The sequence below is a fragment of the Fringilla coelebs genome (genome assembly GCF_963513975.1).
Source record: "Fringilla coelebs genome assembly, chromosome: 1".
Taxonomy (NCBI): domain Eukaryota; kingdom Metazoa; phylum Chordata; class Aves; order Passeriformes; family Fringillidae; genus Fringilla; species Fringilla coelebs.
This window is the reverse complement of record NC_140028.1, coordinates 95594806-95708625: the sequence shown is the minus strand read 5'-3', so window position 1 is coordinate 95708625 and position 113820 is coordinate 95594806. Positions and strand designations below refer to the sequence as shown.

Genomic DNA, 113820 nt, shown 5'->3' with positions numbered 1-113820 from the left:
TTGAAGTCGAAGGGCACTCCACTTTGAATTGAGGGAATCTGAACTGGACTGCTGCTTATCTCACTGAAGTTCCAAAGGCCACAAGGTGCAGAGTATACCTAGCGTGCACTTCCACATTACCAAAATAGCAGCCATAAACTAACCGACTAAGGTCAGTAAATGGGTAAGTAAACAAACAGGAAGAGGGATGTTGTCCAAACATGCAAAATAACTTGACACTGTTATATTTTATAACTAACTACATCACTCTGCTATGACAAATTTTTTTGGCCTCTGGAAGCCTTGATTAGAAATATTATTAGTGAATTTTCAAGAATACTATTTAGAATCAAAACATGATAACTTTAAAGTGAAAACAATATAGGAAATTTTGGGAAGGTTACTCTCATGAAGCTGCACAAAAAAATTAGGCAGTGTATCCAGGCTTTGTCAGACTAATGTACTTTAAACTGCTGTTTCCTACAAAGTCTCACTATTGGAAATACAGAAAAATAAGCTGAACAGTTGCAGAGAAGAAATATCAGTTTCATCTCCTACATGAAAATAAGAATCCACGTAGTAAAAGCACACATCGGGAAACCTTTCTAAATTTTAACTGTTGTACCACCTTGTTGACTCTGTTTGATTTGATGACACAGGCATGCATCCAGTTTTGGAAGCTGCTGGAAACTTTGTTCCTGGGACTAAGAATTCAATCCTACCACTTGGCCCCTGGGTGCACATTCTTACAGTTTTCCTTCTATTTCCTTTCTAGACCTTTTGATAAGCCATTTCTCACTGCAGTGCTGATGTGAGGGGACACTAAAACCAGAGGTAATTGTTCTGAAAGGCTCTCACTAGTTTAATCTTGGTTCAGGACATCATCAAGTTCTATGGACTGTACTCTCATTTTAAAATGTGAAAAGAAGCCCCACAGAAATGCAGATAATACTGAAGAGAGATACATGATGATGCTATGAAGAGAGATAACAAGATGAGACTGTGAGCACTGTCCTGGCCACTAAATCCAATCTCCTGGGACTACAGGCATCCCGTTGCATATTTCCTGCATACATTTGCCACACATTGTCTTGAAAACCTTATCTCGAATAATTTCTGTTGGTTAAGCATATTCCTATAATTTCTAGTATAAACTTAATCAGAAAGTTCATAACATATTTATTCCTGTGTTTTGTCCTTTAACACTGTTTCTTCTGGTTTTTTTTCACCTTTAAAAGGGTAAAAATACGCTTCAAAAGAAGGATTAATTAATCCTTCTTGAACAGAGCCAACCAAGACACACACAAATGAAGTTTTACTGGCTTTGTAGGCTGGCTGCAATACTTCCTCATCGCAAAAATACGGCCTGAAGCACAAATGAATGGTATTTGTTTTCAATGGCTACATCCCAGAACTTATCACAATGCTCACCCTGAAATCCAATAATATAGCCAAGTCCTACTCTTTTTGATGGATTCCAATGAATGAACCTAGAGCTAGCTGGTTGTATTGCTATTGTATATCTTTCTTTTCATTATATTAAAATTACCTGCGTCCTCAGTATCACCATGTCCTTTCAATACAGTCTTACTCTGTATGGATGGAGACTCCAAACTTTGCATTATCAGCAATCAGTTGTGGATGCCAAAAGCACTAATGAAAACATGAAACAAGATGGGCAGCAAATTGGATAGTTGAGATATTCCTCTTTGGGCCTTCTTCCAGCCTGATTCTCCTTCTGCTTTTTCAACAGTTGTTGCCCCCACAGATCCTTGCAGTCTACAAAAAATAGCTCAGCACCTTGAGAAGATGAGCACTGAGAATGTGGTGTACCTCCATCAAGCTGAGGTAAATATTGACATGTCCTAAGCATATTCTCTGCACGAGTGGGAAATCAGGATCACACTCGGGCATCAACAAAATTCTACTTTTCCCTGTGCCTCTTGTCTCATAAATGTCTCTTAATTTTTCCTTCTCTGAATCTAGATTTCTTAAGTGTCTTTCAAAGCAAGCATCAAACATTATTTCAGAGATCCAGATAAATCTATAGACTTACTGTTCCTGATATTAATATGAATATTAAGACAGAGTAGGAAACAGTGCATAATTAAACTTTTCATTTTTGCTTCTGCTCATTTATGTTTCACTTAACTTTTACTGTGAAAAAAGGAATCACTGAGAAGTACTGCCAATGTCCCTTATTGAGATTCAGTAAAATAATTTTAAAACATTTTAGCTATGATCTCAATATTCTATGTGCTTTACTTATTTCTCCTCTTGAACAAAATTAAAATTTCCTTAATCTATTTCTACATGCCCAGTTTTGCCTTCTTTTTTAACTGCTTGTTTGAGAGAGGCAAAGAGACAGGGAGAATGCTACTTCAACATAGCAGCATTCTGTATCTGAGGAAACCACACAAGCCAGAAGTATTTACTTCCCTATTGCCTCGTACAACAACTATGACAGTCCATCTATTAGGTCAGGCCATAAATCTGGGTTTATTCTAAATCAGTTTGCATCACCATGCATCATCATATTCTGTCCCACTAACCTTGCAACAACAATCCTTATCCTACTCCTCCATGTCAGAGCAGGGGTGAAAATAACCACGGCCATGTTAAGGCAACAAGTACCTTCTAAAGCCATGAAGTAAGCAAGCCCAGGATCTTTAATGCACTAAAAACTGTTGTCCCATGTAGATGCAAACACCTGTTGCATATTAAAGTTTTCACTCTTCAGCTAAATCTCTTTGAAAACTCAAGGATGGCATACTTGTTAATCAAAGGACACTATTTGATTTTCTGGCCCTACACGCACGGACATCTCACATTGCTAAGAGAAATGATGATGTCCCAATGTGTATGTTGTATTCCTTTGGGAGAGTCCTTATATACAACCTTAGAGGCACTAAAAAGCAGATATCAATATGTAAGTAGTGTAAGATGAAAATGTACCTCTCTTCTACATCAAAACACACGTGTTAATTAATTTGGATTAATTACTGGTTACAAAACATAGTGCATAAGGGCACTATGCATCCTTGACTACTATAGGCTGATCACCAAATTTAAGGATGAATGAAACTGCTTATCATATAATCTCTTTATTTATCCTGGTATATACAGTCTTTAGATAAGATTGAATACTCTGGATCATCAATGGTGGTAGATCTACAAGAAATATTAGTTTCTTCTGTTTCATATTTTTCTCTTGAACAAATGTGTTTTCTTTCTCTCATATAATAAATTATGGTAGATTAAATGTTGCTATCTTTATATATAAATAGGTTTATCATAATTTGGCTGATATTAATATGGGGCACTATTCCTAAAATCATATTTATTTTTCAGTTATATGAATGGAAGTATGTTTATAATGATTTGTAGGCTGTGGGAGAGAGGAAAGAGGAAGAGGCCCAAATGTATTTCAACGGAACTACGTAATTAAAATTCTTTTAATATTCTCTAGACTACAAGCTACTGAGAAAGAAGTCAATCCCAGTCAACTACTATCAAAGCACCTTCAAAACCTGCTGGCTGCTCAAAATTGTAATAGGAATTGGAAAACAACGGTCAAACAAATCCCCAGGAATAAACAAACAGTTTCCTTCCAACAAGAAATCTCATTCTTGAACTCCTTACTAAGCAACAGGTACTTGCCACTGTAAGAGAGCTAAGTGCCTGGTTTGAACCAGGGTGACCTTTCTCATATTCTTATATTCTTATTCTTCATATCTCATTTAGCTCTAGCAGTGGTGCTTATCAGTAACATTCAACATGAAGCTTCATCACCTAGAAAATAATCTAACAAAGGAAAAAGAAGTTAACAGAGTCAGTTTCTCATTACAGGGGATGTTTCTGAAAGGTCAGAAAGTTTCCAAAATAGAAAGTAGTAGTGTATGAGCAATACAGTTTAAAAAAATTTAAATCATCACTAGGGGTTGAGTCTAGACAATATTTTTGAATGATTAAACTTTACATAAGCAAGATGAGTTTTTAATAACTTTAATAATGAGTTGTAAAATATTTAAAAGACAGGATTCATATTTACAGACCAGAGCATTCAGTGATTTTATTATTTACTGGAAATAATGTGAGTCATGCCTTCAAGAACTGATTAACCTCTTTGCCACTCCTACCTCTAATTATTAGGATTGTAGTTACAGACTGAGTGATTTTTTCCTGTTCATGAGTTTTGAGTTTATTATTCTACAATTTCACAGAATATTTCCTTGTTCCTGTTATTGATAGGAAGAACAAAAGATTCCGCAGTCTTGTTTCCTGTGTTATTCCACCATGTGTCTTTAGCATATACACCCTTACTCACTTTTCTCTTAAACCATATAATGCTTTGAACCTTTTCTTTAGATGCAAGTATTTTTGCCATGCTTCCTAAATTCCTCAGTGTGGCTTCATTCTGAATTATGATAGCAATATTTTGGAGCGGGATACAATTTAATTTAACCTTATGTTACATACCTCACTAAAGTTTGGACCCTACTCACTTCAGCATTCCCTAATCAATGGAAAGATACAGGCAGTACATAGGGAAACTCAGGATATTCCAAAATAAAAATTAACTTCTTTCTGGAGATGCCTCTCAATGTTAAAAGTAGGGTTAAGTGGCCTATTTTCATAATTCAGCTATCTCAGTGATACTCTTATTATGTGAGAACAATGTGGACTGAAGTGACAGATAGGGAACAAAATATTCCAAATAAGATTGTAATTTCTCTTTTTCTTCTCCTTTTCCTATTTTTAAAAATAATTCCAATTTCTGTTACATGCTTGCCAGGGTTGTTTCATTTGTTGGTTTGGGAGGTGGTTTTTGAGTTGCGAAGAAATGATTACATAAAACCTGTCCAGAAGATAATAATATTTACTTCAGAATTTTCTGAGTGGTTCCTCATAGTTATGTCTTTCCCTGACTAGTTTCTGTAACATAATGTCACTAGGATATTTTAAAGTGTATTAAATTGGACTTTAAGTATATTTGAACTTAAAGTATCTTTAATGAAGGAGGGATTGATTTCAACAGGCTTATTTTCTACTGTTACAAAAGTTCTTAATCAATTGCTACAAAGAAAACCTTAGCAGTTGAAAACTTGAAATAGAAAGCACTATTTGCAAAGCTAAGATCTCTTTGCATTTTCATAATTATATAAAAATTACTTGTATTTTCTTTTGAACTGATGAGAGTATGATCCTATTTTAGATCAAATAAGACATTGCTTTAGTTTGCAAACTAAACTGTAGTCCTCAGTAAACTCAAATGTTGGCAATGTAACAAGTGCAACAACAACAAAGCCACTTCTACTTCTTGTTCTTCCTTGCAGCTTTGAGTAACTTCCCATATATCAAACACAAAGCCTAATATAATCTTGGTCATTCTTCTCCCTCTTGGGGGTCTTTGTAAATAGTATTGCTTTAGGAAATTGAATACAGTAACTACCCCACCAAAGATATCACAGAGGAGTGGGAAATACACACTAAGCAAAAAGATCTCTTTACCTATAGGACTTCTTTTTCCTCCTACATGTTATCCTTTTGAAGCTATATTGTTACCTAGCATATTTGAAATATTTTAGCAGAAACCGAAAGCTCCCAATCAAAAGAAAATTCAGACTTTACTGTTACATTTCCTCAGAAAAAGTGTTTCATTGCACTTAATTTTATACTGTATATATACACACACATGCATATTCCATCATGACCATTAAAATACTTTTAATAGAAAATACGTTTGAAAACGGATTGATAGCTCATGGCAGGAAAGCAAATTCTGCACTTGGTACTCTGGGAAGGCAGACAGCAGTATTTTTGCTTGTAGCCTTTGGCAATCTTTTGCTTGGGATCATAAATGTATACAGAAATTAGGGCTTTTCTCTAGTGGCTACCTTTGAATTTCCCTTAAAAAATAATCCATGTCATATTTAACTACAAATAACAAAGATGGAAGTGGTCAGCATTTATAAAGTAATCATTCTATTGAATTGCCCTAAAAATTTTTTTGAAAACAGAATTAATTTGTTTTTATTCTTTTCCTGCCATGAATGTTAGCCTTTTGGTATCTATCTATCAATAAGATAGATTTTGGTTACAAACTTATGCCTGAGTAGGACCTAGATTCCATTTTCATTTTCACCAGCTGTTTGTAAACATTGTGGGATAACTTGGTTGGAAGCTGACTGCTCTGTATTGAGTTCATTTTTGGCAATTAAAATCGATTAAGAATCAAAGTGTTCCTGTATTATTCCACTGGATATAGTAGAAAATGAAGTTTTCCTGTTATTGACTGATTGTAGTACACAGGAAAATAAATGAAATTTCACTGATTAATAGAAACAGTAATGTTTGGAAAACAAACTTCTGTTACATTAATTCCAAATGTTGATCCCCCAACACATATCACATAATTCTTACAGTTTATGATTTGCTCTCAAGATGTAGCCACAGGATGCTCATTTACAAAGCTTCTAAGAGTGAGAGGAGACACAAATGAGAGAAAGTCAGAAGCCTGGTTTTCAGCTATTAAGGGAAGGTACAGTAGAAGCAGTGTGAGTAGTGAAGAAAATTGGAAAAACCTGAGATGAAAAACAGGGACATGAAGAACACAGAGCAAAAGTAAAACGCTTGCCTGGGACAGCAGCAAAATGGCCTGAAATAGGAAGAGGTGTGTGTGGTGGCCCAGGGACCATGTTTCTGGCACACACTTCACATCTTGATGACTGTCCATAATTTGATCTCCCTGGGAAGCAGCTTTATAGCGATTCTTGTACCTGGAATGGCTTTCAACCTCTCAGCAGGTCATTGATGGTAAATTTTGCAATGCTAGAGACTGAAGCTGAGAACAGAGGCAGACCCAACAGAAAGAAATGGTTTTTGCCATTCCCTTCCTTTCACTGTAAGGTTTGTGACGCTGTTGTCCAGTTATTTCAGCTTGTTATAAATGATCACCAAGAAAGCCGAATTAATAAATGGGAAAGATTTTATTTTCGCGACCAAAATACAGTTCTCAAAATCCACAGTCAGAGACGGCGTCGAGCCCGGGATCGGCGCTGCGTGAGCCTGGATCCCGCTCTGTTCACCAGCGCCGTGTCCGATGGGGCTGTTCTGTACATTTCTTTATGCCTGAGGCAGGGGTGCCCCGACTTCTGGTGTAACCCCGCATGTGTATGAAGGTTTCTTTTCACTGCGCAGGGTTGGACAGCTGCTGTTTCCTGGGTAGTGGCGGCCGCTGATCGGGTCAGGGGAAGTCGCGTATTCAGATGGATGTTTCTCGAAGGCTTCGGTTATCTTGATTGATGATACTTACCAAGTGCCGATCGTCCTCGGGTGTGCCCTGATGGTTCCAGGGGTAGCCCATCTCTGCTCCAGCCACGTTCTTTTATTAGTTAAGGTGGCATTCTTCTCCTGCTGCCACCAGGAGTTTCCTAATTCCAGTGTGGTAATCTGTCTCCAGGTGGTCCGAGGCTCGTTGGATGTTAAATCCATTTTACCATTTTTATTTTATACATTTTCTCCCTTAAGCATGAATTACTTTATAATATATATTACAAGCTGAAGGAGCATATCACATTATCAGACTTCGATGGAGGAAAGAACAAAAAAAAATCTACTTTTTTTTTTGGTTGACTTTTACTTTATTTTTTTTCTTTTGCTTCATTTGTCATTAATGTAAATGAGGAGGTGAATATCTTGGCAGACTTGATGAATCCTGCGGTCCATGCAAACTCTCTTCCAACCCAAGAAATCATACTCTTAAAGGTGCTAGCAGGATTCAGTAATCCAAAAGTAGTCTTCTACTAGGAAAAGTTGTATATTACTTCTGATACTCTATAGGAAGAAAAGCCTTCTTCAAAAGTCAACACATACATATTTGATTCTTTCTTTATATTAATTTGAGCTTACTGTAACTTCATTATTTTCAGGAGGGTGGATCAACATGCTGTTTTATGCTTCTGTTTGAACTACACAAGTAAGCTTTGTTGACTGTTTCTTCTGCAGCTGTGGTGCTTATCTAAAGTAGCTGAGGAGCCCATTAAGAGCAGCTATTAACGAAAGCGAGAGAGTTCAGCCATCCCATTCACACACATTGTATGTTGTGAATGCTTTACTCGCATTTGGGACTTCTCAGCTGGCTTACTCATAGCCAGGAGAACACATCTTTAGCAAGCATTGTTGTTTAAACTCCTTTTAGCTGCCACTCCCAGAATAGTTCAAACTGCATATCTGAGCACCACAGCTATCTGGTTTTGTCAGGTAGACATTTTTTGGACAGAAAAAAATTACCTGAGTAAACGATTTCTAGACAAGAACAAAACAAAACAAAAACAGGACAGCATCGATTATAAAGGGATCAAGACAATGAAAGGATTAATTTTGTATTAGTATTAAAAATTGCAAAACCGAAAAAGGAAATTACAAAAATAACACTAGAAAATTAAAATTATCCTTCCTTCTATTATTCATTGATAAAATAAAAAGGGGTCTTACAGCATTCACAATACCAAGTGCACATATTTGCTGGTCACTGTTCACACATCAATTTCAGTCTAATGGTTTTTCTTTTTAAAACTAGCTTAAATTTCCTTAGGCAAAGCCTGCACTATGTTTTTGCTTTTCCAGAAGCAAACTTTGTTGCTCCTGAGACTCGTCCTATTCATCTGACATCTCCCATTCATCATAGTCAAGTCAGAATTTTGAAAAATAGCAGTAGATAAAGAAATTACTGTCACTGAAGAAAGAGAGGTGTGTACGTGGTCTGCTCCAAGAGAAATGAAATAGCTCTAAGAACCATTCACTTAAAGCTTTTTCAGCGGTAATGTTTCCCACCTGTTGTCATAACAGATTAAGAGCTCAAATAACCACAGTCTAAGTCAATCTATCTTTTAAAACAACTTTAGATGTATATTATGGAAGCATTCTAATTGGACTGAGATTTTGAGTGAATTACTTCGAATCAAGTCTTTTGGCTCCAATAAGCCTAGACAAATAAAAGCACTTTGATGTTGGTATTCATGTACACTCAAACCCTTCCTTAAAAATAATATGTAAAAGTATCTTGACATATTGCAGGTGTGCTGGGAGAATCTGCAACTGAAGAGGAGAAACTTTTTCTCAAACTGCAGAACAGAGAAATACTGACAAATGCTTTTACATTTGTGAAAACAAAAAGGAAAAACATGGTTACTGTCAGAGAGACAAGCCACGCAGCTGCTTGCTTTAGAACACCATTTAACATCTGCACAGTTTCAGGTGTAGTTTCTGAATCTGTCGATTATGAAAGCAACTGCCAGTGTTCTGCATCTCACTGGGATAAGCTTCCTGAAGTGAGCCTTCGCCTTGCTTTGCTCCAGGGCTGCTGCTGTCACTTTCTGGCTTCCAAGGCCGAACAAAGAACAAACTGGATGAGCCAATGCTGCTCAGAACTCTCACTGTACCCCTGCACTGTGCTGCTCAACACATCTGCTTCCAGCACTGTTGGGTGCAGGCAGAACTGCACTCCGGCACAAGCAGAGTCCATTTATTCGGGTCCTGTGCTGTACTTCATCTCCAGTGCCATGTATCCTGCTCCTCTGAACCACTCATTAACAAACAAGTGGGAATTACTTGTGAACATCTATGGTTGTCTTTATACTGTGCCCAGGAGGAAAACACTGCCGTGCATTTTTTCTGCAGGAAGAGAAGTACACATAAACCAGACAAAACACATTGCTGCATTTCTTAATACCCAGACCCTGGAATAAAGATCGGCAGATGCCATGTGTTCTTCCAGTACCCATTAGTAACTGGTCAGTAACTTGCCAAAGGAGGATATTAAACCATAGTGTCATTGTTGTTAAAACACATTTATCTGTTACTAAGGCTCTTGTGGAGTGAATCACTTCTAAAAATTACTCCCGTTTTGTAGACAGGCTCACATTCTTCCTTGTGACAGGATTGTTAACAGACAATTTACAGTTTCTTTTTGTGTGGGCTTCTGCCAGTGTTTCAGCAAATCTGCACAAACTGGTACACAAGATATACATATTTGTCATTTACTCTCACCCTTTTCTATTTGTGGGCAGACTTGATAAAAAGACCATTGGCCAAATGGGGGTACTTACTTGTTTAATAATTATTCTGACATCAAAGTGAGGCAGAAGAATAAAAAATTGCTCTCCAGCTGCAGTAAAAGACCAATGCATGGATATTCCCATTAGGGACTTGTCTCTGTTTGTGTATTATCACCTACCACTGTGCAGAGTTGTTTACCACATCATTATCTTCTCTATTTCAGGACACTGGAATATTAATGTTGCCAATGAATCAGGGAGTCCTATTGGCCATAGCCTATCATTAACCAGGGGGAGCAAAGGACCATTTTTATGACCTTTGGCTCCTTCCTGGGAATCTCTCTCTGAATACACTAACTGAACATGTGGAGGCTTAATAACAACTTTCAGGAAGTTCTAGGATGCTAATTTTCATATTGATTATATCTATTTATATCCCGTAAGTTCCTTCATTGCTTAGTATCAGAAGACATGACCTTATGTGAAATCCTCTCCAGCCTACTTCTCAAGAAAAATACTTACAATGTGCCCCCTAAAGACTATGCCTGGTAGAGATGTACAAACTGAAAAATACAGAGTATTAACTCCACTGCTTTCAGTGACCATCAGCTTAAGACATCCAAATTGACAGTAACACTGCAGATATTAAGCCTGCTCCAAGCTATACAGTAGCTTTGAAATACAGAATAAACAAAATGAGTCCTGAAGCAAGTCAGATCCCTATACGTGCTGTGCTTCCTAGTTTCAGGCATATTTTTACACAGTAAAATTCCTATAATGTAAAATGCCCCACAAAAAACCTTGTAGAAAATTATGGCAAAGAAGTAATTACTACTCTAAGTAACAAATAGAATGGGAAGAATTCGTTCACATTATTTTTGAGCTTTATTTGGCCACATATACAGTCAATCAAAAACTCCTAAAGGATTTCCCCCATATGTGATGTATTAATTAACATCACTATACAATGGCACTAAGATATACTACAACATCCACATCAGCAGCCAAATTAAAATCTGAGAAAGTACTGGAAAAGTCAAGATACTAAATAATATTTAGCCTCCACCACCACATACATACAGGAAGCAGAGCAGAATCAAAAGCCCATCAGCCAAACCATGAATGCTTGATGCTTTTATTTATGTATCCTATAGAGAATATGTCTTAGAAAGGGAAAGTTTTCTGCAGCCCAGGTTGCCACCATCATTTTGCATCAGTTATCTGCCTCTGAGATTCAAAGCTCAGCCCACGTCTGGGAAGGCCAAAGCAGCCAAAAAAAAAAAAAAAGGCAGTGAAACTAAAATGTCATCTGCATCTTTAGGAAGCTAGAGCTCCAGAAGCCACAGCATTTCACCCACAACCAAGGGCAATGATGCAAAATTGATTCAGGAGTATCTGAATACTGGTCAGGCTTTGCTGTCACCCTTACAATCAGCAGAATATAGGGCTGCCCTTCCACTTCTTGGCCGACCAAAAGCCTGAATTTGCTTCCAAAAGATACCCTCGGGCACAGCCCTAAGCAAAGGTTGGTGCTTAACCTTCCGGTGGGGTTCACAGGAGGTAAAGTGTCCCAGAGCCACGCCTCAGGGGCCAAACTTAAATACATCGTTTCCTCATTGCTGCAGGGGGGTAATAATTTACTACTCAATCAGCAGCATTGCCCATCACCGTGTGGCATGCTTGATATGAGGCTTAGAACATGCTTCTCTCCCATGTTTTCTGTCTGTCCCTAGCTCTGAGAAGGTGGTGGATGTTGCCATGGAAGGCTGCCTGCACACAGAAAAGAATGCAAGTGTAAGAGACAGTCTTTCTCCCACAATTACTTTTGCGAGTGCCTAGTCCAGATAAGTCACCAGAGAACTAAATCTCCACCTGAATTTATTTAGACATTTTCCACAAGATCTGGCATTTCTGCATGGTACTTATTCATCTTTTCTATATAATTTACATTTACTGCTTCTTTGTAATTCCTTATTTTACCTAGCTGTAGGCAAAGGAATAGAAGGCAGTATTTACACCCTGGAAAAATGTGATCAAATCTTGGAGGGAAGAAAAGCATACTTGCTCTGCTCCTTTTATTTGCTTCATATAAATAACCTCAAAAGAATTTATATGTTGGACTTTATTTTGTTATGTGTAAAAATAGTCATATCTTAGGAAGAAATAATTATTGAAAAATAAAAGAGAAAGCTTATAAAAGGTTGCATACACCTCTAGAACTCATGAAATAGTTGAAATCCTAGAAGTATTGATTGTATTGATTTAACTAAGGTTTTTTCCAAAAAAAGCAGATACTTTAGCATCTAGATATTTGCCTTAGTTTTTGTTTTGTTGGTTCCTTGCTTGGTGTTCACTTTGAAATTCATCAACTCATAAAAATTCTCATGCCATAAGAAAAACTTGCTTCTATTTTACCAAAAGACAGTGAAGGTACTTCAACTCTCTCTGCTAACCTGAATTACTTATTTTTTTTTTTTTCATTTGCTGCAGTCCACTTGCATTATCATCTTATCATCTCTAAGTTTTAAACTAATCTGAAGAAGGAAAAGCAAAACTATTCAATTAAGTTTTAGCACAAAAAAGCATTACTGATATATATCAATTTTCCTTTAAGAAAAAGCTGACTTTAGGCTCCCTTTCTATCATGTTTTACTGATTGACAGGGTCAAACTCAGCTAAAGAACTGGTTTCTCTGACTTGTTTCTACTACTGTAAGTTTTGATAGAACTCAACATCTGCCACTAGATTCAGAGTTTCTCATTCTCCTGAACTGCACTTCCTTTATGGATGTGCAGAATGTGTTCCTGGGCAAAATTTAGCCCAAATACAATGGGATTAAAGCTACCATTGCTTCTAGTCTCTTGTGATAGCCCACTTGGAGTACTGCCTTCAGCTCTGGGGCCCTCCGAAGAGAAAAGACATGGATATGTTGGAGTGGGTCCAGAGGAGGGCCACAGAGATGATCACAGGAACAGAACACCTCTCCGAGGAGAAAAGGCTGAGAAAATTTGAGCTGTTCAGCCTGTAGAAGAGAAAGCTTTGGGGAGAGCTTGTGGCAGCCTTCCAGTGCCTAACTGGGGCCTACAAGAAATCTGGAAAGGGACTTTTTACAAGGGGATAATGATAGGACATCAGGTGATGTCTTTGAACTGAAGAAACGTAGATTTGGACTGGATATTAGGAGGAAATTCTTTGCTGTGAAGGGTGGTAAAGAGCTGGAATAGATTGTCCAGAGAAATTGCAAACACCTTATCCCTGGAAGTGTTCAAGGCAGCCTGGTTAGTGGAAGATGTCCCTGTTCATAGCAGGTAGATGGAACTAGATTATTCCCAAGGTCACTTCCAACCCAAATTATTCTGTGGTTCTTTTAAAGCCCAAGTAGTTCCTGAAATTTTGGTACACTGCTCTTGTCTCACCTGGGTGTGGCCCCCTTCAAGATGCACTGTGTTCACTCACAATTATACAGAAGGTTTTAGGACTTCCTTGTTCTTTCCATTGATCCTTTTCATTCTCTTCCTTATCTTGTTCCTATCTTTTGAAACTTGAAAATGGCCGATGAGCTAAATAATGCAGAGGGGGCATGAAATCTCAAGTACGATATGGCAGGATGTTTTAAAGTTTTAACCTAACAACACATGGAAAAATATATGGTCTGATATTACAATTTAATTTCCTTCTAAATCAGTAAAAGGAATAGAATTGTTATGAATAAAGCTGGCTTCATTTGGTCATATATATGTTCATATTTGTACCAGAACAAAATAGACTTCAGACTGATGGAAATTGCTGTTTTACCTGTCATACAGACTTCATGGCAATTGAATAACAAGTACAATTATGGTAATGCAATAGGAATGGAAAGTTGTGCATATGTATAATAGTTATGAAAGGGATTTGTAACCAATAGGTGAGGACAGGCTTTATAATTAGGTAATTTAGGATCTTGTTTTTTTAAAAAATGTTTCTGTAGACTGCTGACCTCCATTAACAACAATTGAGGATGGACACTTTTATTTATTTTCAAGAGTTCACCAACTTAGCTGAAGTGGGAGAGCTTACAAACCTGGGCATTGCTGGAGTAGGACCATTCTTAAGAATTGCACCTTTAACTGATCCAGTTCTGAAACTTTTTAATTTCTCAAGTAAAACATTGACCTCTTTCTGAGCGTAAAATGTATACAATACACTACCATGTAATTCATGTGCAGTATAGAATCACAGAACAGTTTGGGTCGGAAGGGACCTTAAAGACCACCTCATTCCAACCCCCTGCCACAGGCACGGACACCTTTCACTAGACCAGGTTGTTCAGAGCCCCATCAAACCTGACCTCAAACACTGCCAGGGAGGAGGCATCCACAGCTTCTCTGGGCAACATATTCCAGTGTCTCACCATCCTCACAGGAAATAATTCTTTCTAATATGGGGAAAAAGTCCCTCTCCGACTTTCTTGTAGACCCTTCACATGATGAAAGGCTGATGGAAGCTTGTTCTGGAGATTTCTCTCCTCAGGGCTGAACAACCCCACTTCTCTCAGCCTGTGCTTTTTAGGAGAGCTGCTCCAGCCCTCTGATCATTTTCATGGCCCTCATCTGGACTCACTAGCACTAGTGTTATTGTGCTCATACCAGTGACCAGAAAAAAGTGCAAAACAGTCTTTATTTTGGTGTCTAATTCACTCCAGGTATAAATCTAGATACAAAAAGTACAGTTGGATGAGTGGAATGTTCTTCCATTTATTTGTCTTTCTACAAGCACCTAAATTCTTTCCCCATAACAGACTTGGTGCATGACAGGAAGCAGTAGATTAAACTTTGCCTGATCTGATAGCACACAATGGACTGGTAACCTTGAAACCAAGATTTTTCCATTAGGTAGATCATCATATCCTTGTCCAAATTCCAGTAAGACAGAATTTTCTTTATTCATTTGCCATCTTGAGATGAGCAGATGTCAAACTCCAACCATTACTGTTCTGCTTTAAAGCTCCTCTCTTACAGAGGTGTAAAAGGGAAAACACATTGTTAGGCTATAATCACTCTACTATTTGGGTTTCTTTTTTTTTCTTACCTGGCTATCTGCCCTACAGGATACAAGATCATACCAGTACACAGTGGGACTTGGTCAGGCTCAAACAGATCTGTCCAGCACATTTCAACATAAATTTACATCCCTCTGTTAAATCTGCCTGCTCCTCTTCACTTCCTAGTGATTTTTCTGAAGTAAGGTCAAAAGTCCCAGAGTTCTACTTAGATCATCTGTCACTGTCTGTCCAAATGTCTCACATGTAAGGGGAAAACATACTTTGTAAAAAAACCTTATCTTATAAGCTCATCATGAAAGAAAACTAATAAACAAGGGCTCAATCTCTTTTGTATAGAATAGTCCAACGCAGGAATTCACTAACTCATTACTTAATTAATGAAGTTTGTAACTCAGATGTTATATAAATCATAACTTGTAACTCATGCACCCATGAACAAAGTAGTTACCTAGCTGATAGTGAGAATGCTCATCCTTCCTCCTTCCCCATGATGTAGGCACTCCCTATATTCCACCAAAAAGCATGAAAACTTTGGAAGCCCGGTTGCTGCTGGATCCATCTCAAATTTTTGGGGGGTAAGCTGATGTATTTATACCTTCCAGTTTGGAAATCTGGTCTATTTTCATGCATTTTTACTGGCTTCTGATGAAACTTCCAGAAAAGTGCTAATGCAATGATTCTGCAGGAGATCATAAACTCTGGGTGATAGTGGCTGCACAATTATCTTTATCCATTTCTGCCTAATCATACCCTGCCTATGTGTTGCCCTCATTCTGAGCTTATGGCACTGCTCCCAGCACGGCCTTAGCACGAGCTGTGTGACAGCCAAAATTTGAGCAAGATTTGAGTGAACAGTCACCCTCTATTTAGACATATTTTCCTGATCATTATTTTGCTGTCAGTGGTTGGGCTACTCAAAGAACGGTCTACATATTTCTCTACTTCAGACATAAAAATGATTTGTGAAAAAAAATTAAAAACAAAAGTTCTGGAGATCATTTTTAGAAATGGAACTCCAGCAGACATTCTTCCTTTTTCCTAGAGAACTGTACTTACTCTTTAGAAACTACTCTTTAGAGTCTAGCAATATGCAGCCTAATTGCATTTAATTCATGCTTATTTTCATTACCAGTTGGTGTTGGTGAGTGCAATACTTGCAATGCTATACATAGCAGATGTAGATGAAAATACAGGATTTTAACCATATTAACTGCAAAGTTATGTGTAACTTTCCTCCAGAAAAACTGGGTTCAAACTGGCCTGTTCTTAATAATGATTGTGACATTGTGCAAATTTGTTTTATAAATTCTCAAGCATGCAAGTTAAAGAAATGAGAAATGTGCATTAGCGCACGCTCTCTTGTCTCTGCAGAATCATGATTGTACTTGCAGTCTACTTGTATAGCTAAATATGGGGGTTTATTACAGGGAGCCAAATTAATATTTTTTTCAGCACTTGAGATATCTCACTCCCCTTTTCCTCCATTTTTCTTGTCTAGTGACACACTGTTTTCATCTTCAGTTAATGCTGGCACTTGTCTGCTTACACTGTGAACTTATTCAAGATAAACACACATATTTTTGCTCAGTTAGTGAATTGAGTCATCTTAGCATGTGATCAAACAAGTAGTGCCAAAAGCTGGGAAAAGGCAACTACACAATTTAGAGTACAGACACATCAGGTGCAAGGTGATGCCAGTTTAGACACACACATAAACACACACAATCTCCATGAAAACTTACTCTTACTGAACTTCTTATTGTGGGCAAAGTTATTACTGGAGCAAAGCACTGTGTTGTTGTTGATTTTCATATCACACATCATGGCTACATAGTTTCTGCATTAAAAAATCTTGTCTTGGATAGAATTTGTTTCGTTTTCTTTACAGCAATTACCAACAGCATTCAAGTTGACCCCTGCCAGTTTATTTTGGAATACACTTCATGTAATCCAGTACTGTGTCAGTAATTTTATTGTAAAAAATGGGAAAAAACTTGTAGTCATTTGTGCTGATTATAGAGAGCTTAGGTGGGGAAAAGCAGAGGGAAAGAGCTTTTATTGTTAATGGAAAAAACTGTCAAAATAAATATTCAATACAGAGAAGCAGAGTTACACAAAACCACCAAAGCACCCATCAACTCCCTTGGCTTATTAAATAAATGCACATGAAATACAACAGTTAACAAGGTATTCAGTAAGTGTGTCTTCTGAATTGATAACCAAATTTTCAAAAAGAAGATAATGGGCTAAAACTCTTCTTTTACCTTCCCATAGGTGACTTCTTAAAGCTCAATCCTTTCTCCTCTCCAAGGGCTTGAGGTCAAGGTCAACTTTTTATATCTTTTAAGTGCTGTACATGTCAGAGTGTAGCACTACTACTGTACTATTTTCGGGGCAAAGAGCAGAGAACAGACCTGTGCTGAGCAGTGAGGAGATAGCAGGTTGCAACCTTAATAAAATTAAGGTAGGCTCTGACCTTCCAGGATTGTGATAGCTGAGTCCATGCTGTTCCTGGGGAAGAAGAATAATTACTTATTTACCAGCACTGACATGAATAAGCATGTTCCTTAAGAGATGCATTCCAGGAAATATTTGAAGTCTGAAATTACAAGCAGATTTGGATTGGTTAGGGAAGGTTTACACTTTTATCCCATATCCTCCTGAGATATATGCTCAAAAAAACAAGATGACACAATATATAAGCATTGCAGTATAGAATACCTCTCTGCAGCACAGGGAACAGACTTTCCAAGATATAGATTCTAACTGAAAACTAGTTGGCCAAGGGGTCAGAATTATGGCTACCTCGGGGTAAAGCTCTCTTGTTGTGCAATTATTCTAACTGGGAAGCACGGAGAGAGAGTGGAGTCTGAGCCAATGTCAGCCAAGGCTCACGTTTTTGTATGGCACTGAGCTGCCCTCTGTAGACACACCAGCTGACTCAAAACTAGCTCCAGCTTCATGTGTAAAGCTGCCCTCTGTGAAGGAGACATACCCAAAGTTTCAGGTTTTGGACAGAAGGTCTGCTTTACCACCCAAATAAGGTTCCATTGCACAGAGCTGTTTTCTGGGGGAGCCTGTTGCCCACGTAACAAGCCATTTATTAAGTACACCATGGAAAGCACCATGTTGCAAGTTCATCTCAGCCCAAGCACTTAAAAGAGTCCTAAAGGAGTCAGGGACTCACTAGACGTGAAAGAAGTCATGTTGCATGTATTTACTGGTAATAACCAATTATTCAGTCAGCATTAACTTACTCAGAGTTGAGATAAAGCAGATAAGTGGATGGGCACAGCATTTCAAAGAAGTTCTCATAGTCCACTAGCTCAGCACATTACTCGTTCTGGTAGAATACATGAACCATCAGTCCAGTGCAAATATAAGAGATATAAACCATGGAGGCCTGAAAGCCTACTGCAGAGAGAGCAACAGCACTGCCCTGGAGAGATCACCTTAAATTCCGGGCATTCCTCACAGCTCAGGGTGAGGAAAGAACCTTTCCCCACGGTGCTCTGCAGCCCTATGTTAATTTGTCCCAGTTCTGTTCTCTCCATTGGCCCTTGGCCTTCCCTACGCCTTTCACCCTTATATGTTCATGTTCTAGTAAATTCTCCACTCCCTGTAATCCCATTGGTGTGTAACCCCACCCAGCCACCCTAGCATTCCCTATTAGTCCCTTCCCTGTGTACCGCCCCTGGGCCCTCAGACCATTGGATCCCTGGTGCTCTTCTCCACCCCCTCTTTTCCTGTATTTATACCCTGGATCCTCCTTTGTTCCCTGTCCTTGGTCCCTGGACTCCTTCAGCCTTGGACCCTAATAGACTCTTGTTGGAACTCCATGCGTGGATCCTCCCATGTCTTCACTGTTGAGTTGCTCCCTCTGTGTGTGTGTCTGTGTCTGTGTCTGTGTCTGTGTGTCTGTCTCTGTGTGTGTCCTGGTGCTCTCGTGGCTCTGTTGGCGCATGATGCTCTTGAGGGAGGTTGCACCCATCACTGCTGCAGACCGCAACAACGCACTATAATCAAGGGACTGAGAAGCAAAGAGAGAAAGGTGGTTTTAAAGCAGCCGTTCTACCATTAAAGCTTACAGAACTGTTGAGTAAAAACTGAAAAAAGGGGCCCACTGCTCATTGGAAAAAAAACTTGGAAGCTTTGATAGAATATCTAGCAAAGGATATTTCTGGTGTTCAACCAGAGAGAAATCTTGATAGTTCTTGTTGCACAAAAGAATAATGTACAGGATACAAAACTCACAACAAGCTGAAAACAGAGATACTGTTGTTGTTTTTACTGAATATTAAACATGCTGTTTATTAGCAGGAATTCACACTAAGAACATTCAAAAAATAGGCAGCTCACCCCAACAGCTATTTTGGTTTCTTTTCAAAAGGCATTATTCTGTGAAGTCCTATAGGATGGACTTTCAGGTCTATGGAATTCAGTCCTTCAATATCATCATATCCAGATGTATAAAGTGTCTTGTAGGGTTTTATCAGGGACACCTGATAATAGAATATTTCCATGGGAAATCGTCAAGTTAATACAAGTTTACATCCCTTCACTACTGTTTAGCATTGCTGCAAACTTTATGATGAAGAACTGAAAAGATGACAGAAACACCAGGAAAACCACACTAGACCTAGATTTTGTATCTATCAAGCACACTTAGGAAATGCTACATAAAAGGAAAATTAACATGTTAGAAATAATAGACCAGATTCAAAACCAGTCAAGACATACTCAAACCCCCATAATATAATGTCTAAAAGGAAATTCATCAACAAAAAAAAAAAAAAATAGTTTGCCAGGCACTAACATACAAGCAAAGACATAGCTCAGGTGGCACATCAGGTTTAAAAAAATTCAGTAGCAGCATTTACTAAGTTATTGTTTTATGCAGGAGAAATAATGTATATTATGTTCAATATATTTTAAATGCCATGTCTCAAAATTATGCTTTTCTCTCATGACTAAATTGAAGTACAATAAAAGACATGGGTCTTCTTTACACATTTGCTGGCCAGCTATTTTTTTTACTTTACTAGAAAGTACATGAGTTACTAATAGTTTAGAAAGTTTTAAGAAAATTTTCCATTTTTCTAGATGAATTGCACAATACTCCTCACCAATACATGAATGAACAAGAATTTCAAGTTCTGTTCATGATCTAGGTTCTAGCACTACACATACAATTACTGGCAATAATTTTTTTTTTTTCAAGCTTGAGCAATACATGATTTTTTAAACTTGAACAAATTATTTCTTGCAAGGTTATATGTATGCCATGGCTTGTAAATGTTTTTTTATAAATGACAAGCTCTTCTGAACACAAGCATTTTCCCATTCATCATCTGCACACATGACATCATGTTTTAGCCAAATTCACATTACAATCCGATTAAAAATCAAAGTTTTAAAAGTGATCAATAAAGAATCTAAGTGTCTGAGTGATATGTTTCTGTCTCTGCCTATGCCTATATTTCATTTAACATAAAGTCCCTGGGATAAAAAATGTCTGTGATTGCCGTGATGAGCATACTTAGACCCTGGGAACAATACTCTTACTTAGATCTTATATGGAATTTGTTAATGTTGTGGAAAGAGGTCTAAATCATTGTCATTTGCAAATCAAGATGCAATGACATAAAGAAGATTGCCTAAATTCACTGGCTGCCTTAAAAACTGAGCTGAGAGCAGACCAGCCCTGCCCCCTGTCCCAGTTATTGCTTATGAAACTACAGGTCCTAAGGAGGGATGGCTGCATCCAGGATGTGTCTGTGGTCTTAAGCAAGGCAGAAGCAAAACCCTGTCATCATTTAACTTCATGCAGGACACGTGACAGGAATCCCTGTCACCAAACGCAAGTGAAACCACATCCCTCTGCCATTACTATGCACCTTAGGAGAGCCAGCCAAGATATTCTGATAAAGTTATATTGCCTGAAAAACCGTGTCTAGAACAGGAAATTGTTTTTTACTTTTTCTATAAAAATGCAGTGCTTCAGCCAGCTTTCAGATGTGGATGAATTCTTTGAAGTCTGACCTTAAGTATGGAAGCAGAGGTGCTCTGTCACAGTACACACAATGGGGAAAAGCTAAACTGTCTAAGTGACCTAGTGACAGCAGAGCTGTGGGACCTCTAACAATTCCAAGAGATAAAACAATTTACAAAAAAGCCACCATTGTTCTCGGTTTGCTGATGATGTAAACACAAAAAACCCCATCTGTAAACACAGAGAAAGGATTTCCCGCAAGTTAGGTGGGGTATTCAAAGCTTGCATCTGAAACAAATTGAGCCAAAAATGGAAGAATTCTTAGGGCCTTTAGACTCTTATACAAGGGGATGTGCTTGTGTCTCTGTGTGCACATGTGAGTAAAATCCTAAGTGCTTCCTACCTCTTAATTGTTGCAGACGTTGTGACAGTGTTTGCACAACAGCAGTTTCCTGTTTCTAATATTTATGTATTTTCTTTTTGAAAGTATTAAACTCTGGAGCAGGTTTTACAATCTTGGTTTTGCTGTCTGAATCACTGAATGTGCTGCCGATTGTCTTACTAGACGTTAGTAAATCACATTTCTGGTACTAGCATGTAAGAACATATTCATGTTGATATTTTAACTAACATACCCTGTGGTCTCCAGAGAGTACCCTGTAACAATTCATACAGCTTGCCATGAAACCCTCAGATCAGCAGGAGCTGGTCTGTGCAGACTTGGCAATGACTGAATGCAGTTCATGTGGAGGTTTAAAAATGCATTATCTTTTAAGTTAGTTAAACACATATTAAATTGAACTGAATTGTGTACTTTAGGAGGCCTTTTAGTAAATGGGAATGAGAACTTCCTCAAATACATGATTTTATAAGATGACAGCATAGTAGGGAAAAACCTTATTTAGCCAGGATGGCTTATCAGTTCCCTCTTTCTCAAATCTCCTGCCTTCTGGCTGCAGATGACCAACAAATTTCCAGCACCATGATTCATCAAATCTCATTGTGGGTGGAATGTTTCCATTAGGATCCCGAGTTTCTGCTAGAAGAGATGTCTGGACCGCTGGATCTCTTCTGCTCAGAGTACCAAATCAAGAAGTTCTGATTCAAAACCAGACATCTGACACAGAGAAATGCTCATAAGACTTTTCCTGTTGTTGAAGGATGGAAAAATAATGGTCAAAATCTCAAGTTCTCATGAAAAAGTCCGATACCAGGTTTGTTCAGCATTTCTGTAATTATGATCTTACTAAAAAATACTTTGCTAAACAAAACTAAAAATCATACATTTCACATCCACATAGAGATGGAGACAGACTGTCTTTAAACCTTAATGTCTTTCCAATCAGTGTTGCAGCATTGTGAACATGTGAGTCTCACAATTAAAGAAAAGCCCTAACTTATAGCTCAAGCAGAAGCCCTTGGCTGCTTTTGGATTTAGGAAACTAAGTTAATTACTTAGCTAGTTGAGTTGAACATCAATTCTACTCTTTTTTTTTTCCTTTTAAATAAAATAACCTTTTGCTCTACTGGGGAAAAAACAAAAGCAGGAATTTTCCTTAACTCCTGAAAGGATACAAGTTAATTACATGTCTACATACCTGACAAATCTATTTTTTCAGGAGTCAGCATTTGCCTGAAACTTGTCTCCGTAGTTTCTTTGCTGACAAAATACCATATCCTCACAGTTATAGTAACTGATTAGTGAAATATATTTTTTATCTGAGGGAAATACTCCTTTTCCTCCCCATTATTTCATTAAGTCTGGAACTGCTGTCAGCTGAGCTATTTCCACTTGTTTAACACCTGCTGAATCTGCATTCAAACTGAACGCGCAGTCCTGAAAGACAATGCTCATCTCTGAACTATCCCAAGTGAATTCTCTGTGGTCAAGAAAAAAACGGGATTAGATAAGGCTCCAGATCCATTTGCAAGGACTGTAGGAACTGCTCTGCCTTAGGAATTGTCAGTTTCCTGGGCCAAGCTCAAGCACCTCCAGAGTTCATGACAATGAAGGAGGAACAATAAAATCTTAATTACTCTTCCCGCTGGTCCCAATGTGTCTGAATAGGTTTTTAAAGAACTATGTGACGGTAAATAGCACAATTAACACATATATAGAGTTCACTACTGAGTGCTTCCATCTGCTGAGACTGTGCTCTAACAGAGAGCAGCAGATTATATCTAGATACATCACAGGACCCTTGCCTGCCTCACAATCACTCAGAGATCACAATTATTTGCAAGTTATGCCCCATAGAACTCTGGTATGCTCATGCCCTTTACTCAAAATATATTAGAGAAAAACTGAAAAACACTTTGCTGAGGGAACTGTGTACATCTGTACACAGAATGACAGAAAAACCTAGAACCATAGAATCACAGGATATGCTGAGTTGGAAGGGAACCATCAGGGTGATTGAGTCCAACTCCTGGCCTGTGTTGGAGGCAGAGGCAAAGAATGCAGTAAACACTTCTGTTTGTCCCTGTTTGTGAGATGACCATCCTTAACTTTTGCCATTAACATATTTGAAAAAAACTCTTTTTATTACCCCTCCACAGTTCATCTCCAACATCACCACAGCTTCATCTCTAACTGAGCCTTGGCTGCATAAATTTTCTCCCTATGCTGGCAAATAACATCCCTGTATTCTTCCCAAGTCACCTGACCTTGCTTCCACTGGACATAACCTTCCTTCTCCATCTCATTTTCAAGAGAAGATCCTTGTTCAGCCAAGCTGTCCTTCTGCCTCGTCTGCTTGACTTGTGACATTTAGGAATAAATCATCTTTCTATAGCATAAAACCACTCAGAGCTACCATAAAATGATTTTTTTTTTGAGGGCAAAGAAAAAGGACCAGAATGCATTTTTCAAATTACTATAATGAAACACTTCTGTTATTTACACATAAAGCAAGGATTTATACACCTAGAGGAATGTGTCATCTCCAGAGCAGTGCATTCCAATAAAGTTTACGTGTATTCTAAATGTTCCTTCCAGGAAATCAAGCCTTGTGTATGCATGAGATAAATACTTACCTAGGGTGGGAAAGGTCTGTGTGTTGTGGCAGTGGATAACTTCTTGGTGTCTGCCAAAGCTTAAGTTCTCTTTGTGTTTCAGGAACTTGACATTGCCAGTGTCAGGAAGGTCAGACAGCCAACTATGTAGAATGTGTGTGAAAGGACTAGTCTAGAAGCCAATGACCTGTCATATTTTTAGTCCAACAACAACTTCAAAGATACAGTGTTCACTAGAAATATGTCATTGGCACTGAAATATTCATCCAGACTGGCAAGTTGCACAGGACTTAGAATTGATGGAGTTGTAACGGAGCAAGGTCACAGCAAATCATTTTGACATCTTGGGCAGGTTGCCAGGTCTTGCCTAGGAGAACTTTTGCTTTCTACAGGCCTGCTTTGAGCAGATGCAAGGAGAGTTCAAGGCAAGGCCAGCACAATTTTTCTACCTCCTCTCTATCTCTCCACTCAGAGAAGCAAATTGTCAGCACTGTGCATGAAGCAGTAGGAGCAAACAAATCCATGCTGGGGATGTGGAAGATACCTAGGAGAGTGGGACAGCTGGTCCAAAGCCAGACTTTGCCTTTACAAGTGCAGTGCCCACATGAGAAGGACCCATTACAGGAGGTGCTCTCCAGTGACCCACCCTGTCTCTGCCATGCTTACCAACCACAGCAGACGGGGCAGGACACCGTGTGATATGTGTGTGACCATTGGGCTGGACTTTACTCAGTTTTCCTTGTCTGACTTGGTTTGTGCAAAGCTTGTTGTGCACACTCCCACTGCCCAGTGGGACAAATTCATTCAACCTTGAAGCTCCTCTGTCATTAGCAAAGTTTCCCTTCTATTAGTCTTATTGCCCACTTGGTTCTATTAACCTTTTTTTTTTTTTTTCATAGTGAAGAAAAGCAGTCAGGAGCAAATTGTGATGAGCACAGGTAGTTGTTGTCCACATATACAAAGTGGAGAGTAACTTGTGAATCAGGATGACCTGCAAAGGAAAGCAGTGGCTTCAGGCTCAGTCAAAACCAAATCATTTTACAGAGCTGGCATTCTCTAAATCAAAGAAGTCTATTGATTGTCAAAATGTTTGAGTTTTTTTTTTTTTTAAACTGTATACCCCAATGTTCCTAAACAGAGAAAAATATTCCTCTGTGGTATAGCAGTGTGTGGTCTGCATATGGAAAATTCACCTACAGTAATGAGATATGTAGGAAAGACCAAGATGTAATACAGTGCCACATCCACCAGACTGAAAGACCAAGATTCCAGAAGTGAAAAGGAAACACCCATGTTCCCTTTGATTGCTGCTGGATGTGCTTTGCAGAAGCTCAGGAGAGCAAGTAAGAAAGAACCTTGCAAAAGGAGTAGAAGAAAAGTAAGCCTGGTAAGTCAGAAAGGAGAACTCAATAAAATGAGACAAAATCAAAAAATGAGGAATGTATTGTACTCACATACTGATACTATAATTTCAGCTTTTCATCAGTATACATTTTTTCATAGAAGACACATCTTAGGAATGCTGCATTTCTTCTTGGCTTAGTGTACTGTTTATTATAGTTTATATATTAGATTTGATAAGTGTTATCACATTTAATGTTCTTTTTCTGCACATTCATGCAAGTTTGTAATCCAGACCTTGTATCAAGGTTGACATTTCCATGTTATTTCAGAGTCTTTGAATATGTTATGATGATGAAATAAAAGGAGGATCAATGATCCAAAACAGTCATCAAATCTTTCATTCATCAGATAGCAATACAAAAAAAATAACCCATAAAAATCTTGTCATAGGCTTTCATAGCCCTATGTAGATTCAAGTGACTACTTCGGTATGTGTGTGAAGAAGCTGCTGGCCTTTGTATCATCATTCATGACCCCTTCCCGCTCCCCACCCTTTCTTTTCCATGGCATTAGAGTTATAAGGAAAAAAGGACAAAAAGTTCCCTTCCTCACATGCATAGCTACTCCCCAGGCGTGATATGAAGCTTCACACTGAAAACTGGTAGCCCTGCCAAGCCCAGAAATTAATGATTCTGATAAGCTGGAGGCTTCTGTGAATATTGTAAAGATACATATTGACGGTGTATCAGTGGAAAGCTGAGTTACCTGTGCTCTTTGATCCTCTCAGAGACATCACTCACCTTCTCTCTAAGTCTGTCTTTCAAAGTGTCACCTGAACAACACTCTTTTTCAGAGATTCGGAGTGAACTCGGCAGAAAGGAAGAGATGAAGCACCACGGTCTGGGGCGGGGTGGGACACTGTTTCTTCTAGTGTGTACTTAGAGAAACGGGGAAGTGCCCACAGGTTGTGTGCAGAACAGCTGAACAGAAGCCAGGATGCAGGCAAGGTAGTAGGCAAGGCACCTAATCCATGAAACTAAAAAAGGCTGGAAAAATGGGTTAGTGCCATTAACTTATTTAAAACTCCCTACCCTCCTACACTGAAACTGAATATCACTGTAGCAATTTCTATTTACTGGGTTTGACCCTGAGCATTCATTTTGTCCTCTGCTTGTGATTCAGGTTGATTCTTCAATGTTTTCCAGGGTCTTCTAGTTCCCCATATCTCTTTAGGGGTCTCTGAGATGCGGTGTGTTTGACATTCTCATGTTTGTGTTACTGAGACCGCTAACGCCCAGTTACCAAGATATCATCAAACTTTCCATAAAAATACCAGATCACTGTAATTCTTATCCAAAACCTACTTCTAGATATTTGTCAAAACCAGATTTAATCCCATGTCTTCCTTCATCTGTATAATGGTGACTGTTTATACAACTGCAGACCATTTAAAGTACTGCAGGTTCTCTCCAAGCTTCTCAGAATATCACTCCATCCAACATCGTGTAAGGCAGATGAAGCACCAAGAGCTTTGGTTTGTGAACTCCTTATGAATTCAGCATGACCACATAAAAGTCTTCTGATCACTGTTTAAACAGCACAAAAACAACTTCTATAACATGTCTCCAGGTCAGAAAAGGCAGCATGGATGGACAGAAAGCCTAGCAGAAAACAAAATAGAAGAACAACGGTAGGTTTTGGCAGTCTTGCAGCATGACATGCTTTGCAATGCAGAGTCATCCATACTGATTTTGGCACATAATATTATTTGGGTAAAATTCCAATCACAAAAGCACAATTTAATGTCAGATAATTTACAGTAAAGCATTTTAAGCTGAATGTAAGACATTGTAAAATTATCAGCTCAGAGTAACCCACAACAGTTTTCAAATGTAGGCATAGTCCAATGACCTCAGAATCAAGCACATCTTGAGATTTATTTGCCCCTAACCCTTTGTAGCCCTGTAACAGCTTTATTAGTTTTATACTATCACACATTTCTAAGCAAACAGACTCAAAAGGAAAAGATTTCAGAAAAGATTCAGAAAATATTTCAGCAAAGAGGTGACTCACTAATAACAGACACAATTACACATCAGTTGTGTGTCGAGTACCTGCATAGGAACATATTTGGGTTTTAGGGCTGTATGTTCATACAGTGCACGGTGATGGTGTTCATTCATCGGCCAATAAGCGGCTACTGCCATCTACTGGAAACACTATTAAAATACAAAAATTACATTATACCGCCAGCAAGGGATCTGGAGTACAATATCCTTTCTGGAAATAAATTCTCAACAAGTTGTTGCATATGAAAACTGCTACAAGAATATTATCAGGCACTGTAAGCTTAGATCCAGATACATTACAGGTATGAAAGTATAAATGAAAGAATTTTAGCTTAGCTCAATTCAGAACTGTTGTTAAAGTTTGCTTCTAAAATACCAAGTGCTTTCATACCCATGCTCTGTCCCACGCAGCTGTGCTGACTGCTACTCTGTTGCCTATCATCCCTGTGCTTCCACTTGACTTGTGACACTCAGAATCTAAATTTGTAAATGGAAATGCTGCAGGATCTTAAGTATCTCATGTTACAGTATTCCCAAGGAAATCAATTTATTAATTTACTAGTTGTATGATGCTCATAAATTGGTTTCTTTCTAGTTATAAGTGGAAATTTTCCAGTTGTTAGTCTTACACATAAGGATCTGATTTTAATTTTTTATTATTATTATTATTATTCAAGATACACTTTCCATTCTCTGATCAGGTTTTTAACCAGGACTTTGGTTTTGCTTGAGGAAAAAAAAAACAAAAGAACAACAACAACCAAGTGTCCTGACATGGCACTGTCTGATAACTAACTGGAACAAAAGAGCAGCATCTGCTGAGTAACCACCACTGCTTGCTACAGCATTTAAGGATGTTTAGAGATTTCCTCACAAAGGTCCAATCCTGCCCAATCTTTATTCATTATCCCAATAAACACCAGAAACACCGTGAGGTTGAATGCAGTGGTATGAAATTATTTAATTTGCAAACAAAAGCCAGTGAACTCAGCACGCCACTCAGAGTTCAGATTACAGGTTCAATGCTGCACAGCCTCAGCTGAGGCAGTGCTGACAGACAGAGTGCATTAACACTCCTGGTAATGATGTCAACACTGAGCTAAACATGCAGTCCTGTTGGCTTGGATGGGAGCAAATGGCCTGAGCAGACATCAGAAAAACACCTCTCTCATGTGGAAGATGAGACTGTCACTACTCACAAATCACTGTAGCTGTGCTTGCTAGATGGTAGGTGCAGCAGTTCTGCAGAGTAGAATGGTGAAACTTGCATGAAGAAACCGAAATTACAAACATTTATTTGAACCTACTTTGGATTTCTTGATTGTTGTGCAACACAGGATACCTGTAAAACCTTATTACTGAGATTTAAGAAATTAATTGAAGTGACTTTACTTTTCAAATGTTACAATTTTTCAAGTTAAGAATAGTTTTCATCAAGTCCAGATTCCTACACTTACAACAGACTATCCTTGCCACAAGGACCACATGATCCAAGCATTTTTAGTGTAACTGATTCTAGGGTGACATTCGTTTCTAACCACCTATTTCACAATTCCAGCAAGAAATATTTTCCCATCCCATTCTATCTTGAAGCAATATGGCACAAAATGTCTTATGACCTGCTTTAGTTTCTTATAAATAGCCTTAATTAGCCGACAGCTTCTGTCAAATTACTTCAAAAAGGGAGTAGAAACTGTGGTATGCTGCTGATTTGGATAACCAGCTCCTTTGGATTTTATCTAGTAGAAATATTTAGAAAAAAAAATCTGTAGAAATACTCCAGTTATACCACTCCTTTCTGGTTTTTTACACTTCACTCTTCAAAATGTATTCAGTCCTTTAAGCAATTTAATAAATCCTGACTTCATATTCACCAAAGTATTTAGAATTTCATTAGGAGTTATCAAAGTAAAGTATTATCACTGGCAGGCAACTGAAATTGCCAAAGAACTCAAGAGAGAAAACAACAATGAAAAGATATAAGGATTTTATTGATTTATATTTACATACATCTACACATACATATTCATATAAAATATATATGTACATACTAGAACTGAAGTCAGAATTTAATGGAAATTGGTGAATTCTAATTTCCTGTATGATTTCAGCTATGAAATTCAGATTTTTAAAGAGATTTTTAGATGAATTAGGCATACTACACTTATAGAAATAAAAAAAAAAAAAAAAAAGGAAAAAACCACCTCACTTTGATTTCTAACTAATTGTTTACCACAGTGGAGAATACAGATCTGAACTGAGAATTAGTCCCCAACATCCCAGATTTTTTTCTCTCTAGACACCCAACATAACACAGTAAACTATACACTTGGCTTTGCAACTGGAAGATTTTAGAATTCTAAAATTACTTCTCAAGTCTCTAAATTATTTTTTGCACTGTATCATTGACCTGCAAAAACATCCCTTTTTATTGAAATGAAGGCTTGTATCAGTTGAGTCAAGGAAATGTACTGATACTTAAATGAGGAAAGATAAGAGTGCTGGGATTTAGTTTAGCAGAGAAGGCACAAGGGAGATCTTATCAGGTGTTTATGTATATCTGAATAGTGTATAGAATCACAGAATGGTTTGGGTTGGCTGGGACCTTAAGGACCAGCTGCTTCCAAGCCCACTGCCTTGGGCAGGGATGCCACCCACGAGATCAGGTTTTGCCCCCCCCACCCAAGCTGGCCTCCAACACTTCCAGCAATGGGGCATTCACAACTTCTGTGAGCAACCTACTCTAGTGCTTTACCACCCTTTGAGTAAATAATTTCTTCCTAACATTTGGTCTAAACCTGTCCTCTGTTAGTCCGAAGCCATTGCCCCTTGTCCTGTTACTGGCTGCCTGTACAGAGTCACAGAATCATAGAACCACAGAATGATCTGGGTTGAATGGAACCTTCAGAGATCCAATACCACTCTGCCAATGGAAGGGACTCTTTTACCAGATCTGCTAGCTCAAAGTCTTGTCTTTATCATTCTTATTACCCCCTTTATATATTGAAAGGTTTCCCTGGAACTTTTTTTTCTCCAGGCTGAACAACTTCTTTCAGGTCTTTTTTTTTTTTTTTTTTTTTTTTCCCAGAGGAGAGGTGTTCCATCATCCCTCTAATAATTTTCATACCCTCTTCTGGACCTGCTCCAATAGATCCATGTCTTTCTTGTCTTGAGGACTCCAGAAGTGGGTGCAGTACTCAAGTGGGATCCTACAAGACCAGAGCAGAGGGGCAGAACCACCCCCTCAACCTGCTGGCCATGCTGTTTTTGATGCAGACAAAGACATGGTTGGCTTTCTGGCCTGCAAGTGCACATTGCTGGGTCACATCCTATTTTTCATCCTCAAATCCTTCTTCACTGGCCTGCTCTCAATCCCTTCATTCTCCAGACTGTGTTGATATTGGGGAATGCCCACACCAAGTTGTAGGACTGGGTCCTGTTGAACTCCAGGAGGTTCACAGAGGCTCACTGCTCAAGCCTGTCAGGGTCCCTCTGAGTGGGATCCCTTCCCTCCTGCATCAACTGCAGCAGTCAGTCAGCTTGGTGTCATCTGCAAAACTGGTGGGTGAGAATCCCACTGCATGTAAAGCCAGACTCTTCTCAGCGGTATCCAGTGGAAGGACAACGGGCAAGGGACATAAACTGAAATTCAGGAAACACCATTTAAACATAAGAAAAGACCCCTCATTGTTATGGTGAAGTCAAACACTGGATAAGGTTGCCCAGAGAGGCTATGGAGCTTCCATCCTTGGAGATGTTCAGAAATGACCAAAGTGTTAAGGAACTTGCTGTAGCCAACCATGCCTTGAACCAGGGGGGATGGAGGTTGGGCACACGGCCTCAAGAGATCCCTTCCATGACATCCAAGAAACAGCCTCACACAAAGCAAGGACTGGCTCCTGGTCCGGTATGGCAAACCTCAGAAACAGACACAAGAGGGAATTCCAATCACTTACACAATCCTCAAAGTTGCCACATGCTGTAGCATGATTTTATGATTATGTAGTGTCAGATAGCTTTAGATGCCCTTAATCTCCCTGTCTTTCTTTTTCCAACCCATATTGGTAATTGTTTCCTGGAACATGAGATGCCTGATCAAAAACATTTTAATGAGTTTGAAACTGAGGTAACACATTTGTAGCTGTTTTAATACTAATATTTTCAATCCACAGATTTTTTCAAACACATTTTGTAGACTTTTTTAACCTTACCTTCCAATTATCTTCCAATTCTCACTTTTTCATCTGGTCAATAAATCTGGGGTTAGGATCTTCTTAATTTTTCCCCTAAATTAGACTCTTAAGAGAAAAATGTAGTCTTTTATCTTGAATACAGTGTATTTTCTAGGTTTACTATAATTCCATGCAGAAATTGTTTTCATGTAGGCCTTCCACAGGAAGAAATTCTTTGGGGCACATTTTTCAAAGGCAAAAACAGCAGGTAAGAAATCAATCATCAAGAAAAAATATTGTCCATTGGGTCCCACTTCCCAGCAATGCCTTTGGAAATTTCCTTGCATACACTTGCATGAGACCTGCAAACAAATGCTAGAATAACAGACAGAGATTCATTTCTAATGGCTGTGCATCATTCTTGATGGCTGAACATAAAATTAAGCACACAGGAAATCAGCACTTCATGAACTGCAGTTGTTCTGAGCAGAGGGAACATGAGCACAGCCAACAGCCAGTTATTTTGGGGCTAAGATAACTGACTCTAGAATGAGATGTTCAGATGGTGAAAATTAAGTAGATAATATGTTGCCTGCAATAAAAAAACTCTGACTGTTATAGGCAAACAGTCTATACTGCTCTGAAAAGTCTAGCATTTAGCACTTGGTTCAGAACTGTGTATGCTTGCAAAAACACATTTCCCACTATGAAAAAAAAATCTTCCCAATGCATGGAAATACATTACAATGTCTGTTTTAACATAATCAGTTCTCCTACGTAATTGTTGCAGAAATCCTACTAAAGATAATATAAACAATCCCAGACATTATCATATTAAAACTATATTTAAAGATAAACTTTTGAACACTGGCAGAACATCAAAAGACTTTCTCCTGTGCTTCCTTCACAGAACAACAAGCATTAATTTCTTTTAAAATCTGCATTATTTGTACAGCTATGATTAATGAAAAAAATCCCACTGAACAGAACATGGATTAGACATATTAACCTTTCAGTGTATGAGCAAAATGCAATGTCTACACATATGCAGGAGACTTACTATTTTGAGTCAATCTAGAAATAAAAGAGAACTCTGCATAAAACCACTTCCTTTTTTTGTGATTCTTGTTTTTCCTATCAGCAACTTTCAACAGCTACTCAAAATCCTCTTTTGACTGTTTTATTACAGGGACTTCTTAGCAGCTTTATATGGAGTGGGGTTTGTTTTTAATTGGAATGTAAAGGATTTGGATGTCAAAAAGATTTTGGGAAAGTAACATTTCATTTCCCCCTGGTTAATGTCCAGTTGAAAGTACTCTGGGAACTCTACTATTTTAAACTTGTCAGAGTAGCTTTTGTTTTAACTAACTTGTATTGCAAAATTCTGTAGTGGTAGAGATATGTTACTGTTCTCTTTATGTTTAAACAGTATTAATTTTAAAAATATTTATGATCTGAAAATTTCTTAGTTTTCATATCCATTACTATGATGAACCATGGAAACAATGAACATAAAAAAAACTTATTGAATTAGCATTTCCACTGATGAAAAATCAGATCTACATTACATGATCAAGTATTGATGAAAATCAGGAGACCTGTAGAAGAAAATGCTGCTGATTATCATACCCAGTATACTTGGTAAATTCACTTATAGTCCTTACTTTATAGAATCTTTCCCTCTCAATCTGGGCAAAATTTGTATGGTTAGAATAAAATGGGGGAAAAAAATACACCTAAATTTAGGGTGAATGGGCAATGTACATAGTAAATACACTTTCTCTTTTTAATCCACTTTAATACTTACAGAACTTGAATTGAGAATAGCATTACACTAAAATCTGGACAAAACTTTGACAGATCTATGCCAAAAGCCTCCTGTCTGACTTAGTTAGGATAGACAGTGATCTAAAACTGTCATCCAGTCTCTGAAAGTTTTCCTTGACCTTAAGAAAAGAGAAGAAATCCTTCCCAGACCTACTAGCAAAAAAGTGTCTGATTGGTTGCTTTGAAGATGATAACATGAAAAAAAAACCTATCTCTACTTTCAGAAGTTATTTTAAAGGCAATTATATTTATTGGACCCTGCTGCTTTTCAAGTTTCACCTTTGAGCTTTTGTCTTGCACACTAATCTTTAATAGATTGCTGACTATATTCTGTTAGCAATAAAATACTATCCAATTTTCATAAACTGAACAAGAACTGAGAAAAGCCTACATGCATAGTCAGCCATATATTATAATGGTGACAAAATTAGGCCCTAAACAGCAAACATAAAGAATGGCAGGTAGCCCAAATTAGATCAAATAAAAAAGGTAAGATGTTTGAGCTACAAAAAGTCTTACATCATAGAGAACAATTATGCTTACTATGAAAAATGAAAATAAGGAAAAAATCTCCTACTAAGCAGAAAGAATGCTAGGAGACAGGATGCAAGGAAATGGCATAAAGCTGTGTCAGGGGAGGTTCAGATTGGGTATTAGTAAAGAGATTGTCACTTTGAGAGTGGCCAAGCTCTGGCACAGGCTCCCCAGGGAGGTGGTCATGGCCCCAAGCTGTCAGTGCTCAGCAAGTGTTTGGGCAGCGCTCTGATGTGCTGATCAGCTTTTAGGCTGCTTCCTGGGGAGTCGGGAGCTGGACTTGATGATATGCAGTGATTCTGTGGGTTTAGATTTGCTAGACAGGCATTTTGAGTGACATGAGTATAATCCAAATGAAGGTGCTATTTAATGTATAGGAATTGAGAGAAGAAAAGCACATGAGTCAGGTGTTTAACACCATGATGGATATTCGTGTTGCAACTACTTTGCTATTTTGAGTCTGTTTTCTTCCTTCTTTCTAACATCCCTTGAAAGCCATAAACAGCCAAAGATACACTATATAACCCACACTTCAAGTTATAGAGGAATACAGTAATAACCCATCTGCGCATTAACATAATTACATACATTCTGGCCCCCTGTCCCAATTCACAGTACCTCTACAGATTTTACACTTAGCAGTTCTTAAGGCAGAAGATAATGTGGGAAGATCAGATCTTGTAAGGAGATTTGCTTCCTTTTCTATTTAAGAAATTCACCCCTACTCAGGCTTTTTATCTGTTCTTTATCATTAATCCAGTTCCCTTTAAACCAACAGAAAGACTCCCTATTAATACTGAAAGAAAATATATCAGATTCATAATCAACATGATGTAAATATTTTGGGAGGATCAACAGAGATAAAGCTATTTAGAAAATCAGTGCTCAAGAGAGTTAGTCTTTATATCAATTTTTTTAAAAGGCTGGCAGTACGGGCAGAGTGAAAAACGCCAATCACTTGTTTTTAAAATTTTAAAGGTTTAATAGTAATAAAATGGTTATAAAGTAAACAATACAATTAGAGTAATAATAATTTGGACAATTTGAATTAGGACAACATGAGGCAAAAACCAAAGAGTTACAGACGTCTGGGTGCTTTTCTCGGGGCAGCACAGGCCCGGGAGAAAAGGACACACGTTAACAAAGGATTAACCCTTAAAAACAATAACCTGTTGCATATTCATACACTTCATACATGATGCATAAATTCCATTCAAATAAAGGATTCGGTCTGGTCATCGTCACCTTCTTCCTCCTAATCCTAACAGCGCCTTTGAGCCAGGAAGAAGTTCATTTCTTCTGATAAGAGGGCAATAAATTCTTTTTCTCTGAAGGAGAGTCCTTTCTTTAAAAAAATATCTTACATAGCATAGTTTCTATTTTAACATTTTGTTATAACACAAAACTATATTTAACACACTACTTAAGAGAATTAATACTGCATTACTTTCTAACACAACACATATAATATTCATTTTAATATTTGCGAAAAGCCAATCATAAAATATGCATTTTTCACAGACAGGTAAAAAGACAAGACGCTTTCAAGGCAGAAGATAGTAATGCAACATGGTTACAGTTTAGAGGACATTACGGACTTCCCCACAAACACTGGGTGCAAGTTTGCTGATTTAAACTGAAACTTTGTAAAAAACTGATCAGCTGCATTCACAGACCATACACATATTACAGCTCAAAATGTCCTCACAGCAGTTTAAAAAATTCAGGAAAGCCATCAGGTTAAAACATATTTTATTTTCTGTCACAATGCAACTTTACACCAGGATGCAATTACCTTCTCATCACCAATAAACAGAACATTTCAAGCGAACAGTTTACGAGGGGTAGCGGTAAATGTGCAAACGCGTGCCGAAGGGTGGACCAGCGCAGGGATGCCTCCGAAGGGAGGACCAGCGCAGGGATGCCTCCGAAGGGAGGACCAGCGCAGGGATGCCTCCCTGCTGGCGCCGGCCGCAGTTTAACTGGTGTCGCTTTCCCCTGACCGGCAATTCATGCATTGATAAAATGACACCGCAGTGGTTCATGTCAGCAGGGCATTAAACCTGGGTTTGGGGTTTTGGCACCACAGATAACTGTCTTCCCTGAATATTTAATCGTAAGCACTGTTTTGTGTTTTGCCTACAAATGCCTCAAGTAAAATGTGTTCCCATACAGAAGAAAATACAGATAGTGTTTTGTTGGTTGAGTCAGCAGGAAAAAACCCCAACCACGGCACAAAAACACGCTGATTTTTAGCTGCTGTGCACACCATACGCCAGAATAGCTACAGTTTGCTGATCCAAGTCCCTTGTCACCTTGCCTTTTAGGTGGTAGTTTTTTTGCTCAAGGGACATAAATCTCTACAAAATCAGAATGTGTAAATCCTTAGTCAGATGTACATATATCACATACAAGTACTGGAAGAGAGAAACATGCTCTTAAATTTGATTTCTTAATACGGCAAATTAAAAGGTAGTTGATATAGGAGAGTGTTTTGGTTTTGTTGTCTTTCCTCATTGCTCTTCTTTCTCTTTTCCTCATTTCTAGTGCTGCATCTCTCTACTTTGCACCATCTCTGGTGCTTATTATCTCATGCAGTATTACAATTAATTTGGTAATCCAGCAAAAAGTTCTTGCATAATTCTGGCTTCATTGTCTGTTATTCCATGAAAATTTATTAAATTACTACCAGAGTCAATGCAGAATAAAGAAGCAGAAGAACATACCTGGAAGGAAGGTTGATATGGGAAGAGCAGGATTTAAGTTTCCAACTGTAGGCTGCAGGTAAAAACCCCTCAGGTTGCCTTATCTTTCTCCTTTAAATATGCCAGAAGGCTTGGAATTCCTGCATACGAATTTCCATTGGTTCCCAAACCCCTTTCATCTCTTTGCAGATAGTGGCAGCAGCTGTTACTTGTTTTGGCTGAGCTGACATTACCTTTACCTCTAATAGTAGATTATGGATCATAGAACCACAGAATGGTGATGGTTGGGCCTTTAAGGGATGACTTTTAACACCCATCTACTCCAATACCCTGCAAGGACCAGGGACATCTGCAACCTGACCAGAGCCCTGCCCAAACCTGGCCTTCAATGTTCCCAGGGGTGGGACACCTACCACCTTTCTGGGCAACCTATTCCAATGTTTCACCTCCTTCATCATAAAAAATGTCTGGCTTATATGTAGTCTGAATCTACCCTCTTTTAGTTTAAAACTGTTCCCCCTTTCCTATCACAGAACACCCTGGTAAAAAGTCTGTCCCCTTTTTCTTATCAGCCCCCTTTAAGTACAGAAAGGCTACAAAAAACTTTCCCCAGAGCCTTCTCTTCTCTAGCTGAACAACCCCAGCTCTCTGTCTTTCTTCAGAGGAGAGAGGCTCCACCTCCCTAATAATTTTTGTGGTCTCTCTCTGGAATCACTCCAACAGGTCCATGTCTTTTCAGGGCTGAGGACCCCAGAGCAGCACTCCAGGCGGGACCTCGCTGGAACAAAGCATCACCTCCCTTTACCTGCTGGCCACACTGCTTTTGATGCAGTCCAGGATGCAGCTGATTTTAAGAGCTAACTGAATTTAGATGTGCCACTGACATGCTGCAGTAAATTTTGAATTATTTCTTGAACTTTGAGTAATGTGAAATACTAAGTGTTTTTCATAATTCAATGCTTGAAAACTGCAAATGATGTAATGCTCTAACATCCCAGGGTACTTGGAAAGGGCATTCTCAGATAAGGAAACTAAGCTCATTAAGCCTTATAAATTCTTCAGAAAAGAAAATGCTACATGTGGAGTTAAAGCAGGGGAGGGATAAAGGTAATGCCTGATACACAGAGTGATAGTAGGAGTTCCCAGTTTAGAAATTCATTCTTTGCTTCTTGTATCCCTGCTAGATTTTACTCTGGATGCTTCCTGTACTGCATTAATGCACTGTATTAATTTTCTTTACAGTTGTTCCTACAGAAACACTGTCATAGAGTTCAGCAGAGATAGGCCCAAGACCACAGCAAAGCCCAGGGAATGCACAATCCACTTTCTCTCTCATAAATTACCTCTGCATTAAAAAAAAAAAGAAAATAAAACAATATATATAACTCATATGACACATCTAAAATGTTCCTTGTAGGCAAGACCCTAATATCTTTAAAAACAGAGATTTTATTATTCCTTAGGAAAAAAGCTATTTTTCCTAAGGAATAATAAAATCTCTGTTTTTAAATCACTCTCCTGTACAGAGAGAACACACATCAGGTACACAGATCTGAGTTTGATCTTCCTTAGGAAAAAAGCTATTTATTTAAAAAATAGAAAAAAAGCTTTTTTAAAAAAATAGCTTTTTTCCTAAGGAAGATCAAACTCAGATCTGTGTACCTGATGTGTGTTCTCTCTGTATAGGAGAGTGATTTAATTTGTATAATATGCTTCTGCTATAAATACTTGTTTTCAAGGAAAAGTTGGAAGCATAGAGGTTATTTTGTCCTGGAAAGTAGATATGCAGGGTATTGAGCAAGGGCTGATTTCATATTAAGTGGCATTTGAAAGATGTAATAGTTCTTTCTAGCATCCTTTTGCAATGGTTACCACATAATTAATATTACTGGTTCTGCCATTTAAGAAACCACCAAAAAAGCCCCTCAAACAGCAACAGGAAATTACAGTTTCCTATTTTTGTTTGACACCAAATTCTTGATATACTGCAGAACAGCTTCATAATGCATTTTGTATTAACCCAATTAAGTATTAAAATGTGTAGACGATATTACCTGCCTTTCTTATAAATATGCTGAGGTTATGGATGTTCCCAGTCATGCCCCCACCCGGCCTGCCCTTCTGTTCTGAAGTAGGTGGTGTGACATCCTTGCTCCTCTCTCACAGGAAAAAATGACTCCTTTTTGAAATTCTCTGAAAATAATCAGTCACCTGAAATCCCTAGATCTCTCTGGTAATGCATTGGTTAGTTGGGAGGTAAGGATGTTGGTTGGTTGGTTGGTTGGTTGGTTGGTTGGTTGGTTGGTTGGTTGGTTGGTTGGTTGGTTGGAGTTTTCTTAACAGCTAGGTTAGGAAAGATGTGACCAATACACACCAACTCTTGAAAGCCTATGGAAGACAAGGTTAGAACAGTGTCAGCTGTGCAGAGCAACATTGCAATAGTGACATTTTTGAAATGAGGGACTTTCAGTGCCTAATTCTAGTTACAACATATCACTGTAAATAAGGTGGTGATTCCTGAGATGTGTATCCTAAGAAGCGGGTAGGTTTCATGCTGAGGTGGTAACCGTACTTCTGCACTTGATCCATCAGCATCTAAAACTTATTTTCCTGTAGCTATTCAAAAGGCACTTCAGAATGCATGCATGGATTTGGTCTATTTCAAAATGAGCACCCGAAACAAACCAACCTTTGGCAGTAGTCTGAGTGAAGTAGCCTTAGAGCTTGGGTGAGTATCTCAAACTTTTTTTCTTTTGCAAAGACCATATTGCACCTGTGGGTGAGCATGTGGAAGAACATTCTGCCTCTGCATGTTGAACTGACAACACTTGAAGGAACTTCTCTTTAATAGCAAATGTGATTTCACAGGAAGTCAAACACAGCAAATCACAGAACTCTTGGTAGCATCATGGGAATCCCAGGTGCTTCCATGGGGATCCTGAATAGTTGTTTTGATGCCATGATGATTTTTTGCCTTTTTTAAAATAAATATTTTATATACCTTTTTTGTATCTTCAGCACTCTTAGCATGCATACTTGTAATTCTTTAAGTCTGATAACTTAGCATAATCCTGATATTCTGTTAGACCAAACATCCCAGAGGTCTCGCAGTTGGCAGATGGAAGGTCCTACGCTGTCTTGAGAAACCAAGCAGTAAAATACATCCTGTAAATTAGGATTAGGCCCCTCCAGGGGGAATTCTTCGGGATGGGGAGATATCATGCTATTCATTCAAGCCTCGCATTGAGGCATCTTTATTAAATATGCTAATTTGCAAGGTCTACAAAACTGTATGCATGTTTTGTGGGGGTGTGCATTTCAACACATTCCACCTTGGTGAAGTGGTGCACCATAGAGATCCTTATTAAATACTGGATGAAAAGCCCTTTACTCCTTAACCATGTCTGACTCTTAAGTTTTAGGACCAAGGAAAAGGCACCAGTTTCTGTTCTAGAGCCATTTTAGCTACTTAAGTCTTTTTATTGAAACAAAGGCATCACTATATTACTACTTTTGAAGTTTTTCTGACTCAGGTGGGATAGCAATTAAGTCTATTTGTGAACTGAGGCTGACAAAACAAATGCATCTGCTGCTTCCTATCACAAACACTAAGATGTTTGTATTTCCTGAGTTTTGCTTCCTGAAGTAAAGGAGGCTGAAGGCTGAAATAAATCTGAAAGAATTTATATATACATTTGAACCCCAAAGAATACCCCAGTTGGTTATCTTTCAACTGGATCAGCTTTCCAGTTAATTGTAGTGATATAACACCCGACATATTCAAAAGATATAATGTAAAAAATGGTGTGAGAATTTGAACAATTGACTGGAAGTGGCAAAGGAGAAATAGCACTTAGGTTTCACATGCTGCTTTAAAACCTGGTTGTCATGCATTACACTAAGATTTTTTTTTTGTAATTAGAATGAAACTTGCTAGTTTTACTTCTACTTTTTGTAGCTTTTTGCAGTGGTAGCACAAAAATGAAACCATTCTTTTTTCCAGATTTGTAACAATGATAATATTTTCATGAAAAAATGAGTGAAATGAGTGCCTTGCTGATGCAGCAAAGAATAGCTTTTATTCCTGTATCCTCCTTGTCATGGCAGAGATCCTACCTCACTCCCTGATCCATGGCTCCTGGCCACATAGTCCTGCATATTCCTTTGCTGTCCCTCTGGCACTCATCAGACAATTCTCCAAGTCAGTTCAGTTCATTAATCTAGCAGAGAAGAGAGTCTTCTTTTTCCTGATCCACTTGTTTTCTGGCAAGTTGACATTTGACATGAGCTCACGGAGGAATCCAGAGAACACAGCAGTTTGTGCAAGGTAAAAAATATGTGCACTGGCAACCTCTGATTGGAAGCATGAAAAAGAGAATGAAAAAAACAGGGGGAAAGGATTGTCACCTCCCTCTCTTTCAGGGTATGTGAGCTTTTAGATCAGGTCATCTTGACACGTCACAGTCTCAGGTTAATGAACGCCAATATTAAAGGAGAACAGAATTTGTAATTCAGTCCTGTTTCTCTTCTAACTTTATGCTCATCTAAATTAAAAGGCTCTTGCTTTGGGCTACTCTGGCTTCTGTAAAATACCAAATTCTTATTACTCCAGATTCTACTCTGGAAATATAAAATTAGTTCAGACTACAGTTGTTTTGAAGTAGGCATTGAAGTAAAACTCAGGACATACAAAACAGTACTATATTTTGCACTTAAGCTTTTATAATATATATATATATCCATATGAGGACATGATTAATTCACAGGTATTCACAGTAATACACAAATCTCACAAATTGATGGTATACACAAATGTTTTTGAGGTGACAGCTTTATTTCTTTTTCCTTGGAAATGTTGTCTGATCTTGTGCTCACAGTAGCATCAAGGAAGAAAACTAGATTCTGTTTTCCCTGGGAAGCTGGACTGTTTTTAATTGTCATTGGAGCTGCAAAACAAATTGCCATATTATTGCTTTGTAAACTTCCATCTGTCATCCATATTGTAGTTTATTGCTTTATCACTGATATCAAAGGCCACAGTGAAGATAGCTACTGCTATTAATAGTTACTAGTATAACTAACACTATTAACTGACTAAACAATATAGCAAGAGATATATTTGGAGTGGAAATCAACTGTGAAACCTCCTTATGTTTTCTGTGACTTTTGTAAAGTTATTTCTGTCCTATTTTTTGCAAGTAAACTTCATTGCTCAATCTTCCCTGTTACCAACTTCAAAGCAGACACTTTGCACGCTTACCTTTGTATGAATGATAACACATCATTTCATGTGTAAGACTAAGTTAAAGGACAGTCATCATATTCAAACAGTATTCAGAAGCTTTCCTAGTTGTACATGAAGTACCAATGCTACTGACATTAGTCATCAATTTTGGGAATAAAGCCTATTGCTAAAAATTCTTATTGTTCAATGCCAACCTAAATTTTCTACATGCCTTGCTGTTGCATGTTGCTGCTCCAAATCTGTCATGCTTTCTTTGTATTCCTAGATATTCTAAAAGTATCATTAACATAAAGTCAGCAAGTTTGCTCCTAATGCTTCCTTTATAGCTCTAACATGTGCTGTCAATGGGAGATTTCAGCAATTTATATAACATAATGGATTTTTTCAAAATGGCCATCACCAAGTAACCTTTTCCGGACACATGAGTTTAAAAAAATTCTTCTTTCCTCTGAAAAATGGCTAGATTTACATGACTTGCCAAGGTTTTGTATACAGTTACTATGTCAGCATTGATTTCACGTCCTAAAATGCTACCTTGAATGCACTTACTTTTTTCTTTAACATTTATTACCCACCTCAGTACTGATTCATGACATTACTGAATTAAAAGACAGTTTATCAATCAAATCTGAAAGATTTTGTGGCATTGCTCAAACTTCCTGATTTGAACACTTGCACAAGTCTTAATTTTATAATTTCCTTTTGTAGATGATGGTCCAGTGAGTGATAATTGAGTGAAATGCATCTTTGGTGCAATTTGGTACAGATAATGCATTAAAATTAGGTTTTCCTGAGCAACAGAATCAATTGAAGGTACAAATGCATTAATTGAAACTGTGATATTGCAATGCTGTCACAAAAGTTTGAGCTTCATTCAAAAGTGAATAGTAGAGTTAGGTGAGTTCAGGAAAAACGTGTAGTGAAACACTTAACCTACAAGACTTCACTCAACATTTGAATTTTGCCTAAATATTTTGGAAATATCATTACACACACAGTACTGCAGCCTTGCAGTGTGGTGAACTGGTTACATACAGCTTCATGCTTCAGCGGCTGGAATGTTTCTGGTACATCACATGTCTCATTTAAAAATAGCTGTCTTGCAGCATGCTCAGCAGCACAGAGAGAGCAGAGACATCTAACAAGTCTTGTCAGTTTCTTGTGCATTAATTTGCTTTTGGAGGCGCCTTTTCAGCTGGCATCCCATGTCATCAGTTAGTCTCTTGGCATTCATACATCAGTGGTGGACTCGTTAAGACATTAATTTTCCACACTAGCATCCTATGTTCCTGCTAGCTTGTTTGGAAACCTGGAACGGGTTTGCAAGCATTTTGGGAACTGAATATCTCTAGTTAGCATAGAGGAGAAAGGATTTCTGATGTATTCAGAATGGGTCTGCTGTTTTGAAATACCTGGTTTGAGTTTTCTTTGGTCGCATTTAAATTTCCATTCCGTTGGTTCTTTGTGTTTATGTCACTGCACATTTTGCCTTTAAGCACCATTTTGTCAATAAAACCCAAATTTATTTTATGTTTTGAAGGTTAGCTTTGGTACTATCATTTTGTTTTGCCAAGATACAGTATCAGAATATATTAATTACAATTACGGTAATTTTAGGTATTGTTTTTAATGTATTTTTGTGAATTTTTGAAATAATTTTATCTTTTTTTATATGTATGTTCACATAAATACAGGCACAATATCATTTTTAGCTTGCCCAGTGTTTTCCAGTTCAGCAGTGCTCTGTTGTCTCCTTCTTACCCAGCAGATTGAATCTTTCTGAGCTTTTTTCAGGCAAACCATGCTGCCATTAACTGGTCTAAATTAGCAGGCTTATTTTAGCCATCTGATTTTAATTGTGGAGATGGCTAACTCATCAGGCTTTTAGTCTTACATTTTCAAAGCTCTCACAATGATTTACTCGTAAATAAAGGCCTTACATCATTTTTACCAGACATGTCACTGTCTGAAATACTTTTATCAGCCTCCTTTCTGTAAAGCTGTGGGTAGCATACAGACAGTTAAGCAATATAAACCTTCTAACAAGAACTTGTGTTGTATAGTTTTTATGCAGCTGAAATGTCTCTCCAGCATGTGCTGTATGTAGAATTTGCTCACATGGAGAATCCATAGACTCTAGTATCTCTATTTCTGCTCATCTTAGGAACTTGTTTTTCTGGACATGCAGCCAGAAAATTGTGGAACAAGATAAAAACACTGTCATTTACTGAAATTACATTCCTCAGCCTGCTCAAACTTAGGTGTCTAAAGTGGACTCATCAACTTCTATTCAGGGCCATCACCTTCAGTTATAACTGTTTTTTTTATATGATCATGTGATTCTACAGACATCTTTAAAAAGGTGAGTCAATAGAGCAAGTTATTCTGAATAAATGTATTCTGGGTAAACTTATATTACTTTTCCTATTCCAATCCCAAAGCAACAAGATAACTTCTAAATTGCAAGGAGATTTGTGTTTGCAATTGTACAGCAAAGAACAAACTGGACATGGCTTACTGTTAGTAAGGAACTTAACCAAGCTTGAGAAGTTAGCAGACATAATTGAGGTCAGCAAAGAGAAAAGCCAAGTGGTACCTTGGGTAGAATAAACCCCTGTAGCAGGTGCAGGATCTGACAGGTTATGTACCAGCTCTGCAGAAAATTTGGGCTTTTCCTGGGTAATGAGCTGAACATGACTGCAGTGCAAGTTGGGCTTCCACACAGGGACATATGGAAAGATGAAACCAGATTTTCACCAACTCACACAGTAAAATGACAAGAGGCAGCTAATGTTTCCATGGCAACAAAGACAATTCCAGCTGGACATAAAAGAAGGATTTTTTCCACTGGTCAAGCACATAGAGGTGACTTTGAAATACAACTCAACAGAACACTGTGCAGCAGCTATGTTGACATTGAAGTTAGAGAGCTCATTTAAGCATAAGTTGGACAATTGAGGATGTGCAGAGGTCCCTTACAGCCTGAGTTATTTTATGATTTTAACTAAGATACAAGCAAGTTACATACAGTGTAGTATTTTAAAATTGATTTCTTCTCTGAAGATGGTGTTGGAAAATTATCAAATACATAATTGTCTTTCATTTAAATCCTATTCTGAAATTGTAATATGGATTAGTGGAGTCACAGGCAGAACTGTGGTGAAAAATGACAGCTGTAAGTCAGAAAAAATTCTTATTGATGTCTCCAATTTATAAAATGGAAATTGCAAACACAGAGATGACCAACACAAGAAGAGTCATAGAAATTTCTGATAGTGTCTTTACTGAGGATAAAAAGGCTGCAGTCTTTAGTCATTTTGTCATTTGTGTATACCTGTGGTAGGTGGCTGGCTAAGTTTTGTGCATGCTGGCCAAAAATTGCCTCTTGCTTAGCAAGCAGTGTGTGTGTGAGAGTGCTTCCAGGGCACAGGGAGGTAATGGCTTAGGTAAACATAAGGGAATTTAATAACTGGAGGTGCTGTCGTGGAGGAAGACATGCACATGGGCTGCACAGAAGAGTATCTCGAGGTAATACGGGACATAAAGGACACACATCCTGCAGTGGAAATGACAGGGAACTGATCCACAAGCCTTTTCCTTCCTCCTGTGTGATAGGAGAAATGGATGTGACCTTTAGGTTTCAGCTCAATGTCATGCATTAGGTATTTGGTAGTTCACACTTGCCCTGCTCTACTCTAGCAATATCATGTTGTGCTGGCTTTAGGACAAAAGGTTTTGTCTTTTTAGCAGTAAGGTTTGGTTTTCTTCCAGATGTAGTCATTGAATCTGCATAGAAATGCAAGAAGACTTTCATTGGCAAAGTTAAATTTGCTTGTATCTTTGACTTCTCATTGAGGCTTTTTATCAAAGGTTTTAAACTTTGATTTTGGGGTTACTTTCAATTCTTTGTGATGACTCCTTTTTTTAATTGAAAACAGCTTCTAGGTGGCAGTTGGGTCTCCAGAACACTGCCTGTCTCCCCTATGCCTTGTGCACCACCTACTGGATTCTCTTTAACACCCTGCCAAAGACTTATCATTTCACAGGTCTATGAAATACAGGATTTACTTGTTTCCAAAAAGAAAACTCACAACCCCATTACTTGGGTGAAAAAATATGTCTTACTTATCACAAATAAGGCTTAATTCATGTCTTCTGTTCAACATCCAGTTGTATTTAGCAACATCATAAAGGGTTCTTACTTTAACATATGGCATTAATAATCATAATTAATGGCATTGTGGTTGGTGTAAAATATCTGAGGAAAACAGCTACTTATTCAGTAATTAAACCAAGAGTTGTTATATGGTCTACTTCTGCAAAGAAGTAAAAATTTGGGTTAAAATGAAATTTTTAAGACAATCTCATATTACTTCTAGAAAGAATCAGAAACACCACTTGGTCCAAAATTATCTCAGGTAATGTTTAAATGAGATCAAGCTAGGGCCCAGGAGTATGCAGAAGCCCAGATGCTAAGGGGCTGATGTGTATGTCTCAAACACCAGTAACCAGACAGCCATGGGGTTTTGTGCCAAGAACAAGATTTGCTTGGAGAACAGGACCATGTGGAGGTAGAGCAGGGACAAACATCCTTGTTCTACTCCCTGGAGGCACAACAAACAAAAGACAGCATCAGGGAAGAAATAGGCATGAACCATCAACCAAGAGCCAATCCAGCAGGAGGATAGGAGACCACCCAAGACCCCTATGACCCTCCAAACTATGTCCAGATAGGTCTGAAAGAACAGTGGGCAAATGATAACTAATTTGCATAGAAACAAGAAATCTATCCTCAGGGCAGGCAAACCTGTTCTGTAAAAAGGTATTCACATCAGGCCCAGGCACACCCCCAGGACTCTGCACATCCCACTGGCCAAAGAGATGATCTCTCTCGTTCTCTTCCCCTCTGTAATTCATCTCTTCCTTACTCTCTTCCCTCTGACCCTACCCCTTCACCCAAAACCTACTGCTGGCTTACAGAGTAGGTCAGGGACTAACATATCAATTTCCATGCCAAGTGTGTAATTTACTAATAAAACTTTATGGGCCCTCTGATTTTTGTCATTCCTTTTGACCACAAGCATTTACCAATCTTGGGTGCTTCCTTGCCCATACAGTGGGACATCACAGGGCAAACAGACAAGAAACTGAGAAGAGCAGAATGAGACACAGCTCAAGATGAAAGCCATTGTCAAACACTGTTTGTGAGGATGATGAGAGTGAGAAGGAACATAGGACAAAACGCTGTGATGTGATTTAAGGCAGACAAGATTTACTTAAGTAAAAGATTACATCCTCCAGGATTATCTGTGTCATGGCAAATAGCTAAAGCAGGATCCCCAAATTAACATACAACATCACCTCATACATTGTGCTGGCAATACCTAAGAACAGAGATGGAGTTTCAAATAATGGGAAACATTTTATACCAATTTCAATATACATGTATATATATCTAGATATGTAGATATATAGATATGTTTTACATATAAAGATATAAGAAATTTTAATCTTATATTTTCAAAACGGTATTTACTTTTCATATTTTATACTCCATCTGGTCCAATGATGTCAATATATGAAACTTACTCTCACTGAATAAATGTCAATGCATAACTACAAGAATTTTTCTGTTAAGAAACTTATAAGAAATGTTCCTTTAAAGCGTTTGCTTTGTAGTAAAAGTTCAAATTAGTAGTACTAAAATAGAACAAACCTACCAAAATACTACTGAAAGGAAATGTTAAAAAAAAAAAAATTAATTTAGATGGGGTAATGAACAAAACTGTTTGCTTGAATTGCTTTAATGTAAAGAACTTTCTATCAAGAATTAACAGACATGCACATGCCTTGAGACTCAATTTGAGCAATTTAATGGGAGCTATGATCAGTTAAGAAACACAACAAATCAACATTTTTGTAACAATACAGGCAATAACAGATGTTAGTACCATTGCAAAGAAGGCAAAGTTGTTTCATGAAGGTAATGTTGACGGACAGAAATCCTCCACACTTAAACAAAGCCAGCACCACCAAAAAGACAAAATCAGTTCCAACAACCTGTCTATGGCTGACCAGGATGAAGGGCTGCCAGCAGGAAACACTCATATATTTAATGAGGTTCCCTCCAGCCAGCCTATCCAATGGCTAGTGCCTAGATCACTATTTTCTCCTGCTGCTGCAATCTGGACACGCAAGTCTATGAAGATCACAGCTACACTTCATCTGCTGGTACAGTCCCATCTCATCATTCCCTTCCCACCTAATGCACACACTGGATCCCTTGAGCAACCGGGATTAGATGTGCAGCCAGCTGAGTAACTATCCCACAAATTCTGTGTGCGCACAGTCACACACCATCAGGCCCTGTAGCTCCCCAGTCGTTGCTACAGATTGCCTGGTCCCTCTGGTGTGTGCTTGGATCTGGCCCAGCCAGAATGCCTTGGTAACTGAGCTAAAGCCCCTGCTTGCTGTCTAGGTTCAGCTCAGTATCTGCTGGCAGCCAGCTGGTGCTAGACATGCCCTCACTTGGCCCAGCTGTCAGCACCACAGGCATTTGGGCTCCTGTCACCCACAGAGGCCAGTCCAGCTGCTGGCACCACAGGTGACACTGGCTATTGTGAACCATGGTATGACTCCAGCTGGTAACAGTTAGACCTCCACAGGCACATATGTACACAGAACAGAGAACTCCCTCACCCAAGAAAATAGGTACACATTTAATTTAATAAGACAGGGCAGCTGGCACTTAGGAGATCCAGTACATCACCAAATAACTGCAGGGACCAGGGACTAGTCCCTTATCCCTCTGTTTTTCTGAGCTTGTTTCTCCCCAGACCACCTACATCCCTGCCTTTGGTTCCTTCCACACACATTCACTATTGTTGTGGAGAAGAGATGACTGAGAGGGGATTTAATGAATACTCACCAATAAGTATGTGACCTTTCAATGTGCTTGGGTTATTTCACATTATTAACACAAATTGGCGCAGTGAGTTAAATAGAAAGCTAAGGAAATGGGAAAGAAAAGGCTAATTAGAAGAGCAGGTTAAATCCCCTGAAGACTCAGGTTTGGCAGAGGTAGCCTTTGCCTCCACACATCTGTCTGTGCAGTCCTGGCCGTGGTAGAACAGCTTGACAGAGCCAGGAAAAATCAGCCTGCACGGGACGTACGGACACAAGAGCAGGAGTGCGTAGTTACGGCAAGAGTAGCTACAGAGACTGAAAACTAGCCCAAATAATCGTATTCCTGGAGTAAAGAGAACACATCCTGGCAGAGGGGGGGGGTTATTTTCATTTTAAAGTCATGATGTGAAAGTGGTCTGTGCAGGTGAGTGGGCATTTCTAGAGGCCCTATAGGAAAATGATAAAAAATCCTTTTTTGAAGGAAGAGGGAATCCTCTTTTGAAAATACAGATCTCAGTGTCTTATAATCTCATAGGGCAGAAGAGTACTATCTTCCCCTATCTCAAAGGCTTTTTGAATGGTAAAGAATTTGATTTTTCCTTTAGGTTCTGCTTCACTATGTTTTTTACAGCTTCAGTACCCATACATACTAAGAGTTAAAAGGAGTATAGGAGGCACAGTCCATGGTCTCTATGCAGGAAGAAAAGCTATCTCAGGACACAGCTGTATTAGGTGTCATTTAAAAGGAAGTTCTAAAAAGGTTGTCTAGTGTGTGAGAACAAGGAATACCATTTCCAGTTTGAGAACAACTGGTAGCTGTAAACTGTTTACTTATGTCTCCTTGCAGTTGCTAACCACTGGATTAGCAATTGACTGTTCATTTTGTCAATTAACAATTGACACTGCTACATTTCTAGAGCAGCACTCTGACTTTTTGTTTTAGTCACATTATTAATTATGCTATTACAGTGTTGTGAGTTAAATACTTCAGTCTTCTGCTTCTTGAATAAAATCATGGTATTTTTGCTACTGGAAAGCTGAGTGATGTTGTTATTTACAAACAGAAGGTCCATATTTGCTTGTTCTATGTAGCAAATTACTTTCTTTCCTTACAAGTAAAATACTTTCAACACCACTTAAAGAATCTGAGAGAAGTAACTCAGGCTTTTGCACAGAGGATCAATCTAAGGTAGCCAGTTAAGAACAAATGGCTTCACTGATGACAGATCTCATTTGGTGGATTACCATTATGATAGCTATTCAAGCACCATACAAAAATCCTCAAAATATTAATGGTCAGCTTTAGTCATTATTCAAACTAGGAAAATAAATGGTAAAGAAATCAATTCTGCTCAGACCCAGACAGCTGAATGTTCAGAGAGTATTTTCATGTAATTTATAAATTCATCAGCAACCAAATTAACATCTAAACTGTAAAATAACTGTTGCTTACAAAGTTTATCAACAAATACCATTTACTCAATAAATCCCAGAACTGATGTAGTAACACATTTATTGATCACTTTACCAACTAAAAATACAATTTTATACAGTCAGTCAACAGCAGTAACATACTATATGAGAAGCTATGCTTTAACGAAATGGTGTTTAAAATATGGATTTCACTATAACTTGTCAAGCCAAGCTTTTACAGTGCTAATCAAAACAACTGCTGCACTTGAGTTTTTCCTCTAAAACATCAACAATAATGTTGCAGACAAAGTAGCTTTTCCATTGTTAATGTGGGTTTAGAATTTAACAAGACAACTTCAAAAGGTTTAAAACATCTGTAACATTGTCATTACTTTAACATTCACACAGATAAAGTGACACATTTAATACTTTCTAGCATTAATAAACAGTGTAAAAAATATATTGCATATATATATATATATATATATATAAATTTGTTTCCTTTTCCTGAAAAAACCTAGTACAAACTAGTAGTATATGATCCCCCCTTCAAGTTTCTTTTACTTATTTTAAAGATTGAAGAGTAGTAGTTTTAAATTAACAGAAACAAAGACATGGAAATAAGAGAATCACTGTTGTGCTTCCCCATAACCTCTTGTCATGGTTACTAAGCATATTAACCTCTTGGCAATGGTGGTTCTATTTTTGCTGACACCAACTAGGATTTTGGAACTGGCTGCAGTGGGGATAAGATTTTGTCCAGCGTGCTTTGCACTGCATGGTGCCTGGCCCCCTTCATCAAGCGGTTAAAAATCTTTGCTTAGGACATGTTTTCCTACTACAGTTAAGATTTAGAAATGCTATGCTCAAGTTGTTCTTTTGCAATAATGAAAAGAAGATTCAGTGTTAAGTTAGTGAGAAAAAGTAAACTTGTAAGGTTAAATGATCATGTAAAATTTTTTACCGTGTTGAAAATTTCACAGTGAACACAGTAGGCTAGTACAGCTGCATGTTAATGTTTGCAATGCCTGCAATTATAAATATTGCAGGTAATTATTAGCACACAGCAGCTTCCTGGTTGATGAAAGACAAATGAAAATAAGAACAAAAACTAGTAAGCTTCACTGAAGGTTTCTATCATAGTGTACAGTGCTCCAAGGAAGACTATGTCAAGACCTATTTCCATATCCCAACTGCTTAATGATTAAATTTTAATTAGTGCTGTAGGTAATCAAAGACAAAACAGTTTTGCCTTCACCCTTTATGATCAGGTCCTGACAGCATGCACATCCAGATTTGTGCAAATGACAAATCAAAACATCGAAATCAAATTAGAAATGGATGTTGGAACAGCATGGACTGATAAACATGCTAGCAAAGGAATAAAGCATAATGTGGATAAATAAATGGTTTATGACTGAACAAAATCAATCTCATTCAAAAATTATACTTCTGTATAAATATATATTTCTCCTCTAATATTTAAATCTGTGAAACATCACACCTTGCTAAGAATAAACTTCAGTATACTTATCCAACATTGACTATTTCTCTGCTTTACAGAATGTAAAGACAAATTACTTTGTATTATAAGCATTGTACAAAAAAATTTCCCTGCTGCAAGAATTTGCCAAAGCTGATATATTCTGAACCCAGCACAAAGATTAAAAATAAACACACTTTTTTGCACCCTATAACTTGGTTTTTCCTATCATCTTACCTTTTCATACACTACAGTGCTAACAAAAGTAGCTTGCCAACATGATTTTATACAGGACATCAGTTTGTAGGTTAACTGACTTTACACAAAGCCTTTGTAAAGATCTAGCACATATTTAGCTTGAATATTACAGACATACACAGCATTTCAGTTGCATTAATATAACCCTATTTAACAGAGCCCAGGCTGCATTATTTCACATTATTTAATTACTTTGTTTTAAAATAGCATTTGAACAAATGCAAGCATACAGAAACTCATCTGATGTAAACTGGAACTTAAAATAATTTACCACTGTGGGGATTCAGACTGCCATAATTTTTCCTTATTTTGTTGTTCCATCTATAGAGTAGCTCCTGATCAAAATGCAAAGATCAAAATGGATGAATTGAATGTATTTTTAGGGCCACATTTTTAATTTAGTTGAGTGTAGCTTTACTCATGTTTCTGATGTTTTCTGAAAAATGTGCAGAGTTGTAGAAAAACCTTGCATAAAGATAACTGGAGGTAAGGGCAAATTATCATAAGCATTATCTTTGAGGTCTTTGCAAATGTTTACATCAAAACTCACTTTGTACAGTGCCATAAGCTTTACAGTAACTCACAAAAAAGAGATGCTGTATATCAGTATTTGAAAATTAATTCATTGGCTATTTAGCTGCAATGGAATATGATAGTGGCTTATCATTTCTCCAAATCAGGTTAGTCAGTTGGGCATTTCAATGTCACTTTCTAAATGCAAGGTTTAAAGAGAAAAAAGAAGTCTCTTCTGTAGTTTTTCTGTAGTTTTGCCCTCATGTATATCCATGTCCCCAAGCAGTGCTGGTATTCATGCACGAGCACATGTGCATGGATGCAAAAGATAACTTCTTCTTAAAAAAATTGTTTCAGACTACCAGAACTGCAAATGTGTGTCAAGAATGCTCAGCCAAGAGGATGGATTTTCCCCCCTTATTCTTGCCAAAGTCTACCTTGAGTGGATGATCAATTAGATTGAATGAAGTAAGCCAATTCAAGTGTTTTCTGACAACAAAGTCAAGAGTGGTATCTTAAACTTGTTTTGAAATCCACCTTCTCCATGGGGTTTTTAAAGCAGTATACCAAGGTTAATACACTGAAAAACATGAAAAAAACCCCCAAATATATTAACAGATATTTTTTCCTGCAAGAATAAATTACTTGGACAATTAAGACGTGGAGCTTCTATCTGCAATATTCTTTTACTTCTAGAAACATTATTATTAGCTGGGACATCATTCAAAGCATTGATTTTGAGTTTAATGAGCCAGCATGAAAGCAACTACAGGTTTCTTAGTATTTCTAGGATTCTGAAGACTTAAAAAGAACAACCCTGACCATAATATTAAGTAAGCCAAATGGGCACTTTGGGTTGCACAAAATGAGCAACTGAATGTTAAATGATATTTTACGGGCAAACACTCCAAATACAGGAGGCACACATGTATTAATTTGAGGTACTCCAGACTTTAAGAATTTCACACAAGTTTAAGAGCTGTCATTATGCTTCTGGTATTTTAATTGTATAAAGGTTCAAGCAAGACATGAGTCCAAAGGCAATCCTGTATGAGACTCCTGTTTCCTGTTCCCATCTCATGGTACCACAGCTTTATACTTACTAACAGATGATGAACAACTCTGTGTTTACACAGTGAGTGTCACCGTGCTTCACAAAGCTGGGGCAAAGGGCCCCTGCAGAGCATAGTTTTAAATGGTTTCTTAAGAGCACTCAGAGGAAAGCTTTCCCTCTTTCTCTCTCTCCTACTTCCTCACCATAGAGAAACTCCTCTTGTCACGCTAAGTCTATGTCAAAATTGCTGAAGAGTGATTTCTCTCAGAACAGGGTAGACAGGTAAAACCATAAAAGCCTCCTTAGATCTTCACCTTTATGGTATGAAGGGAGAATGACAACACCCCCAACCAGCCAAGCTGAACAGCACTGGCTGCAGGACTGGACCTCGGCCCTAATAAGATTTAAGTTTTCCATCAACATTTATACAGTTTAATTACTTAAGCTGGATCCAAAGAGCATGTGTACACACACACAAACCTACACAAGTCTTGTGCATTACATTACTTAATACCAACTAAGTGACAAGCCAAGAACATAATATTCACACTACAAACAACATACACAAAGGTGTAGTTATTTTGGCACACACGCAAGGCTGACAGTCAGTTAAGAGGGCACACACCAGTGCAACGTTACATTTGCTCTATCATGAAGGTAAAAGGTTTGCTCTTGGCCAGTGCAAACAGAGAATTCTTAGTCACAGATGACAGGCACGTGCCCCCAGAACACATGCATCCCTGAAGGCAGGGTTATGTTTTGACTATCATACATGCAGGCACAAAGAATTAAAATTTATTTCATAACTATGAAAAGTCTTAAGGAAAAAACCTATCAATTACAACTTTAAAGTTTGGTTTTGGAGGAATATACATGAGGATTTTCTCTACAGATGGTTACAGATGGCTGGGATATCTATCACTTGCAAGTCAAACCCATAGTAGTCATTTGCCTTTTTGTTCTGCCTAATTCCAGCTACTATAAAAATATTAATTGAGCCAATAGAGGGGAAAAAAAGGATGACTGAAACAGTACTTTGTGAACAAAGCTTGTAAAATGCTAAAAAATTGTCAGACTTTTAAATTTAATTGTCAGAATTTTTAGTTTAAGGTCAGTAAAATATATACTTCAATTCAAAATATCTTTGAAAGACAATCTCCAGGATGATGAAAAACGTAAGTAGATGTGACACATAAGTAGTTTTCAAATCTCCCTTTCCCTTCCCTAATGAAAAGGAGGTAAGAAGTATAATAGTTTTAAAAAATAGGGGCTAAATTTTGGCTATAGTCTAATATTCAGCATTTCCCTTGGGATTCCACATATTTGACTACAATTAATTACAACTGTTCATATAAGACCCATGAAATTTTATGTGTTTTTTAATGTCTGCTTCTCAGTAATGCTATTGTGATAGCTTTGATAACCACAAAGAGCAGGACAATCATTTTTGGTTTTGATATTTCCATACTAATAGTTGCAATACTCTTAGCAAAACTCTCAACTAAAGCTCATGGAGTGACTAAACAGAATTAGTAAGAAAGCCCTAACAAAAAAATTCCTTTTGACTGCTGCATATTTTACTTAAAAACAACATTATTTCTAGAAAATTATTTGTAATGACTATTCATTTGCCTCAGTAAGGATTTTAGTTTCTTGCCCTCAGTCTTGTCAGGTTAAGCTTCAGTAGACACACAGGTAAGGACTGTGTACGGCCACAGTATTTAAATTAAATTTGAGTCTGTTCTTTAAGGCAGTTATTTCTAAAAGCTATCTGACTTTCTGATCACATTTCTTTTGGTAGCATCTACTTTAGTAATGAAAACAAAGATAACTAGGAACACAAGGGTTTTATAGAAGGTGTCACATAAGACAGTGCTACATAGTGGAAGATGCTGAAAATCAAGCTGGAAATTTAGATGGAAACAATTGAGATGCTTCCCAAAAAGGAGACGACAGTAAACCTTATTAGGTTCCCATGTCCTTGCTTCAGACACGACATTTAGTTACAGTCTGCAGCATGGTGCATCGGAAGAGAATATGCTCAACAACACCCTAAGGGCTGAAAATGGGGCACCTCCTCAGCTATCCCTTCCTGTCATCTTTGAGGTATAAGCTGTACTTACTGTCCTGAGAGTTGAGGGAATAGCAGATGTGTAAGAAAATGTACTTTGCCTCATTCCCAAGCAGGCCTGGAACTTAAAAGTTAATAATCAAGCAAGTATTTAGGCTTTTAATTTCCTACCAATATTAGTGGAATAGTAAGAGCTTAAGTAGGTAGTGAACCCCTAACACACAGCTGCATAAGATGCTTTTATTCACAGCCATTATCTTTCACACCAAGCATAGTAAAAGAGAGAAACCCTTACTAAGTACTATCTTCCCCGCAACAACTTTCCTTTGTAACTGTCACATCAGAATGACTTATTTTCATGTATCACTTGGAGGTTTAAAACTATCAGACTGTAGAAACAAAGAAGAACAAAGAAATGTGTTCCTCAAAATAAAATACTGCTATCTGAACCATCTTCTCAGGTTCTGATCCCAAGCTTACTATGGCATTGAAAGTATTTCAAATTTTGCATCAGGTATAAATAAAGTGCTTTGGTTCATGGCAGGGATTTCATACTGCACAAGCAATGCAAAGTAAACTCTGGCAGAACCTCTGCTCATTCCATGAGCCTCTTTTAACTCAATTTCTAGACAGTGTCAGCTTGGATCTGTTTGCACTCTCAATTCCCTTGCATGCCTTCGTGTGCTCATCTCTCTCTCACTTTGAACCAACAGTTTAAAACCTGATTATATCTTAAAATCTTCCTAACCAATCCCTCCTCCTGTATGGAAATATTTTGGCATTACAGACTCTGTACTCTGAGAAAGCCTATCTTTTGTGTTCCTAGAAGCAAAGTGTCACCCAATGTGCCAGACAACAGCTAGCAACAAACACCCAGGTCAACAGTGTGCTCTCAGACTCTGCAGTAGGCTGGACTTCACCCTTCAGTGAGGCTGGGTCCAGAACTTATCAGATACCAGTGAGTTATTAGTCAAGTCTTAAAGGAAAAAGGAAGAACAGGGACACTGATTTTACATGTAACTCAGAGGAAGGATTCATCAAGAGTTGTAGGCTCAGTCTTTTTATTCATTAGAAAAGCCAGGACTACCCTGGAGCCATCTTCAGATGCACAGGCACCAGTGACAAAGAAGGCTCTTACATTTAGACAGTTCACTACCATGCCAGAATAATTTAGCTACTGTTGGTATCAAGTAACCTCTTTTCTACTTTGGAGTATGACAGGCCCCCAGTGCAACACAGTAGTGGAAAACCTTACACTCTTCAAGAACACTGGGTAATTCTTGGAAAGGGCTCACTTTGCATCCTGAGCAGCTCTACATACACCTAAGCTCTTCACAGGTAACCAAAGCCATCTGTGGGAAAGCAATTTAAATCTTTAAAGGAGCATGTGCTGTGTTTTGGCAAACTTCCCTCCCACTTAAAAACAAACATCAAAATGAATTATAAACAAACAAAAGGACGTCCAAGTCCACAAGGAAGCCTTTGCCTTTTGTTTGCTATTGTTTTGGTTTTAGGCTGATGTATGGGCTCAAAGGGTCACTGAGGACAAAGTTACAGGACAGGCTACCACACAATGTCAGCAGAATAAAACATGAACAGTTTAAGGGCTGAAAACCAGAGCTCTCTTTCCATACATTGGCCAAATACAGACAGTTCACCTGCATGGCACATGGCAGCACACACTGCTCACCCAGGTTTATGTACTCTCAGTGGGATGCTGGGTGGAGGGAGAGCAATACATCTATTAACCTTGATTAAGAATTGAACATGAAAATCAGGGCAGAAGCTCTTTTTGAAGGAAAGCAAGGCAGAACTGCAAAGAGCTGGTTTTGAATACTGAACATCCTATCTTTCATAACTTTAGAGAAACAGAGTAATACATCAAGGTACTTGTTCAGCTCTTGCAGAAAATTGGAATGGCCTTTTCTCTCCTTTTCAACCAATATTAAAAAAAAAGTTATTTTTATTCCAATTAATTTCTTTTGGCATTCTGGACCCTAGCTAGGTCACACTCAGCTGCCTGTACCTTAAACCTGTGGGACTGGTTCTCCTGGTAACATCGAAAAGCCATTCCCAGCAATACTATTGCTGCCAAGTCTGGTAGCAAAAGTGAACAGAGAATCAAATCCCTTGGATTCAAACAAATCAACCATTAGATGTAGCCCAGTTTAAATGATTTGGGTTTTTTTGTGGGAAAATTGCACCTGATTACATAGATATTAATTGTAAATGTCCTTACTCAAGAGGCCATAAGCTTTCCTTACTTATGTTAGAGCTTAAAGGGACTATGTGCCAACATATGTGCAAAACAACGTTCATTTAATAGGAATCTGATTGGCAGTGTTAAGTCATAAACAATATTTTAAAGTATTATTAGCTTAATGCCCTTTCACTTCCAATGTGAGGCAGTGCAAACTTGAAAAGAGACTGTGAAAATCCTTAACTATACTTTCTTAGTAATGTCTTGTTCCTCACCTCTCAGGTTAGTACAATAGCTCCATCCAAATCCAGCCAGTCAGAACCATGCTACAGGACACACAAGAACAAGCACAAAGTATAGACAGGAGGAAAATAAGGGCTGGTATTTTTCAACTCTTTCTGTTGACATAAAATACTTTAGAGCCTATATTGTCCTAGAAATAGCTTTTGTTTTTCGGTTTCCCAATGAGTAGTATATGACAACCACAGGCTAGAACCTAGTATATTACTACCTCTTACTTCCCAATTGTTTATTTAAGAAAAGTGCTAGATCCCATATAAGACATTAAAAAAAAAAACCCTAAAACAATAGTCAAATGAAACTGCATAAATAATGGGATATTCTTCAGAAAGACTGCTACAAAAGACTCTCTTGAAAAGAGGTTCTCTTTGACATCATCAGGGCAACTGAACACCGAGGAATGTTTGAGTTATTTTGCTTGAATTGACAAAGTGTGGTATAACTGCTCTTGACTTTGGCTTTGTTGTTTGTTGGCTTGGTTTTTTTTTTTCCTAAAGCTCAGCAATATAATGTATTTTTTACACCTACATATTTATTTATTTTTGCCAATATATGCATGAGGAATGTAATGAAGTGGCATTGTGCTGCAAGTAGCTCAGCAGATGTTGAAATCAGTTCCAGTTCCTGAAGACAACTTCTTGACAACATAGTCTCAACATTCACAATAACTGAAACATGTGGGATTCATAACATCATCCTTACAAATATATACTCTATACCCCTCTGTGCTGTAAACCCTCAGCCTTACTTGTTTCCTTGTACTTTATGATCGTATGTGCCTGCATGCTTATAACCAGATACATATCCTGAGTTATCCACCAGATCTTCTCGGCCAGCTTTGCCTTTTCCTTTCCCACTGGCATCAAACCTCTCTTTGTGAGACCCCGTGAATTTTGAAGTATCTGTAAGGCGTGAAACAGTTGGAGATGAAACGGTTTTCTATTGGAGGAAAACAAAGAAACAAAACAAAAAGACACATCAGAAATCAGCTCTTCTTAATACGGATACTTTTACATGCTACCAAGATTTAAATCTTTGCTAATGACAAAGGCTATGCAAATACCTACTCCTTCCCAGCAATAGGATACAAAAGATGTTTGTTTCTTGCCATTATATACAGTGACAATAATAATATAGCAGAAAAGGCAAAAAGGAAATAGCACAAATTATGTCAAAACCTTTTGGAAGAGACTTTCAGTATGAGATACTTTCGATTAATGATCAAGTTCGAAGCACCAACAATATGAAGAAGTTTCATCTTGATTTCACATTTTGAACCATGTTCAAAATCCATTATGTCAACATGAAAGTATAAAAGCCTGGCTCCACCAATATAGAAAAAGCATTCCAATAAAACTAGAATTAATTGCTTCAAAAGACAATTTCATTCTAAACTCTAGGATGCATGAGAGAATAACAAACTGGAAGGACTGAAAGTACTTTCTAGTATTAGGAAATTAGCAGTCTATGAAATGCCACTGAGCAAAGACTTTTCTTCCACTGAGTCATATCAGGCTCTTCAAAAATCAGTTTCGTTATCATCAAGACAAAAAAAATTTGACTACAGAAACAGAAAAAAATTATTTCACAAAACAATACAGAAGCATGTAACCTCTGTGCTTGGACTAGGAGCAGCTTCTTTGATCCTTAAATTTAGATTTTAATTTTATTTATTTATATTTATTAATTCAATTACATATTAACTTTATTTATTTATTTAAAATCAGGTGAAGGAAAAACACACAAGACTTTTGAGCTAAAATGAACAAAGATTGCTAAAATCTGGGCATTTTTTTATGTGCACCATCTGTCACTATCTGAAAGAAAATGACCACTGGAGCATTCTTTGCTCAAAACAGCATAAAACAGCATTGCTAAATGACCTTTAGGGACTTCTATCTTGCAGTCTTAAGAGTACTATTTGCAGAGGTGGTTATTTTTCTATACTGAAAAAAAAGGTATCAAGACAATGCTTAGGAAGAAGTACTGGTCTAATATATACAATTTACTTGTTCACATTGACCTGGCAGCACCTTTTATCAAAGAAAACTCCAAATCCAAGACAAGGGCAATATATTCAATATGGAGTTAATTAAACTTAAATCATATTTGCTTTCCTTGTATTTAAAAACCATTACTTTACAGAAAATCAGTTTTGTCTACAACTGTATACACACTCTATCATCCCATCCACAGAGAAGTCTCAGAAACTCTAGCTGACTGCCCTTTCCTTTACCAAATTCATTCTCAGGACAGACTGCTATTCTGAGTATTTGTAATGGTAAACTTAATTACTATTTGAAAAAGAAAGACTACAGCTTCTGCTCCTCTGTTTCAAAGGTGTGCCATGAAATGTATGAAGTTTTCCTCAGTACACAAACTACAATAAAAACATATGAGAATTTTTGTACAGCAACATATTTAGTAACATACATACTAAAACTTGTGTGAGTGGATGGAAATGCACACATATTAACAGGCAAGAAGAAACAGTAAAACAATGATTAATAGAATGGCTCATGTCAATAATGAAGGATGTTCCCAGAAAACTATTCCTAGTGGTAAACTTGAGAAATGTGGTGTTTATATCAAGACATCTGCATTCCTATAAGACCTCAACACACATGACTTATAAGGTGAACCTTTACAACAAGACAGCAGCGTGCCACACAAGCCCTTCCTTTTCCTATTAATTTCAAACCAACAAAGAAAACTGAGGATGGGCAACAGCTTGGCAGGTAAAAAAATATTATATTTTTGTCCCAAAAAACAATTCAACAAAACCTAAAACCACAGCACAAATCCAAAGGAACGGCACAAATCCAGAGCAAGAGCAACAGTGATCCCACATCAGGTGGTATTTCAGCCCAAGATGGATCAGAACACTTCCTGAATCACAGGAGTCATAATATGTGAAATGAACATTAAAGGCAGTCGCTGCAAGGCAAACATTTTTTTTCCCAATTGCTTTTTGCTGAGTAAGAACTGCAGCCTTTTCCTAAGTTGTATGTCAAGTCACTAATGTGCCCCTTCCCACATATGACAGATTATTACAATTGAAATCCTGTTGATTTGCTGTTGGCAAAATTCCTATAAAATGGGAGGCTCACCTTGTTTCCAACAATACAAAATCCAAGCAATGTTAATTCCTTGCACGTTATGCTCCCACTCCCTGAATTGATGTATTTGTATAAAAGATCAGAGATGAGATGCCACTACAAGGCTATGCAGAACACCTCATATCTCCTTTTCCTTTTTTTTCCATCATTGTTATGATGAACATGTATATATTAAAAAGAAAATACTCCTTTCTTTTTAAGGCGGGGTGAACATTTTTAAGCTTGTGCTAAGATGCTTTCATCCAAAAAACTCTTTGTAAATACAGAGTAGAATATACAACTTCATACCCATCCTGGGCTCCTCAACCAGAAGCAACTAGTGGTACTATATATCACAGAATCATAGAAAAGTCCTGTGACAGCACTACTGAAAAAAGCCCTGCTCCATCATCTTTGCACCTTCCCTTCAGGTATTTATATACATGGATATGGGATTCACCCTTGAGCCTTCTCTTCTCCAGGTTACACAGTCCCAGCTCTCTCAGCCTTTCCTTGCAGGAGATATGCTCCAGTCCCTCCATCATCTTAACAGCCCTTTTCTGGACTCTCAGCAGCTTATCAGTCTTCTCCAGGGGGCCTAGAACCGAATGCAGGACTTCAGATGAGATTTCACCAGTGCTGAGCAGAGGGGAAGGAACACCCTGTTTGCTTGGCAATACTTCTAGTGCAGCTGAGATACCAGCAACATTCCATACAGCAAGAACACCTCTCCGGTTCATGTTCAGCTTGGTGTCCATGAGCACTCCCAGGTCCATTTCAACCAATCTCCTTTCCATCTGCATGGCTCCCCGCATTCTTATCAAAATGTTTTTTTCTGTTTCTGAACAAAACCAACTATGCAGATTAAACTGGGTATTGAGCAAAAGGCAAAATCAATTGAAAGGGTGGCTGTGAGCTCATTCTCTACAACCTATCTGCTCATTATTGAACAAGAGTATGGGGAGGCAAATAAAAAAAGTGAGGGGTGGGGGGGAGAAAGCTGACCATCCTTCTTAAATAAAGGAACATGTAGGAGGAAACACAGTGAACAGCACAAAGGGCTGGATGAGAACAGTTTCCACAACAGCAAGTTACTGCTTTTCCTTCTTTTTCACAATGAGTCACATACAAATAATTCTGCCCCGTCATGCAGCAATTCTGCTTGAACTGTTTACTATCTAGAGTAAGTCATATAATCTCTCTACATTATTCTAAAGGAAATAAATTCCTTGGGGCCAATCTGCTCCTTTTTTTTTTTCTCTGAGACCATAGAAGCCTTCATTTTCCATCTCTTATTTGCACATACAGTCAACAACAAAGTTTGCATATCAGAAAGTGCCCATGAACTTAAAATATTTTATTTTAAAAAACCTTTGTCTTAGGAAGAAAGTTCTACCTAGCCCAACAGAATCAAACATAATCATTTAGTGTTCCAAATTAAGTTTATTAATTTTTATGCACATTTTTTCTTAGAAATTCAGTATTTTTCCTCACTGTCTGCGTCTACAAAGAAGTGCTGCTAAGATAGCAAGGGGCTTGGAGCATGTGACATACATGGAAAAGATGATGGGAATGTGTTTACAAAGACTCAGAATTAAAAAGGGAGAGACAAATCTTATTCCTGTCCTCAACAGAGTGGTTATATTAGAAACAGAAACAGTTTAGAAGTAAACAATAATGGGCATGATTTGGAAGACATGAAATTCCAACTAGATACATGAGAATTTTTCACCACTGTGGTTGGTCAAGCCTGGAAAGAGTGGGGGATTCTCTGTTGCTGAGGATTATCAAAACTTAAAATGACTAAGTCACAAAACAATTTATGTTGGAAAGAACCTTTGCATATGAGTCTTTCTCTAGCATAAGGCCCTGCTCACAGCAAGGCTTATATAGAGGCTTATATAGAAACTTCTCCAGTCAAGTCCTGAACCCTTCCTAAGTCCCACAGCCTCCATGGACAACTTGTCCCAGGGTCTGACCACACTGCAGGTAAGTAAAAAAACCAAAACAATCCAACATCTCATCCAAATTCCCTATTACCAATAGTGCAACTTCTGTCTGCAGAGGCCTCATACCAAAGACAGGAAGTGAAAGCTGCTGTCTTTAAACTCTGGAAACCTTAACAAATGCCACATTCCTCCCTTGCCCTCTCTTGAGAAGACAAGTCTGCAAACTTACACAGATTTTGCCTGCTACCTCAAGATAACTAATGAATCAAGGACCAGTTTACAGGGCAAGCAACACAATCCATTTCGTTATATACAAGAATTTGAATTAGTTGCAGAAATGCATTATCAGCCCTTAGGAAACAGAAATGAATTACTGTAAAAAGGAAGCAAGACCACAGAAGTCAAGAAAATTAATTTGGTCTACTGTATTACAGAAGTTTAGCAGCTTGCCAAAGAAAAATATATGAACTGAAAGCTCTGCAGCTGCACTGGCTTGGCTTGTCTGCACCAGAAAAACTGTATGAATTTTATGGACTCAAAAGACCCCACAAAATCAACTCTTGTGTCAAAAGGCTAGAAGCATCACATGAAGCTAGTGAAGCCACAATCATGAAAATAAGGTAACAGTGTGAGGCTGGAAGATTTCCCACACTTTCAACACTTTTCCCTCCAGAACAAAGCTGAGGCTAAGAAGAGGAAAGACAATTCAGTGCTGCCAGGGGAGAGTTCCTCATTTTCTGTCAGCACACATCACCATCCCTTCCTCAAAGCTCACAGGTCAAGACCCAAGCAAATGTCACAAAAGCTTTGCACCCAGCACAGTGCAAAGGGTCCCACGAGCAGGGCAGTGCAGCACACACTCCTGCACTGCACAGGGCTCACTCCTGCAGCACCACGGCCCCTGCCAAGCTTGCGGCACCTCCGCGCTGGGCAGCTCCGCACGCAGCACGGCACCGAACCAAAAGGCTCTCCACAACCACTTCTGGCAAGGAAAAGCACCGGGAAAACCTACTGGGCACCAGCAATATCACACCTTCCAAACAGACACCGACTGCCCTGCCTTTCACAATGAACTCTTGGCTCCACTCAGACAACTTTGCCTCCAGGTATTTTCCACTGCTCGCCATCCCTAACAAAGATTCCGCCTCGATTTAAAGCTGCTCCACAGCTCAGGCAGAGACTTCATGATGCAAAACCCTGCACTTGGGTTTTCTGCTTGCTTCTCCTTCCTGCATTACAAATGCCCAGCTAGCACAGAAACAGCCCCTGCCTGCCTGAGGGACTGACCCTGCTGGGAGTGCCTGCACTGCCAAGAACACTGGGGACAGGCGGTCGCTGAGCTGCTCCTCTTCCTCCTCACCAGAAGGGTGCAACACCTCAGCCACAGCACTCCTGGCCACACTGCCAGCCCCAGCCAGCTCTCCTCGCTGAAACTGAATGCTTTCCAACATTTGCTCCTTCAACCATAAAACTTCACTTTCTAACAGCACATCCTCCTAGAAAAAGTTGCCATGGAGATTTCTTTATGCAATTCAAATGTTCTGGAAGCCTGCAGAATCAGCACCAACATTCATAGTCTCAGCAAGGTTTTGAAAATAATATGGTGGTCATATCCACAACCTTTGTAAAAATAAGAAACGAAAAATGAGTGCAACATGGAAAAAGGATTTCAAAAGGAGAGTCTGCCCTTTTTGGGGGTGGGGGGCATTGTACCAGAACTCCATAGCAAAACTGTATTTACTTTGTTTTTAAATTCATGGCAATACATGCATATGCATTAGATGTCTGCAGAAAGCAAGAGAGATCAAGCTTCAAATAGAATTTGGATTTCATTCATGTTCCTTTGGTTTAGGCACCCGCAAGGGCACACCCACACAAAAGTAAACGATAAGCAGTTCTACTTCAGCAATGCCAGAAAGTAACACCATTTTAACTCATTCTGGGGAGAACTTTCAAAGGAGTGGTTCCCAATAATGCCACTCATGATACAGCAGTGCAAGTCCTTATTCTATATACATACCTAAACCTTCTCACTTACTAGGAGTCCAGCCAGAGACAGAGAAAACACATCCAAAAGGTGCCTTATATGTGACACCACTTAGAGCAACAAATCCACATAAATCTGCCTGACCCAGGTCTAGCTCCATCAAGAGAAGACCATGTAAATCCCAGCTCTAAGGGCAGATCAGGTGTTATTTGGCAGCTACAAGAGACCCCTTCCTTTCCTCCTCTCTAAGATTAGCCCCTTAACTCCCGTTCTCCAGCACTTCAACAGTCCACGTCTCTGCACGATCCCAACTCATGAGATCTAGCAGCCTGATTAATATGATCTCCTGCAAAAACAGTGTGCCAAACACTTCTCTGAAGAGTTTTTCATTCTTGTTGGTGGTGAAGACAAAACAGAAAGGGATATATATTATAAAGTCTTTTTCTTTTTTTCAGTGAGGGTATTGCTGAATCCTTCTTCAATTTAATGTTACAACCAGTCTTTAAAGAGACTTGATCCAAAGCTAGATACTGTCAACATAAGCCTTTACATAGACTACCATCCCTCTTCCTGATTTCTTTCATGTATTTCCTGAAGAGCCTCTATTCATCCAGTGCAGCACTCCAGTCAGAAGAGCTGTGTTAACACACCTGCACAGTCCCAGTGAATCACATCCCTACAACTAATGTGCCCTGCTTTCCCCATACTGCATGCTTTTGTGTGCAGGTGTTAGAGACTGACCCCAGGTCCTGCTGCATTTATAGAAGGGCAAAAACCTCCCTTGTCAGGTTTGTCACCTAAACACATCTGCTCTGCCCCTTATGATCTTTTATCTTCAGCTTACAGCAACCTTCCATACCCAGTCTAACAGTCTCCTCAGCAGACCAGTAAGCTTAGTTTGTACAGATACTCTTGTTCTACTTTGTTAGATTTATTCCATGCATGCTGAGTAGCCCACATTTCTCTGGTCCTAGAAACCAAAGCCCCATCTTCAAGAGAAGCCATACAGTCCACTTCTACCCAATCTGTCCTCCTCCTGGGATTGGCAAGACGAGATCTCAGCTCCTTACCCATCACCCTCACCCCTAAACCTCTGTAGTTCCCCTTTATGTGCCAGGTTACCTCCAGAGCAGTACTCTGAGTACCCACAAGGAAGAGAAATAGAAAGAAGAGGTTCCATGTGAGGAGGCTGGACAAATCTTGGCCGTGCATCTACAACAATCCCAGATCCTGGCACCTACCAAGCAATAAAGCTCCTGAGACATCAGGTGAGACCAGAAAATACATGCCTCAATCATCCACAAGAATCTCCACCAATTCTCTGTGACTGGTACCCATTACTCCTGACTCATGGTACAGCACTATTGCCAGAGTATAGTGTCACCCATCACGGAAATGGGAAGTGTAATTGCACGCGAGATATTTGGGATGGCAAAATTTTCTGTGACTGTTCATTCAACTCCTTTCCAGATTTTCACTAATAAACAGCTCATGCTAAGGCCTGATATAACTACAAATCTGTGGCCAGCCAAGGATTCATTCAAGCAAGGATTCTTAAAAGAACCTGTCTGTCCCCACAGTGTGAGATAGTGCTGGTCAACATTATTGCTCATTTTCCCCTTTTTGTGTGAACACTAAATTCAGCTTCAGCTGACTGATGGGTCTTGTTGATCCTCACCATTGCTTAAGATACTACATGTATTCTGAAACTGAACAACTGCAGGTGGAGCAGATCTGTGACTTTTTGTTGCCGGAATCCACAAGCTTTCAGCCTTTTCTATCTCAACAGTCTCTGTCCACTTGGTCTTCAGCTGTCCCTCCTTCCTCCTACACCTTGTGTAGCTTGGGTTTTCCACATGTACCACGTCAGTCTCCCCTGCATCTTCTCCCGCCATCTGGAATCTCAGGACCTCGACCACAGCACATCTCCCACAAGAGTGGCCACCCCCTCCCTGACCTCCAGGAAGACACAGGAGCTCTCTGAAGCATTCCAGGTGGATATAGGACTTCTTCCTCATAGAGCCAAGGACTCATCAATGTGCTAATGGCAGTTCTGTAGACTTCTACTTCTTAATGGAAGTCCATGTGCTGGACAGCATCTCCTGCAGCTTTTTCAGATTACCACTGTATAGTCTTCAAGCAGATCCACATAGTGGAATTCCTAAGCTTCTTTGCACTTCAGCTGCAACAACTGTTCTGTCTCATTTACCACACTCTGTGGGCTGCACTCTGGCTTCCTTGCTCTTGCCCTAACAGGTATGTTTTGGTGAGAATATGATCTTGCCCACATCAACATCTCCCTGAGCACCCATCATCCAGCTTTTAAAGTGCTGTTGCTGCTGTACTGCCCTGCCACCCATGCTCCTCTCACTGTGAATCCCACTGGATTGAGCCCTGAACAACCTGATCTGGCTTTAAGTTAGCCCTTTTGTGAACAGAAGGTTTGAATGAGATCATCCCAGATTCCTTGCACTTGAAATTGTTCAGCATTTCTATGTCAAGGACCCTGATGAATATGCACCGAAGTTCAACTGGGTTTATTTTAACAGAAAACAATACCCAAAGTAAGGATCTGTTCCCCGGGAGGTGTAAAAATTCAGCATTGCTATGGCATAAAGCCCTTGGTACAGGAAAAGAAAGAACCTCAGTTTTTCTCTTTGTAACCTTTGTGTAGGAATGAGGACAACTAAAAGGCCCCAGACTTCATTTACGTGTCTGTTTACAAGCTGCCAAAGTTACACGACCTGCTCTGTATATTCTATTGCAAGATCACCACCAAGTGAGCTAATAAAGCCAGTGGCTTCATTAACCCGTATCACTTTCCTGTGTTTTTCTTCCTCTGTGACAAAGTCAATCATATATGTTCTGTTCCCAGATTAGAAAGCAGCCTAAAATCCACTTGGTTTCAATGTCTGGCTGCTGAGCCTTCTCAACCACATCAACAACTAGCAGGGATTTTTGTAATTCTATGACATTCTGAAGAAGAAAAAATAGGAGATAAAAAATCTTCTATCACTTCTATCCCTTCTATCCCAACATGCACTAAAATCCTCATTGTCTGATGTGAAGGTAAACTTTCCAACTGTGCTGCTGAAGGAGTGCTTTCGCCAGGCTGCCATTTAGTCCCCATACTGCCCCTGCCCCCTACCTCCCCACAATATCCAGTACAGAACATGAGAAGAAGCTAAGACATAAAATTCCCCATGTGCTGCTGAAGTATTCTTATCCACAAGCTTCACTTAATCACACTTTTGACTCCTTCCCCAATATGTTTAGAGTAATGTGTCAGCAGTCACATAAAGTTTTCTGTCTGCGACCTGAACCAAATCTACATGGCCTATAGCAGAGTTTTACAGAGCAGGGCACACACTACATGGCACGACTGATTTACCTTAGAACTTTTAAGAAAAGCTTAATGTAGCTTTATCTAACCATACAGAAAGCAGCACAACTTAAAATTTCCACAATATTGACTTCCCAAAGTAAACAAAGCATGAAAAGCTTGTATAGAGAATTCATATCTGCACTCCTAGGTTGCAGGAGGAGAGTGGTCACGTATTCATTTATTTATTTTAATGTCTTTAATTGCCAAGTTTGTGGGTCTTTTTTACCATCCAGGAACTAAATTAGCATGAGAAGACAAACATGAAATTTGGTTTTACATCCACACACGCATACACTCCCAGCCTGCAATCTCCCTCCTTTTTAAGCTCTGCCTCCTGTCCCTTACTTTTCCAGGTAGCAGAAGAAGATATTCTGATGCCCCTTTCTTAACTTCTCAACTCTCCCCAGAATGGCACATATTGAACAGCCAAGCCTCAATCTCTGGCTCATATTCCCCTACACTCTTTCTCCCCCTGCTGCTGGCACACTCATATACCTCTGCTGAACCTATGTGATACTACTTTGCATCTGCAAAGCTCTCTCATCCATGCACCCCACACAGAAAGAGACTATTCCTTTAGTAGCAGACACTGCTCATTTCAATGTCTGCCTGCTGAAATACCAAAAAAGGAATCAGGAGTGAGGCCTAGAAGAATGTACACAATTTGAAGGAAGAATCCCTGAACAGATGAAGAAGTTATTCACATTTATTAAGGAAAGTGAAGAACAAAAGGAAGGGTCAAGTTTTAAGTCTGTATCAAAATTACCACTTGTTTTAAATGAGAGTAGAAGAGCAATAAAATTAAATCTTGCAAAAAGCTGACTTATTTTACAACTCAAAAGAGATCTTTCCATTTGATGTTTACACCAATCATTTGTAGAGAACTAGTTTCTGGAAAGATTATATTTTCATTCACAGCTTTACAGGCAAAATTCAAGAGGATCATAAATTTTAAGCAGATGAACTAAACTGACAGAACTATTCAAGCTGATAGTAAACACTCCAGTATCTCCTAAAATACTGGATAAAAGCTTGCCTAGCCTGGGCATCTAAAAGGACAACCAAGCTAATGTATAAAGCTATAAGTATGCTTTATAGCTCCCTTTTCACACACAAAGCTTAACACCAGTATTTTAAAATTAAAAAGAAAGAACATTATAGCTCTGACAGACTTGGAACAAACAAGAAACAAAGACCGGACCACATGATAATTATTCCCAGATTTCCAGTGTTCTGGGATTCACACGGTGTAATTAAATGCATTTTAAGATGCCTTCGCTTTTTGGTATTTCGCAAAACATCCTAAAACTTTTTATTGAGGCTCTGATGTCATTACACTCCTTTAGATTTGGATACACCACTCTTCATGAACATTTCATTGTTCTAAGCATGCACAAGAGCTCAGGATATTCCTGACGTGCTACTACGTGGTGGTACGATTCCTAGAAGGAGCAATGACAGTGCCACACAAGAACACACAGTAGCACAATACTCAGTTGTTGCACGGTCTTTGCTCCAATTCTGCTTTGCAATTGCTGCCTTCAGGCTCACAGAGAAACTGTCTTTGTGGATTGTGGAGGGAAATGGTGAACATAACAACACTGCAAGAGAACAAAGGACAGGTAGAAACAATCTGTCCATTAGAGCAGTAACCTACCGTTACTCCAGTTAAACCTGGGCCTTTTCCTTCAATTAGTTTATATATGTCTTGAAGTGCTTCCTCATCACTTTTGCCTTTAAATCGCTTCTTGGAGAGTTCTTGAAGAGCTTCCTTAAACTGCTCAAAAGTAATAGTTCTTACAGACTTTCCCCTGTTGAAACACACAGCAATTGAAAGAAATTACAAGAGAGCACAAAAAGCATTTCAAGAATAGCAGAATGGTTTCAGTTTACCACAGTGAACAACAGAAAACTGCAACAGAACAGGAAAGCCCATGCAGCCCATTTATGGTGTCAAATAAAACATACCCCAGGAATATCACTTTATTTTTATATGCATATCAGTAGGACAGCACTTCACAGACTTCCCTCAATGAATGTTCAGAAAGAAAGAGGAAACAAAGCGACTGGGTCTACTGTCAAAATGCCTGCAGCTCATCAAATTAAATACAGTTTCATTTGGTTGATCACTTATAATGCCTCCATATATAAGACAAGATCTGAAGCATCTTAGGTGAGTCTTTTTATTTACTACTTTTTATTCCTCTTTAAATAACTTCATTATTTATAAGTCACTATTCATGTACTCACAAATAAATTAAGAATTACTCTGCTATTGTGTAAAGCAAACCACTGAAAAGCATTTAAAAACTTGAAATTCCTTCTCAATTGAGGACTGACAAGTTTTTAAATGACACATTTAAATTCAATACCTGTTTTCCTTTGTAGACCATCATCTTCAAAAAGCATTTAAAGGTAGGCAGAGAACACAACATAGTAGCCTGGTAAACTCACAGGTTTTGCTGTACAAGTGTGTGGTGCAAATTCTGATAATGGGGAATTCACACTTTACAAACACCAGTTTATACTGTCATTCCTGCAGATCTTTTTGGTCCATCACACCAAAGGTGTCAGTTGATAGAACTCTTACAAAGCTATGGTTAAATATATTCACTATGGTGATATATTTAACCAAAAGAAGGTTAATGCATGTCTGTTTTCTAGCATTTTAAAATGTTCAGTTTAGGCAGGAGATAATGTTGCAGAGCATGCACTGTTCCACTCACTTCCCTAATATTAACCTAGTTTTAGTTTCCTCATTTTAAAATTCAGGTACGAAGCAACAGCATCAGTGAGTTTATTCACCATTAAACAAAAGCCAACTATTTTTAGTTGTTATGAATTACAGAAGAGACAAACCACATCTTTTCCTGTATAAGTAAACTACGGATTCTCTGATCTTTAGAATAAGAATTTACACCCCAAAATTTAGCCATATATTTTGAACTAAAATTTAACAGATCAAATAGAACCATTTTCGAAAAGATGTTTTGATCTTATGCTGCTATAATCTTAAATAGTGCCATCTTCAAAAGCAGAAAATGTTTACATTACAAAACTCTCAAAGTTAAAGTAATATTTGAGAGTCCATGTTGCTGGGAAACACGCTACTACACAAGTTTTGTTTGCTGCTTGAGCATTTATTTTTATGCCAATTTAGAGAATATTTCAAGCAAATCAGGGGAATAAAATAACCAAGCACCAACACACAACCCAGACCAGTCCTTTCAACAGAGACAGCTGTTTATATAGGAATAAACAATAGATGCTAGGATAGAGAAAGTGTGCACCATCAACAGAAATCTTGGGCTAGAAAAGCAGTACGCAGAGATCTAATTTTAATTCAAATGTCAAAAAGACTATTGTGAAGAGCAATTCAGCTATACAGCATGGATTTATCTTTGATCTTCTTTTAGACACCTTCAGTGGTCAAATCCCTCTCAGCTGGGGGATGCCTCCACTAAGGAAAAGGGGAAATGAGATTTCTGGTTTAGCAACCAACAGTTAGAAAGTGACTCCTACTTCAATTAACTAAACAAAAATGAAATTTTATTCTAGGCATTTAAAACAAAGAAAAACCACTTATTCACAACAAAATTCAACACTAAGGGAACCCTTTACATAATTGTTAATTACTAGCATTCTTTATTTTCAATGCAGCCCAACATATGTATCAAATGTCAGCAACCAGTACAAAATAAACTTTATGTGTTTTTTGACCAAACTGCTGTTTGCAACCACTTGTCAGCTTTAGGTAAAGCATGCGCTGGAGTATCTCAGAATTAGCTGGTAAAAGAACATCATGACAGTAGAAATAAAGAATATAATGCAGCATTTCATTAATCAGAAAGACAGGTGGAATAAACTGCAATTAACTACCTGGAATTTCTCCAGGATTCTCATTAATAGGATTAACATCCCTCTTCTGATGAAACAAGTCCAAGAACTTTTAAGTAGCACAAGAGGTCAAGACTTCATTTTGTTTTGCCTCTCATTTAGAAAAAGAAAGCACTGTCAATCACTGCAATCACTGCTGAAGCATAACAACACCCTCTACAGACTCACAGCCTAGCCTAGCATTCAGGCCTTGCCAAAGGCACTTTTCTGTAGCACATAGGTTTAGCTTGGATCATCAGTCAGGATCATCACAGTGGGAAAGAGAATGATCACTTTCAGCAAAACCGGCCAAAATTCATGTTGACTCGTTATTTTTCACAGAATATTCTGAGCTGGAAGAGACCCACAAGGATCATCAAGTTCAACCCTTAAGTGATCAAACCCATGACCTTGTCGCTATTAGCACCACGCTCTAAGCAAACAAACTGATCTCAAGGTTTTATTAACACATGAAGAATTTCTGCTTGCACACTTATTAAGTAGAAGAGCATAACTGTTTTTGTATGAATTAAAAGGAAAAATACATAAATATGGCTGCCAAGAGGAACAAAGAACATTTGGTCTAAGATACAGGTATACCTACCTTTTGCATTTCATCTCTTCCCTGTCACTTACATGGGGCAAGGAAATGAGTGGATTTTTCCCCTGCAGCTTAAGGTAAAATCACAAATTGGACACATATATGACCAAGGTACTGTTGCAGCTGAACCCCAAAAGAGAAGCAAATGTGCATCGTAGCTGATGTTCTTTACCAGACAATAACATTAATTGGAGTGATGTTAAAAATAGGACTGGGGGTGAAGGAATTTTTGCAACTATATTCCACGTTTCCTAATTAAAACAGCTTTCATTTTGAAATCTGTTATCTTTTTCTACACTCAAAAATATCCCCTCTTGCTCCCCCATGTATTACCAGATTATCAAATCCACTTGTAATGCATCATAATTAACTCCAAAACTCTACAGCTGCAACCTATGCCAAGTCTTGTGGAAAACCCTAGGGACACAACACGTTCTTGCACATTTGGTATGTGAGGTATGGTACATGTATGCCATGTACCAGCATCTGAATTACCAAGCAGCAATCCTACACCCCTCCTCTCTCCAGACACAGGTCTTGAAGAGCTCTGAGCAGTTGCTGTCATCATGATTACTAACTAGAGCAGCACGCTCCCCTCTCCTCTGCCTGTACAGTCATGGGTTGAATGCATAGGAGACCAGTGACTGAGTAGGTAGAAATGACAGAGGAAAAGTCTTTCAATGAACCTTGATTTACACACTCTCTCCAATCCAGGTCCACAAAAACACCCTAGGGATAATGACTCGCAAGTACTATTGCATGGAAAATTGGACGTGAGCCAGCAACATGCACTCCCAGCCCAGAAACCAACAACTGTATCCAGGGCTGCACCAAAGGCAGCACGGCAGCAGGGTGTGGGAGGGGATTCTGCTCTGCTGTGCTGAGAGCCCACTTGGAGCACTGCATCCAGCTCTGGGGTGCCCAGCACAGGAAAGACACTGACCTGTTGGAGCAAGCCCAGAGGAGGCCACAGAGTTGATCAGAGAGAAGGAACAGCTCTGCCATGAAGACAAGTTGGGAGAGCTGGGGCTCTTCAGTCTGGTGGAGACATGACTCCAGGAGATGCTGCTGCAGCTTTTAGGGGGCTTACAAGGAAGGATGGGGGCAGGCTTTTTAATAGAGTTGTTGTGATGGGACAAGGTAAAGGCTGCAAACTAAAATAGGGTAGATTCAGACTAGACATAAGGAAGACATTTTTAGGGGGGTGGTGAAACACTGCAAGAGGCTGTCCAGAGAAATGACAGATGGCCCATCCCTGGTCAGGTTGGACGGGGCTGTGAGCAACCTGGTCTCATGCAATATGTCCCTGCTCTCTGGAGAAGGGCGAGGTGGTGGTATTTACCTAGATGACATGTAAAAGGCTCCCTCCAACTCAAACTCTATGAAAAATTATAATACTATGAACACAGCATAACACACAAGGCTGTCACCATTTTTAATGTCCTGTTCACAGACAGGAAATCCCTTCCTTGTACCAGCTTTTCAGACCCCATGAACTTAAGAAAAAACCCCAACCCATAACCCCCAAAATAAACTAATTCCTTTTTATTAAGCAACGGCTACAAAGAATCAGCCTCTTTGTGTATATTCGTAACTTGTTTTTAGAAGCTCATTATAAATATCTCGTTTCCATGGGAATAACAAAACAAATATATTCAATTTCATTTTCCAAGTGTTACAAGTTCAAACAACTTGTCTACAATTAAGTATGCCAAGGGTGATCACTCAGCTCTTAACACTCATCTCTTAGGTTTAGCATTCCAGAAGTTAGGATAGAAAAATTAAAAACTGTATATTGAAAAAAAAACTTCTAAATCAAGGCATCAGAATGAAAATTAAAACTGACCAGAAAATAACACAAAATGGAAAATAGCAACAAACAAGGGAAGGTAGGAGGGAAAGGGAAAAAAGGTTTTTACAAAACTAGGTGTCATAAAGTTGGCCACTTCAATGAAGAGAACAAAATATATGAGGGACATGAATTATAAAAATTTTTAAAGCCCTATACTTCATTATGACACAAAGAAACCTTTATGTTTAGAAAGGATACATTCTTACATACCATTCTATTTTAAGCTCTGCTTCTTACAACAAACAGAATTACTGTAATGCATCATCCTTCAGTGGCGGAAACCGTGTTCATGGTACAATAATGACAGCCTCCTGTATCTACGCCTACATTTGGGAACAGAATGAACATACTCAGAAGAATTTTAGGAAGCTTCCCCTTACTTCCCCTTCCTTGATAAGTCTCTCCACATGTGGCTACTGCATAATGGGAGATTCTGAACTGAAGTTTGAAATCCTCAGTTTGCTCTTGGGAGCCCTAGCTATCAGTTCTGTGTCTGGACATCAGCACAGTAAACAAAGTGCAAAGTCTCAATCGTTGGCCCAAAGTAGATTGGAACAGCAAGCGATGCAGCTTTCATTTGCAAAATTACTGCTAACAGTGCCTCGAATTCTTAAACATGAAAGTGTACTGCTGCAAGTGGATACCATGGAGTTGAATACTATTTGGATTAACAGTTGCCCACAGTTTCATCTGAAAAGCTACACAATTACACTCCATATACCCGACACACAAAATCCTTGACTGGCACTAGAGATCTTTATCTCCAGAGCACTAAAACAGCTCAGTGTTAATAGAACAAAGTCTACAACTTAATAGGTCCTGCAGCAATCTCCAATCTACCAAAAGTCATCCCAAATTCCCGTCACAATAGGATACTCTTCTATTTTCTTACACTGAAGATAGGAAAGAAAATGTAGAATTACTGAGAGAAGCTTCTATTTCTGTTAGTATGTCAGACAGGATTATGGCAGGATACAATAACCAGGACTGTTCTGCTGTGGAAATTGTCATCTACGGCCTAAGGAGCATAGCAAGTCTCACAAAGGTCTAAAAACACTGTAACTAGAAGTGGGAGCCCAACAAATATTTTTGCATAAACTCTAACAGAAGGAATTTTGTCTGTAATTCTAAATTCACCAGGGACTTGGGTGTCTGATCAACTAAGCAGTCAAACAAAACTCAACAGCATCTTTTCTTGTAAATTAGAACAGGACCTTGGGTACTTCCTATATTTATTCCCTTCTAAGGCAGTCTCATTCATTCAGAAAACAGAATGAAGGACCAAGCTGGCAAGAGAATGCATGAGCAGCTTATTTGTCACTGTTTCTGACTTACTGGCACAACAAGCCTGATCAGGCTATTTCTGATTTGCCACAATTGCTCCCACATCTATGTGGGCAACTACTAACTAATACTGAAACATTTCTTAATTATCACAAGTAAACACTGAAAATTATTCAAATTAATCACATAAAGGCATCATCACTGAGAACAAGACCATTAGTCAGGCATTTTATCCTAAGGACTAACTAAAGACATATTTCCTAATAATATTTAGCCCCGACTTCACACTTTAGCTGTTTCTCTTTTATCTTAACACGCCACACCAAAAAGTCACTTCAGCTGAAACTTACTGATTTTCATATGAAGATTTTTCTTACTTTCCACTTTACAGCAGCAACTGTATTATTATTACTGTTACAGCCCAGAGCATTCACCCCTCTTTGTTTAGTAGAACAGACACTTTCTCTTCCTTGCTACTTCTAAAAACACCAAGTCATCATGATGTGGTCTATAAACATAATGTATATCAACAATAATTGCTAGTGGTATTTGTACTGCACACCTTGACAATCATAGGGTACCACATACAAATTCAAATTCCTTGAAGCAAAATAGGTTTGTTTGCAGGTCTCTGCAAAACACAACACTCAACAGATGTATTTTTTTCCAAGAATGTCTGCTGTAATGCTATCATCACAAAGAGTCCAAGGCTGTGTAACCAAGAAACAGATTATGCTGCAGGGCTGATGGTTTGTTTTTTTTTTTGGTTTTTTTTTTTTTTTGTAGTTTACAATTTTCACTTTCTCCTCTCTTACAAGCTCAGAATTCTGCAGGCTATCAGCACAATTCATAGCCAAGAAGTCCCAAACTAAAGGTAGGTCCCTGGGCAGCTAACCAGGCCAGTAGACCTTGCAATCTAGTGGAGTATTAAAAATATCCTGTGAAGGTCTGTTTTTCACTATGTATCAGTCAAGAACAGAATAAAAAACCTCTTAAATATACAGTGCAAAAAACCCCTTAAAAATTAAAAAGAGAAGATTTTCTTGGAAAAAACTGAATGATGTATAATTAACCCAAACACAGGCTTATGTAAAAATTTTAAAAATAGAGCTGAGGATAGATGAGCAAGCAAAGAAAGCCACTTTAATACTATCAGGGTATTTACAATGTACTAACAGCTCTAAAGAGATATGGTTAAAAAACCAAAATTAAGGTAACAAAACTTCAGATATCACCTCACATCAGACTTCTGCCCAATTAATAGGTAAAAATGCAATACTGAAATTGGACATCTGTATGCTGATGCAAGATGGAGCAATTTGACAAATTGTGAGGAAAGACGCATTGACAATATTTTCAAAAAAGTGACCTGACCCTAGGAAGAAGCTACAACAGAGATCTTCAGCTAAAGTAGTGGTCACCTCTGGAACACAGGCACCTTTGAATGCATGGCTATTTACCACAAGTGGGTTCTTTTGACTGACAACGAAGACATCCAGATGACCTTCACAATAACTCTCTCTAAGATAGATAGCATGCTGGCCAAGTCACAGAACAGCAGCTGGACTAGATGGCTTCATATACCCCATGACCACAAATGAATGCCATTATCAGTTTTCTAGGAAAGAAAAACAAGACAAGCACAATGCAAAATGCAGTACAAAATTCTCTCACTATATCACTGCAAATAGTCTTCACTTACAGAAACCTCTCTGGGAATGGGCCACAAGGGCAGAACATCATTTACTCAGGAACTGAACCTGGAATGGTCAGTTTTCCCTCCTGGTGCTTTTTGTCTCATTAAGGAGCAGGGGTAAAGCAGAGTATGCCCAGTTTATTCTAAGTGTCTGAAACTGGGACAGCTGCTAAGCAAGAAAAGTAGAAAGCAATGAAAATCCAAAGCAGGAGGACACCAATGACTCACTAAACCTGCAGTGGATTGGACTTCATTGCAACTTAAATATTTAAGGCCCCTCTTATGAAAACTCTGTCTTCTGATCCTTGAGTTAACACGTCTCTCCTCTTGACTTTTTTTGCTATCCTATGTGCTTCATATGTGCCTCACTCATGGTGAAAATTTGTTTCCTTTAAAATAAAATCTGAAATTCAAAAAAAGACAAACCAAACAGCTATGAGCCTATCAGATGAAATAAGTGTTGGGAAGGAAACAAAGGGGGACTGGAGAACGAATATGACTTGGCAAAAACATTACTAAGTAAAGGCTTCCAAAAGAAAGCAAATCCCAGAATGAATTAAAGGGGTTAAAGAGATTTAATGGGATTTACAGAGGATGAGGAAAAGAGAAAGTCCAAGCAGACAGCAGGTCTGATAGCTATATACAGCTTAGAGGAATAGAATAAATTAGCTAAACAGAGTAGCAGAATACAATTATTTCACATTCATTTGAGGTCTTCTTCAGCTTAAGAGAACAAAAATAATGTTACATTTGAACATTTAATAATGAAGATTCATGTAATGGTTAGCTACTGATAAGAAGTACTAGGAAAACTCCGTGAAGCCTGAAGAAAGCACATGCCCCAACTTACATTAAAGGAGTTTGCAAGTGTATTTGCCATGAGAGGCACGAACCAGAGTTTGGAAAAAGATAGAAACGTGCTACCAAGTAGTCTGGGAGTACTTCAGCTTTTCCTTGTTATAGAAGGGAGATATCCATCTTCTGGTTGTCAATCCTGTGGACTCTACCCAAATTACAGACACACCAGATAGAAGATAATTTTATCACTCCTTAGAATGCTGTCTACTCCTGTGAAAGAATCCAATAAATGACATACAACTTGCAGATAATGTTTGGTAACACAGAAATCCATCCTTGGGTGTATGTAGGATTGATATCGTTTGACAGCACAATTTGGGTGGAAGTTAAGACATTAAAGGACATGGAAGGGGTGAGTGAAACTAGCAGGAATAGTGGTCAAAGTACAGAAATAGGTAGGAAATTAGGAGCAATTCAAAAAAGAGGCTGCAGACAGGTCTTAGATACAAATGGTAGGGGACAAAACTAGTGCTGAAGCAGAAAGATAATGCCTCAAAATCAGGCTTCTGGCATATACGCTTGTTTCTTCTCTAGCAGCATCAATTTATTTGCTGTTTTCTTTGGTTCTTGTCATTTAAGGATATGCACTAGGCTAGGCATACATATAGACCATAGGGGAAAGGAGCAGAAACTAACCACAGTGTAACAACCCAATACTGTGCCCAGCTGCCAGAGACACTGCTGAGCACATCCAAAATACAAAAATCCAAGAGGATGACGTCATAGCGCTCATTAAGTCAGCTTCAAATAGATAAATTAAAGCAGTTAAGAATAGTTGAAGATTTACTAAGCATTCTTAAAAGCTAATCACTTCATCTGTCTGTCTTCCCCAGGCTGAGCTTACCACACAAACTAGTGGTAAGAAGCTTTTTTCATATAATAATACCATTTTATCTTGAGAGAGCTGAAAAAGCTGATACAACCACTGCAGTTTCAAAAGCTCTTTCTGCTGTTGAAGTGCAAGGGCTTAAGGCAAAGGCTTTACAGCTGAGAGGACAGGGCAAAGAACCAACATCACCTGTACTTTCTCCACCAGTTAAAGCAGTGCACATGAACACACTGCCCGATAACCCTGGGAAAGAAAAGTAGGATACACAGATAAGACATCCTTCCGCAGCTCAGCAGCAATCCCACGTGAGCTGACATGTCTCATTCACGTCCCAGAACAAAAAAAAAAAACCCTAAACAAACCAGCATTTGGGTTTATTTTGATTCTCCTTCTTGATTTCACACCTAGTGTGATTAAAAATGAGACAAATCAAAGTATAATGAAATGACACCAACACAAACACTGTTCTAGAACATTCTGACAAGCCGTGACCACGAGTAAGGTCAACGCTCCATGGCCAAACATCTTCTAAGCAGAAGTGAATGCATTTTATCCCAAGCAGTTAATAAATAGAAACTATACCAAATTGTTCATAAGTATGACTAGAAAAATATTCTCAAGGACAGCTTTCAGATTACTAGCTATTTTTCAGGACTTCATTAATATTACTAACCTGAATTTATAAAAATACATGGCACTCAGAGATAGGAAAAGAGACACAACCTAATGAACTTTCAAATGAGCAACCTCAGCCTCTTGGTAACCAGTAGCCTTCCTTACTGCTTTCTCTCTTACATACAGTATCAGTGCTTTGACTGAGTTGACATACAGGGAAGACATTACCATTTTTGATGAGACCAGTTAACCAAGAAGAGGACATGATATTTGACAGGGGAATAAAAAGTGGAATTTTCACAATAGAAAACAAGAGTTACATAAGACAGTGCTGTTTTTATTAATGAGACCCAGAACAGAAAAGCTTCGTAGCTAAGAACTAGATATTGAATGGTTATATGGAATGACATCTTACTTGATTTAGAGAAAATTCAAACTCAGGGGGACAAAGAACAATGGCATTATTAAATAGGACTGGACATAGTAAGATCTTAACTCCTTAAGTCTCAAGATACTAGAACTTAAATTATGCTTTCATTGAGAACTGAACTGGACTTTGAAAGTAAACCATTGCATAAGGGACAGAATAATAACTGAATCCAAATCTTTATTATGGGAAAACAGTGAGCATCCAAACTTCTATCTCACAACTTATTACTCAAAACTTTTCCTCCTCTCAGTTTTTCCTTAAAATTACATTAAGACAAAAACCCTAATTTTATGTGCTACTGACTTTGCTGGAATTTCTTTCTTATTTTCCTCCTCAGACACTGTGATGCTTCAACAAAAACTCTAGCTGTGTATCCTTACAATGTCTAATATTATGAGGAATTTTTAATTCTCAGACAGGAATTTAATAACTACCAAAATTTTTAGCCATTTTTCCTACATTGAACCAATCCAGATCAGAGCAGCACACAAAGCACAATGCAAAATGGTGGCAAGGCAAAGGGTGAGTTTTGTGGGGACATGCTTTTAAATTACTATGAAACTCAAAAAAAACACAAGTAAAACTTGAACATTTTATTGCTTGTTCCTATGGAGAAAGGTGTCTGGATCACCGTTTCAGTGAGGCCTCAGACAAAACTTCCATCCAACTTCAGAAATTACACTGGTCAATATAAAGAAGTCCCTGGCTGATGACAAGAAAAATGAAGGAAAAAGAATGAGTAACACAACCTTGAATTCATATACAAGATATTCACTCCACTGTTCAGGCATGGCAGCTGTTTGTTAATCACCATACTGCACCAGGATACAGCAAGTTTACTTGTATTTCTTGGCCAAGAAATTCAGAAAGCGCTGTCTGATAGCTGAGGTAACCAGCTCCAGGACATTCCTCCCTACCCTCCAAGTAAATATTTCCAGTTGCAGACTGGTTTTCAGTGAGTTTTTTGTGAGAAAGCTACAATACCATTTAATATTATACATAAGAAATATTGTACATATTTTTCAAAAATAGTTTTGCATTGTTATTTCTGAAACATAATTTAAACAAAGCAACACAGCTTCATGTATTTGGGAGCTGCAGCCAGCTCAGCAGACAAGCTCAGCAGAAAGCAACTCATTGCTTACTAAAATGCAGCTATGGAAGCCAGAGCAGCAGTCCTCTAATCCAAGGTGGAATTTTCCTTTAGAGTTTCATTACACAGAATTTAAAACCAAGATTTTTATCAGATTGTCTCACTAAGAAAATATCATTGTCAGATGGTTCTACAACAGAACCATTCCAGTTTTTCAAAGGATTTCACGGAGCTGGATTGTTTTCCATGTCAAATCACATCTAACCACGAAAGCAATTTCTGAATCCAGTGACAGCTCAATGATAGGGAACTCTCTAAGTAAAAAAGTATGTGCTTGTGGGAGAGGTTGTTTCAGTGATCCTGATGACAGAGAGAAAACACGGATGTATGTATAACTGCTAACATTTTTTGCTGGCAATATGAGAAGGTGGCAGCATTAAAAATAGACAGCTGGTGCTAACTGACGCCAGCACGATCTCAGTGTGCAAGAGTCATTGACCATGGTTGGAGATAGAAAGGTGTGAAATCAAGAATGACACACCAAGTGAAAAAAGAGAAACAAACTACAGTGTTAGTCCATATCCACAGGTCACATGCAAAAATTGTTTGCCATAACCAACGGCCAAGGACCAAATCATGACCTTCAAGAAAGGAGAATCCAGACTGCAGCTATGCACAGAGCAGAAACCAAACATTTTCTCTTTCAAAGAAAACAATAAATATAATAGAAATAATGAAGAAACTGCATATTTCTCCCCTACTGGAAGATTGCCTTCCCATATGAAAGGGAAAATTGGATGGTGACAGCAAAGTTCTAAATATACAATCCCCAGCCTTGGAGAATTTCCCATTCTATGTCCGTTTCTTGCAAAGGAGACCTCATTCTATGCTAAAATGACAACATCCACAATGATGTTCTGCTCCCCATGTCCTTCTTATCTTCACATCTTACAAAACAGCAATTAGAGATGCAATTATCTGCATTGGCAGCATTCTCATTTTACAAGACAAAAAGCAAGACAGAAGAATAGGTAGACTGTGGCCAAAACAGACTCTCAAACAGTTTACAAATGAGAGTAGGAGAGCCTTTGAAGAGGTATCCACTTGAAGAGAACAATACTATTTTTAAAAAGTGCAGATGGGAAATGTTAAGGCTAAATTATAGAGCAGCAAAACCCCCGTAACACTTATACATGAGAGCACCACTTTTCCACTACAGATCCACAAGCTAAATCCATATGTCTGCTACTGCCAATGCAGAGAATATTCTTTAATAAGTTCTTCTGCCATGCCTTTATCACTTCTTCTGTTATGCCTTTGTCCTTACCATAACTTGTGGAGATAGGCACCTACCTTTGCAAAGCTTAGGGAAAAAATAGCAAATGCTTCTGACCAGATCTTTCATATACCTCAAGAGCAATCTCTAGGCACTTTTCATCTCAGCACAAGGTTGTTGCAATTGACAACGTAAGCCTCAATCTGAATGAAGATCCCCTACTAATCATAACCAAGGACAACTGCATGAAGCCCCAGCATACCTCACAGGTAATTAGGGCATGTCTGTGAGCTTAGAGACCAAAATAATTGAACATAGACAAAGCACAGACTTTTATCCATCTTCTCACAAAAAATCCCTGACTCTAGAGAAAGAGAAAGCCTGCCAAACAAGTAGTTACAATAAAGCCACCTCCAGCTTCAAAAAGAAGCCACTTTGACTCGTTGGGTGAGAGAGACTGATCCTCTCTCTCTGTGTCCAGAGCGGGGAACACATTTTCCAAATGGAACTTTCAGTTGTGCCACAGAATCTGCAGAACAGTCCATGCCAATAATGTCTTGGCACTTTGTGAAAGCTATAAACAGAGAGTGACCCAATTCTCTATGGGGATCCATCACCTCCCCTGGATTAAAGATCTGTATATCAGTCTTTACAGTGCTGACTCATGTGCATCTGAAACCAATCCAAAAGAAAGGCAGAAAATTATGACAGTTGATACCAACACAGATATTGTCTATTCAAAACATGCAAAAGTTTACAATAAATGGAGGTTTACCCATCTAATGGAGGTTTACCATCATCACAAACCAAAATGATAAGGAACAATCGGGAAGACTCCAAGATACTGGAATGAATTGTGAAAGCAGAGAGGAGACTATAAAAGAGCAAGCATATACTCTTTTGGAAATCTGTGACTTATTTATACCAACACCTACTGAACGAAGGTATTGAGCCAATGCTGGCTAAGATTTGCTGCCCTCTTGATTTTTGCTTTGTGCAAAAGGGTGCTTTCATCTACAAACACACGTTAGTACATTCTTACACTAGCAATCTCCAGCAGCTCTCAGCTACTTACATTCAGAAAATGAAGCTTCACATTGATTTTTCTTGGATTACTATCTCAATTCTGAAAATGGTTTTCTTCAAAGCCTATGATTTCACCAGCAGAAGCAACAAAGTTTTGTTCCAAAGTGTCATCCACTGACATGCTGGTGCAAAAATATTCAATATATCTATTCCCACAATGTTTTGTACAGAAGGGCAAGTTTTCTAAATAGTGGAGAGTGAATGATGCAATTATTATTAGACTTCTGTGCTCTTATCCCAATGCATGTCAGAAAACTGTCTTACTTTCCAGGTACATACTAACTTATTTGTGGCACAAAATCTTCAGCATGAAGACCACTGATGAATTTCCATGGGATCTAACTCAACACACAGGGGTCTTGCCTTCCATCAGCACTGCCAATAGGGTAGATGCTGTTCATAAGCAAGCCAAGTATATCCTCACAACCTGCAAAGCACAAAGCAAACTGGCCCTTGCAAGAAAATAGGATGGTACAAAACCAACAGATTAACACAATGTTAACACAGCCCAGCTCTATGTTTTGTGTTGCATGTACCAGCCTGTGCAAGTCTACTCTGAAACCTCCCAAAACACACACTGACAAACATCTTTGCAGCTTTACACATTGGCCTTTCTTATTACAGAACCTCTACATTAGGAATGTTTATTGAAGTAGTCAGTTTAAACTAGATTAAGTTCTGATGGATGTATTTATGGTTATTTAATATCTCATAGTAAGGACAGCAAAACCAGCAGAAATTCAACAGCAAACATTTCAGGCAAATGCTTTCCTTCAATTACTTAAAGTTTCACCGGGTTGAACACAATCAAAGAAAGATTTATGCACTCCTGAACATCTTATCCTACACCTACAGGGTACCCTACACCTACACAAACAAAGCTCTGAGATCACAGCTACAAAAACTATTAAGTCTATGTCTTTCTAACCTGCAGCACTTAGAGTGTGTACACCCCTTAGAGGCATTAGAAGCCAAATCCTCTCACACTTCAAAGCTCAAAAAACCTCCAGATTTTCAAATGGTGCTCAATAAAGACAACAAGCAGAAATTCTGGCCCGAAGTCTTCTAAGTACATACAAAGCAGGTATACTCCATATGCTTCATTTTCTAAAAACAACAGCATATGACAATTAACAATGCTCTTGAGAGGTTAGTCAATACCAACCCCTTTAAAAATTACTATGTATGTTGCAGAAGTTGTGCTCTTCAGCAAATGACTTCTTCCAAGATTAAGAGATCACACCTGGGACAAGCACATATAGAAATCTATTCAACATTTGGCCTAAATTATTTGGGTAACTGTCTCCAGAAAATACGTCTTGTCATCATCTTTATCTCAAAGCTTTGACAAATGGAGTCAAAAAGCTTCCAAAAAAAGCAAATGTCATGTCAAATAATATCAAGTCAATGCTCCTAACATTAAAGAAGTCTAGCTTTCCATGGGTAGTCCTTAAGTCTGATTCCATACCTCTCCTGTTTGTCTCAGGTTACCACCACTTCACTGTCCGCCTGGACTATGGCTTTCACAGATAGTACTCAAAGACAAGGAAGCCAATGACTGGGTGACACAGAGAAGCATGTAAAAGGGAAATAAAAAGAACAATCTTCCAAGCATACATGAGAGTGTATTGTTGGGCAAAGCATACAAAACTACATCAGGAAAGGAATCATCAAAATTGTTCAGAATGGCCAATGTTGACTGAAGCTGCAGTCAGCTGGAATTGCAAGTCAGACTCAAAACTAGAATGTTAAATCCGAGTTCATCCTATTCGGTACAGAAGCAGGAAAACTAAGCAGCTTATTTAACTGCCTAGTACGCTCTCTACAGCTTTCTCCACCTGGTTAGAGGAGTCCCAATAGGCAACAGTCAGTTGCCTTGAATAAAAAAAAGGGACAAGCTAGTTCTGTGGATTTTAGTTCTACAGATTTCCCAGCTACGATGTCCACTTCAGCATCATGTAAAGCTCTCCCATTACTCTCAGCTGAGGTGAAATGATGAAAGAAAAAAAACCTGTCTGAAAGAGGACAGCACAGCTCCAGCTTTTCTGTAAAGGTAAGGAGTAAGGAAATAATTTCTATTTGATTTTACTACAAAGTCTTGGAAAAAAATCATGCTATTTATGTTTTTTTAATAAAGGACAAATTGCTGAAACACGTGGGAAATGCACTGGCTCTCTAAAGGATCTACTAAACGGAATATTCCTCACTGTTCTTTTTAAACGAGTACCCGGACTTACTGGGAACAAAAATTATTTAATCAAATTATAGTCATTAATTTTAGATTTCCATTCACACCACTCCATTATCTCTAATAATTAGCATTAAAAATGTCCTGAACTCAAATTCCAGACAGTTAGTTCACCACCATTTTCATCTGACATCTAGAATTAAATTCTTTATTTCTGGATATACACAGGACAATCACCTAATAGAGTGGCTACTGTATGAGATACATAATTTTTTTGTTACTACCTTTCTGTACCTTCTGATATTGTTCTGTTAGACTTGAAACCTATCTCTAAACCTACAAAGCTCTTCAGACTAAAAAAAGACAGAACCTATAAATGCCAAATTACTCCCTTTTTATTATTTTTCCTATTTATAGGCTCTTTTAAGAATACCAGCTCACCTGTTAAATTTTTTGCTGAAAATTAAAAAGGTGCCAAAAAAATCAAATAAAACATCCTCCCCTAGAAACCTTCTTGTAGAGCTGAAAACATTAATCAATGCATACTGCTTAGAAACCTACAAAACCTTCTGTTGGCACCATGCCAAATGCAAACAGTTTGACTCATGCTGATCTCCATTTGGATTACAAATGCCCCAGGCATCTATTTCCATACAGCATCCATGACAGGAAGAAAATGTAAACAGCCTAAATTTGGAAGAAAAGTTTCTTAGTACCTGTTTTGAATTGCAAGACAGGAAGAAAGCCCATAAAGGAGTAACAAAATAGGACTCCTTGCGTTCCCCTATTTTAAGTGTGCAGCAGCAGTAGCTGCTGTGCACAAAAAGTGATGGGAGAGCTGATGGTAAATACTGTCCTCCTCACCTTTTGAGCAGCCCATACCACAGAGGCTTGCTCTAGCAGAAGCAAACACTTAACACCTTTTTGTGAAATACAGACTGCATATGATGACAAGAACTGCCCACCCTCTACTCTATGATTCTCTAGTCAGTAGCTTCTTGTATTACTCTCACACTGGTCTGGGTCAGATAAACCCTCCATTCTCAGCACTGTCAGTTCCATTCAGAAGTTTAACAAACATCATCCCACAGAGAGTAACAAGCACCTCAAAAATCACAAAGCAGCAAAATCCTTGGTTAATTAGGACTGCACTGGGAATCACAATGAGTATATCTGGAAATTCTGTATAACTGAGATAGATTCCAGACAGTAAGCACAGAGCCATTTTGTTTTCTCATACAAATTTTTCAGTTGTGCTGTAATGAACTATTATTGTGTTACAGTATCACTGTATTATGTGTCATTAACTGCAAGAAAAACCACTTCTCTTGTACACAATTATAATGATATAAAAACTATCAGTTTAATCTTTTACATACCATTAAAAACATCATACTGACAGTACAATAACTGCTTCTTAGTTTATTTTCATTTTTAAACAATAATTGCAAGTGAAGGGCATATAATAAAGATCCAAGACATCTGGGCAATGAAGCAAGTGCTGTCATGTGTCATGAGAGTCACAGCCTGGTGCCAAAGATCACCAGTGTTCTGCAGCTGTTTATGCCCATGATCACAAATGGCACTAAGTGGTACAATGCTCTCCTGTATCAGCAGAGACAAACAGATGTGCTGGCTCCTGCTCACCAGATGATGGTGGTGGCTTATCCTTTTCTTCAGAGTCTTCTATGTTTCTGTCTAGAAGAAGAGCACTGTAGAAAACTTTTAGCTGTTCTGAGCATTGTAGTGACACAATCATGAGAATGTGGTAACAGAAGTATATAGCAAAGAAAAATATATGAACTGAAAGCTCTGCAGCTGCACTGGCTTGGCCTGTTTGCACCAGGAAAACTGTATGAATTTTACGGACTCAAAAGACCCCACAAAATCAACTCTTGTGTCAAAAGGCTAGAAGCATCACATGAAGCTAGTGAAGCCACAATCATGAAAATATGGTAACAGTGTGAGGCTGGAAGATTTCCCACACTTTCAACACTTTTCCCTCCAGAACAAAGCTGAGGCTAAGAAGAGGAAAGACAATTCAGTGCTGCCAGGGGAGCGTTCCTCACTTTCTGTCAGCACACATCACCATCCCTTCCTCAAAGCTCACAGGTCAAGACCCAAGCAAATGTCACAAAAGCTTTGCACCCAGCACAGTGCAAAGGGTCCCACGAGCAGGGCAGTGCAGCACACACTCCTGCACTGCACAGGGCTCACTCCTGCAGCACCACGGCCCCTGCCAAGCAGCTCCGCACACAGCACGGCACCAAACCAAAAGGCTCTCCACAACCACTTCTGGCAAGGAAAAGCACCGGGAAAACCTACTGGGCACCAGGGATATCACACCTTCCAAACAGACACCGACTGCCCTGCCTTTCACAATGAACTCTCGGCTCCACTCAGACAACTTTGCCTCCAGGTATTTTCCACCGCTCGCCATCCCTAACAAAGATCCTGCCTTGATTTAAAGCTGCTCCACAGCTCAGGCAGAGACTTCACGATGCAAAACCCTGCACTTGGGTTTTCTGCTTGCTTCTCCTTCCTGCATTACAAATGCCCAGAGAGCACAGAAACAGCCCCTGCCTGCCTGAGGGACTGACCCTGCTGGGAGTGCCTGCACTGCCAAGAACACTGGGGACAGGCGGTCGCTGAGCTGCTCCTCTTCCTCCTCACCAGAAGGGTGCAACACCTCAGCCACAGCACTCCTGGCCACACTGCCAGCCCCAGCCAGCTCTCCTCGCTGAAACTGAATGCTTTCCAACATGTGCTCCTTCAACCATAAAACTTCACTATCTAACAGCACATCCTCCTAGAAAAAGTTGCCATGGAGATTTCTTTATGCAATTCAAATGTTCTGGAAGCCTGCAGAATCAGCACCAACATTCACAGTCTCAGCCAGGTTTTGAAAATTATTGGTCTGCTGGTCATATCCACAACCTTTGTAAAATTAAGAAACGAAAAATGAGTGCAACATGGAAAAAGAATTTCAACGGGAAAGTCTGCCCTTTTTGGGGGTGTGGGGTGTGTTGTACCAGAACTCCATAGCAAAACTGTATTTGCTTTGTTTTTAAATTCATGGGAATACATGCACATACATTAGATGTCAGCAGAAAGTCAGCAAGAGAGATCAAGCTTCAAATAGAATTTGGATTTCATTCATGTTCCCTTGGTTTAGGCACCTGCAAGGGCACACCCACACAAAAGTAAACGATAAGCAGCTCTACTTCAGCAATGCCTGAAAATAACAACATTTTAACTAATTCTGATGAGGATTTCATTTCCAGTCTTTAATGAGACTTGCTCCAATTCAGTTGCAAAAAAGTCCTCCTAAGCATCAAGAAAATGGAAAGAATAGATCAATCAGGCTCTTCAAGTCAAGCCACTGTTGTTTTTTTAAGGAAAGACAAACAAAAAGGTTGAAGAATGATAAACACCATGTCAGATGGAGCACACTTCCATTCACAAACCTCAGATCCCAAGCAGACTACATATAAATTGTTTAAGTAGTTTTACACACATAGGCAGATTAAATATATATAATTGCAATATATATAGTATATTAATCATCTTTCTGAGATGAAGGATTTCTAGCTCACGTCTGCTTTTAGGAGTAAATAGCATCCATACACACACACTTTTTTCCCTGCAAAATTTCCACTCTAACTTCATAACAGGAAGTTAATCTCTACTGCCTACACAGGAGCACAAAGAAACTTACACTTATTCCTCGTGTCACCATGTACCACAACCAGCCCCCTGCCATCTTGGTGGCCATGCACCCCGCCTGTTCCAGTGCATCAATCTATTTCCTGCACAGGGGAGCCTCAGACTGGGCACAGCACTCCCAATACAGTCTTACAAGTCCAAGCTGCATGGAAGGATGACCTCCCCAGACCCGCTGACCACACACTGACATGCAGCCCAGGATGCAGCTACCCTTCCCTGCTGCCACAACTCACATTCACTGCAAGGACTGCTGTCACCTCACCTTCAGAAGCTTCCCATCTGTACTGGTTTTGGCTGGAGTAGAGCTCATTTTCTTCACAGTGACTAGTATGAAGTGGTATGTTGGATTTGTACTGAAAACAGTGTTGATAATATAGAGATGTTTTTGTTACTGCTGAGCAGCACTGAAACAGCTTCAGGGCTTTTTCTGCTTCTCCTGCTGCTCCTTCAGTGAGAAGGCTGGGGGTATGCCAGTTGGGAAGGGATACAGTCAGGATGCTGACCCCAGCTGACCCATGGTACATCCCATATCATATGGCATCACGCTCAGCATACAAATGTTGGGAAGGAGGAAGTGGGGGATATTCAGAGTGATCATCTTTTAAAGTCACTATTCTCCACGATGGAGCTCTACTTTTTTGGGCATGGCTGAACACCTGCCTGCCCATGGGATGGGGTAAATGACTTCCTCAGTTTGCTTGGCTTGTGTGAGTGATTTCTGCTTTTCTTATTGAATAGTTTTTACTCAACACATGAATTTTCTCACTCTTATCCTTCTGATTCTCTTCCCCATCCCACTGGTAGTAGAAACAGAGTGGCTACATGGGGCTTATTTTCCAGCTGGGGTTATTAAACAACAACACTGACACCATCACCACCTCTAGAGCTGCCCCCTAGACTGCTGGCTCACTCTCCAGCCCATGCCTCACCAATTTGGTGACAATGTGACTGGAGTCAAGTCCTTGCCTTGATCAAAGTATACTAACTACACCCCTTTACCCACAGTGTCAGTCATTTCATCAGAGAAAGCAATGAGGTAAATCAGGCATAACTGGTCCTCGGCAAGCTCATGCTGGTTGCTCCAAATCACCTTCTTGTCCTGTGTATTTTAAGAAAGGACTTCCAAAAGGATTTACTCCATAACCTCTCCAGGGACTGAGGTTATGCTGATTGGCCTGAACTTCAACTTTGCTCACTCTGTTTCTTCATGCATGGGCTTTATTCCTCCTGTCCCTGCTTCCGTTTCTTGTGTACCTCCTTCTCGTGGTCCAGCCCCGTCCGAAGCTCCATGTTTATTCTTGCTAGCCCGTTGCTGTGCTTCCTGACTTCCTGCACATGGGAATGAAACGTTCTTGTGCTCTGATGAAGCTGCCTTGAAGACCAACCAGCTCTCCTGAACACCTCTACTCTCCAGGGCAGCTTCCAGAGAGAAAATGCAGAGGCCAAGATCTGCCCTTCTGAAGTTCAGGTTTGTAATTCTGCTGTTAATCTTGATTATTCCTCTCAGTATCTTAAACTTTACCATCACCTGGTTGCTGCACATAAGGCTGCCTTGTCCTCTGTGTCTTAATCATCTTCTACTTCAATCCATGAAATCAAAACTGATATTTAACAATCTGGAAAATACTTGCCTGTTACTTAGTTTATTTAGTCAGTAAAATTAAGGCAGATTTCACATAGCTGCTTCTATAAATGAAAAGCTGGTAGTTTTAAATTATGGTGCAATAGGCTGACCTACAAAAAAAAAAAAAAAAAAACAAAAACCAAAACAACAACTGACTTCTACTCTAAGCCAGTAAAAGTTTGTGTTGCACACATGTGGAATAGGCCACAAAGTGTGGCAAATACCAAGCAAGCTGCTATGTATAGCACTGTGTATGACATCATGTAGCATTCTGTATCAGCTGGGAAATGAATCACTCACCACCTTATCTATAGGTTTTCATGTGATGTCCCGTAAAATGGTGTTTTTAAAATCCTAATCAGCAAACATCATTACAGGTACAAAATTTACCCATTATATATGCATAAAACAAGCCTGTGTTACAGCAAGTGAATTTAAAACCGTCTCCCTTCTCATATGCTATCACTGTTTTACTTTTAGAATTTATGCCTCTTGGCAGAAGAGAGAGAAGAGCTGCTTTGGTTTTTTAAATAAAAACCTTTTGAAGGACAAAGTGCAAATGGCAACATTACATTTGGCTCTTTAGGCAAAAAAGGCAATTGGCTCTTAATTTCAATTAAAATATAGATGTGGCAAAAAAGAGCACTTTCTGTTGAAACTTACCTACATTCCTACCTAAAAACGCACTGCTTCACAATTTGCCTGAGACTTACCAGAAAAGATTCTGCTCTACATATTGTTCTATATCCACTTAAAACTTATTTCCTGATGCAGGCATACTAAAGTACAAAAGTTAACTGTTATGCCTACTTCATGCATGAAGTAGGATTACAAAAATCCTTTTCTACCACTATCAAAAGAATGTCTCCAAGAGGGATGTAAAACACAGCTTGCAACTACTAGGTACTTCATTTATATATGAAGACCACTTCATACCTATTTAAGTACTTGAAAAAATTAAGAGACTTCGGTAAAAATCTCCATTAAAGACTATTTACTTCAGAGAAACCTCACAGACAGATATTTGTTTTGAATGAGCTCAGGTGTCATAGTACTAGTCCTTTCAAATACAAAAAAAAAGCAAGAAGCATCATACTTATTCAATACAAAGAAAAGACAGCAATTATATTACAGCTGACAAATGGGGAAAGCACATACTCATTCTTGCCAAGAGTTTTCTGGCCAGCTTCTCAGAGCAAACATTACCCATTACCCAAGTCTTGCAGCATGGTGAACTACTGCTGCATTAAGCTGTTCTCAGGTGGAAGTGCTCCTGCAGAGACCTGAGTGATCCAGGCTGTGGGAATCAGGCTAAAGAGCCAAGTGTGCAAGACAGTGAGGACAGTGCATGAGTGGCTCTGCTCAAAAATCAGGGCACAATAAAGTGTATTACGAAGATTCTCCATGGGAACAAAACCTTCTTTTCTCAAAAAGATGGAGGAGAGTTTACTGGGCTTTAAAATACATGGCTTCCTCAGCAACAAGAAAACATGTCAAAGCAACATCAGGGACTACTAATGGAATTTCAGAAGACAATTATGCTTCCACTTGATCTTTTACCAAGAATATTTTAGAGGGCAGGGAGTAAGGTATATTTACAAAGCTTCTGTAGCTTAATTAATCTTCAATAACAATCCAGTATAGAACCACAAAAATTTGTTTAAAATTTAACACATAGTAACATCAAAACAAACAAATGTTTCCATGGAGATGGCTACCTAAATAAATGCTCACAATGGATCCAAGGGCTGACGTCACCCAGGCCTGCCTGCAACCATAGTAACATGCCAGTGTAAACAGAAATATTTTTATTTTTCTATCTAATAATGTCATAGAATTAGCAGTTTTATGGCAGTGCTTAAAGCATATTCTTGCAGTGCTGAGTGGTAACACTTCTAAAATAAGAGCAGAGATATTTATATAGGGGCTATTACTATGACCATGTTAACTACATACAACAAGTGGAGTATGTGTACAGCATAGCTAACATATCAAATTTCCCAGAGCAGTTGTTGACCCTCAATAAACAAAGAAATTTAAGTTCCTAAGGCAACATGCCGGAATGCTGGTAAGAGCTCAGTAGCATCTATTATTCTTGGGTGTTCTGCTTTCCTTAATACAAAAATCCTGAAGTTCTTAGACTGCTGCGTCTCACCGTCTTGCTGGAATAAGAAGAATGCAGCCACATGTTGCTTTTCATACCAAACGCTGAACTCTTCAGTGCCCTTCTCCTCTGTCACCAATGACCTTGCTTTCTCCAAGGCAACAAGATTCACTAAATCCATACTTGCACTCTGCAAGCAAAATACAAGACACACAACCTACAAATTTTTGGAACTCCAGAAGCGTACCAGAAAAGAAACATTTAATGAAGAAATTTTCCAAGAAAGCAGGCAAGTGTGTCAGTGACTGCAAAAATGCCCATGGAATTCCCACTGTCATGAAAAACATCCATCTTCAAATACTATTGCATGCCTGCATATTGTATGTCTCTAAATTCAGTGGGTCCAGATTGCATTATTGCTTTTCATTAAAAAAATATAAAAGAAAGATGTCTATATAAGGCTCAGATAGTATGTGAAAAATTAATGCTTTGAATGATCTAATATTACTAAGATATTTATACTGAACTCTTACATTTTAGCAGACACCTGAGCTACAGGGAAATTGAAGATATTATCATAACAAAAGAAGTTGGAGTACTAGTTTTGGTCCTGTCACAAACACTATAGCTACAGTAATTTACGAAAACTACCTTGCCCACAGAATATGACTGTGACTTATTCTTTGTCTTCAAGTATGGCAGTGAATTTATGGACCAGTTAAAAAAATCACTTCCTAGGAAGTATTTTCAGGCTTTTTTTTTTTTAACAATCCCATAAGCTATTTTTTCTGAGAAGAGGTTGCTTCCTTTGCCATTTACAAAGAAAATGTTCTCCTGGTACCAATTAGCAGAAGGGACTTTTACATAACTTTAAGCAAGTAACTTTAGGCTAGCTTTGAAATTAAAATTTACCCTGCATCTGGTGTTACTGCTTTATGTAGTCCAAGGAACATATGAAGAAAGGGGTACAACAACTCAAGTTTTGACCATGAAACTACAAAAAAAGAAAGCTTACTGCATAATTACATTTACAGTTATGTACATTTCTGTTTGCTTTGGTGCATTTTTTAACAGATTTCATCCCATAAGATATAGTAGAACTTTTGTCATTCACTCTTCACAATTCCTTTTGCTCTTCCAAGTACAGGACTCATGGAAAGTTAATGACATTATAAGAGATAGCTTAATTGTATGCTTTATAACCTAAAAAATAAGAAAAGTTCACTCTTCATTACAGAAACTGCAGACTATTCCAACTGCATAAATGCAATCCAAATATTTGGCATAAATGCAGGTGTTTTAACTCTGCTCTCTAGGGAAGCAAATCATAAATATTCACACATATGGCTACTCTCATCGGCGGGCTTCAGCTTTTCACTTCAAGTAATTCCACTGCAAAATTCTTTTTCATTTCTTGTATTTTCTGAGCTAACAATTTTATCAAACATTAATGTGTATTACAATCCACCAAGTTGGAAGGACTTGTGGGACCCTACAAATTACTGTTACACAAAAATATTGGGGGGAGCAGGGGAGAGATCACCCAATTTAATAATTAAATAAAATTTAATATTTTCTTACCAAAGAATGCAATTCTAGCAATAATTCTTTCATGTCTACTACTGTGGATCCTTTGCATTACACTATTCCTTCTCTTATCCTCAAATACATATAAATGTTGCACTCATATGAAGGCCTTCAGTAGACCTTTTATGCAAGATAAACAAACTACCTTTCAGTCTGACCTGACATTCTCATGCATTCTAAACTTATTTTATTATTGGTAACAAAGGTTCAATGGAATTTCTTCAACCTTTATAACAACACTAAACTTAACTTCAAATGAACTAATCTCTGAAAGACAGACACGTAGGTCCCAGCTTTCAAGAAATATCACAGACTATTTAAAACTCTCAGAAGTTTTGTCCACCTGGTTTGGCAGAGGTGGAGAAGGGGTGTTAAGTCTACAAAAATGTTCATTGCCTCCGAGGTAAAATCTCTCCTGGAGCAGAGCAAGTTGCCAATTGGTGAATAAAACATTATCTTTCAGCAGCTCTTAAGTAAACATATCTCTTATTAATTTTCCTTGTTACTTTACCCTATCAGCAATGTTTAGTTCCTACCTATTTTGCCAGTATCTACTAGAGTAATAAATAAAGCCTGGGAAAGTTAGCAAGACAGCAAATGTGGGCTTTATACATAGTAACTCATAAATCCAAAGAACATTTCTATCAGATTAATTATTTTCTAGTGCCTGAACAACATGTGCCATTGTCATAAACTCTAAGTACAGCTTGCTAGAAAACAACCCTGCTAGTACAGTGGCTTCCCAGTAACAGAATCAGCAGAAAATATATTTGGAAGTTCTACCACAATGCTAGATGTAGTTGGGTATGGCAAACATTTTTTTTAATGTTTGTTGTGCTCCCTGGCCAGCCTACAGCTGCTAAAATCCACCAGCCCCATCCCACTGAACCATCACTTTGGCTGATCATAGGAATCCCAGGCTGAGGCTAATCTTGTGAGACACACTTTAGCTCAAGAGCCCAAAATCAAGAGTGATGCACAAAGCCTTCTGGTAACCATAAGGAGAATTCTTACTGAAGCATGGAAGCTGCACTTTGCACTTTTGGAGGGAATTGGAAATTCTTCTATAGTGGTTAAGGTTTTACATTTAACATAGATAAGAAAAAAACTTGGTTTGTCAAAAAACCACAGAGCTCTGCTGGGAAAAATCTGCTTGTCAAATAAAAATGAGTGCGAGTTTATTATGTGAGTATGCCTGCTTTGATGCATTACCAAAACTATCATTATCCTTGAGCTTAGGGTTAAATGTGAAGGAAAAGAGAAAGCAAGGAAAAACAGCTGTCTGAACATGTTCAAGAAATCCTGTATACCCAGCTTATGCTTAACCCTCCTAAGTTAAAGCATATTACTGACACTTAATTTCCTACAGCCATTAGATCTTCCCTTTTTAAAACTTAAAATATTATTTGTGAAATAAATGTGATCTAGACTAAAAAGAATTGCTGACACATGCACTCAGGAATAAAAATGTAAAAAAAACCACAAAACCCCAAGAGCTAAGAAAATGTGGAAGTATACTTACTGAAAGCCTACATTCAAAAAATACTGACCTTCCTAATAAGGACAGCAATTCTCAGCTCCCATATGCCACTTAAGCAATATAATTTAAAAATAAAATAACTTTAAAAGAGAAGAATATATAAAATATATGTTATAAGTATATGTACATGTTGAGGAATGAACAAAAAATGAAACAATTAAAACTAAGATACTTTTGCATTTGATACAGTTATCTACTAAGCTATTAAATACTGGAGTGCTGGTTTCGGCTAGAGTAGAGTTCATTTTCTTCACAGTGGCTGGTATGGGGCTGTATTTTGGATTTCTGCTGAGCACAGGTTTGATAATTTAGAGATGTTTTTGTTATTGCTGAGCAGGACTTGCACAGAGCCAAGGCCTTTTCCGCTTTCCATACTGCCATGCTGGCAAGGAATGTGGGGGTGCTTGGGAGGAGACCCAGCCAAGACAGGTGAAGTGACCCCAGCTGACCAGAGGGATATTCCAGACCACAGGACATCATGGTCAGTAAATAAAGTGGAGGGAGGAATGAGGAAGGGGGGACATTTGGAGTGATGGTGTTTGCATTCCCAGCTTGTTACATGTGATGGGGCCCTGCTCTGCTGGGGATGGCTGAACACCTGCCTGCCCATGGGAAGCACTGAATCAATTCCTGCTTTTCTTTTGCTTTTCCTATTAAACTGTCTTTATCTCACCTATGAGTTTTCCAGCTTGCACTCTAAATTCTCTCCCCAGTGCTGCTGGTGGGGGAGTGAGCAAGCAGCTGCATGGGACTTGGCCACTGGCTAAGGTTAAACCAGGACAACTGGACAGAGGAAAAGATGGTATGCCTCTTCCAAGAGAAATGACAACACTTAACAGTGGTCACAGGAGCGAGGTCTGAGAAACTGCTGAGCTAGCCCTCCCCCTCAAGGGCCAAAGACAGGATCATCCAAGCTGAGCTGGGAGCATTCAACAGCAGCAAGGGTATTTGCTAACATTTCCCAGGAGGCTCAGGTACCTGCCACCTTACAATTCACTGCTGCCCAATAGGATGGGATTCCTTCTGCCCCAGTCACCAAACCCAATGCTTCTTTATATCTGCTAATGCTGCACATCTGTTTATGCCATATCATGGGGTCATCCTGTCACTAAAGAGCCCAGAAACTGATATGAGGAAATAGCACTAAGATTATATTTATCTACAGGAAATAATAAAAGAAAATTTTAAGCTGATGAAAGTCATAGAAAATTTGAAAATATCATAGATCAAGAAAGAAACAAAACCCTACAACCTAAACATCCATTTCAAATAAGTCAGCTCTCAGATGGTATACCTAACTCCATTCAAGTAGGGACTGATAGAAGGACAAGAGGGTGGGAGTGTGCATATGTAGTGTTTTCAGTTATCTAGATAAGATCCCCAAGGAGAAAAGGAACAAAGAAAGAAATCAATCAAATAAACAAGGTCATTCTAGCTATATATGTTACACTGACAATTTTCAAGATTAAAGGTCTTTTCTTCTCTGCCTTCCTCCAGTTTGACGCAGTCTAAACGGTCAGTGCTTGTACCAAGATTTTCCAACTACCTTGTAAGCAATGCAGTTTGCATGTTCTCCCAGCATTACACCACAACAGTTGAGTGCACAAGCCAAATAAGTGTTCCTATAGGCTACAAGTACAATTAAGGGACCCCTTTAAAAAGTATATCCCTCAACACAATGATGTGTGAGACAATTTAAACAATTAGTATGGTAATAAAAAGCAGAAAAGACAAGACTATCATATCAGATGCCAGGAGAATACGAAAGGTGAAAATAATAAAATTCTACACATAAAGCAAAACCAAAAAAATTATTTGGGACTTCATACAGAACATGACATAACAGATTAATTCCTTGTTAACATATTTCCTTTAATATCTTCCCTTAGGTTTGACAAGTTTCTGACTAAGCCTGCCTAGGTTTTTAACTGGGGACAAAGTTACACTAAAGCTCCAGTCACAAAAATAAGATCAGATGACCAAGACAATCCTAATTCCTCATAGCCAAGGGTCACCATCAGTCTGGCATGGCCCTACACTTCAGACCTGAGGTGGTGTTGTGCTGTACATTATGACTGCTGTTAGAATACTGACTTTTAGTACATATCCCACCTTAGCCTCCATCCTCTGAGACCAAGCTTCGGCAAGATCATCCTGACATCCTGACTTCATTCAGATATCTTTCAGGAAATACTGACAGCACTTACTGCAGACCAGTTTATTGGAATAGCCTGCATGTATTCTGATCACATCATAGTCTTTGAATAGTATAATGCCCGTGAAACTGAAGTCAATTTAAGATAGTAGGTCAGAAGCTGAAAGCTGTATCTTCAGGTCAAGCAAGAAAATTTTGTAAAGGAATAAGAAAGAGATTGATTTTGTCAAACACTGTCTCACAACATCAGAAGCATCAGAAGGTAAATTTAGATGGTATCAATAAAACATGGTGGGGGGGAGGGTGGGGAAAGGGAACACAATAAAATTATGGCTAAAATGAACTTACTTGATTTTACTGAAGACGATGTCAACATCTGTGGTTGTCACATTCTTCCCATCTATGATATTGCAGTCCTTACATAGCTTTGACCAGTTCTTCCCATGCATTTCTTTTCCTGTGGCTCTTGTATCACCATGGACGGCAAATTTTCTAAAGGCCTCTTCCAGAGCACTTATTTCTCCTGCCGTAGCGCCCTCATGGGAGTTTGAGTCTGAGGATAACCGTTTTGCTGGTTTCGCCGATTTTTCAGCCATTGTGCTACAAGGAAAAGGAGGGTAAACTTATTGCATTAATTTGCACTAGATTACTCTCTGTCAATCTACACGCTAGAGTTCATGTCGCAACATATGAAATCTATAAGAAGAATAAAAATGGTCTATAAAGTCAGAAAGAACTCACTACCCTCACTACCCAGTCTAAACAGAGAACTATATAACTCTCTGCCCACCTGGGAAAAAAAATTCTAGTACATTTAAAAAAAAAAAAGGACAGCAAGAAACTAGGGACACAAAACTAGTTTCACCATCACTACATCAGCCATCAAAAGAACACTTAATATTTGCCTTTTTTTTTTTTTTCTTAAATGGCAATCATCATGGTCACTCTGTTATTTGAATAGAATATGTCCTTTACACTGTAGGCATTACTATGTACTTGGATTTCTGAAGGAAAAATAAACATCCTTTATTTTCTGGACTTCAACTTTTAATTTTTTTTTTTACTGAAAAATTAATATTTTTGAAACACAACAAAAATATTAATGTTAGAACCCTTATCTTACATTATGTAAGGGCTAACAAGTACAAGACAAGTATCCAGACCATTTATTTCTCAAGTTTATGCCCAAAGAATTGTAGCTGTGGAATTCATTGGAATGAACACATCCATGATGGAGGCATACTGAGAAGGGATGTCATTACTGCAGACAACAACTTTGAGACTACTCCAAATACATATAGTATAGGTTTGCCTTTTAAATGAAACCTTAAACTGTGCAATAGAATACTATTTTCAGGTGTCTTCACAAAAAAACCCACACCCTGAAGGGCCAGAAGCACATCATAGAAACCTTTATCTTCTGCCCATGCACTCTTGGCATGGCAGAGGTAAGAGGCACTAAAAAGCCTAGGCACTAAGAAGCCTAGCACAGGGCACACTGCCTGCCTGCCCCAACAAGCTGCACACAGACTGTCACCAATTTTTAACCCATAAAGAGATGGTTACAGTATCAGAAATCTGGCAAATGCTAGATAAGGGCTGGAAAGCCCATCATACTTACCCAGCCTTTCTTCTAAAGCCCCAGCTGTAGGTGGGATGTGATTAACATAGGCAGAGATGGGTAGGTATTTCTAGTTAAGGTTTTATTTCCTCATCAGATAGGAAGCTCTTTTGGCTTATATACTGTACATCAGTACAAATGCCTCAGCAAGGGAAAGGATTCTAAAATTCTATTTCTTCCTATATTCTTTAAATTCTGACACTCAAACAACCATGAGGATAGGTTGTTTGTCTTCCCTGCACACTGTAACAGAACTAAGCATAGCTACTTGCTACACAGCAGTTATTGTCGAGGTTTTTGATTAGAAAGAATCTTTTAATTAAAAACATACTAAAAGGACCTCTGTCCTTCACACTTGAGCAAAGACAGCATGGCCAAAGCACTACTGCCTTTTTTGAAAACATGTAAATGCTTAAAGCCCTTGCTGTATCTTAAACCAGGGGATCCTTCTGTTTTGTTTACACAGACAGCACAAGTTTTGGCCAACAAACCAAAAAGCTAAACTAAATTATTATGACAGAAATTTACTAACTGTAGCCTGAGAATTGTATGTGCACCTATGACTTAAAAAGTGAAGCACAGAAGGGGAAAACGAGTTTGAAAATGTCAAGTTCATTAAAAAGTTTAAAAAGTAACCAATTCCCATTTCTATTTCATTTGCATCCTGCCTACTGTCCAAAGAGGAATTTTACCTTAAAAACCTTATATGAAAGCATCCCAAAACACTGAAACTCTAAAACGAAAAGCTTGCACAGTAAACTGAAAGCTACTGCAAACATTAAGACACACATATCTTTACCAAAATGTGTCTAGATCAAATCTTCTGTTTCATCAGGCTACATTCTTTTGCCACCAAAACAATAGTAAAAGAAAATAAGGAAAAACCCCCAAAAAATACTTTTGACATAACATATACAACAGAGTATTTCATTAACAATCAGATCATGAAGATCTGTGATGTACCTCTACATTCAAGGAAGCTTGACTTCCAAAAGCAGAAGTCTCTTCTAAGCTTGTAGCATTTCAAATCAACTGGAGCTGAAACACAGAGCCAGAAATTTTCCAAGCCCATACTAACTGGCTAGAGAAAGAGAGTACAGATCAGCAAAAAACAAAGCCTGTGTAGGATATTAAAAACTAAATTTACCTTCGTATGCAAGAAACAGGACAGGAAAAGGCGGAAATTTGCAATGGTAAAGTATGTACAGTTTGCATCAGTTTGTAATTTTATCTTGTGGCAAATAAATTTTCCAAGAAATTTTCAGGGATAGCTCCTGCTTGCTCTTAGCAATTCTCTTAAGAAGCTATACTCAGAGTGAGTATCTTTAAAAGATACAACCATAGCACAGTTTACAAGCTATAAACACAAAAACATCTGCATCACTCTGTCTCATCTGAAATTGGAAAATATAACCACATGCCTACATTTTTAAGTATCTCTTGAACAAAATCTTTCCTTAGCCAGTGTCTGTGCCTTGCTGGCCAATTTTGCTTAATGCTTTGTTGCGTATAACCATAAATCAACTTTGCACAGCACAGCAGAATCCTGTTTTACTATCTTATACAGTCTTTAATACTATAGCTGTATCAACTGAAAGAATTTTTTACTTACTTTCAGTAGCTAATAAATTTAAACTTCATAAACTTGCTATAGGAAAAATGCTCAGCAACATATTTGGCCTTCAGAAAGATAGTTCCATATTAACTTCTATCACTCATTAATAAATGAGCTTTGTATTGGGGTTTTTTGAGTAGTTCTGGACCTGGCAGAACAGACACACTACAGAAAAGGCTTTAGTTTTGAATGGTGAAGTCTGGTATGCAAAACACACTCATTTCAAATAAATCCTCGCCATCTAAAGCGGAAAGTCAAGGAGAGATTAAAACCAGAGCTCTGCAGTGGTTGCCAAATATTATTATGAACACTCCTTGTTGAATCATAATTACAGTTTACTTGTTAAAATCCTATGAAATAGCATGAAATATATATTAAAAAAAAACAAACCTAGATTTATGAAAAAATTATCTAGTCTCAATTTAAACTTTTCTTTCTTAACACTACAAACAACACTGTGTGACGAGAACTATATTTGTTAAAATACTATAATTAGAAGGTAAAGAACTGCACGACACAGGATATGAAATTACACTTTGAATGGGGCCAGCTCCTTTAATTTTTTTTTGCGATTAGAGATAAGGAAGGAGATCATGTCGTGTTGAAGAAAGGATCTCTCAAACAGAAATAAAGAATAACCTGTTGGACAAAAATTCAAGATCAAATGCTGTTCTGAGTCTTCCTTACCCTTTTTCGCTGGACAAAGGAATCAAAAGGTGCTTGGTAGATTCTGCTAGAAGTAGAAATTATGAGTAATTTGGGGCAGGGCCACAGTAAGAAGATAAGTGAAAGACGAAAGAAAGTGATTACTCTAGAATATCAAATATAAAACAGTAAAACAAAATCAAGCCACTGTTCAAAAGTGTGAGCTGTGTAGATGTTGACTACAACAACTACAACTAACCAAAGAAATGCCTTTCATCACCATCCAGAAAGTCTAATATGTATACAGTTAGACAATACCAATTTCCAGCAGAAAGAAGGTGGGACTAGCCACCAATACAATCCTCTCCAAATACTGCATGTTCCAGCCAAGCAGGTCCACATCACCAAAAGCAGCCAGATAAGACAGAGGTACAAGCAGATGCTAGAGTTTAGGAGGTTTGCAAAAGAATAACTATCCTCAAAAAAAAACAAAACAGAGTTTCAGAAGCCCACAGAATACTTAGATAGTTAGGTGCTGTGTTCTGAACTGCTAGGGTCTGTGTCCTTCAGTAGCATTAAAAAACAGTTCTTGTCCCGTCCCTCACTCCGCAACAGGTAAATAATACAGCACGTTACACAGTGAATAAGCCAGGGATCAAACTAACTCATGTTAACTGATGCCAGCCACTCACTTCATTACTATCTTATGCCAAATAGACTGAAAGTGCAGATCTGTGTTCTCAGCCCATGCCTAAGCAACTAGAAATATCATCAAATATCATCAAACTTCCTTTTAGCCAGAGACTAGAATATATACTCACCTGCAGACAGACAGGTGGGAGGCCTCCACTAGAGAAAGTCACTTATTAACCTGGATTAAAAGAAGTAAATGTTTCTGTGAATTTCAGTTGTCAATTTCTAGAGCTGTGTGAATACCCAAAGCCTCAGTACTAACCAACTGCCAACTCTGCAGAAGGACTTATATTAATTTACACTCTTTCACTTATCCACACCCTCTCCAGGTGTCAAGAAACTTCAGGAAATCTGGTATAGCATTGATTTAAATTTGTGGGAATTGCTCTTACAAGTAATCCATCTCTCAGCAAAAAGGAAGACTTACTAAGTCCCAGAGTATTTTTCCAACAATTTCAGGAGCTTATGCAACTCTGAATATGCATGTGTCCTAACAGGTCAGAATTCATCACAGCACCTTCACTGCCCCATACCTGACAACTAATTCATGGCTTATTTGCTCAGCAGAAAGCTTAGTATTTATAAAGCAAATTATCATCACTGCCCTGCCATGGATAGAGAAACCAAAGGAGAGGGACAAAGAAACATGTCTATTCTGTTCTGCAGTATTCAGAACATCATGAGGACCCTGGGACCCATATTTTACCCTTCTTTAATTATTAAGGTCACATAAAGCAGATACATGAGTGTAATGACTACTCTAAGAGCCAACATTCTCTGACTTGATAAAGGAAATAAAAATATATTCTCACTAGCTGCAAATCTATTAAACCCCTTTAGGATGTCCACATCAAAATAACTTTTCTAAAAAAAAAAAAAATATATATATATACACACACACATACACACAGAATCACTAGGTTGGGAAGAGACCTTCAAGATCATTGAGCCCAACCCATGCCCTAACACCTCAACTAAACCATGGCACCAAGTGCCACATCCAGTCTTTTTTTAAACACACCCAGCGATGGTGACTCCATCACCTCCCCAGGCACAACATTTCAGTATTTTATCACTCTTTCAATGAAAAACTTTTTCCTAATATCCAACCTATATTTCCCTTGGTACAGCTTAAGATTGATACACATTTCAGCAGGATACAAAAATCTGAATGCCTATTTTTTGGTGCTTTTTCATGTATTTTTTCATGTGCTTTATCTAGCTCACCTCTAATAGCTTTCATCAGCAGGAAGTTTTAAACAGTGTTAAAAAACAGTTTTAATGGAAGTCATCTCACAACATCAACTGCCACAGAAACAAATATGAGTGTAACTGTCTGAGACAGAACAACAAACTAGAACATTGCAGCATTATTACCACCTCAGATACATTCATGTTAATGGAAAAGGCAGTGTATTTTAAAACTGTTTGTGCTTTAGAATACTTATCAACCAAGAATTTGCTAAAACGAGGCCAAAAGTCTAGTGTGAATTAAGGGAAGCTTCCAATGCACACTTTTAAACAGCAGAGTCATTCAAGAATCAAGCAGACCTCTGACTGCTAAGACTGATGAATTTTCAGAATCCGACAGCACAATGGCACAGCTGCAATGCAATAATGGTACTGCCAGCATCTCCTCTTTCCTGTAACACTCACCTTTGCCCAGGCCAGCCTTATTTCTCAGTGTAATACCCGCAACACGACAACACAAAGTTATGTTTACACTGAGCATCAAGGCCATCATCTAGCCAGTAACCAAAGTCTGCAGTGCAAATTCCTCAGGCTCCTACAACCTAAAATGCACTATCTGCTCAGGGTCCCAGTCTTAGCCCTGATATCTCCCTAAAATCTTAATCCTTTCTACCCTACGGCCCAGACAACTAATTTATATGTTCAGTGTTACCTGTTTCTACCTTCCATTCTCCTGCTCATTTTTCCTGCCCACCAAATTTCAGTAAGCATGCAGGTGCTTATGGCGCAATTTTTATCAGAATCTGTTACTGCACTGTTGGTAAAACTCATCCAATGCACCACAAGCAGTTGTCATCCAAAATTTCTTAAGACCTTCTAGCCAATCCAAGTAAAAAAGAAGGTAACTTTCAAATGAGCACAAGAGGTGTTATTTTTATGAGTAAATTGAATGCATAATGAATTATGAAACTGTGCAAGGCATTTGAATTTGTCTGACTGCATCTGGTTTATTTTAATACTTGATCCATCTTCCCCTTGTTATAAAACTTAACCAAATTGCAATGAAAGGGAATTCTCATTTATTTTCTCTCTGTAATTATTTATGCCAAATAAAAACAGCGGAGACAAAGTCCAGCAGATGGAATCTTTTTCCCACATTTTTGCATAAACATTCAAGCTTAGGGAAGGACAAACAGATGGAGAAATGCAACATCCTCCTAATAAAAAGCAATGCTTTAGACCACTCTTAAAGCATCCTTCACAGCTACCTGCAGGAATCAGAGGTAAAGCATTTCTCGTCAGAGATCTTCTCTGGTTATATTTCTCCACATGTGATGCTGAAGTGAATGACAGCCATCCATTTTCCCTAGCATACAACACAAAAGGCAAATGAGCAGAGACTACTGCAAAACAAGGAAAGCTAACAGTTCTATCTACAGTTAAAGCCATATTTACCTAAAGAAAATTAAATCCTTTTGCAGGCTTTATGAAGAACTGCATGGCTGAACCTCGAGTTCTCTTAACAATATATATGAATTTAGCACTACGGACAAGGGCAAGGCTGGCCAGATCATGCAGATACATTTAGACCTTCAGCAGCACACACAGAGTAACAGAAAAGGTACCTACTTAAGCTGTCCAATGTTTTTCCTCACCAAAACAGTATTTCAGACTGTGAACATATGCCATCACATATGCCATTAAAGGATCTAACTTAGAAAACATATTATCCAGCACAAAGATTATTTTGACTGCTGACAAATTATTGTTACTGTTGTATTTCTAAAAACTATTGCTGTTCAGCTACTTACTTCTACAATGTTGCTTGAGATACAAACCTAAGTTTAGTTCTTAGTAAATTACACTCCTCCATTTCAAAGAACCACTTCATAAATATCACCTCTTCATATAAACAAAGCATCTGTACACAGACACACAAACCTTTATCAGCAACAGATCCATTGCAACTGACTTATTTCAAAAAACATGACAACACTCAAAAGTACACAAAAATTCTCTATCTAGCTAATTCTTATTAATTACCTCCACAATAGCTCCTGTAATACCACCATGTCACTTACACAAGGTTTTAACTATGAAGGTAAAAGCATAAATAAGGCATCCACAACATAGTCAAGTACTGGCAAACCCATATTATGGTGTTTTTTTTTTTTTTTTTCATTATGCATTCAAAGTCCATTTGGGAGTTTCACTTTCTAAGTACTCCCCTAAGTTCTGCCAGGCTACTGTCATTGGTAGATGAATAATCTGGACGCAAACATTCTGCAGTTTCATACACAGGCAAGGATACAAGCCAGTGTCTAGAACCGCCTTCACAGGAGAAAGTGAATATGACACCAACCAAAGAACACCAAAAGAGGAGACTCAAGTGTTTAGATGAGGCATTTTTTCATGGTGTATCAAAAAAAGACTTCAAATCACAGGTCCAAAAAGAGTGGAAGACAACAGCTGCTCTCCACAGTAGTCATACCATTAATTTACAGCTCCAAACAACATGCTGGGCCTGTCATCACTTTAGGATTAGTTGAGTACAGGTTCCACTACAATTGTAGAGCTTGCTTAGCCTCACTTCTTCACACACTCTACATTGTATCTTCCCACCACCCCCAGCCGGACCAGACTTTACTTGGAACTTCCACAGAACCTGTACAAAATACTTCTGGAAGAGCCATGAGAAACCAAGATCCATTCCATGAAAGCTGATCAAAGATTGTACAGAAAGGGCACTTCAAACTCCATTAAGATGGGGGACTTTGAGTACCACCCATAAGTAAAAGCATCTTTTATTGACAGCGACAGAATTAAATCTAAGAAAAACTGAGCTAACAGAGACTCAAAAGCACTGTAAGATTTTGTAGTCACAAAGCACCACCTCTGATCAAAGAAAGGAAGATGATACAAGAGATGCAAAATCATGAGACAGGATGGTTTATCATAAGACACTTTACAAATTACATTGGTGGAATTCCTGAGAGATCCAAATACCTCTGCAGAGAAACTGAATCACCTACTAAATGGCTCTTTACTACCAAAGATATCAAAAAACCCAGCAGTTGAAAATTCAGGCAATGCCAGTGCAAATTAGAAACATGACTTCCTTATGAAGAGACAATCAACCATATCAGGTACTAAAGGTAACTCCCAAGAACAGCTGCAAATACTTCACATCCTCATGTCCACACATTACACTGCCTTTAATACAGGAGATCTATTTAGTCAAGTATCTCTGAAAGACAGACTTTTACCAAATCTAGGTTATTGCTCTCAGATAACTAACTCAATATAACCAATACATGAATCAGGCTAGACCATCTAAAGATCCCTTATGTTCTTAAAATCTGCAACTTCACTTTTGTCTGAATCCACAAAAATAAACTAACCATTAAGTACAGATTTTTTGCAACCACCCACAGCCTGGTCCAAAATAAGAAGGGAAGTACTTAATTTGCTAAATCAGTAAGTTCTTTCACATCTATAAGAGCTTCTAAGATTAAATGTTTGGGTACTACTCCTTCCAACACTCAAATCAGAAGAGACAGGCCGAAGCAGGTTTTTAAATTAAACAGTGTCATCAACAATGTAAAAATAATTTTGTGAGCAAGACATTTTAGCACTTTCACTACTACTGCAAGAATTTTCTTAGCATTGATCCATTTAAGAATTTGAAGTAGGACTGCAACCCTCAGAGACTCAAGCAAAAACTGTTACCTCATTGATTTGTTTTTCAAGTTTCTTCGTGCTCATTTTGTCAAATGCTGCCAATATATAAACACTGACACAGAAGCGTATTCCTGAGATTAGCCAAACTGAGCAAAAATTAACCTAATATGATTATTTCAAACAGTAACACTGCAGATTCATTTTTATCATTTCATCAGCCACATAATGCATTGAACCTTTGATCTGTAAACTCTTGGTTGCCACCTCCTGGGTTTCCATCCAGGACAAGGTAAACTCATACCACAAAGGCAGGACACTATGAGGCAGGAGAAGGTTGAGGAGGAAGAGAAAGAGGGAACCTTAAAACAACTAGCAAGAGTAAGAGCCTAAGCTTCTCCACAGCTGCCTCCGAGTCCTGACAGAGTTAAGAATCCCTCTTAGCAGCAACAAAGCGAATTGCCCACCCACCACATGTAACAACTAACAATAAAGAAAAACTTCCCAACTGTTTTGATGGACATACCACTGTGAGCCAAGAAAACTGAGTAGCAGAGAACCAGTCTGTTCTGCTCTGTCAGCACTTGAGATACACCCACTCAGGAAGAGTGTCCTGAAACCTGAGCAGGATACACACACTTGTCCTCTAACACATGTACAGCCCTGGGTACTTAAAGACCATATTTTTATAGGGGTATTTTACCAGTAACATCCTTTCACTGTACAGTTCTTTTCATCACTATTTCAAAGTACCCCAAAAAACAGCCAACAATGAAAAGGGAAATTCTTGCAATACTTCTATGTATGGGCAATTTGGGGTGGGCAAAGTGATGCATTCCCTCAGAAATGCCTTTTAGCTGAAGGTACAGTTATTATTATGTATTTGGGGGGGGTGTTAGGCACATGAGGGGGATGAGACGAAGAAAGAGCTAGAATAGCTTACAGAAGATACTGAGGAAAAGGAAAAACAACATGAAATACAGGAAAACCATTTTTTTCCTGTACAACTGAAATTTGAAATGAAAACTCCATTTCAAAATTTTAAAATATACCTTGGATTTTAAAAAACTGTAAAAATTAGACAGTCCGAAGAGAAAATTTTTCATATTGGGCTGATGTAGATTGTTTACCTTAGTTTTCAGCATTTAGTCAAGTTAGATGCATTTCAAAATCCCCCAAACCCAAGCCATTCTCATCTCCCAAGGACAACCCTCAGAGAACAGTGGCAGTCTTACATTATGTTCTACAATTCCCATTGCTCTTACATGAGAATGAGAAAGTACACAGCTGGATAGGGCACACACATACCAATGTATCCTTCTTAACATCACCTTGATTTCTCTTTTGCACCACTCACAGTTCTTTGTTCTTTATTTTAGATCATATTTAGGGGGGCATGCCCAAGTTTTTGTTCCATTATACTGGACATAACACATTAGTAAAGGTCCCCGACCACAGCTTCCAGACACTATGGCAATGCAAACAGTAAGCAAAATATTTCCTTTCAACTAACTGGCAGAGACTTCTAGAAGTACTTATGCCAAACAGTAGTCATGCCAGTATGGCAGAGCAACAGCAGGTGTGGAAATTATATACCTGCATTTAATTTCAGTTAGGCACAGCATGAAAATAGGTTTCAGGGGGAAGACAAAAAAAAGCTTTGCTGCTTGCTGAAGAGAATCCATTCCATTTATCCAAGCCTACAATCAGTATGCATGTACAAATAAAAAAGGACAATCATTCATCATTGAATGACTGACTACGCCACAGAATGACTCTTCTTGATGTAATATATCAAATATATACAATAATATGTAAACATAGATAGATGCTTGTTAGTACGGTCACATCCTCACACTGGAGACTTACATAATTAAAGTGAATAAAGCAAGAAAAACATCTGATATTATTTTATTTTGTGTTTTAATTTATCACCTGAAAGCAAGTTATCAAGGTTAAGCATTGCATGGCTTATTCTCTGAAGTGCTATGAGATACATTGAGTACAATTAATTGCTTTTACCTATAATGAGAATACTTACCTTAACATAAATTGACATAACAGACTGCCTCACTCCTTGAAAGACCCTTATTTTATTTTTTCAAATGAAGCTCAAGATACAGAAAGCAAAAATACCTTCTACCAAAAATACCAAATACCAAAATAATATAAAAATACCAAATACCAAAACCCCTACAATCACAGCTGCCTCCGGAAAGTAACTGGAATGAATGTATCTACTATAAAAATTAAATTAAAAGACCTGTTTTTTTCACCACAGTCAAGCCACAGATTAAATATGACACAGAAAGAACTACTTGCTGGATGTATATTTCCATTTATAAATATCTTTTCTTAGATTTACAAGGGTCAAGTGCAAGCATTGCAGGAGATTCCTATGTGAACTTTATCTGCAATTTGATCCTTGCATAGCATGCTGTCTAAGCATTACACTGTACTATAATTTAATACTGGACATCCACTTCAACAGTTACAAATGATGCACTATTTAAAAGCATATAACTGTGACCCAGAAATGTACAAAGGCATTCAAAATACAATTTTATTTTGGACTGGGGAGATGAAAGGTCGAGTTGGGATATGGTCTCTAAAAACATAAAGAAGTGGCTCATCACTAAAGGATTAAAAAACATGGCCATTGCCATTTAAAAAATAAGTTGCACAGGTTTGATAAACAGTGATGCTATTTTAAGCCTAAGACTATGAAAATGTATAAGCATCTCTTTGGTTTTCCCCAAAGTTTTCACAGCACTAGAGGGGAAAAAAACCCATACCTTAATGTTTTACTACCATGCTAACCCTTTCCAACCTGCATAAAGCATGCTATTTAATGATGCTAGCAGAGAAAACAGCGGGATGGCTCAGTAAAAGACAGTCTCACATCATGTGTTTCATTTCAGGCTGGGGCTTTGGTTTGCTCCTCCTCTTTCTTTTCTTCAATAAACATGAGGAGTTATGCAACCCTCTGTAAAACCGAAAAAAATCTGTCCCCTCCCAAACCTGCCCTGTGTAGAGCCTGCAAAACACGAACAGGGAAACTGGTTGTCAGCAGCATCTCCTACACGATTTGAAGCTGTCAGTGTTTAAGATGCTACTCACACGTGCGTTCGGCACCTTGTAGCATACACCCAACTTCCCCTTGGAATAATTTCACCAATGTACAAGAGTTTTTACCCAGGACTGGAGAAATATTTTACACCGATGGTGATCTGGCAGAGGAGGGGTTGTATTTATTTTCAAACGAGCTAGCCGGGTTTACAGATTAAAACGCAGGATTTTGTACATGGCTGTATACCTACGGGTATTACCCCGCAGGCGCTAAATGGTCTCCCACACCTGATGCTGGTTTTGTGGAGCACGCTATACAGCATCTGCTCTTGAAGACGAAGCCCCTCCAGCTACCGCTTGGGGATTTCAAGACAAAAAAAAAAAAAAAAAAAAAAAAAAAAGAAAAGAAAAGGCAAGTAGGCAATTAGCCTCTCCGCATCGGTCTCCATAAAAGGGGGCCGCTGCCTCTACACGAGGGCATGAAGCAGCAGCAGCGTCGGCCGAAGCTTTGTTGTTGACTGCGGCGCAATTGGTGTGCGCGCAAGGTGGCTCCTTCCCGGCTCCTCCGGGAGCCGCCCGCGGGCGCAGCGCGGGGCTCGCCAGCTGCCCGCAGCCAGCCTCCCGCATCGCCCAGCCACCGACCTGCTGCCGCCGCGCCGCCGGGAGCCGGGAAGCCGCCCGGGTCCCACGGTGGCTGCGCCCGCGCGTACCTCCTCGATGGCCATCGGGGGATGCGGCTGCGGAGCCCATCCCCACGGCAGGGAAAGGCGCGCAGCTCCTCGCCAAGCCCCGCTGCTCGCCGGTCCCCGGTTCCCGGAGGGGAGCGCAGAGCATCGCGGGGACTACACGGAGGTGAATCCCAAGGAGGGACGCGGCGCCGCCGCCCGCAGCCCCCCACGGGCGTTACATAACGACGGCGGCGGCCGCGCCGGGCTGGGCTCGGGCGCCCCTCCGGTCGGGGCCGGCACCGGGAGGGGGCACCGGAGCCGTCAGACCCCCGGCAGCGCCCCTGCCGCCCCCTCCCCTCGCGCCATCGGCAGCCGAGCTGCGATGGATTAGCGGCGCGATGGGTAGGAGGGAGCGGGCACTGCACACGACACGCACCCCACCCACCCACCCCCGGCGGAGCGGTGCTCGGCCGGCCCGGGAGCGGCGCCCGCACACTCACCGCCGGCTGCGGAGGGCGGCAGGTCTGGCGGGGCTGGCCGGGCTCCGTGCGGCGCGCTCGGCGGCAGCCGCGGGTGTCCGCAGCCGGCGCGGCCGTTGCAGCGGCACCGCCCCCCCCGCGCGGGCATTGGCGGGCGCGCGGCGCCGCCCGCCCGCCGCGAGCGCCCATAGGCGGCGCGCGCCGTCCGGCCGGGGCCGCGCCCGGCCCGCGGGGCGGCTGAGGGGCTGCGCGGCCGGCGCTGCCTTACATGGCCCGCTGGCGCGGCCGCGCTGCCGCCCGTCCCGGCCCGGCCCGGCCCGTCCCGTTCCCACCGTTATTCCTGCCATCCCCGTTTGCCCCGTCGCCCGAAACGCGCCGGCAGGTGCGCTGCTGTTCGCGCATCCTGTGCCTCCCGCCGCCGGTGCACCGAGCGGTACCGGTCTCTCCTCTGCGTCCTGCCGCGGCCTGGCAGGTCTGGGCGTGAGGGGGCCCTCGGCTGTGCTTGGAACTGCGATCGTCGATGTAAATGAACGCCGTGTGAAAGACTGGGCTGTGTGGTGCAGCGGGCGCTCAGTAAAAGCCTCACCTTCCCTTAGCTTGCTTCTCGCCTGGGAGCAGCCTGAGGCCGGCACAGCGGAGCGGCGCAGCCACAAACCTACTGTAGAGCAACCCCATCCAAGCCCTGGAGCACAGACACAGTCCAGGAGTCATCAGGAATCTAGTCAGCCGTTACGCACCCTCATCTGTGAATTTGTAACCAGAGTCCAATGACCCTGCAGAGAATCCTTGGTGGATTTTAACTTGATTTCTGCTGTGCTGAAATGAAGTTAAAACAACCGACCCACAGTCGTGAGGGATGGAGAGCAAAATGCTAATGTGCAATGGATTCTCAATTTTTCAAATGCAAGAGATATATATGGCTAATTTTTTAATTAGTTATATACCTATATTTGCCTCAGGATACAGAATAGTTTACAAACTATTGTAAAATTAGCTTATAAACTCTGATTTCAGTAACTCAGGGCAATTATTGAAATGACCCAAAATGTCATAAAGGGACTTGAAAGGACCCTCCATGTTAGGGTTGAGTTTGGCTGTAGTATGAGTGAAGATTTTGTGCTAGTGTAGGGCACTCTCATA

The 113820-nt window shown here is 38.9% G+C and overlaps 1 protein-coding gene across 1 annotated transcript; it reads right to left on the bottom strand.

Annotated features, from left to right (window-relative positions):
- Positions 1–50015: 50015 nt before the first annotated feature.
- On the bottom strand, positions 50016–112806 carry TPPP (tubulin polymerization promoting protein). Its single transcript, XM_084222623.1, has 4 exons — positions 112702–112806; positions 99370–99621; positions 70259–70412; positions 50016–59121 (listed from the first exon to the last, which is right to left on the bottom strand). Exons 2-4 carry the CDS (start codon positions 99615–99617, stop codon positions 58927–58929), a joined length of 597 nt encoding a protein of 198 aa, XP_084078749.1. The 5' UTR covers positions 99618–99621; positions 112702–112806; the 3' UTR covers positions 50016–58926.
- Positions 112807–113820: the final 1014 nt, after the last annotated feature.

Coding starts and splice junctions, on each gene's coding strand:
- TPPP (XM_084222623.1), bottom strand. CDS start 99,617: ATGGCTGAAAAATCGGCGAAACCAGCAAAACGGTTATCCTCAGACTCA. Junction 70,413..99,369: donor ATCGTCTTCAGTAAAATCAA/GTAAGTTCATTT, acceptor GTGTTTCAACAG/GGGAAAGTCTGTAAGAACTA. Junction 59,122..70,258: donor CAGGTTTAACTGGAGTAACG/GTAGGTTACTGC, acceptor TTCCTCCAATAG/AAAACCGTTTCATCTCCAAC.